Source organism: Thalassophryne amazonica, chromosome 20, assembly GCF_902500255.1.
Source record: "Thalassophryne amazonica chromosome 20, fThaAma1.1, whole genome shotgun sequence".
Classification (NCBI taxonomy): Eukaryota; Metazoa; Chordata; class Actinopteri; order Batrachoidiformes; family Batrachoididae; genus Thalassophryne; species Thalassophryne amazonica.
The window spans coordinates 40,440,665-40,584,843 of NC_047122.1; the positions used below are offsets into that span (position 1 = coordinate 40,440,665).

A 144,179-nucleotide genomic window follows, 5' to 3' on the forward strand; every position below is an offset into this window, starting at 1 on the left:
GGTGGACATGAGGGAATAGAAATATAATAATATTTCCATGTCCAACCTCCTTTGGCCGTCATTGGATGCTGTTTCCCCCCATCTGTCATTGTGCTGCTAATAGCACAGAGAATGGGTCAGCCCAGAGGTCATTCACCCAATCAGAATCCAATGCTGGTAAACTGAAAGTGGGATGATTATCTCTCTTTCTTCTCATCTTTTCTCATTATGATTACATCTTTTCTCCCTCTGACTTCCTCTGTGACTATCATTCTCTCTCAGCCCGTATCTTTCCGTCTCCCTCCTTGCATTTGTTTTGGAAGTCTTCCTTTCTCTGTCTCTCATTAATCAGCGTATCATTCTCCTATAGAAAATGCAGTCAGCTTCAGTTCAGCCGCGGGTCAATCGGCACATTTAGACCTCACGTGGGCGTGCGTGCCTGCACACATGAATGCATATAAACCCCATGGGGGCTGGTGCACACCTGGGTGTAGTTGTGTGTTTGTGTGTGTGCGTGTGTTGCATCCATAGTGTGGCAGTGAACGAGGCACTGCTCTCTCTCTCTTCTCTTCATAAGCAATATGTCACGTCACAGTTCTGTTAAATTCTGCAGAAGATTGAATGGCACATCATCTGCATATTGCAGCAATATTGTCATTGCCAGTTTTCTGGGGAAACCTCACCCCACCTTTACAATAACTAAAAGGTGACTTGAACATGTATTAAATGTATAGCAAACTCATGATCATATAAAACGGCTGTAAACGGGGTGTAAAATTTTAAAAAATAGCCAGTTTTCACAATAAATGTCAAAAACAGAGAGGCCTCTTTATGATCTGTAGCACATGGACTGAAGTACATGGCACAAATGAAATTGGGTGTGTCCATCTCTGTTGGCTATTTACACAGCATGTAAACTGAGGACAAAGTAAAGGTACACAGACTCAAGCTGAAGACGCCCTGGCAGTGAATGACGACGGTGAGTTTTGCCCACTGGCAACAATTGTTGCCGAAGTGTATCACTCTCATTTTCTACTCACAACTAATGCAACCTTTTCCAGTTATAAAAAAAAAAAAAAAAATCTGGGCATAAAAGGGTTAAACGGCATTTATTCAGAAACTCTGGTAACAGTTGACAGGAAACGCAGTGTCTCAGGTCCGGCAGGCGTCACTCTGAATGGAGTCCAGGCATCATTTCAGTACACGATGGAGCAGATATGGGGGAGTGGTTTCTCAGAAAGCCACAGCAGAGGGATTAACAATTTTCACAGTTTGTTAAACAGCAAGCAGACTTACAGCAACAGTTTCAGAAGGCAAAGCAAGTGGGTTATTTTCACTTAGACTTTTTCTCAGTTTCTAAAATACTAAACCCTATTGTCTGAACTACTGTAAATGCTCAGTTGCCTGAACCCACTGATTGAATCAGTCACTCTTTTGACAAAACCAATAAGCACTTTTCACCTGTTTAGACACAACTTCCCAACACATTTTTATTGTGATGCACCTGTGTTGCATAATGGTGAGCACAGGTGGCAAAAGTCAAACACAGTTAAAGCGCTGGTGTCACCGGTTGAACACAACAACTCAAAATTGATCACACTTGTGGCCAGTGATGTGAGGGAACATATATAAGCCAGTTCAGAGAGCACTGGTTTGTGAAGCACGACAATTGGATAGAAATCTGAGAGAGGAGTTTGTGTGAGAGGAGGTCCAGGTGGTCAAGGGGGTCAGCTAAGAGAAAGAACAGTAAAATCTGATGAAATCAGAGCTACTGTGATTGACCGTGTTCTTGTCCATGGTATGAGCATGAGGGAGGCCGGACAAAGGGTCCAACCAAACATCAGTAGATTCACTGTGTCCACCACAATCTGAGGATTTAGAGAACTTTATAGTATGTAAACGTTGACAGGAATTACTGTATGACTATACTACTGTACCACAGTATACTGTAAGTAAATAAATGTTTCAGTACATCACTGTGCCAGTGTACTGTAGTATTGTAATGGAGGGTTAGCCTAGTATTCCATGTATTTTTGTACGTTATTTTTACATAGGCTTACTGTATACAAGTGCTAAATGCACATGATTTCTGTTACTTTTTGTACTACATAAGAGCTACATGTAAATGCACAGGACTTCTGTTTTATGTCCTTTTTTTTTTACTATGTACAAGTGCTAAATGCACAGGTTTTTTGTTTTCTAACATCCATTTAGCCTACGGTGAACAATAAACATTTATTTCTACAGCTTCATGTACAGAACATTGTATTTTCTATGTAGTGTTTAGAGACTGCGCAGTAGTGTTTTAATTTTGATTGACTCTGGGCACGATTTGACAACATAGTTCAGTTTTGAGCACAGATTGAACTGTTTTGAGGTGAAAGTTTGGTTTTGCAAGAGGAGTCTAGGGTTTTGTGAATGTAGCTTGAAAATTTGGTTTTGTGTTCATAGATTAGGGAAAAGAAGAGCAACTTTAGAGAAATGTGTCTGAGCAATTGAGAAAAACTGTACATAGCACCAAATCACAACAAAGTTGCCTCAAGGTGCTTCACACAAGTAAGGTCTAACCTTACCAACCCCCAGAGCAAGCACACAGGCGACAGTGGTAAAGAAAAACTCCCTCTGATTTGAGGAAGAAACCTCAAGCAGACCAGACTCAAAGGGGTGACCCTCTGCTTGGGCCATGGTACAAATACAATTACAAAACAAATATACAGGAAATTTTGCCAGTGCACAGGAGGGAAGGGTGGCAGAAGTAGACATCACTCCCATCTCTGGATGGAGCTGTACCTCAAACAGAGAGAAAAACAGAATCAGGCATTGGAAAGACAACAAATACAGTATAATTTATCAGCATTAAGCAACAAGAAAAACAGAAAAAATACTAAGGTAATCGCCGGCCACAAGCCCTAAGCTTCACTAAAAAACCCCCAGAATTTAGATAAAGTTGAGGCTGTAAAGTTGAGCAACTAATCACAGTCACCTGGAAATAATTACACTGTGATCACAGAAAGGATGTGAAAATGGAACACAAAGAGCATGGAGATAAAAGTGCACAAACACAAGAGGATAACCTAAATGTGACTGGAGTGCATTAAACTGAAAGTAAAACTAAAGAGACACCTGTACATTGCTCCATGCACTTCAGCCACAACTGAATAGAAGAAAGACCTGCACATTGCTCTAAGCGCTGTGGGGGCAAAAAAATGAACACCAACACACTGCAAGAGCTTTTGTGGAATAAACTAACTCAAACAAAGTTTAAATGTGAGCGGAGAAATAACCTGGAGGGAGGATGAAATGAATAACTGAATAAACAAAAGGTGCGTAAAAACAATCGCTTGCTCATGACGCGCGACAGTATCTTAATTAATTACCCGTATGTCTTAGGTGTAACAAGAATTACCAACCAATCAAAGTCCCATCTCTAATAGCCTTGAAGAGCCCTGTGTGCTTATTAGCTGCAGCTGCTGCACTGTTTACATAGAGGAATCAGAACTGAGATGTTTTCTGGTGAGGAAATGGATCTGAGTGCAGATTATCAATAATTTGTGGGAGCAGCATCCACCACACTTCCGTGAAGTGGAAGCAGTTGAGTTCCTCATTCCTGCAAAAACACCTTCTCGATCTCCATCCACCTGATCTCCTCCATATCCCACAGATGGCCTCCTGCTACATCTGGACATTCCGTGGTCAGCTCCATCTTGGCGATCCTTGCCTGTGAAGCCAGAGGACAAGAAAAAACAAGTTAGGGCTGTGCCTTCTGCTCTTCCTCAGGTAGTTCTTTAGGTGACAGAAACCTCACGTCTTTCCAATTCCATTGATGCATATTTGGGCAGCAAAACCCATTTCAGCAACTTGAAACTACAGCATGACATCATCATTGATGCTGAAAAACTCGTCCATGCCTTTGTCTCCTCTGGGCTTGACTACAGAAACTCGCTACTCTTTGGGATCTCTGGAAAAAAAATCTTCAAAGGCTACATTACATTCAAAACAGTGCAGCTAGAATTCTGATGAGAATATGTAAACAGGAGCACATTACACCTACTCTCCATAACCTTCTCTGGCTCACCATCACCCACAGAATCCATTTTAAGATTGCTCTCATCACCCACCAATGCATCCATGGCAATGCCCCCCACTTACCTCAAAGACCTCCTCACTCCCAACATATCCTCCCATTGCCTCCATTCATACAACACTAATCTTCTCTGTTCCCCTCGCACCAAACGTCACACCATGGGAGACAGGGCCTTCTGTTCAGCTGCTGTTCATATTTGGAAGTCTCTCCCAGACTATTTGAGGGCTCAAACTATGGAATCTCAAGACAAAAAGCCTCAAGAACATATCTGTTTAGACAGGCCTATCACAGGTCTCAATAATTTGAATCTGTTGTATCTTAGTCTTTTTTATTCTATTTTATAATTTTATTTTGGTTTTATTCTATTCTGCTGACTGTTTGTTTTTAATCTTAAGATTTACTGTTTTTACTCTCTTGTTTATCCTTGGTTCTATTTTTTTATTGTTTTATTCTGTAGTACTTTGAGATTTTTATTCATGAAAGGTGCATTATAAATGAATCATCAGGACATTGTGTAACGTGATGTCATTGAACATCATGTTACACTCAATTTGTGTAAAGCAATCAGTTTTGTTGATGAATGTTAATTTTCTATTATGAATGAAATATTTATCTAATTACATAAATCTGTAAACACCAGAAGTGTTTTACTATGGAAAACTGAAAGGATGATGTCATCCCCCTGCCTCTGGAACATGTTAACAGTGGAATTTAGCTTTTTTTTTTTTCTCTTCTTGTTGGTAGTGGAACAAAGTGCCGGCGTCCTCCAGCTGAGAAACTCATGCGGAGCAGACAGACACTGAAGGGCTTCCTAAATAACCCTTAAAAAAAAAAACCCTTAACAAGTAGCTTCCGTCGTAAGGAATTTATGCATTTCCAGACGTCATCTTCCAAAACAAGGGTGTCATGTGGGGAACAGTTTTCATCTGTGATGATGAATCCTGGCAACAGGTCAGATTAAAAGAATTTATTTAATACGTGTGCCAGCTTGCTTCTGAAGTTTTAGCTTTCGTGCACATCTTCTTCTCCATTTTTTGCAGAAGTGTTATAGCGCTACATACAGGCCTGACGTGTACTACAGCATTTTCACGGGGTTTCACTGGATCTGTGAGAATGGAGATATTTCTTGAATGGAAAACTTTTTGAAAATGACATAGAAAAAGACTGTATAGCAGAAGTTCAGTTTCAGTGTCAACAAGGCCTTAAAAACAGGGAATGAAATTAAAATAATAAACGGGGAATTATTTTTGTGGGGGTGCTATGACGAATCCAGAGGGAACTCTAGCACCCCCTAGCGCCTCCCCCTGGCGCTGCCCATGAGTTACCATCTCTCCGCTGCAGTCAGGTGAAATGTGGGTGTTCCCTTGACCTTTTCAGGTTGCTGGGGTGCGTGCTGGCTTCTTCTTGGATCCATTCAACACCCACTATTAATAAATACACAATAATCCCATGTAATATGTGTAGATCGTCATACATCCAAACATAACAACAGTAATACACACGCAACAACAATAATAAATACATGCATGTGTATTATTACTAAAATAATACCTAATAAATGATATGCATATTATCTGCACTAAGATCTGCATTGTCTTTATTCAAGTCTTACAATTTTCTGTGAGGTATGTTACATCCAGCATTTCATGTTTCCTAGTGTTTGGAAACACCCATTCCCACTGTTTGAAGGCACCCTTCTGCATGTAAGTTGACATGAGAGAACCACAGCAGGGTTCCACAGAAGATGCACTAAAAAGCCCATTTGTCAGATGTGGCATTTTTTTAATTTGCCTCATAAGTCAAGGATTAATCAGTCTACCATAAATTTACATATCCAGCAAAACTGATACATAGGCTTTAGTGTATAAATCTGACCACACTAACAAAGGAGAGGGCACAAAGGATAAAAAGGAGTATAAGAATCCTTAGGAGAGGAGCAAAGACACAAGAGAAAAAGAAGGTCCTCTAATCTGAGCACAGTGAATCTGTCTTTCATTTACCGACCATGAAGTCATTTTTTTTTTTGTTATTGACAGTTTGCTCTTCTGCAGTGTGTTACAGCCAGGAGGTGCTTTATTCAGACACAAAAAGTGGTCTGGTTATCACATGGTAACCATATGCGGAACGGAACCTTTTTCCTTTTTCTCCCCCTCGTGTGTTTGCCTGAGAACTATGTCCAATATGAGTGGCCTAATAGATGAGGAGTTTGGGAACACAGCCCCAAAGAATCCAAGCTAATAACATGACTCAGTTAATTAGAGAACAGGCGCACACACAAGCGCGGCAGGGAGCTCACAGGGGTGGATTCAGGCTATAAGGAAGAAGAAAAAAAGAGGTTTGAAATGGTAATTGATGAGGGAAGTCTGATCCTTACAGTTGGTGGTGAGGAGGAGGGAAGGCAGAGGAAAAAACAGAGGAAAAGAAGTGAGCAAAGGGCAGAAAAACCAGATGGAATCAGAGGACAAATTAAAGAACTGATGTCCTGTTGGAAAATAAATTATATAATTTATGCTGCTGTGATGGATCCAGTCATTTTTTATGGTGACACCTTATAAAGAGAAAAGTTTTGAAGTCGACAGGAAAGGAGGGACGATGTACAGATACAGAAAAGGAGAGATTCTGTGCCACAAGTGATGATGCACATACATATTGGATGTAAATGACATAATTTGAATACAGTCATAATGTGCTGTGAAATGCGGCAATAATGTACAAAATCAACTGAATATTTAATGAAGGCAGTGAATAAAAGAGAGCAAAGAACAATTCTGGAATCCACTTAAGCGTGCGCCACGTTTGGGCCACATCGTACTGAAAAAGTAAATTCCTTAACCTTGACCTTTGCCCAAATGAATTACTCACTCACTCATCTTCAACCACTTATCCACGATCAGGCATTGGATTTGTTAAAAATCAGGCATGTGTCAGTGATGATAAGATAATCAAGAAAAATGTGACGTGGAAAAGCAATAGAAAAACGGAGAACAGGAAGGAGTAGGGTTCATATGTCAGAACTGTGAAGTTGTATGCTGAAGCAGAAGTGTCAAATATCAGAGGTGAATATGGGACAGGAAATGTCACATCAAAAACTATACTTTAATATAAGAAAAAAAGGAGCAGGATGTAACAGCACAGCAAAAAAGCTACAATACTGGGATTGGAAAGAGAGTTGAAGCTGCTGAAGGAGTTACAGTCAAGACAACACAAACAGAAACAACAGAAGACGAAAAAAGTGTTCGTCTAATTAGCGTGACGAGTGAGTTGTTGCCACTGCGGCTCAGAGGTGACTGAAGTCCTGTCAGCCTACAGATGGATGTTTCCCCTCCAGACCTGTATAATTTTGAGTCAGTTTCATAGTTGGAAAACTGGAAAGGTACTCTGCAAAATGCAAGGAAAAATGGAAAAGAATGAGAAAAGGCTCAGATAATAAAGCAAGAATGTTAGAGATCAAAAGCAGCTCTGCTTCATTAAAAAGTGACATCATAGCAAATATTGATGCTATAAAACAACGTTTAAGTAATCAAAGAAAAAACTGATAATGAAAAGGAAAGAGATAAGAGAAAACACTGGTGTCATAAAACAGTAATGTTAAAGAGATTAAAAGAAAAACTTTTAGTGAACGGAAACAGGAAAATTATGTCATAAAACAGCAATGTTAAAGGAATTAGAAGATCTCATAATGAAGATAAAAGTAACTAGCGTGTTGCCCGTGGGGATCCACGGGCTCTGGAATGGGTAGTGTTTCAAAAATACGTAGCTGACATTTTTCAAGGGTGGTAATAAATTATGCAAAGTTTCTATAATGATTCGGAATTGTGTGTTTGAATGGCATGTGAGTCTAGAATATTTTTAGGATCTTAGAACTCAACAGTTTTTAGAAGAACTCAACCCTTTTATTTCTTGTTAATTATGTAATTTTTTAATGTTAATTTACTGTTTTAATGTATTTATACATTGTTTAGGCTCTTGTTATCATATACACATTATTATTATTTTTTTAATTTTATTATTACTTCTGTTTTGTCATTTGAGTTTTAAATAGACCACAGTTGAAATAAGTGTTTTCACTTTCGTGTGTCATCCATGTATTTTTAACATATTTCCAATTTTATATTATCTAAAATTCTATCTAACTATCTTGCTTGCCTCTACTGGTGGTTGGCTCTCACTGCGGTATTGTATCACTTCCTGTTCCGGAGCACAGCGGTGTTTTTCTGTATCTGTTAGCTGTTTAATCTGCGCAGTTAGATTGATCTAGTTATCTAGATTACGATTTGTTTCCCAGTGTAATCTTTACGTGCCTTAACTAAAGCACTCATTCTGCTGAATCACCTCTAAATTATTTACACATTATTCACTTTGCGTGTTTTTAGGAATCCGCTAGCTTAGCGTAGCTACTAGCTCTTAGCCGATTTAGCATGGCGGCTTCTCCTGTCTCTCCCGCACTTTTCTGCTCTGGGTGTGAAATGTTTAGTTATTCCTCGGCCTCCTTTAGCAGTAATGGTACTTGTAATAAGTGTAGCTTATTCGTAGCTTTGGAGGCCAGGCTGGGCGAATTGGAGACTCGGCTCCGCACCGTGGAAAATTCTACAGCTAGCCAGGCCCCTGTAGTCGGTGCGGACCAAGGTAGCTTAGCCGCCGTTAGTTCCCCTCTGGCAGATCCCGAGCAGCCGGGAAAGCAGGCTGACTGGGTGACTGTGAGGAGGAAGCGTAGCCCTAAACAGAAGCCCCGTGTACACCGCCAACCCGTTCACATTTCTAACCGTTTTTCCCCACTCGACGACACACCCGCCGAGGATCAAACTCTGGTTATTGGCGACTCTGTTTTGAGAAATGTGAAGTTAGCGACACCAGCAACCATAGTCAATTGTCTTCCGGGGGCCAGAGCAGGCGACATTGAAGGAAATTTGAAACTGCTGGTTAAGGCTAAGCGTAAATTTGGTAAGATTGTAATTCACGTCGGCAGTAATGACACCCGGTTACGCCAATCGGAGGTCACTAAAATTAACATTAAATCGGTGTGTAACTTTGCAAAAACAATGTCGGACTCTGTAGTTTTCTCTGGGCCCCTCCCCAATCAGACCGGGAGTGACATGTTTAGCCGCATGTTCTCCTTGAATTGCTGGCTGTCTGAGTGGTGTCCAAAAAATGAGGTGGGCTTCATAGATAATTGGCAAAGCTTCTGGGGAAAACCTGGTCTTGTTAGGAGAGACGGCATCCATCCCACTTTGGATGGAGCAGCTCTCATTTCTAGAAATCTGGCTAATTTTCTTAAATCCTCCAAACCGTGACTATCCAGGGTTGGGACCAGGAAGCAGAGTTGTAGTCTTACACACCTCTCTGCAGCTTCTCTCCCCCTGCCATCCCCTCATTACCCCATCCCCGTAGAGACGGTGCCTGCTCCCAGACTACCAATAACCAGCAAAAATCTATTTAAGCATAAAAATTCAAAAAGAAAAAATAATATAGCACCTTCTACTGCACCACAGACTAAAACAGTTAAATGTGGTCTATTAAACATTAGGTCTCTCTCTTCTAAGTCCCTGTTGGTAAATGATATAATAATTGATCAACATATTGATTTATTCTGCCTAACAGAAACCTGGTTACAGCAGGATGAATATGTTAGTTTAAATGAGTCAACACCCCCGAGTCACACTAACTGTCAGAATGCTCGTAGCACGGGCCGGGGCGGTGGATTAGCAGCAATCTTCCATTCCAGCTTATTAATTAATCAAAAACCCAGACAGAGCTTTAATTCATTTGAAAGCTTGTCTCTTAGTCTTGTCCATCCAAATTGGAAGTCCCAAAAACCAGTTTTATTTGTTATTATCTATCGTCCACCTGGTCGTTACTGTGAGTTTCTCTGTGAATTTTCAGACCTTTTGTCTGACTTAGTGCTTAGCTCAGATAAGATAATTATAGTGGGCGATTTTAACATCCACACAGATGCTGAGAATGACAGCCTCAACACTGCATTTAATCTATTATTAGACTCTATTGGCTTTGCTCAAAAAGTAAATGAGTCCACCCACCACTTTAATCATATCTTAGATCTTGTTCTGACTTATGGTATGGAAATAGAAGACTTAACAGTATTCCCTGAAAACTCCCTTCTGTCTGATCATTTTTTAATAACATTTACATTTACTCTGATGGACTACCCAGCAGTAGGGAATAAGTTTCATTACACTAGAAGTCTTTCAGAAAGCGCTGTAACTAGGTTTAAGGATATGATTCCTTCTTTATGTTCTCTAATGCCATATAACAACACAGTGCAGAGTAGCTACCTAAACTCTGTAAGGGAGATAGAGTATCTCGTCAATAGTTTTACATCCTCATTGAAGACAACTTTGGATGCTGTAGCTCCTCTGAAAAAGAGAGCTTTAAATCAGAAGTGTCTGACTCCATGGTATAACTCTCAAACTCGTAGCTTAAAGCAGATAACCCGTAAGTTGGAGAGGAAATGGCGTCTCACTAATTTAGAAGATCTTCACTTAGCCTGGAAAAAGAGTCTGTTGCTCTATAAAAAAGCCCTCCGTAAAGCTAGGACATCTTTCTACTCATCACTAATTGAAGAAAATAAGAACAACCCCAGGTTTCTTTTCAGCACTGTAGCCAGGCTGACAAAGAGTCAGAGCTCTATTGAGCTGAGTATTCCATTATCTTTAACTAGTAATGAGTTCATGACTTTCTTTGCTAACAAAATTTTAACTATTAGAGAAAAAATTACTCATAACCATCCCAAAGACGTATCGTTATCTTTGGCTGCTTTCAGTGATGCCGGTATTTGGTTAGACTCTTTCTCTCCGATTGTTCTGTCTGAGTTATTTTCATTAGTTACTTCATCCAAACCATCAACATGTTTATTAGACCCCATTCCTACCAGGCTGCTCAAGGAAGCCCTACCATTATTTAATGCTTCGATCTTAAATATGATCAATCTATCTTTGTTAGTTGGCTATGTACCACAGGCTTTTAAGGTGGCAGTAATTAAACCATTACTTAAAAAGCCATCACTTGACCCAGCTATCTTAGCTAATTATAGGCCAATCTCCAACCTTCCTTTTCTCTCAAAAATTCTTGAAAGGGTAGTTGTAAAACAGCTAACTGATCATCTGCAGAGGAATGGTCTATTTGAAGAGTTTCAGTCAGGTTTTAGAATTCATCATAGTACAGAAACAGCATTAGTGAAGGTTACAAATGATCTTCTTATGGCCTCGGACAGTGGACTCATCTCTGTGCTTGTTCTGTTAGACCTCAGTGCTGCTTTTGATACTGTTGACCATAAAATTTTATTACAGAGATTAGAGCATGCCATAGGTATTAAAGGCACTGCGCTGCGGTGGTTTGAATCATATTTGTCTAATAGATTACAATTTGTTCATGTAAATGGGGAATCTTCTTCACAGACTAAAGTTAATTATGGAGTTCCACAAGGTTCTGTGCTAGGACCAATTTATTCACTTTATATATGCTTCCCTTAGGCAGTATTATTAGACGGTATTGCTTAAATTTTCATTGTTACGCAGATGATACCCAGCTTTATCTATCCATGAAGCCAGAGGACACACACCAATTAGCTAAACTGCAGGATTGTCTTACAGACATAAAGACATGGATGACCTCTAATTTCCTGCTTTTAAACTCAGATAAAACTGAAGTTATTGTTCTTGGCCCCACAAATCTTAGAAACATGGTGTCTAACCAGATCCTTACTCTGGATGGCATTACCCTGACCTCTAGTAATACTGTGAGAAATCTTGGAGTCATTTTTGATCAGGATATGTCATTCAAAGCGCATATTAAACAAATATGTAGGACTGCTTTTTTGCATTTACGCAATATCTCTAAAATCAGAAAGGTCTTGTCTCAGAGTGATGCTGAAAAACTAATTCATGCATTTATTTCCTCTAGGCTGGACTATTGTAATTCATTATTATCAGGTTGTCCTAAAAGTTCCCTAAAAAGCCTTCAGTTAATTCAAAATGCTGCAGCTAGAGTGCTGACGGGGACTAGAAGGAGAGAGCATATCTCACCCATATTGGCCTCTCTTCATTGGCTTCCTGTTAATTCTAGAATAGAATTTAAAATTCTTCTTCTTACTTATAAGGTTTTGAATAATCAGGTCCCATCTTATCTTAGGGACCTCATAGTACCATATCACCCCAATAGAGCGCTTCGCTCTCAGACTGCAGGCTTACTTGTAGTTCCTAGGGTTTGTAAGAGTAGAATGGGAGGCAGAGCCTTCAGCTTTCAGGCTCCTCTCCTGTGGAACCAGCTCCCAATTCAGATCAGGGAGACAGACACCCTCTCTACTTTTAAGATTAGGCTTAAAACTTTCCTTTTTGCTAAAGCTTATAGTTAGGGCTGGATCAGGTGACCCTGAACCATCCCTTAGTTATGCTGCTATAGACGTAGACTGCTGGGGGGTTCCCATGATGCACTGTTTCTTTCTCTTTTTGCTCTGTATGCACCACTCTGCATTTAATCATTAGTGATCGATCTCTGCTCCCCTCCACAGCATGTCTTTTTCCTGGTTCTCTCCCTCAGCCCCAACCAGTCCCAGCAGAAGACTGCCCCTCCCTGAGCCTGGTTCTGCTGGAGGTTTCTTCCTGTTAAAAGGGAGTTTTTCCTTCCCACTGTAGCCAAGTGCTTGCTCACAGGGGGTCGTTTTGACCGTTGGGGTTTTACATCATTATTGTATGGCCTTGCCTTACAATATAAAGCGCCTTGGGGCAACTGTTTGTTGTGATTTGGCGCTATATAAAAAAAAAATTGATTGATTGATTGATCTACTTACATTGAACTTACTAAATAAAATCCCACATGTATGCTTTTAATATGCAGATGATTTACCACTACCCGCTGGAATGGCGTCTGAGTCCAAAATGTAACTATCAACGTCTGTTTTTCAGTGTTGTTAGCTAATCTCTGTAGTTTCTCCAAAAATATTAGTCCTATTAATGTTCCGTTTTGGTGGCTTTCATACTTAACAAAAAATACATAATCATCCCAAAAGGCAAATGCCAGCTCTCCCCAGTTTGTCTATGATCAAAGTTGCATGCACACACAGCTTTTCTACTTTTCTACTTTCTGCCATAAGCAGATGCTTTTATTTTTACACAACCACAAGCAGAGATAGTAGCAGAAAACATCAAATGCACTACACTTCTCACTCATGGTAACAGCAACATGACACTTAGCTAAAACAGCTAAAACAATTGAACTACAAAAACACAATGAATCAGTAACACCAACCACACTGTTAAACTAACAACATTTAAAACCCCAAACTCCCATAGTGCATTGCAGCACAATGTCCATTGTTTACTGTGGTTAACTAATATCACTAATTTCTCCAAAATTATTAGTCCTATCAACTTTCTGTTTTCACAGCATTCATCTTCGACACACAATACATAAGTATACCAAACAACAAATGCCAGCTCTTCCCAGTTTGTCCGTGATCAAAGCCATACACATGCATGCATGCATACATGCACACAGAGGCCCCTTGCCTATTATAATATAGATAAAAGGAAACATGATGCCATAACACAACAATGTGAAAGATCAATGGGCAAAGTTTCTTTCAATGAAACAAAAGAGATAAAAGGAAACATTGAGTAATGTCATAATACAAGAATGCTAAAGAGATCAAATAAATATGCACCTCACAGTTAAAAAGAAAAATATGATGGTAAATATGTTTATGATGTCACAAAACAGTAATTAAGCATTTAAATTAAACCTATCTCAATTTGAGAAAGAAGGGCAGGAAAAACAAACAGGCTGATAACATTATAAAGTAACAATGTTAATGGTCAAAGGAAAACTTATTTCACAACAATGAAAAATGATCCTCGGTCCAAATGCACCTCAAAATCTAATCAGCACTGGCATTCTTCACTTCTTATATTGCTTCTTACAGTCTATTCATGTCTTTTTGAGATGTTTTCCGAACACACAAACTCGCAGAATCATGGGAAAATGCAACACCTCCTGACAGGGCTTTCTATATATTAGCAATATTATTATCAAATATTAATGTCTTTACTTTGATTATTAAAGCCTTTACTTTGATGTACTGTCTTTGATCTTGTCTTTGATTCTGTTCTCTATTTTCATATATACATCTATGCATGTGTGAGAGTTCATGTACCATTATTCTTTTAATTAATCACTCATTGTCAAAGCAATCATATACAATCAAGTAATCAAGTAATCATTAAAATTGGTCACACGGGAAAGTGAACAGATGATCTTTGGCTTAGTGAATGTGCAGACTGTTTTGCAAAAGCTATGTTTTTGCTAAGCGCAGATGTGCATCTTTAATTCACAGTTCAGCCTTGAGGGAAGAGCAGTGTGACCGGCACACTGGTTCAGGGTTGACCGTTGTTATGGAAAGGCTAGGAGACTGAAGGCTTAAAGCCATAACAGTTTTCATATCGATGTGAGACCAGACTCTATGTCTTTTTCTTGTTTTGTGATATTGTCGCCCATATATGCTTGTATGTAACTGTATTTCAATAAATATGAGGCAGATGGGCGGGGCCCTTCAGAGCGGATGAGACGGTTGTTGGCGGAGGGTCACACTCATTTGCTCTCTCCTGATCAGGAAATGAAATTCAGTCTCCTGCCTGATCATTCTTTGTGTTAAGTGAGTTGTTCTTTTACAGATTTCAACTCTGACACCTCCGTGGCAGAGATTTAAAATAAGAAAACTCAATAAACATGAAGAAGCAAGGAGAGGAGAGAAGAATTGCTGCTGCAAAAGGCGAAGCAGCTTTGCAAAGACTATAGTGACTGCAGTCATTTTCTGCAATAAGGATGAGTATTATCACTCAGAAGCACATGCAGTAAATTAACACTTTACAAGATTTTTTTTTTTTCTTTTTCTTCAGGACAAAAAGTGCAGTATGTATGTGTATCATGAAAGCATTGGCTCTGAGTCATACTTGCCATTTGGCAGGCATTTAACATCCTTTACAGAGTATTGAGTTCAGAGAACACAATCATCCATAAAAGTGCAAAGCGCCGGCCACATAAATCCTCTTCTCAGATGTATCGCGCACATTATTCCAGTAGATACACTCCTTTCTCTGTGTTTGCACAACAGAATCTTGTCATTTAAAAGAGAACCTATAGGACATTTAATGGTGTAAACACTTGTTTGTTTTTATTCAGTTTACTGTGACAGTTCCTTAAAGTTATGGGACCCATATTTAGGAAATTTGATGAAATTTGGTTGTTATGAGGAAGACTCTAAAATTTGATGATGATCTGCATCCAGAAGTAGATTATTGCAAATGGAGCATTTGACCTGAGTCTGCTGTACATGCTTTGATATGATGATATGATGATTGTGTTACTGCTTGGTTATTATCAATGCTAAAAGGTAAAATGCTTAGTCCTGGTCTAGTGGTTTGGTGATGGTCTAGTGGTTAAGGTGTTGGGCTTGAGACCAGAAGATCCTGGGTTCAAATCCCCACCTGACTGGAAAATCACTAAGGGCCCTTGGGCAAGGTCTTTAATCCCCTATTGCTCCCGGTGTGTAGTGAGCGCCTTGTATGGCAGCACCCTGACATCAGGGTGAATGTGAGGATAATTGTAAAGCGCTTTGAGCGTCTGATGCAGATGGAAAAGCGCTATATAAATGCAGTCCATTTACCATTTATTTATTCCTGCTTACTATGATATCCTACTCAACTATGCACATATGCTGCTCACATAATGGCTCAGCGCTATGAACATTTGATTCCTCTTACTGTGCTTTACCTGGATTTTAAGTCAGTGGGATCAAAAACTGCTTTTATTGAAACTACATTTTAAATGGAAAATGCAGTATATGAACACCTAGTCATCTCCTTACTTACATGGATCAGAAAAAAAGAAAAGGGAGACAACTGTAACTGTGCTTTCCAAGTGGTGCACCACTCAGTAAAAGTCAGGAGAAGTCCTTTTTTTTCCCCCTGAGATAAGCGGACTCCCAACCACCTTGCCCATGCTTGGCTTGGTGGGCCACTCTTCACTTCCTGATATTTTGGAATGATTCTTTCCATGTTTAAGCCTTGACATCATGGTTGCACCATGCTGCATTGAGTTTGTTTGCTTTTAACATATCTGAATGTGTGCACACACATCTTCCTGGTCTCCATTTTCTGCAACTCTGCATCATGATTTATGTATTTATTTCTTTAAAAACTTTCACTGTGACATTATAGCTGTATTTCATACTTAGACAAACTGCATTTGATGAGGGGTATACATGCCAAAAAGCCTCAGATGATGTAATATGGTGGAGGTGAGAGTCGTCTACTTTGCACTGCAAATAAATGACATCATAAATATGTCAGTCTTTGGACATATATGTGGTTCATGTGGACATACATTGTGGTTTTTGTTTCATAAGATGTTGTTATTTTTGTGTTGTCTCAGCATGCTTTGAGTCTTTGTCTGAGCAGAAGTTCACCAGGGGGTCAAAGTATTGTGAAAGGAGGCAATGAAGAGAGCGAGTGGCTTTTCGGAAAGGGAAATGGGGCAAAATGCGAAATGATGGAGAGACGACTGAAAAGCAGGTTCAAAACTTGAATGAATTCATATTGGTTGTAGACATTTGAAAACATTGCATGAATTGTTACAGAGGTCAATTTCTTGATTGCCTGCTGTGCAGTTAACCTTAAATGAACCACATCAAATGTTTCTGTTAAAAGTCCCTGTATGAGGCATTTTGCTGTAATGTTCTGACAAGGCTATTGAGTCTCTGTGCTTCTTTTGTACTTGACTCAGCCTTTTGACCTGCCTAGTGAACACTGTTAAACGAGAACAGATGGATGGGAAAATGTGTGCAGTTTCAAAACTTTTAAAATGGGACTTTCGAGCTCCAGTTAATTCTGCAGGGCTGGTGCCCAAGCGGTTAAGTGTGCTTATTTTCAGTGTGAAAGGTTCCAGGTTCAAAACCCATAGTGCAACAGATAAGAATAAGAATATTTACAGAGGAATCCTTCAAATGGTCATGCAAGCACAAATACTCAAGACATTACTCTTTTGGAAAAGCACATTGGCCGCTTGAATTTTCAACAGGCAGCCACATAGGAGTCAATTGAAGAATTACACAGGCGTCAGAATTCAAAAATGCTCCAATCGTATTGAAAGGTATTCCATATTATTTGTATCATCATAAAGATTTCAAAAAGGTATAGTTTGGACCATCTATGACTGAATTTTATGGAGTTATGGGGTAAAAAAATACAGTGAGAAAGGTCAATTTCAGTTTGTACAAGGGTCAAAAGTTAAAGTTGTTCCAATTTTGGTAAAAAGTTATGCAAATTATTGGTTGAGCAAATACAGCTGTAAAAAGGAATAGTTTGCACTATGTGTCATGCTTCGTTATCATATTACAGGATAACATACACATGTTATATGCCTTTGAATCGAAAGGCTATCGACACTGTTTGACCTTTACTGTGGACATCAAACATTCAACACGGTCAAAACTGTTCCGTTGAACAGGATTGGATTATAGTAACTTTAACTTTTGACCCCTGTACAAGCTGAAATGGATCTTACTCACCATTTTTGCTATTTTTACCCTATAACTCCATAGAATTCAGTTATAGACAGTCCAAACTATACCCTTTAGGAATATTTATGCTCAGACAAATGATGTGGTTTAGTTTTTAATATGATTGGAGCATTTTTTAATTTTGACCCCTGTGCAATAATTCAAATGACCGCAACCTGGCTGCCTATTGAAAATTCAAGTGGATACCCTGCCTTTTCAAAAACGTAATGTCTAAGGTGTATTTGTGCCAAATCTGGACCTTCATCACTATTTCAAAGATTTTTTTTCAGTTATCCACTGCACTACCAACCCTGCCCATTCTCCATGCAATATGGAGATGCGTCAAGAAACATTACCCTGAGTGAAAGCAAGGGTGCTGACAAAGGGACTTCATTTTTTAATAGTGGTTCATTCCAAATATTTGTGAAACAAAAACCCATCAGGCTAAGCAGACTGTATGTACATATACTAGACATACAGATATTTCCCACAGGTTTTCAGCAGAACGATAATGCTACCAGCACATTGAAAGGTAAAGTGTAACATAAAGTGTGCCGTACACACACAGGCTATTCTAATGTCTTGGCAGCAAAGAACATTAAAATGACTCTTCAGAGGCGTCGTTTCCTCGATGACTCATTTTATGCATTTTGCTCTGCGTCAGCTCCAGCATGTTAAAAAAAAATTAGATTTTGTGTGAATATTCATTAGTCACTGCGGCACATGATTAACAGAAGCATGAAGACAATTCATCTTGGAGTAATGCGTTCAAAATGCTGTGTGGATGCTTGTCTTGATGAAAAGAAAAAGAAGATATTCACAGTGAAAGCACACATGGAACGCAGTGATAAACACGTTGGAGCGAGCCTTGACAGTGAGATTTTTGGCATGAATTCGAATTTTCTAAACAGAAACATTAACACCAATGTTTTGTCTTTGTGTTAAGCTGCTTAAATCTCTACTGTACAAGTAAGGAGACTTTGGATTGTGAACAAACAATGGGCATTTGGGAGTATTTCCCCAAAGTCAGAATTAATAAATCCAGGAAAACAGAAAAAGTAGGGTTGATTGAGCCTACTCAGCACATCCTGGTTTTGGGACGTGAAGGTTGAGAGGTTAAAGACAGTGTTCCTACAGCTGAATTACTGCAATGTGAGCTATAGTGCAGCAGATAACAGAATATTTACAGAGGATTGTTTTAAATGGTGGTACAAGCACCAAATTTGACACACATAGTCCTTAGACATTACTCTTATAAAAACACAGACTGTCCACTTGAGTTTTCAATAGGTGGCCAAGTAGGGGTTAATGAAGAATTACACAGGGGTCAAAATTATGAGTGAATAGGGTTTTTTAAAAGGAATAGTTTGCACCATGTGTATTACTTAGTTATCATGTTACAGGATTGCATATGTTCCTTTTCTCTCAAAAATTCTTGAAAGGGTAGTTGTAAAACAGGTAACTGATCATCTGCAGAGGAATGGTCTATTTGAAGAGTTTCAGTCAGGGTTTAGAATTCATAATAGTACAGAAACAGCATTAGTGAAGTTTACAAATGATCTTCTTATGGCCTCAGACAGTGGACTCATCTCTGTGCTTGTTCTGTTAGACCTCAGTGCTGCTTTTGATACTGTTGACCATAAAATTTTATTACAGAGATTAGAGCATGCCATAGGTATTAAAGGCACTGCGCTGCGGTGGTTTCTTCACAGACTAAGGTTAATTATGGAGTTCCACAAGGTTCTGTGCTAGGACCAATTTTATTCACTTTATACATGCTTCCCTTAGGCAGTATTATTAGACAGCATTGCTTAAATTTTCATTGTTACGCAGATGATACCCAGCTTTATCTACCCATGAAGCCAGAGGATACACACCAATTAGCTAAACTCCAGGGTTGTCTTACAGACATAAAGACATGGATGACCTCTAATTTCCTGCTTTTAAACTCAGATAAAACTGAAGTTATTGTACTTGGCCCCACAAATCTTAGAAACATGGTGTCTAACCAGATCCTTACTCTGGATGGCATACCCTGACCTCTAGTAATACTGTGAGAAATCTTGGAGTCATTTTTGATCAGGATATATCATTCAATGCGCATATTAAACAAATATGTAGGACTGCTTTTTTGCATTTGCGCAATATCTCTAAAATGAGAAAGGTCTTGTCTCAGAGTGATGCTGAAAAACTAATTCATGCATTTATTTCCTCTAGGCTGGACTATTGTAATTCATTATTATCAGGTTGTCCTAAAAGTTCCCCTGAAAAGCCTTCAGTTAATTCAAAATGCTGCAGCTAGAGTACTGACAGGGACTAGAAGGAGAGAGCATATCTCACCCATATTGGTCTCTCTTCATTGGCTTCCTGTTAATTCTAGAATAGAATTTAAAATTCTTCTTCTTACTTATAAGGATTTGAATAATCAGGTCCCATCTTATCTTAGGGACCTCATAGTACCATATCACCACAATAGAGTGCTTCGCTCTCAGACTGCAGGCTTACTTGTAGTTCCTAGGGTTTGTAAGAGTAGAATGGGAGGCAGAGCCTTCAGCTTTCAGGCTCCTCTCCTGTGGAACCAGCTCCCAATTCGGATCAGGGAGACAGACACCCTCTCTACTTTTAAGATTAGGCTTAAAACTTTCCTTTTTGCTAAAGCTTATAGTTAGGGCTGGATCAGGTGACCCTGAACCATCCCTTAGTTATGCTGCTATAGACTTAGACTGCTGGGGGGTTCCCATGATGCACTGAGTGTTTCTTTCTCTTTTTGCTCTGTATGCACCACTCTGCATTTAATCATTAGTGATTGATCTCTGCTCCCCTCCACAGCATGTCTTTTTCCTGGTTCTCTCCCTCAGCCCCAACCAGTCCCAGCAGAAGACTGCCCCTCCCTGAACCTGGTTCTGCTGGAGGTTTCTTCCTGTTAAAAGGGAGTTTTTCCTTCCCACTGTCGCCAAGTGCTTGCTCACAGGGGGTCGTTTTGACCATTGGGGTTTTTCCGTAATTATTGTATGGCTTTGCCTTACAATATAAACCGCCTTGGGGCAACTGTTTGTTGTGATTTGGCGCTATAAATAAAATTGATTTGATTTGATTTGTTATGTTGCATGTCATAGAATCCAATGGATGTCAACATTGTCTGACCTTTACTTTGGACAGTAAACATTCAACATGCTCAAAACTGTTCCATTTGTTAATCCCATTAGCTCAACCAATAATTTGCATCACTTTTTATTTTTTTGTAAATTTTGACCCCTGTGTAATTCTTCATTAACCCCTACTTGCCCACCTATTGAGAAATCAAGTGGATAGCAGGAAGTGCAGGTGTGGGTCGCATTCTGTGGACGCGCTTCTTCCGCTGTCGGTGAGGTTGTGGACCAGGCTGTTCTTGCTGTGGACGTGGTTCTTCTGCCATTGGTGAGGTCGTGGACCAGGCTGCTCATCGCTGCTAGGTTGCTTCATACAGAAACATCAGAGGGGGATTTTTCCACTTGGTCGGAGCTGGAATTATGATTGTTCTGCTTCTTCATGAGCTCCAATGTTCAAGCGTGCCAATGATTCAAATGCAAGCTTGCCAAAATAATAATTACAAAAGAGGAGTGCTGTTCAGGTTGAACAGATCAAATCTTTAAAGGCAAAAAATGGAATATTTAGGGACTATTATATATTTCTTTGAATCTTTTGGTGAAATGTTTTGTTCTCCTTCTCTCTGTGTTCACACATTCAATATAATTCCAGAAAATTTAAATATTGTGTGTGATGAATAAATACATGGTATCCATGAATTATTCCTTCATTGGTATTTCATTAAAGGGGAACAGAAACACCCACAGATTATTTATAGCATGAATAGACACAAAGCATGTGTTCTTTTGATAGTTCAAGAAACCCTAAAGACCATAAAACACCTACAGAAAACCTTCTTTTAGTCGTGGTCTGAGAGGCTTTGACATCATCCCCGGCTGCCGCCATTTATGCAGGTCAGGCGGGTGATGTCACTGGTTGGGGGGATGAGCCTCGTTCTGAGATTCCCTGCCAGAGGCACCAACAAAGAGGTTATATATGACTACTAGAGTCTGCACTCACAATGCTGCCCACTAAATGCCAACGTCCCTTCATAGGCAGAAGGCATGGACATCAGCACTTATTCAGCACATTCCACTGTTAAAGGAGTTTTTTTCATGGAAAGAAAAGCGGACGGATGCGCCACTGTGCCGTTCATGGTGAGGGACAAAACCACCTCCGTGTTGGTCTCACAGGACGGCTTTGAGATGGCTTTCAGACGGTTGTCGGTGGCTTTTCAGTCATGAGATTATCCGAGAAATTGAGCATGCGCTGGACATGCCCCAACATGTCCTGTGAGGCTTCATCACGGCGTTACTTTGCGCCATGCGGCTCCACCGCAACGCGCAGAATTCCTCCGCTCCTCTTTCCATGACAAAAATTCCTGTAACAGTGGAATGTGCCGTTCATTTCTAAACTGGACGCTGTCTTGATCCGGTATGTCATCTGACTAGCACAGGAATTGTGTAAAGACGTGGACATCAGCACTTTTTCGGCACATTGAGACAGACGTGCGGAGGAGTTCCGCGCGTTGTGGTGGAGCCGCATGGCGCAAAGCAACGCCGTGATGAAGCCTCACAGGACATGTTGGGGCATGTCCAGCGCATGCTCAATTTCTCGGATAATCTCATGACTGAAAAGCCACCGACAACCGTCTGAAATCCACCTGAAAGCCGTCCTGTGAGACCAACACGGTATTCCAACACCAGTATTCTGCCAGCCTCATAAATTATTCATGAGAGTGAGAGTCATAGTTAACCCTAGACAGTTTGTTGACATGGAGCTGTCTCTTTCACCATATGATATCTGATTGAAACTTAAATGGGTTTAAAGTCTTGTGCAACAACACATAGTGACTTTATATTTTATGAGTCACTGGTGATCAATCAATGGTGGACAATCTATCTATCTATTGACAAATAATTTATCTAATTACCTACAGCCTCTGAAAATGAAGGGGTGATGTATGCAAATAGCCATAAGCCTGAAATGGTTTGATGCAATTTTTTTGTGAAACCCTTAATTTCAAACTGAAGTCTACACTACCAGCACATTTTGATTGTTTCATTTCAAGACCGTTGTTGTGTACAGAGGCAAAACCACAAAAGGCATCACTGTTCAAATACTTAAATACTGGAAGACTTTCAAACATCATCTTAATATTTTATCATTGGTTGCCATATTGCCATATTAATTTTCCGAACGGTGTCCACCTGGAGGTCTCTCACAATTTCTGGAAAAAAAATTGATGCAACAAAGCTCCAAATCGTTCAGACATTTATTCGCAATAAAAATCTGACGAGAGGGGTGGACCAGGCGAATGACGCAACCGACAGGCATGCACATGCGCACGAAGGTTCAAGCTTGGCTGATGTAATCACACGTGATTCAAATCCATATGGTTTTTGAAAAAAATAAAAAGTACTTTTCTCACAGACCTTGCATATATATATATATATATATATATATATATATATTAGTTTAAATGTGACTTGAGTGTTTTGAAGCAGTTTCATTTATGAGCAACTTTATCCCTCAGACAGTGAAGCATTTGGCATTGATCACAAAATCCAGAGGTTGTCCATTTTAAATGCCAGGTTAAAAAACATTTAGGATGTGCAGTCATACTGTATATTAACGTAAAGCTTCAGTGTCCCTTTAGCTTCCTTTGTATTCACTTTGGTGTCTCATTTTTCCACAGTGGTGAGAAAATGTGAGTGGATTTAAACAGTCTTGCTCAATCACATACATTGGCTTGTTGTGTGGGCCGCTGAAGAGGAGGTACTGCTGGCCCACCACCACCAGAGGGCGCCCTGCCTGGAGTGCGGGCTCCAGGCACCAGAGGGCGCCGCCGCCTCACGTGGCAGCTACGGTGACAGCTGTCACCCATCACCTGAGACAGCTGACGGCAATCATCTGTGGGGTATATCAGCAGGACGGCACCTCCACCTCATTGCCGAGATATCGTTTCTACCTACGAGGTAACGTATCAAAGCTGACGGAGTGTATCCTTTTGGATTAGTGTATAGCTTGTGGATTACTGTTCCAACGAGAGGTGGAGGTAACTTCCCTGCTGTTCGGAGTCTTGGGTGCAAACGCGCCCCCATCTAACTGTTCTTTGTTCCTCGCCAGCAGTACCAGGTCCGACACGCGGAGGCAGTGGCCACCTGGGAGTTCGGGACTTGGCGGCTCCAGTATTTCCAGGGTCCTGTGGCGGAGGAAGCCGTGTGGTTTGGGTCTTACCTTGGAGAGGCGTCTCCTATCTTCGAGCCTGCCCACACGACACTTTTGTGAATTGACTGTTGTCCATTTCGTGATTGGTTGTATTCGTTGTGCACGTTCACAACAGTAAAGCCTTGTTATTTGACTTTCTCCATTGTCCGTTCATTTGCGCCCCCTGTTGTGGGTCCGTGTACTGACACTTTCCCAACATGGCTGATGTCACAAACTTGATTTGTCCTTCATTATTTTGATTGGAAACCTTGTAAAACAGCTTATTTATTTTTATTCATTATTTTATGAACACAACCTCATCACACTAAATGTATGCTAAAAAAAACCTTAGTGGCCATCTGTGGAAAGTACTCACAAAGACAAAACCAAATAACTGATGAATTAAAAACACTGTTTAATTCAGTCGTTTGCCTGGGCTGCCTTCTGGGACATCCTGAGAACTTGCAGAACCCCCAGCAATTTGTTGGACGTGACATCTTGCCTTTTTCAAGTGAACTCTGGAGTTCCTCAGGGATGGGTTCTGGATCCTACACTATTCAGTACAGTGGGTGTTTGGTGGGGTTGTGGAAGCCAGCCTTTGGCGATGAAAGTTTAACTGACCTTGACTTCAGGGATTTGTGGATTCAGTGGGTAGTCAAATTGTAGTGTTTGAGAAGCTGAGCAGGGAGTTCAAGTGTCTGGGTTCGTTACTGTTCTGTTCAAGTCTAAGATCTAGGCCAGTGGTGTCCAAAGTATTCCAGAAAGGGCCGAGAGGCTGCAGGTTTTCTTTGCAGTCAGTGACTCCAGCAGGTGATTTCATTGATAAACTCATCCCACCTGCTCAAAGTGATGTTAATCAGTGAAATCAACTGCTGAAGTCACTGGCTACAATGAAAACCTGCACCCTCTCTGCCCTTTCTGGAATACTTTGGACACCACTGATGTAGACTTTTCATGACAACACTTGCATTTAATTATCTCAGCAGTGACATTCATGCCTTCAGGTCCACAGCTTCTTAGATTGGGATATGATTGGGAAGATCTTATGGAGTCATAAGGTCGCTGGGGAGAGGTGTTTGTTTGGCGATGCCAATATTTTCTGCAGTAGAATGAAGGACCCAGCGTCCCGGTGCTTAGTGTTTTTCATTTATGGTTATCAGACTTGGATGATTGGATATCTTTGGTATTAGGTCTCTTCAGAGCATCACTGGGTACTGCTTGAATGACTTTGTGTTAAATCCTGATGAGTATCTCTTGCAATGTGAGGGAACAAACCATAACATTTTGGCCACATGTTAACTCATTCTCTACTTACGTGGTTGCCTTACAGAACCCAAGGTGGCTTTGTAGTTTGGTGGCTGCAGCAGCATGCAGCAAGAGTGCATGCCAGACCTCAGATGACAACAACTTTCCTAATCCTAACGGGAGATTCCATTACTTCTTAACACTTACATTTTTCAGTTATTACAGTAATTTTGAACTCTTTAAGCTGTTCTTCTGCTTGCAATGGATTTGGACACCACTACGGTTCTGGTGCTGTTAGCTCTCAGTGCTGCATTTGATACTGTTGATCATCATATTCTACTCGACAGGCTGGAGAATCATTTTGGGGTATACAGGGAATGTCCTTGCATGGTTGACATCATACCTGACCAGTTCGCACTGTGTTTTGTACAATAACACTACCTCTAACCTTCGTGACATGAAATTTGGGGTTCCACAGGGGTCCGTCTTAGGCCCTCTGCTTTCCTTCCTTTATATAGCACTCCTTGGGCACATATTGTGGCATTTTGGGATTACTTTTCATTGCTACGCTGATGATACTCAGTTGCGACATGCGATAACTGCTGGTAATCTCATCCACATAAAATCCTTAGAATATTGCCTTGCATCAGTGAGAAGCTGGATGTCTAGAAACTTACTGCTTTTAAACTCTGATAAGACTGAAATGATGGTTCTTGGTCCAGTGAGACATTGGCATGAATTTGACCAGTTATCGCTTAGCCTAGGCTTGTGTGTCATACATCACACTGACAAAGTGAGGAACCTTGGGGTAATTTTTGATCCTACATTGTCTTTTGACCTCCACATTAGAAATATTATGAGGACTGCTTTCTTCCACCTGCGAAATATAGTGAAGATTTGTCCCATCCTGTCTATGGCTGATGCTGAGACCCTGATTCATGCATTTGTCTCTTCAAGATTGGACTACTGCAATGTTTTGTTTTCTGGTTTACAGCAGTCCAGCATTAGGGGTCTCCAGCTAGTTCACAATGCTGCAGCCAGACTTTTGACATGAAGCATAAAGTTTGACCACATTACATCCATTTTTTGGCATCTCTTCACTGGCTTCCTATCCCTGTGAGACCAGATTTTAAGGTTCTGCTACTAGCCTATAAAAATGTTCATGGACTGGCACCTCCCTACTTAGCTGACCTAATTAAACCCTATGTACCGGCCTGAGCTTTGCGTTCTCAGGGTGCAGTACTACTTTGTGTCCCTAGGGTGAATAAAAAGTCTGCAGGTCATAGAGCGTTCTCTTATCATGCCCCTGTTCTGTGGAATGATCTCCCTGTGTCAATAAAACAGTCAGATTCTGTTTGGACTTTCAAGTCCAGACTTAAGACACACTTATTTTCCCTTTCATATGGCTAGCATACTGGCATAGTATGTTACTATGCTTTTTACTCTTTTAAATTCATTTTATTAGTAAACAGAGCAGACCGCGGCCTCAACTTCATCTAAATTTAGGATCTTTTAGTGAAGCTTAGGGCTACTGGCCGGCGATCACCTTAAGGGTCTTTCACACCAGACGCGTTGGAAGCATCAGAGGCGACACGAATCGGTCTAAGCATTATTTTCAATGAGATGTGTTGCTTTTTAGAGGCATCAGAAGCGTCACGTCAAAAGCAGGGCTAAAGCGACGCTTCTGACAGGAGCGCGCATTGCCATTTGTCGGCAGGCTGATGCAGTCAAAGTTCAACCCAATCCAACTTTCGCCACTCTGACCTGTGATGACCTGTTGTCCAATAGGACAATGCGAAAACATGGAAGACTAGTGGCAGAAACCACTGATCTCTACAAAACAGAAACATGTCACAGGACTGCTCATTTTTAGAGCAGTTTTCTGAAGAAAAATCCTTGCAAATGCTTTTTTTTTTACCTCAAAATTTCTGATTACTGTAAAAAAAAAAATTAGAACACTTATAATTAAAATAGCTAAATAAATCAATAAATGGTTCTTTAGAAACCTTTCTTCATCTGTAAATTAAAACCACCTGTTATTTAAGATTAGATAATTTCTTGTTTAACATAAGGAACCTTGGACATTTATTTTTAGACAAATAAAATAACATTGAAATTTGTACTTTTTAAAGTCTGGTAGATTATTCATATCTCATTTCAACCAGAAAACAGGCACTGTAAATAAATACAAATGCTTATTATAAATGCAACAGGAGATAATTTAAGAATGGCTGCAGTGTGATTGTAAAGTAGGCTTTCTGTGACGTAAACGTCATGATGACATATATATATTTTTTTGTCTTTTCAACTTGTAATTACGTCAAAATATGTAATTACCTTTAATGTTGTTATCAGGACAGAGTCATTTCTAAAATATGAATTTGAGCACAATAAGTGGAGAGCTTCTACCTGTGCAAATGTCTTTTGACTTTGATTTCGTGGACATTTTTAATGATCCATTCATTTATTGTTAAAATATAAAATGAAACTGCTTTTTAAAAAATAATAAAATAGTTGCTGTTGAAAGAGCCTTTTATTTAGAAGCAGGTGATGTTATGCTGGATTCTCTGGACCAGATGAAGGTCTCTTCTGCAGCTTTGACCTCTGACGTTGTTGCTGAAGACACTTTTCTCCTATTTTGAAGAGCAGAGATGTTTTCTTCCAACTGGACTTCATGGTGTTCAGCTCATCAATGAATGGTTTAAAAGCGCATCTGTATTTAGGTTGTCTGCACAGCAAATGTTCCTGATTGGGACAAATAAAACTATTTCTTAAAATATAAAGAAACACTAAACAGATTTTATATATATATATATATATATATATATATATATATATATATATATATATATATATATATATATAAATGAGGACTATTAGAAAAATATCCAACCTTATTATTTTTTTCAAAAACCATATGGATTTGAATCACGTGTGATTGCGTCAGACAAGCTTGAACCCTCGTGCGCATGCGTGAGTTTTTCCACGCCTGTCGGTTGTGTTATTCGCCTGTGAGCAGGCTTTGAGTGAGCAGTGGTCCACCCCCTCGGCGGATTTTCATTGTCAGGAAATGGCGGAATGATTTGGGCTTTTTTTCCCATCAGAATTTTTTCAGAAACTGTTAGAGACTGGCAGCTGGAAACCATTAGAAAAATTTATCTGGCTTTCGGTGAAAATGTTATGGGCTTGGTAGAGAATAAGGAGTGTTACTGTCGCTTTAAGGACGGCCCCCAGCGGCTGTGGGGTGCGCCGCGCTCCGAAGCCGCCATCGACAGGCTGAGCAACCATTTCATTTCTAAACGGATGGCTGTCTGGATCCGTGACCATCGTGTGCCATTTCTCTGGTTATCACAAGAGCTGGACATCAACCATTTTCCTGCAGATTTCACTTTTAACAAGAGATTTTGTCATGGAAAGCCGAGCAGAGGCTTCGCGCGTCACGATGGATTCGCTACTGGAGCGAGACAAAACCACCTCCGTTTTGGTCTCACAGGATGGCTTTGAGATGGCGTTCAGACAGCTGTCGGTGGTTTTTCCATCGAGTGATTATCCGAGAAATTGTGGATGTGCCTGGACATGCCAGAACATGTCCCGTGAGGCTTCATCATGGCTTTGCTTTGCGCCATGTGGCACCATTGCGACGCGCGGAATTCCTCCGCACATCTGTCTCAATGTGCCGAAAAAGTGCTGATGTCCACGTCTTTTCACAATTCCTGTCACACAATTCCGCATGGCGCACAGCAACGCCGTGATGAAGCCTCACGGGACATGTTCTGGCATGTCCAGGCACATCCACAATTTCTCAGATAATCACTTGATGAAACACTCCAAAACGGAGGTGTTCCTTTGTCTCGCTTCATCAGCAAATCGGTCGTGACGCGCGAAGCCTCCGCGCGGCTTTCCATGACAAAATCTCTTGTTAAAAGTGAAATCTGCCGGAAAATGGCTGATGTCCAGCTCTTGTGATAACCAGAGAAAGAGCACACGATGGTCTCGTATCCACAGAGCCATCAGCTTAGAAATGATCCAGTGGTTTGTGCCGCGTCGTTGCAGCTCGGAGCGCAGTGCACCGACCATCCTTAAAGCAGTCCTGAAAGCTGTAGTTAAAGTCCTTATTCTCTGTGAAGCCTGTAAAATTTTCACCGAAAGCCAGATCAATTTTTCGAATGGTTTCCAGGTGCCAGTCTCTAACAGCTTCTGAAAAAATTCTGATGGAAAAAAAGTCCTTTTCATTCCGCCATTTCCAGACAATGAAAATCCGACGAGGGGGCGGGACCACTCCTTCCAAAGGCGTGCTCACAGGCGAATGACATCACCGACAGGCGTGGAAAAACTCACGCATGCGCACGAGGGTTCAATCATGTCTGACGTAAAAACATATGAATGAAATCCATATAGTTTTTGAAAAAAATAAAAAGGTATGATACTTTATTGACAGACCTCGTATATGTGTGTGTGTGTGTGTGTGTGTGTGTGTGTGTGTGTGTGTGTGTGTGTGTGTGTGTGTGTGTGTGTGTGTGTGTAAAAACTGAAAGAACGATGGAAACAAACGCCCGAAAAAAAGTTATTTAAAGTTGAGCTTTTGTGGTCTCTGAAAAATGCTGTAGCTTTATTTGGTAAAATAAAAAGACTGAACCATTTACAAATGAAAGTGTTCACTCGGATCAACTGTGCTAAAAGGCTAAGCTAACGTTAGTTAGCTAACGTTGTTAATGCTGACAAATTATACTGTATTTGTTTCTTATGCCTGATTCTGTTTTTTTTTCTTTTCTCTCTGTTTGAGGTTCAGATCCATCCAGACATGGGTGTGGTATCTGTTCCTGAAACCCTCCTGTCCTGTGCACCGGCAACATGTAAGTTTTCTGAATTGTTTTGTTATTTCTCTCGGTAGCATGGCCCAAGCAGAGGGTCACCCCTTTGAGTCTGGTCTGCTTGAGGTTTCTTCCTCAGAGGGAATTTTTTCTTGTGGGTTGGTAAGGTTAGACCTTACTTGTGTGAAGCACCTTGAGGCAACTTTGTTGTGATTTGGCGCTATATAAATGAAAAAAAATTGAAATGGAATTGAAATTGAAATTAAGCTGTAATTATTCTGGTTTCTACTTGGACACACTCAGAGTTGCATAATGTGATTCATGCTTCAGAACTAATCATATAGAATGTATAATATGTATTGCAGCCTCTTATAGCACTTAAATACTCCAGTTAGGCAATCAGTTTCCAAAACAATAGTTGGGAATGCATTGTCAAATGAATTTCTGCATATAGAATGATGAGTCAAGAGCCACATGCCCTTGAAGTGATAAACGTGAGTCTTCAGTGCTAAGAACAAGATGATTAAAAAGATTTAATTGAGGTCTTACCACCATAGATCACAATCATATCTCGAGTGTTTATTTGACATCTGGTAATATCTTTGGTGATGGGAAATTCATCTGATCTACCACTTTGCAGATTTTAGCAGTGCATTTAATACTGTACGTAATTCCTCAAACTGGTCCATAAACTCATCTCAGCCTCTCCACCTCACTCTGTTCATGGATTATGGATTTTCTGACTAACAGGTCTCAGAATGTCAGGATGGGGAACCTCACATCTGGCACCATAACCATGAACACAGGCACACCACAGGGATGTGTGCTCAGTCCGGCACTCTTTTCTGTCTTCACCCAGGACTGCATCTGCACTCACTCCTCCAACACCCTGGTAAAGTTTGGCATTGACACTACGGTGGTAGGCCTTATTAGGGACAACAACAAGACCTGGTACAGGGAGGAGGTCAAAGACCTGACAGAGTGGTATGCAGACAAGGACCTGGTCCTCAATATCACCAAAAATAAGGAGGTCATCATAGACTTCAGGAGAACCAGGAGAGTCTCACAGCTCACACTACACATCAGCAGAGAAGAGGTGGAGAGGATTGACTCAATCAGATTCCTTGGCACTCATATCACCAAGAATTTGACATGGACATTACATACACACAACCTGGTGAAAAAGGCCCAGCAGAGGATGTTCTTCCTGAGGAAGCTGAAGCAGGCAGGTCTGGCTCCACAGCTGCTCAGGAACTTCTACAGAAAGCATCATTGAGAGCATCCTCTGCCAGGGCTGCACAGTGTGGTACAGCAGCTGCACGGCAGAGGACACAAAGGATCTGTCCCAGGTGCTGAAGACAACACAGAGGATTGTAGAAGCTGAGCTCCTGGACTTAGACTCTGTGTATGTTTAGCGACTGCAGAAAAGCACGGGCCATCTGCAGGGACAACAACCACCCAGGACATTCCTTGTTTGTTTCTCTGCCGTCAGAGAAGAGGTACCATACTATAAGGACATGGACTAATAGGCTAAAGAACAGCTTTTTCCCCAGAGGTATAGCCCCCATCACCCCACCCTGTCCCCCTCCCACAAACACAGACATTCAGTAAGGGCCCTGTCACACATAACACGATTGAAGCTGACTAGCACATGAAGGAGGAATTGCATGCCATTCGTGAAAAAATCTGAGCTGCCTCTAACGCAGGGGTGGCCAAGTTCGGTCCTGGAGAGCCACATTCTTGACACTCTTAGTTCTCTCCCTGCTCCAACACACGTGAATTCAATGAAAGGCTCATTAAAAGTCTGCTAACGAGTCTTTCATTGAATTCAGGTGTGTTGAAGCAGGGAGACAACTAAGAGTGTCAGGAATGTGGCTCTCCAGGACCGAACTTGGCCACCCCTGCTCTAACACCTCATACACCTGTCGCAACAATTATTCTCGCACACCAGTGGCTGAAAGACAGACTGTGCCCTCTGAGAGCCCACACAATCCCTTTCACGGGAGGTATTGGCCAAATTCCAGGTGATACACATGAACATCCAACACCGCTCACTGGGCACTTAAAAAATGTGTGACCATTCGTGCTGTCGGCATGAAAACAGTGAGCAGACAATCACTTTCGAGCTGGATGTGAAATTTGTCTAAGTGCCACGTGCATGTGTATCACGTGTGCACGTGTCGCCGCCCCGTTCCTCCCTGAAACACGTGGTGTACGTGTGTTTTGCGTCCCCCCCCAACACATGTGACGTGCCAGGGGGAGGGGCACACTTGCATAAAATTGTTATATGTATGTACTGAGATGATCACATGGGGCCGGACAGCTACGTCTGAGCGCACACAGCAAGGGGAGGCGCCTGTCAGCTGATCGCAGCACACTGACAACTGGAAATGACGGCTCAGTGCAGACGATATGTCAGGTATATAAATAATTATGACAATACCTACATATGCAATTACATAACAAATAACTAAAATGAATGACCACATAACACAGAGACAGAGAGTGACACGTTGGTCTGGGCGCTGAACAGACAGGAGGGGTGTGTGCTCCTGGACGTCCCAGCTGGGGAACACGTACCGTGTTTTGAAAGACATGAACTTAAAACTTTCCTCCGTGAGGCGCATGTCTCTACCTGCTCTCCTCATGTGGGAATACATAAAACATCTTTTGCCTTTGCACCGGGCTGCAGTGGCCGCACACAGCGCACCTCAGCAGGCTGCGGTCCGGCTCAACACGCGTGTCCGTACATCGTCTAATTTATCTTTTTTGAAAATATACGTGTATCCCCTTGTTGATTTTAAGCAGTTCACGCTCCTGTTATAAGACAGTGATTGCAATGCATTGGTAAAGTTTTTGTCTGGTAATCACAGCTTTTGTAAATTGCAGGTTCGAATCCCACAAGTGCCATTTAATTATTTATGTAACCAGGGTTTTTAACTGCAGGGTCTGTATTGGGTCCCCTTTTGTTTATTTTTTATAACCCTGTGATTTTCACTAATTAAACACCAATATCGCATCTATCAGTGTCTTGTTGTCCTGTGAAGCCGTTTATTGTTTTAAAGCTGTTGTTGTGTTGAGTTTTGTATAGCTGTTTGAAAAGTGCCATCACAGTTTCATTGCAGGAATATCTATTCTCTTCTAAAATCGAAGTTCCAGCAGCTGTTCTATTTGGAGGATAAAGGAGGCAGAAATGTAGATGTCAAAAAAATTTGAAATTCTTTCATATTTCAGAGCATTATGTAGGATGTACACCAAATCCACAGTCTGGCTCAGATCCAGATCAAACTTTGTCAGCTGATAGTGAGTGCCAGTCTACACTTCACTTTCAAATATGAGAGTGATTGGGGCATGTTTGATTAAGATATGATGTAAAATATACATTACATGGGGTTTTCAATGTTAAATTTAAATGGCCACAAAATCTGTAATCCAGGTCAGATCTGAATCAAACATTGTCAGTCCTACATAATACTTTCAAACATGAAAGACATTTGATCTTTTTGACAGAGTTATGAATTTCTGAAAATTCGTTCAGTGTTAAAGGATAGGGATTTTTCCAAGAGTTTTCCTGACTTTGCCCCTTGACCTATGACCTTGAAAATTGAATCAGTTCTTGCCTATCAGGATATGAATTCTTTGTAAAAACTTCATAATGATATGTGAAAAATTGTGGGTTACAGGCTATTCACAAAAAGACAAAAATACATTGGTGAAAATATTACCTCCGCCCAACTTTGTTGACGGAGGTAGTAACACCTTCATCATATGTCGAAGATTAGCTTGTCCTTTTGTGTATTTCATTTATGCAAATTATTCAACCAACCATAGGTCAAAATGTTAATTAAAAATTATTTCCTATTACACCTACATTTTAATTTCAGTGGGAATCTTTCGACCTCAAATGTCTTGTCAAAGCTGCTCATTGTTTGTCAGAAATAAACACATTTCTTCTCACAATTGAATCAAGTAAACATGTCGAGCAGAAAATATTGATATGAGCTATAACTGCACAATTTAATCATTCCATAAAATGCATGGACCACGAAATAACTTCTATACAGAGTAATTACAAGATTAATGATTGCAGTCTACAGCATTACAAACATAAATTTAGCTGACAGTAAAATCAGTCAATCTGGCCAATTCCTCCACCTGCTTATCTCGTTGATAGTTTTTACAACCTGCTGTATAGTATGTAAAAAATAAAATAAAAATAAATCCAGCCCTGATTATGTTTTTTAAAAGTGGATACCTCGTGTTGTGTCTTATTGTGATTATAAACACTGCAAAAACAGCTTTTCTTGGCAAGTAAGATAAAAGTAGCTCCATCTACACCAAAGGAGATGCTCTGTGTTTTAACAAAGTGTGAAAAGAATAGTGGCATGTCTTCAGAAAAATCAACATTTGTTTTGATTGCACATTCCAGCTGTTGTTTAGAAACTGATTAGACCTGAGCTACTGGGAAAAGTCCCCCAATGTCCTGAAATTTGTTCTTGTTAGACCTTCTCTGTTCTCACCTTTTTCTGTGCTGATGGGTAGTCTTGGTTGTTATAGCAACATGTTGGGCTGCTGCAAAGGCCTTCAGTATGTTTTAAAATGTGGAGGCATTCGCACATGTAGAAATTCATATACAGGTGCACACACCTTGACCTCATGCCCCTTTGTTCCGATGAGTCATTCTATATAGTTCCCCGCTTTCCTGCACAGAGAAGGGTGTTACGGGAGTGGGTATGGTTAAGGTGCAGAGGCTCTGAGCAGGCTTTAAGCACTGCATGTGCATGTTCTCTGCATCTCATTGCTTGGATTGGTTCAACTCTCTGTCTTGTTTTCCAGATCTGTTGATGAATGCAAATCAAGTGGCTTACATGTAAAGTCATAAACTGCACGATTCCCTCTGGATTTTAAAGGACAAGTTCACATTTTTGCAACCTCATTCTTATATATTATTATTACTCACCTTTAACAACTGTACTGTATGAGAGAAATCTAGCTTTAAAAAAACTGCTGAAAAATAAAAGAGGCTTCCTGCAATGGAGAGATGAATGAATTGAAATTGCATTTTTGTAAACCTTGAATTTGCGTAGGGGAGTCATTACTGTGTCTACTCTATTAAACGCCTCAGGGACTTGCAATTTTTGTGAAGGGGCGTTTATTGACGCTCGTGCGTGTGCATGCATGCATGCTGTACACAGTACGGCCTTACGATACATTTGTACATGCATTCTGCAAGAGAAACAGCACAGACTTAAAAGGAATGTTTTTCTGCTTGCAGCAGCTGCTACACAATTACACAAAATGGCTCCACACAAACATTGTTGCTTGGCAGCGTTCAAGCTAGAAGCTGTGAAAGAAGCAGAAGAGGAGGGGAGGCATAAAGCGGCTCAAATAGGAAATGTGTCTAGGAGTGGTGTAGGAACAAGGATAAGCTTGCAAACCTGGCCAAGCGTGAAAATAACTGTATCATCAACAGCACATGAAAAAAAGACTATCACAGTCAAATTGGCTGCCTACGCAGACTGTACCAAGTTGGCACCCTTGGTACTGTTGCCAGGGATCAGGCCTATGAAAAAGGATGAAGACCCTAGTGGCACACAGGTGTACTACTGTGGATCGGGGAGGAAATCGTGGGCAGGTTAAAAACTCTCTCAGGCATTGGCTACAGGTCGTCTGGGGATGAAATAATCAGACACACCGATTACTTGTGTGGAAATCATTTTAAGGCCATTTGACTGATGATGTCAAGAAGATAGTGAAGGAAACCTACAACACATTGCAGTGATACCAGGAGGCTGCACATCATGCCTACAACCTGTTGATGTGAGTTGAAACCACCCATTCAAAGCCCACATGCAAGAGTTGTATGATGAATGGCTGTTCAGCGGACCGATTGAGAAGACTTCCTGCGGAAATAGGAAATGTCCATCAAAGAAGGATTTTCTCAAATGGATCAAGGAGTCATTGTGAGTAGTAACTCCCAAGGTGATACACAAATCCTTCAAGAAGTGTGGCATCTTAAGTGCTATGGATGGCTCAGAGAATGACTTGTTTTGGGCTTAGTATGATTCTAATGGTGACCCGTTTAAGGGATTTGATGCAGATGACATTGCAATGGAAGATTAACCTGCCAGAAGACCCAATTATCGCTCTACATTGTCCTTCCCGAGTCAGATGTGGAGGAAAGTGAAGATGATGCAGAGACGTCAACACAGAAGGGCTATGACATTCCTGGACACTAGCCACAAATTGTCAGCTTCAGCTGCCATTACACGGCACCAATTAACATGTATCCCTTATGTTTTGTCGTGGCAATGAGGTAGGACTATTTAATTTTCATTTTACTCGGAGGGGGTGTCGTGGACCAAACATATACATGGACAACAAAGGTGTAAAAGAAGATTTTACCAATACAATGAGGCCAACTAAAGTTAACAAATCATTGTAAAAATCAAAGTAACAAAAATCTGGGCCTAACTGAATAGTACAGAAACTCAAGAAAACTGACCTCATGATTATTAACAGAGGCTGCTTAAAAAGGGGTGGCATAGCCAAACCTCAACTCAAGAGGGGAGATATCAAACAAAAAGAAACAAAACTACTAATTTAGCAACAAAGGTAAAAACCCAAAATAAAACAAGGTAACTTTAACTTAACACAAACTCAAAAGTGATTACAAAAGTGTGGTTAAGCAAATAAATTTCTAAATGAATAAAGTATAGGTCCTTTTTATTTTTTCCAAAGCTATATGGATTTCATTCATATGTTTTTACATCAGACATGCTTGAACCCTCATGCGCATGCGTGAGTTTTTCCACGCCTGTCGGTGACGTCATTCGCCTGTGAGCACTCCTTGTGGGAGGAGTCGTCCAGCCCCTCGTCGGAATTCCTTTGTCTGAGAAGTTGCTGAGAGACTGGCGCTTTGTTTGATCAAAATTTTTTCTAAACCTGTGAGACACATCGAAGTGGACACGGTTCGAAAAATTAAGCTGGTTTTCGGTGAAAATTTTAACGGCTGATGAGAGATTTTGAGGTGATACTGTCGCTTTAAGGACTTCCCACGGAGCGAGACGTCATGCAGCACTCCCAGGCGCCGTCGTCAGCCTGTTTCAAGCTGAAAAACCTCCACATTTCAGGCTCTATTGATCCAGGACGTCGTGAGAGAACAGAGAAGTTTCAGAAGAAGTTGGTTTCAGCATTTTATCCGGATATTCCACTGTTAAAGGAGATTTTTTTAATGAAAGACGTGCGGGCGGATTGCAGCGTCAGCTCGCAGCCGCCGCGACGCGCCGCCGCGACGCTCCGCCACAGGAAAAACACCTCTGTTGGAAGCCTTAAGGACAAGTTGGAACATGTCCAGCTGTTAAACAATTTCTCATATACTCACTCCACTGAAAGCCATCAAAAGCCGCCTGGATTTTACAAATGGTTATCAACATGGAGGTGTTTCTCCTGTGCCGCCGCACCGCGCCGGCTGCGTCCCGACGCGCGGACCCGTCCGCACGTCTTTCATTAAAAAAATCTCCTTTAACAGTGGACGACTCCTCCCACAAGGAGTGCTCACAGGCGAATGACGTCACCGACAGGCGTGGAAAAACTCACGCATGCGCACGAGGGTTCAAGCATGTCTGACGTAAAAACATATGAATGAAATCCATATAGTTTTTGAAAAAAATAAAAAGGACCTATACTTTATTGACAGCCCTCGTATATTATGTAATAATGAAATTAATGAAAAAAGACTAACACTGTATGGTGGTGGCAGGGGTGTCCACCACAGGGGGTCTTTAATAGAGTAAATGTGGTATTGATGTACAACATACCGCTCCAGTATGGTGGTGTAGACAGTTAAAATTACAAAAATGATCACTGTCCAAATACTTATGACCCCAACTGCATTATGGAAGCAGAACACAGACTGGCACTTATTGATGATACTCAGATTAGGGTATTGACAGTGGATTTGTTTGTGTTGCTTCTTGCATATCTCAAACAATATTGTTCCCGGCGAGTTAAAGGATTTGCACAAGGTTCAGGATTACTGTGACTCAGTTCAGATGGATCCATAATTTTACATACTCACTCATCTTCAACCACTTACTCCAATTAAGGGTCACAGGGGCCTGGAGCCTATCCCAGCAGTCACAGGGCGTGAAGTGGGGTATACCCTGGACAGGACGTCAGTCTATCTCTGGGCCACTTACAGACAAACAAACACATTCACACCCGCACACACACCTACGGACAATTTAAAGTTTCCAGTCCACCTACCTACATGTCTTTGGGATGTGGGACGAAGCCAGAGCACCCGGAGAGAACCCACGCAAACACAGGGAGAACACGCACACTCCACACAGAAAGGCCACAGGTGGGAATCAATCCCATGACCTTCTTGCTGTGAGGCAACAGTGCTATTCACCAATCCACCGTGCTGCCCCCTTTCACTAACAGGCTACATGAAATGGTCATAAGTGGTGCAGACGTAGTGCATGTCTCAATGAGCACCTTTGTTAATATCATAATATTAATGTAATTGCAAACCCTCGCCGTGAAGTACCCGCCTTCATGCTGTCACATCATCATTTCTCAGCCTCTCATTTATGACACACACACACTTGTCTTTTTCAAGGGCCTGACTTTAATTCAGCCATTCCCTGTTTCTCGCATCCACTAGCAGCGCAAAAAACTGAAACAAAGCTCCGATGAGATTTTTTGTTTATTTTATTTTCAAATATAGCAAAAGTAAGACTCACAAAATTAAAAAGCAAATTGTGTGGAATTAAATCACAACACTGTTCAGCAAAGCAGGAAGAGCAGCAGAGTGGGAGAGAGAAAGAGACAAATGCCGCTTTGGTTTTCTTCTCACGTATTATCAAGGTAGCAGAGTGCAGTCTTCTGATATCATGCACTCATGTTTTGTTAATTAGATAAAAGGATTCTGATTGGTTCATTTGCACTCATCTAATTTCTCAGCAACGCATCACAACAGAAATATTATAAGAACTGTGTTCCGATGTTGTTTTGCTCATATGCTGGTTTTTGCATTGTGGGATTCTGCATGGTTTTGCACATGCATAAGTGCACATAGAAATACTTGCACATTATTGTTAAATATGTATTCAAATGTGCAGAGATGCAGAAATCATGATGTTGATCTTTCTATAAAATCAGTTTTTTTAAAACACAAACTAAAATGGCAACACACTGCTATTTTCACCTTTGTAATATGACACATGCACCTGTTTTACAATCGCCTGAATAAAATCTTAAAAACAGAGGCAGAAAGAGGTTAAGGGCAGGAAACAGAGAGGAGATGGAGCCAAGTGTTGCTCTGTCACGCAGAGCACTTGAGACTGTAGCCCCAGGGCTTACGATTGGGAAAATAATTGCACAGTTCGGCACCACCGACAATGCTCAGAGCGTTTTGGAATGCATTTCAATAAGCTATCAAGTGCAACCAACTGGCAGAGTAAATATTAGGCATATGTCAAGAAAAATGGGCGTGCACAACCGTGTCTTGTTTTTTGTGGAATTGTTGCAATCTCACAGAAAAGTCAAAATATTTCCACTTTGTACGGGCTTACTGATTGTGTGTCTTTCACTGAGACTGTAAAGGTGTTATAGTTGCATGATTTTTCACAAAATTGACCAAAAAAAAAAAAATACTTTGTGCTAAAATGTAGTTATTATAAAGTACCTTTAGTTCAGCTAATTTTATTGTTGGTAAAGTATTTAATTGTTTAAAGCATATTTATTCCTTGGCAAACCCAGTGACTTTGGCCATTCAGATCTTGTCGATGACATGAAAGAGAAAGTGCATGTGTTAAATTCAAAGTTGTTCATTTTGTGACTAAAGCACCAATGTTGGCACACATATTTTAAATTAAGTAATATGTAACTGGTAAAAACCTGATGCAAATTATTGGTTGAGTTAATAGGGCTTTAAAAAGGAATAGTTTGAACCATCGACAGATGCTTAGTTAGCATATTACAGGGGAACATGTCATAGAATCCAGTGGTCAACCTTGTTTGACCTTTACTTTGGAGACCAAGCATTCAACACAGACAAAATGATTCCATTTATTAATCCTATTAGCTCAACCAATAATTTGCATCACTTTATTGCCAAAATTGTTGCAACTTCAACTTTAACACCTCCACATCTGAAAACAGTATTAGTTAATTTAGAATATGTGTGCCAAATTTCATGCTTTAGTCACAAAATGTGCATCATTTTGCCTATCTGCTGTACTATGCTGCATTCAGATTTTTGTTTTGGTTTTTTTTGCATTTTCAGTTCCAATTAAAAATGTACCACATTTCCTTCTTCATGACGATAACAGAAAAAAATTAAATGGGTACAAATTACAACAGGGTGTCAAGACGACTTAATTTGTACCCATGTAATTTTTTATTGTGAATAAAAAAAACTGTGAATCTTCTTGTTCTTTTAAAAGAAGATATTAGAATGTGAATCCTCATTTTTAAATTTGAATACTACGGAAAATTATACTTGTGATAAAGAACAAGAAAAAAAAATCTAATTAATTACAGAGTCAGACAAAACTTGTAGGACATTTATATAGGAGTGTTCAGAATAATAGTAGTGCTATGTGACTAAAAAGATTAATCCAGGTTTTGAGTATATTTCTTATTGTTACATGGGAAACAAGGTACCAGTAGATTGAGTAGATTCTTACAAATATTCAAAACAAATATTTTAAGAGGTATTTTAAGAGGTTAAAAAGTCACATTCTGTTTCAGTCTGTTCAGTTTTTTGTTTGAGTGGCAGGCGTGACAGCCAATCAGAGTAGAGCTGCACTGTGACATCTGTGGCTGGTCTCTCCAAAATCACATTGTTTTGTGTGTTTATATACAGTAGTGTTCAGAATAATAGTAGTGCTATGTGACTAAAAAAAATTAATCCAGGTTTTGAGTATATTTCTTATTGTTACATGGGAAACAAGGTACCAGTAGATTCAGTAGATTCTCACAAATCCAACAAGACCAAGCATTCATGATATGCACACTCTTAAGGCTATGAAATTGGGCTGTTAGTAAAAAAAGTAGAAAAGGGGGTGTTCACAATAATAGTAGTTTGGCATTCATTCAGTGAGTTCCTCAATTTTGTGGAACAAACAGGTGTGAATCAGATGTCCCCTATGTAAGGATGAAGCCAGCACCTGTTGAACATGCTTTTTTCTTTGAAAGCCTGAGGAAAATGGGACGTTCAAGACATTGTTCAGAAGAACAGCGTAGTTTGATTAAAACGTTGATTGGAGAGGGGTAAACTTAGATGCAGGTGCAAAAATTATAGGCTGTTCATCTACAATGATCTCCAATGCTTTAAAATGGATAAAAAAAACAAAAAACAAACAAACCAGAGACACATAGAAGAAAATGGAAAACAACCATCAAAATGGATAGAAGAATAACCAGAATGGCAAAGGCTCACCCATTGATCAGCTCCAGGATGATGAAAGACAGTCGGGAGTTACCTGTAAGTGCTGTGACAGTTAGAAGACGCCTGTGTGAAGCTAATATATTTGCAAGAATCCCCCGCAAAGTCCCTCTGTTAAATAAAAGACCTGTGCAGAAGAGGTTACAATTTGCCAAAGAACACATCAACTGGCCTAAAGAGAAATGGAGGAATATTTTGTGGACTGATGAGAGTAAAATTGTTCTTTTTGGGTCCAAGGGCCGCAGACAGTTTGTGAGATGACCCCCAAACTCTGAATTCAAGCCACAGTTCACAGTGAAGACAGTGAAGCATGGTGGTGCAAGCATCATGATATGGGCATGTTTCTCCTACTATGGTGTTGGGCCTATATATCGCATACCAGGTATCATGGATCAGTTTGGATATGTCAAAATACTTAAAGAGGTCATGTTGCCTTATGCTGAAGAGGACATGCCCTTGAAATGGGTGTTTCAACAAGACAATGACCCCAAGCACACTAGTAAATGAGCAAAATCTTGGTTCCAAACCAACAAAATTAATGCCTCGCAGATGTGAAGAAATCATGAAAAACTGTGGTTATACAACTAAATACTAGTTTAGTGATTCACAGGATTGCTAAAAAAACATAATAGTTTTGAGTTTGTAGCATCTACAACAGATGCTACTATTATTGTGAACACCCCCTTTTCTACTTTTCTTTAATAATAGCCCAATTTCATAGCCGTAAGAGTGTGCATATCATGAATGCTTGGTCTTGTTGGATTTGTGAGAATCTACTGAATCTACTGGTACCTTGTTTCCTATGCAACAATAAGAAATCTACTCAAAACCTGGATTAATCTTTTTAGTCACATAGCACTACTATTATTCTGAACACTACTGTATCTGCAATTTAAAATTAAAAAGCACCTCAGAAGTCCAACTCAAACTTGTTATAATAACCTAAAAGGATCCCAAATATCTTCATATTACTTACAGCATATTGATTTTATGCTCTTTCAAACAACCACTGTAGTATTTCAAATCAAATCTCTTTCACCTCCATAGTTATTGTTGAAGCTCATAATGGCTGCGTGTTGGACGTCTGGCTCCAGACTCCCAGCAGGATCTCTTCAGGCTTCCTTTGAGCTCAGGCTTAACTGACTAAAGTCCTTTCATAAGTTTTTGAGAAAGCCTCCTGAAAAGTACATGAAAAAAGAAATAAAAAGCTTGTCCTTTGAAAATTAGATTTTTTTTTTTGTACTGGTTATTGAAAGTGTGAAAGAAAATAATACTACCCAGAATTGCAAAAATGGATATAAATACGTATAGTCGAGGGGATAATGGTTTAGTGTAAGTGTACTTAAAAATTAATGTATTGCCTTCAGTAGAATTTCTACCCATGTATCTTCCTGTATTCTGAACACTGACATGACAATCGTCTGCTACAGTGGCTTGCAAAAGTATTCAGCCCCTTGGTATTTCACGCATTTTAATTTATGACATTTCAGATACAAAAAGCAAATCAAGCTTTTCAATATAAAAATTTCTAAAATTATCTTCCTTAAACTCAAACTCAAAGCAAATCTCTACAATGTGATATAATTTAATTAAAAATATAAAAGCCAAGGTGACGGGTTGCCTAAGTAATGGGCCCCTTTGGTATAATACCTGTAAATAATCAATTTAATTGCCAGTTTTCGTCACACAAGTCAGGGGATGGATACATGAACATTTCCAAGTCACTGAATATGGCTTGAACTTTATTTACATCAGTTATGAAGAAATACAAACAGTATGACACACTGTGGTAAATCTGTGTGGAGGAGACAGTTCTCAAAAACTGAGTGACTGTGCAAGGAGAAGTGAAGTGGTATAGAGGAGGGTTTTCTTTCACCAAAACATTAAATCTAGGCTTGCGTCTCAGATGTACCTTCTGGCAAATTGTAGCTGAACTTTCAGGTCTTCTTTTTAATAAAACCCTCCTCTATACCACTTTATCATGAAGCTGTACAACTGGGGATACAAAATGCAAAACATGCACGATGCACAATTTCTCCAGTCACAGCCAGAGAAGCCTAAAACATCTTCTGGGTGTCTTGGTGGCTTTCCTCACTCTTCTCCTTCTTGCACAATCACTCGGTTTTTGAGAACTGTCTACTCCACACAGATTTACCATAGAGTGCCATACTGTTTGTATTTCTTCATAACTGTTGCAAATACAGTTCAAGATATATTCCGTGAATTGGAAATGTTCATGTATTCATCCTGTGACTGGTCTGAAGAAAACAGGCAATTAAACTGATTATTTCCAGGTATTGTACCAAAGGGGGACATTAGGCAACCCATTATCTTGGCTTTTATATTTTTAATTAATTTATATCACATTATAGAGATTTGCTTTGAGTTTGAGTTTAAGGAAGATAATTTTAGAAATTTTTATATTGAAAAGCCTGATTTCCTTTTTGTATTTGAAATGGCATAAACAAATTAAAATGCGTGAATTACCAAGCGGCCAAATACTGTTGCAAGCCATTGTATGCATTGTTACTGTGGTTGCACAGATACCGCCTCTGGATTTTTAATGAAGGGTTGATAAAAAATCAAAACAAGTTGCCCTGCTACAAATATACTGCTTTCATCATAAATTGCTTTCTTACCTTGATAATCTCCAAATATCTATAATTTACTTCACTATGTGAAAACTGAAGCAGGAACTTTCACACTGAAAGTTACAAATTTTAGACCTCATTATAGTAAGAGCAATTTCAAAAGTGATACTGGCGGATTCTTACAAGTCAAGTCATTTGTGAGATGACTCACTAAAAGCCCAATTTGGATGAAGCCACACTGAGAGATTCAGATTTTATAAATTCCCTGAAATAATTAAGAATCAGAATGCAGGCGTTTTAATTGCTCTACTATGACTCATTTTCAACGGCTACAATCACTGCAGCAGATACTTTGATACAGTAAGTCCACCCATGTCTGCAGCAGGGAGCACATTTTCGGTACGGTCTCTTTCTTTTCAAAACACATACACACACACACACACACACAAAAATCATGCAAGTTCGTGATGTTGTTTTTACTCTTGGAGAAATTAAAGTCAACAGAGTTGGCAGGCTTACTTTAAACATGTATTCTGTAAATTTCCTAATTATCTGCTTGTGATGTAATTTTTGAGATTGAAGATGGCCTTCAACACCAGTAAAATGTGAAGTTATTAAACATGGAAAAAGACCATAATGTGCAGAAAATCAAATACTTCAAAACATCAAGGAAGAAAAGACCTTGAAGTGATGAGAGATAGAACTGAAATATGACATCTATTAAGAAAATGATTTACTGAAAGCTAATGGAATGTTATTACTCATCAGAACAACTTTTCATACGAGTCATTTAAATTACTATACAAAACACTTCTAATGTCCATGTACAACTGGATTGTTGCAACAGTTGGGCACAGTTCCGCTAATCCACTAATTATCGAAGATAATGTTTTCATTATCGGATTAGCTTTTCAGATAACTTTGAAAACCATCATCGGACCAATTATCTTCCGATAAGTTTTGGTCCGATAATTTTTAGATCGCGAACATTTTTGCAGACGTAGCTTTTTGTAGTAGATGCACAGTTCTATCCTCTACAAACAGAGAAGAGCTGGTTCTAGAAGAAACCGCTCTGTCCTCTGCAGGCAAAGGAGAACTGGTCATAGAAAAGAAATAAAAGCTCATTTCTTTTAAACCCATACTAATACGCTGGCAATCGTACCCAAATCATCCAGAGGCATACAGTTTTAACTTATGGTTATAATTTTAACCAAACTCATTTCAGACAAGTTATTTAAATTAACGTCACATCTGAAGTTTTATAAAGCGATAATATTAGATATATGTTTTAGTTTTAAAGTAATATAATTCTGAAGGTTTTAGTGTGGACATGTTGTGTGCGTAGTGCATTATGGGTATTCACGACAGAAGAAATGCATTTGAGATGCTCTGATCAGGCTCCACACGGACAACAGCATTAAACTCTTTCTATATTGTGCCTAAAACTCTCGTGAATATATTCTCTGGGTTTATAGACGTTGTTATTGCGTTTGTTTTATGGAAAAATGCAAAAGGCTGTTAAATTGTGATTCAGGCCGTGTGATGTAACCAGCGTCAAAATGCATAGAACAATGCCATCTACTGGCGCGGGTATATCACAGTGTTGTCGACCGTAGGATTTTAAAATTATCTGTAGGTTTCCAAAACCTGAGAGACCACACACATGGAGAAAAAAAAATCATAGATCTGACAGGTTTAGTTGTACAGTGTGTGGTGTCAGCCACACGGTAACAACAACACACACAAACGGATTTCATACACGAATATTCCCAGGTAAAACACTTCGCTTTCTGATTGGCTGCATACCACATTTAGCTCCTCACATCCTTCTTAACACACCATGCATGGCAGGAATATCTGATAAGATTATATTTAGCATCATCATGATTGCCGGGGTGTCCTTAAGATTGTCGGAAGGGGAAGATCGAGTCCGATATCGGCCTAATTATCTTGCCATGTGAACCAGGCTTGATGTTATGACGCCTCATGCAGTGACTAATTGATCAGTTATGACACCGCACCGAGCCGCTAACCGATCGGATGTTATGACGCCTCGTGAAGCGACTGACTGATGCGTTATGACACTGCACCAAACATGTTTTCACCATTTGATTTCTTTGTGCGACTGACATCATTATTCAAGCATTCAAAGGTCGATTCCTATCACCACACAACTCCAGCAACCACACACAATAAAGTTTTTTGACAGTTCTTGTTATTCTCCCTAACCGGATAGAATTGTGATGTCATCACGCGTGCGCTTAGGCACTGTCTAGCGGGATCTTGAAAATTTCTTTATTTTTTATACAAATGAAAAAAAATTACATATTTTACAAAAGCACATTTATTTGTAAACACCAACACGTTACATTGATTCACTTGTGTTGGTTTTTACATAGAATGAATGAATGAGTCAACTAATCAGTATGAGTGGAGGCTTAGCTTACCCATAATCCCTTTGGTGTGTTAATGTTAAAATCTTCAGAATGAGGGCATTATTTTAAAATTAACAGATCTGTGTTATATATCACTTTGTACATTTTAAGAGTTTACATTAATGTATTTATTCTATCCAGAATAATTTTATTTATAAAGCAAAACCATAATTCAAACCTACTTTCCATTTCAAGACCTCTGCCTCATCTCAGGACCACTTTATCCTGTCAGGGTAAATGATGCTTTCTTATAGCAGGGGGCAGATCGCACAAAGACTGAAGCGCTGGCTCATTGGCTGTTTGGGTTTCTGATCACCGTTGGTTCTATCAGAAGCTTTGGCGGTATTTAAACTCTAAATCAGCTTCTTAGTACCTGAGAGTGTATTTGAGGCAAAATTGAAAGTTATCGGTTATCTGTAGCTTCCGATAAGTTTGTAGACAGTTTATCGGTTTAGTGTTAAAAAAGATAACTTTTCAGTTAGTTGATTACCAGTTAACTTTTTGGTTAGCTGTGCCCACCACTGGTTGCAACATATGTCGTACTTGAGAGACAAATCAAACCTCTAGAGGGTGTACAGAGGAGGGCAATGGAGGTATGACTTGAGACTAAACTAGATGAAATTACCATTATTTGACTTAATAGAAGCATACAAGGTCATCTACCGTATGTGCCACAGTTGTTCAAGTCTACGATTACTCAACAGAGTTGAAGTGAGTACCATTGGACTGTTTCAAAGCTGCCAAGAATCACTGCAGTAATACTGCATTCAAGACTGGTGGTTGGCTCTCACTGCGGTATTGTATCACTTCCTGTTCCGGAGCACAGCAGTGTTTTGCTGTATCTGTTAGCTGTTTAATCTGTGCAGTTAGATTGATCTAGTTAACTAGATAACGATTTGTTTCACAGTGTAATCTTCACGTGCCTTAAGTAAAGCACTCCCTCTGCTGAATCATCTCTAAATTATTTACACATTATTCACTTTGCGTGTTTTTAGGAATCCGCTAGCTTAGCGCAGCTACTAGCTCTTAGCCGGTTTAGCATGGCGGCTTCTCCTGTCTCTCCCGCACTTTTCTGCTCTGGGTGTGAAATGTTTAGTTATTCCTCGGCCTCCTTTAGCAGTAATGGTACTTGTAATAAGTGTAGCTTATTCGTAGCTTTGGAGGCCAGGCTGGGCAAATTGGAGACTCGGCTCTGCACCTTGGAAAATCCTACAGCTAGCCAGGCCCCTGTAGTCGGTGCGGACCAAGGTAGCTTAGTCGCCGTTAGTTCCCTCCCGGCAGATCCCGAGCAGCCGGGAAAGCAGGCCGACTGGGTGACTGTGAGGAGGAAGCGTAGTCCTAAACAGAAGCCCCGTGTACACCGCCAACCCGTTCACATCTCTAACTGTTTTTCCCCATTCGGCGACACACCCGCTGAGGATCAAACTCTGGTTATTGGCAACTCTGTTTTGAGAAATGTGAAGTTAGTGACACCAGCAACCATAGTCAATTGTCTTCCGGGGGCCAGAGCAGGCGACATTGAAGGAAATTTGAAACTGCTGCCTAAGGCTAAGCGTAAATTTGGTAAGATTGTAATTCACGTCGGCAGTAATGACACCCGGTTACGCCAATCGGAGGTCACTAAAATTAATATTGAATCGGTGTGTAACTTTGCAAAAACAATGTCGGACTCTGTAGTTTTCTCTGGGCCCCTCCCCAATTGGACCGGGAGTGACATGTTTAGCCGCATGTTCTCCTTGAATTGCTGGCTGTCTGAGTGGTGTCCAAAAAATGAGGTGGGCTTCATAGATAATTGGCAAAGCTTCTGGGGAAAACTTGGTCTTGTTAGGCGAGACGGCATCCATCCCACTTTGGATGGAGCAGCTCTCATTTCTAGAAATCTGGCCAATTTTCTTAAATCCTCCAAACCGTGACTATCCAGGGTTGGGACCAGGAAGCAGAGTTGTAGTCTTACACACCTCTCTGCAGCTTCTTTCCCCCTGCCATCCCCTCATTACCCCATCCCCGTAGAGACAGTGCCTGCTCCCAGACCACCAACAACCAGTAAAAATGTATTTAAGCATAAAATTTCAAAAAGAAAAAAATAATATAGCACCTTCAACTGCACCACAGACTAAAACAGTTAAATGTGGTCTATTAAACATTAGATCTCTCTCTTCTCAGTCCCTGTTAGTAAATGATATAATAATGGATCAACATATTGATTTATTCTGCCTTACAGAAACCTGGTTACAGCAGGATGAATATGTTAGTTTAAATGAGTCAACACCCCCGAGTCACACTAACTGCCAGAATGCTCGTAGCACGGGCCGAGGCGGAGGATTAGCAGCAATCTTCCACTCCAGCTTATTAATTAATCAAAACCCAGACAGAGCTTTAATTCGTTTGAAAGCTTGTCTCTTAGTCTTGTCCATCCAAATTGGAAGTCCCAAAAACCAGTTTTATTTGTTGTTATCTATCGTCCTCCTGGTCGTTACTGTGAGTTTCTCTGTGAATTTTCTGACCTTTTGTCTGACTTGGTGCTTAGCTCAGATAAGATAATTATAGTGGGCGATTTTAACATCCACACAGATGCTGAGAATGACAGCCTCAACACTGCATTTAATCTATTGTTAGACTCGATTGGCTTTGCTCAAAATGTAAATGAGTCCACCCACCACTTTAATCATACCTTAGATCTTGTTCTGACTTATGGTATGGAAATTGAAGACTTAACAGTATTCCCTGAAAACTCCCTTCTGTCTGATCATTTCTTAATAACATTTACATTTACTCTGATGGACTACCCAGTAGTGGGGAATAAGTTTCATTACAGTAGAAGTCTTTCAGAAAGCGCTGTAACTAGGTTTAAGGATATGATTCCTTCTTTATGTTCTCCAATGCCATATACCAACACAGGGCAGAGTAGCTACCTAAACTCTGTGAGTGAGATAGATTATCTCGTTAATAGTTTTATATCCTCATTGAGGACAACTTTGGATGCTGTAGCTCCTCTGAAAAAGAGAGCCTTAAATCAGATGTGCCTGACTCCGTGGTATAACTCACAAACTCGCAGCTTAAAGCAGATCACCCGTAAGTTGGAGAGGAAATGGCATCTCACTAATTTAGAAGATCTTCACTTAGCCTGGAAAAAGAGTCTGTTGCTCTATAAAAAAGCCCTCCGTAAAGCTAGGACATCTTACTACTCATCACTAATTGAAGAAAATAAGAACAACCCCAGGTTTCTTTTCAGCACTGTAGCCAGGCTGACAATGAGTCAGAGCTCTATTGAGCCGAGTATTCCTTTAACTTTAACTAGTAATGACTTCATGACTTTCTTTGCTAATAAAATTTTAACTATTAGAGAAAAAATTACTCATAACCATCCCAAAGACATATCGTTCTCTTTGGCTGCTTTCAGTGATTGGTTAGACTCTTTCTCTCCGATTGTTCCGTCTGAGTTATTTTCATTAGTTACTTCCTCCAAACCATCAACATGTCTATTAGACCCCATTCCTACCAGGCTGCTCAAGGAAGCCCTACCATTAATTAATGCTTCGATCTTAAATATAATCAATCTGTCTTTATTAGTTGGCTATGTACCACAGGCTTTTAAGGTGGCAGTAATTAAACCATTACTTAAAAAGCCATCACTTGACCCGCAATCTTAGCTAATTATAGGCCAATCTCCAACCTTCCTTTTCTCTCAAAAATTCTGGAAAGGGTAGTTGTAAAACAGCTAACTGATCATCTGCAGAGGAATGGTCTATTTGAAGAGTTTCAGTCAGGGTTTAGAATTCATCATAGTACAGAAACAGCATTAGTGAAGGTTACAAATGATCTTCTTATGGCCTCAGACAGTGGACTCATCTCTGTGCTTGTTCTGTTAGACCTCAGTGCTGCTTTTGATACTGTTGACCATAAAATTTTATTACAGAGATTAGAGCATGCCATAGGTATTAAAGGCACTGCGCTGCGGTGGTTTGAATCATATTTATCTAATAGATTACAATTTGTTCATGTAAATGGGGAATCTTCTTCACAGACTAAGGTTAATTATGGAGTTCCACAAGGTTCTGTGCTAGGACCAATTTTATTCACTTTATACCTTTATACATGCTTCCCTTAGGCAGTATTATTAGACAGCATTGCTTAAATTTTCATTGTTACGCAGATGATACTCAGCTTTATCTATCCATGAAGCCAGAGGACACACACCAATTAACTAAACTGCAGGATTGTCTTACAGACATAAAGACATGGATGACCTCTAATTTCCTGCTTTTAAACTCAGATAAAACTGAAGTTATTGTACTTGGCCCCACAAATCTTAGAAACATGGTGTCTAACCAGATCCTTACTCTGGATGGCTGACCTCTAGTAATACTGTGAGAAATCTTGGAGTCATTTTTGATCAGGATATGTCATTCAATGCGCATATTAAACAAATATGTAGGACTGCTTTTTTGCATTTGCGCAATATCTCTAAAATTAGAAAGGTCTTGTCTCAGAGTGATGCTGAAAAACTAATTCATGCATTTATTTCCTCTAGGCTGGACTATTGTAATTCATTATTATCAGGTATTCCTAAAAGTTCCCTGAAAAGCCTTCAGTTAATTCAAAATGCTGCAGCTAGAGTACTGACAGGGACTAGAAGGAGAGAGCATATCTCACCCATATTGGCCTCTCTTCATTGGCTTCCTGTTAATTCTAGAATAGAATTTAAAATTCTTCTTCTTACTTATAAGGATTGAATAATCAGGTCCCATCTTATCTTAGGGACCTTATAGTACCATATCACCCCAATAGAGCGTTTCGCTCTCAGACTGCAGGCTTACTTGTAGTTCCTAGGGTTTGTAAGAGTAGAATGGGAGGCAGAGCCTTCAGCTTTCAGGCTCCTCTCCTGTGGAACCAGCTCCCAATTCGGATCAGGGAGACAGACACCCTCTCTACTTTTAAGATTAGGCTTAAAACTTTCCTTTTTGCTAAAGCTTATAGTTAGGGCTGGATCAGGTGACCCTGAACCATCCCTTAGTTATGCTGCTATAGACTTAGACTGCTGGGGGGTTCCCATGATGCACTGAGTGTTTCTTTCTCTTTTTGCTCTGTATGCACCACTCTGCATTTAATCATTAGTGATTGATCTCTGCTCCCCTCCACATCATGTCTTTTTCCTGGTTCTCTCCCTCAGCCCCAACCAGTCCCAGCAGAAGACTGCCCCTCCCTGAGCCTGGTTCTGCTGGAGGTTTCTTCCTGTTAAAAGGGAGTTTTTCCTTCCCACTCTCGCCAAGTGCTTGCTCACAGGGGGTCGTTTTGACAGTTGGGGTTTTTCTATAATTATTGTATGGCTTTGTGTTGGGAAAGTGTAAGTACACGGACCCACAACAGGGGGCGCAAATGAACGGACAATGGAATAGGTCAAATAACAACACTTTACTGTTGTGAATGTGCACAACAAATACAACAGATTACAATAATGGACAAAATTCAATTCACAATGGTGTCGTGTGGGCAGGCTCGAAGATAGGAGACGCCTCTCCAAAGTAGAACCGGAACCACACGGTTTCCTCTGCCACCAGACCCCGGGAATACTGGAGCCGCCAAGTCCCGAACTCCCAGGTGGCCACTGCCTCCGCGTGTCGGACCTGGTACTGCTGGCGAGGAACAAAGAACAATTAAAGGAGGGCCCGTTTGCACCCAGGAATCCGAACGGTAGGAAAGCTACCTCCACCTCTCGTTGGAAAAGTAATCTCCAGAACAACGCACAAAATCCAAAAGGATACAATCCGTCAGCTGAGATACGTTACCTTCTAGGTAGAAACAATATCTCGGCAAAGAGGTGGAGACGTCGTCCTGCTGATATACTCCTGCCGATCAGATGATTGGTAACAGCTGTTGCAGGTGATGCGTGACAGCTGTCACCCTGGCTGCTCCTGTGAGGCGGCTGCGCCCTCTGGTGCCTGGAGCCCGCACTCCAGACAGGGCGCCCTCTGGTGGTGGGCCAGCAGTACCTCCTCTTCTGGCGGCCCACACAACAGGACCCCCCCCTCAACGGGCGCCTCCTGGCGCCCGACCAGGCTTGTCCGGGTGGCGGCGGTAGAAATCGGCCAGGAGGGCCGGGTCCAGGATGAACCTCCTCTTCACCCAGGAGCGTTCTTCAGGTCTGTACCCCTCCCAGTCCACCAAATACTGGAAGCCCCGGCCCATCCTACGGACATCTAAGAGCCGGCGCACAGTCCAAGCCGGCTCGCCATCGATGATCTGGGCAGGAGATGGTGCCGGACCGGGAGTACAGAGGGGTGAGGTGTGATGGGGCTTGATCCGGGACACGTGGAAAACGGGATGGATCCGCAGTGAGGCCGGAAGCTGAAGCCTCACTGCGGCTGGACTGATGACCTTGATGATCTTGAACGGACCGATATACCGGTCCTGCAGTTTAGGGGAGTCCACTTCAATCAATCAATCAACTTTTTTCTTGTATAGCGCCAAATCACAACAAACAGTTGCCCCAAGGCGCTCCACATTGCAAGGCAAGGCCATACAATAATTATGAAACACAGTCTACGTCTAAAGCAACATAACCAAGGGATGGTCCAGGGTCACCCGATCCAGCCCTAACTATAAGCCTTAGCGAAAAGGAAAGTTTTAAGCCTAATCTTAAAAGTAGAGAGGGCAGCTCTCCACAAGTTCTTTTATACTCACTCGACTGGTAAGCACTGAAAGCCGAGATAGACATGTCCCAACTTGTCCTCTAACACGCCGAAACGGAGGTGTTCCTTTGTCTCGCTTCATCAGCGAATCGGTCGTGACGCGCGAAGCCTCCGCGCGGCTTTCCATGACAAAATCTCTTGTTAAAAGTGAAATCTGCCGGAAAATGGCTGATGTCCAGGTCTTGTGATAACCAGAGAAAGAGCACACGACTGGTCTCGTATCCACAGAGCCATCAGCTTAGAAATGATCCAGTGGTTTGTGCCGCATCAGTCGCAGCTCGCAGCGCGGCGCACCGACCGTCCTTTAAAGGGGTCCTTAAACCTGTAGTTAAAGTCCTTATTCTCTGTGAAGCCCGTAAAATTTTCACTGAAAGCCAGATAAATTTTTCGAATGGTTTCCAGGTGCCAGTCTCTAACAGCTTCTGAAAAAATTCTGATGGAAAAAAAGTCCTTTTCATTCCGCCATTTCCAGACAATGAAAATCCGACGAGGGGGCGGGACCACTCCTTCCACAAGGCGTGCTCACAGGCGAATGACGTCACCGACAGGCGTGGAAAAACTCACGCATGCGCACGAGGGTTCAAGCATGTCTGACGTAAAAACATATGAATGAAATCCATATAGTTTTTGAAAAAAATAAAAAGGTACGATACTTTACGGACAGACCTCGTACATACAACCCCTGGCAAAAATTATGGAATCACCAGCCTCGGAGGATGTTCATTCAGTTGTTTAATTTTGTAGAAAAAAAGCAGATCACAGACATGACACAAAACTAAAGTCATTTCAAATGGCAACTTTCTGGCTTATGAAACACTATAAGAAATCAGGGAAGAAAATTGTGGCAGTCAGTAACGGTTACTTTTTTAGACCAAGCATAGGGGAAAAAAATGGAATCACTCAATTCTGAGAAAAAAATTATGGAATCACGAAAAACAAAAGAACGCTCCAACACATCACTAGTATTTTGTTGCACCACCTCTGGCTTTTATAACAGCTTGCAGTCTCTGAGGCATGGACTTAATGAGTGACAAACACTACTGTTCATCAATCTGGCTCCAACTTTCTCTGATTGCTGTTGCCAGATCAGCTTTGCAGGTTGGAGCCTTGTCATGGACCATTTTCTTCAACTTCCACCAAAGATTTTCAACTGGATTAAGATCCGGACTATTTGCAGGCCATGACATTGACCCTATGTATCTTTTTGCAAGGAATGTTTTCACAGTTTTCGCTCTATGGCAAGATGCATTATCATCTTGAAAAATGATTTCATCATCCCCAAACAACCTTTCAATTGATGGGATAAGAAAAGTGTCCAAAATATCAAGGTAAACTTGTGCATTTATTGATGATGTAATGACAGCCATCTCCCCAATGCCTTTACCTGACATGCAGCCCCATATCATCAATGACTGTGGAAATTTACATGTTCTCTTCAGGCAGTCATCTTTATAAATCTCATTGGAACGGCACCAAACAAAAGTTCCAGCATCATCACCTTGCCCAATGCAGATTCGAGATTCATCACTGAATATGACTTTCATCCAGTCATCCACAGTCCATGATTGCTTTTCCTTAGCCCATTGTAACCTTGTTTTTTTCTGGTTAGGTGTTAATGATGGCTTTCGTTTAGCTTTTCTGTATGTAAATCCCATTTCCTTTAGGTGGTTTCTTACAGTTCGGTCACAGACGTTGACTCCAGTTTCCTCCCATTCACTCCTCATTTGTTTTGTTGTGCATTTTTGATTTTTGAGACATATTGCTTTAAGTTTTCTGTCTTGATGCTTTGATGTCTTCCTTGGTCTACCAGTATGTTTGCCTTTAACAACCTTCCCATGTTGTTTGTATTTGGTCCAGAGTTTAGACACAGCTGACTGTGAACAACCAACATCTTTTGCAACATTGTGTGATGATTTACCCTCTTTTAAGAGTTTGATAATCCTCTCCTTTGTTTCAATTGACATCTCTCGTGTTGGAGCCATGATTCATGTCAGTCCACTTGGTGCAACAGCTCTCCAAGGTGTGATCACTCCTTTTTAGATGCAGACTAACGAGCAGATCTGATTTGATGCAGGTGTTAGTTTTGGGGATGAAAATTTACAGGTTGATTCCATAATTTATTCCTCAGAATTGAGTGATTCCATATTTTAAATACATACACTTACTGGGAGCAGTGCAGATTGTATAGCCTAACAGTACTGTACAACAGACATTGTACTACCACAGAGTACAACAAGATGAAATGACAAAAAGGTTTATCACCCTTGTTTCACAGGAAGTTCATCAGATCCTTGGTTCAAGTCCAGCAATGCAAAGCTATTTTCTGTATGGAGGTTCCCTGTTGCACTGGTTTCCTCTGGATCCTCTTGTTTCCTTCCACTATACCCTACCTGGACATTGGGACTTGTCAAGAAGACATAAAAATTGTTCCCAATCAATATGCAGATCATATAAATCAGAGTTCCATACCAGAAACTGAGATTAACATGAACCACAGTGAGGTAGTGAGTGACATTCTACATTATTATCTCTTAATTGATCAATTGTTTTACACACCAAGTTGTCCTACTATGTGATGCAAGCGTTGTCATTAATATACTTTTAATCATTCTCAATCCAGTCATTTCCCAAATGAAGCCTGCAACACTTTAATATACAGTGAGTGAATAATAGTTTAATGCTTTTCCACTGTATAAAAGCAGAACATTTGCAATTTCTCATTGAGATAATCCGTCATCATCATCTTGCTGACCTTAAATCAGTGATCACTGTTGGTTCTTTAAAGTTGACATTGATCATTGATTTAAGGTCAACAAGATAATTACAACAGCTTATCGCAATGGGAAATTGCAACTGTTCCGCTTTTATACAGATGCAGAAAACTGAGCCACTCAAACATCTATGAGTTTTGACAAATGTAGTTTTGAATCAAGTTGCATTTCTGCAACAACTCATTTATTTTTAATTATAGTCAAGGTGCACAACTTGAAGTGTGTATTGGCCATTCCATTTGTACAATACTTTTACATGTTTTCTCTGTAATTGCAAAGGAATATATTTCGTATCCTTATTATCTATTAGGTATTCTCTTACTCTTCACATCAACGCGGGTGTTTCTGTGTGCTTGAACGGGTGTCACAGTGTGTATTTGATGCTTTCTTTGTTTCTGCGGCTACACGCATGTATTGATAGAACGTGCGCAGCCCTGTGCAAAGTAGTATGACTATCTCTGAGAAACAGAAAGCATTCTTTCACACTTGGTCAACAAAGGACTGCCGCTACATGTGCAGGAGTCGAAGAGAAGCAAAGTGTTGATTATGCTCACAGTAAAACCTATTGTATCTGACAGAACAGAGAATATGAGGTAAAATTAAAGCACAATAGCAGGTGTCACATTTGGCAAGCTGCAGGGAAAAAAAAAAAAAACTTAGTAAAATCATCCGAAAATCATCTTTTATCTGCCCTGGGTTTGTACTAGTTGGTTGTGGTGTGCTGCTTTTCGTGTTTGTCTGCGTGACAGTCTCATTATGTCCTTCAATTTCACAGTCTAGCGACAGCAAGGGTGTGAAAAATATGTCAGTGTTGACATGGGCAACATCATGGCGCTGCACACAAAAAAAATAAGCCAGGAATTGTTTCCTGTGGAATATTTTTTGATGGGAGTTTAAAGGATGAGTGTATAGCCTGCTGATACACGTTAGCTGCATCTCTCCTCACGGATTTGTAGGAACTTTCTACTTAGAATAATTTGAACAGAGTTGCTCCTCTGAGCTCTGACACGGCCCCCACCACCACCTCCTCCAATCCCCCGCCCTTTCCGCCTGTCCCTCATTCTCGCATCTGGCCTGCTGCCTTCTCCAGCTAAAAATCTCTGTATGTGGATTATTGCTGGATGAGCAGTCAGACTATGAGAAGTCTAATCCGTCATTTAGAAACAGAGGAGTTACACAGGATTTAAAAGACGCACAGCGACCTGACATGCGCCCGGACACACCAACAGCAAGTTCAACAATGTACATTCAAATGAGCGGAGAAAAATATGCACGATCCCCTAATAGCTGCCTTATGTTACGCTATCGGATGGATGGAAAAAGCAGTGAAATAAACAAGAACTGGACAAGATGTCATACTGTGCAGTAATTAGACACTCAACGATGGATGAAGTAAATGCCAACGACAGTATTAGTGCAGCAGATAACAGAATATTTGCAGAGGAATCCTTCAAACCGGTTACAAGCACCAAAGTTTGACTGTTTATACCTTTTGGTACATATTTTAGAAAAATAATGTTAGCCATTTGAATTTTCAATAGGGGGCCAAGTAGGGGTCAGTTGAAGAACTGCAAATCATTGGTTGAGATAGCAGGACTTTAAAAAGAAATAGTTTGCACCATGTGTCATTTTTAGTTATCATGTTACGGGGTAACATGTCACATGTCATAGAATCCAATGGACATCAACATTGTTTAACCTTTACTTTGGAGACCAAACATTCAGCACAGTCGGAACTATTCCATTTGTTAATCCTATTAGTTCAACCAATAATTTGCACCGTGTTTTGCCAAAACTGGTGCAACTTTAACTTTTGACCCCTGTACAAACTGAAACTGGCCTTTGTCACCATTCTTGCTGTTTTTACCCCATAACTTCAGAACATTCTGTTATAAATAGTCCAAACTATAACTTTTTGGAATCACTGTCATCAGATACATAATGTGGTATCACTTTCAATATGATTGGAACATTTTTTAATTTTGACCCTGTGCAATTTTTCAATTGACCCCGACTTGGCCACCTATTGAAAATTCAAATGGCTAACGTTATTTTTCAACAATATGTACCAAAAGGTATACACAGTCAAATTTTGGTGCTTGTAACCGGATTTGAACGATTCTTAAAGTTATCTGCTGTACTACATGGAAAAGATGGCACATGGAAAAACAAAGTGCATGATCTTCCTTTGCCAGATGATGAAATTCAACTTTTCTAAGACACCCAGGAATTTCTGAAATGCAGCCTGCTCCTGATACGTCTCCGTTTCCAAAGACGTGGTCCAACTTGCTTGTCCTGCTGAGTGGCTGGCAGCTGCCCTTCATGAACGGTGAGTAAGAGGGCAGCAAGGACCACACGACCCAGTGCAGTCGTCTAAAAAAATTTGTTGGAAGACAGCAGTTTAAGTGCTACCTCTTTGGTGTCAGCACCAAGAACTGTCGTACATCAGTGAAAGGACTGAAGACTCATCCTGCTGTAATTTCAGCCAAAGTCATGGTATTTCAGGGGGAAAAAAAACAATTGCTGTGTAAACTTTACCACTTGAAGAAACTTGAGACTGATATTATTATTACAACCCCAATTCCAATGAAGTTGGGACATTGTGTAAAATGTAAATAAAAACAGAATACAATGATTTTCAAATCCTCTTCAACCTGTATTCAATTGAATACACCACGAAGACAAGATATTTAATGTTCAAACTGATAAACTTTGTTGTTTTTGTGCAAATATTTGCTCATTTTGAAATGGATACCTGCAACACATTTCAAAAAAGTTGGGACGGGGCAACAAAAGACAGGGAAAGTTGTTGAATGCTCAAAGAACACCTAATTGGAAACAGGTGAGTGTCATGATTGGGTATAAAAGCAGCATCCCCTAAAGGCTCAGCCATTCACAAGCAAAGGTGGGGTGAGAATCACCACTTTGTGAACAACTGCATGAAAAAATAGTCCAACAGTTTAAGAACAGTGTTTCTCAACTTTCAGTTGCAAGGAATTTAGGGATTCCATCATCTGCAGACCATAATATAATCAGAACATTTAGAGAATCTGGAGAACTTTCTACACGGAAGCCGCAAGGCCGAAAACCAACATTGACAACAGTGTGGCTTTGTAGTAAAAGAGTGCGGGTACTAGACTGTCCTGCCTGCAGTCCAGACCTGTCGCACATTGAAAATGTGTGGCGCATTATGAAGTGTAAAATACGACAACAGAGACCCCGGACTGTTGAACAACTGAAGTCGTACATCAAGCAAGAATGGGAAAGAATTCCACCTACAAAGCTTCAACAATTAGTGTCCTCAGTTCCCAAACACTTATTGAGTGTTGTTAGAAGGAAAGGTGATGTAACACAGTGGTAAACATTCCACTGTCCCAGCTTTTTTGAAACATGTTTCAGGCATCCATTTCAAAATAAGCAAATATTTGCATAAAAACAATAAAGTTTATCAGTTTGAACATTAAATATCTTGTCTTTGTGGTGTATTCAATTGAATATAGGTTGAAGAGGATTGGCACATCATTGTATTCTGTATTTATTTACATTTTTCACAATGTTCCAACTTCATTGGAATTGGGGTTGTATTATTTGTAGTAGTAGTAGTCGTGTTGTTGTTGTTTTAGCCTGCGTATGAAACAGATCTGACTTTTTTGTGGAGTATGAACAGCACAAATCCTATTTACCAACTTACATATGTGTTCTCTGTCAGATATATAAGAGGTTGGATTATCATCCATCCATCCATCTATTTTCTTCCGCTTCATCCAAGATTGGGTCGCGGGGGCAGCAGCTCAAGCAAAGCTGCCCAGACCTCCCGATACACACACCTCCCCCAGCTCCTCCAGGGGAACCCCGAGGCGTTCCCAAGCCAGCTGCGAGATGTAGTCCCTCCAGCGTGTCCTGGGTCTTCCCTGGGGCATCCTCCCAATGGGACGTGCCCGGAACACCTCTCCAGTGAGGTGTCCAGGGGGCATCCGAAAAAGATGCTCGAGCCACCTCAGCTGGCTCCTTTCGACGTAGAGGAGCAGCGGCTTGACTTAGAGCTCCGCCCGAGTGACCAAACTCCTCACCCTATCTGTATCACCTCCAAGCTGTGCGTGGAAGTGAGCCCGACTATCTCTAGTCTGTACCTCTCAACCTCCCTCACAAGCTCAGGCTCCTTCTCCCCTAGCGAGGTGACATTCCACGTCCCGACAGCCAGAGGCTGTGAGCGCAGACCGGGCCACCCGCCCTCGACCGCCACCCAGTCCTCTCTGCACCCTCTGCAGGTTTTGAACCCACAGGAGGGCAGACCCATGTCGCTCTTTTGGGCTGGGCCCGACCAGGCCCTGTGGGCTAAGGCCTGACCACCAGGTGCTTGCGCATGAGCCCCAGCTGCAGGGTGGGGCCCCGGCTCCACCGTACCGGGCGACGTCTCGGTCCTTGATTTCATACTGGTCATAGGAGCTTCTGAGTCTTAGTCTGACCCGTCCCCTGGATTATCACATGGGACTTATTTTTTTATTTTGGGTGAGAGGATTTAACCACAGGCTGTGCTCTGGCTCCACATCCACATCTGGGCTGTGACACACTCCTGGATTGCTGTTGGTCAGATTCCTTTATTAATATTGTAATGGCCTGGCACAACAGTTCCATGTCATATCTCCTACAGAGTTAGAAGTTGATCATTTATTACAGCGATGAGATCCATTCAGCTCTGAGCTTGCCACGTGCAATGATGCATTACCGCGCACCACGGAGAGGGGCAGCTGCCCGTGTTATATACAGATATGATGGAGACAATATTCACATTATTTAAATCGCCCATGGGAAGGAATGGACAAATAACTGTACTATAAGGTCTATTGTGGATATAACAGACTGTTCTGATTTGTGGCTGTGTGCGCACAGAGCTTTCAGTTTGATAGCGGCTGCTCACATTCACTGTACTAGATAATAATTCATAATTATTATCATGATGAAGCATACCACATACATTTCAACAGTTCCTTTGCGATCCGGGGGTGGGGGTGGGCAATATTATACGTGGCACTTGCAGGTCATCCTGGCAGGCTTTGCCGTGCCAGATCCATCTCGAGGTTCTCTCGTATATGCTCAAATAGTTTCTCTTCCCATTTTGCCGCCACCAGAACATGTGAATTGCGGTCAGATGGTCCTCAGATTGCACATGAAACGTCGCCGGACAGGTGTCCTATCTCACAGCGCTTGGAGGGTTTTGAAAATATGCATCACACTTGACCAACTGTGTGGACTTCCCCAGATGGCTGTCAGAATGTTTTGGAACTGAAATCCGACGTTTTTCAGATGTGCGCCGATTCGTAATTCTGACGCCATTCTGCATGATTCTGGCTATGTGTGACGGGGGTATAACTTTAAGATTAGCTGCAAATGCCACTGAACACTTAGCTGAAGCTACCGCTAACGCTTCAGCTAAATGTTCGGTTTAGCATTATCACAATTAACTTTTCAGGTACCAGATTAGTGGTTATCAATGCTGAGCTGAGAACGCCACCATAGCTGTGGGAAGTGCCAGTGCTTGGGATGCTACAGTGCCGTACTCTGCTGGAAATGCAGAAATTACATCTTCCCCTTTCATATTATGAAAAAAATATTAATAATTAAATGAAATTTATTTATCTGTTGTTATTTACATAAATCTAATTGTTTGATGATGCTTTTGAAAATAATAAGCAATTCTGAGGCAGAATTTTCTCTGATCATGTTAGTTTCAACACTTGCTCACCTTTTTTTGAGCATCTATTGATTTGTTGATGCAGATAATGTCTGTGCGTGTTTATGCCAAAAGTCACTGTCACAGAGTAGGGGTGCCTTTGGTGTCACGCACTCATGTAAAAGCTGTGTTTGTGGACTTCCAAATTCACATGTGAAAAAGGTTGAGAGAGCCGTGTGGAATAACCGGCCCCAGGTTGTGCCAGTATTAGCAGCTGCCTGTGACGCTCGGCGCTCGCCATCGTATTGTACATGTGAGCGGTGTCACTCTCTGACCTTTAGCAAAAGGTCAGTGCATTTGGACGTGCAACCGAACAACCACACTCAGACACCCAGGATGGCTGCTGATACAGACACACAGCAAAACAACAAAACTACAGTTTGTTGACCTTTTATCTCTGTGTCTCTGTGTGAGTAAGGAGCTATTTGAGAGGTGATGTACTGTAATTCTTACTGTGTCCGTGCAGCAGACTTTAAAGGCTTTGCTTTGCTTTTTCAACGCAGTGGCTCTCTGAGTTCTTCTGTCTGCACTTACAAAGAATTAGTGGTCAGGAACTGTTCTAAAGAGACACAGGCTCAATACGCGGACTTAACAGTGTGGCAAGATGAAGACTGTTAGCAGAAAAAGACAAAAAATTAATGTCTTTATAATGCTGACAAGAAATCGCAATTGAAAAACATTAGGGGCCTTTAAGCAACGAATTAGTCTTCAAATGAAAAAACAGTCATTCATTCATTTTCTATTCCTGCTTACTCCAGTTATGGGCCGCGGGTTAGCTGGAGCCTGTCCCAGCAATCGTAAAGGGAGTGGTCTATTTCAGGGTGTGAAAACATGTCTGACAACACAATACTGTAAAAATGACCTAAAAACATCTTGCACCCCATCTTGTCTGTTATGTAGGTATTTGCTGCGCTGATGGTGAATTATACAAAATGTTTGAATGAAATTACTTCAGTGTTTTATATTTGGTTAAAGTAACATCAGCGTGCATCCTGCAGTGAGCCAACTAAAAATTGTAGTTTATTCTGTTTTGTGACTTTATCAAACATAACTACATATTGATTAATGATTTTTGTATTTATTTATGTATTTATTTTACCTCTACCAAGGAGGTTACATGAAATATGTGTTTTTTTGTTGGCAGGATTCCATTAAAATTGCATAATTTGTTGCCATTAAAGAACTGGTTATATTTTGGAGTGAATCTGGATGCAGGTGAAGATCAAAGCTCAGCAATCAGCATCAGACTTCAGCAATCAGGATGATCAAGTGAGGATCAAAGTTCAACAATTAGTCCAAAACATCAGTGATCATAATCAAGGTTTGGCAGTTGGGATCGATAATCATTGTTCAGGTTCAAAGGGGTCGAAGATCAGTGTCCAGGTTCACAGGTCAGCTATCACAGTCAACTACACCAATTAAACTCAAAGTTTAGCAATCGTGATCAAAATTAATCGATTATTATTAGCATATTAGCAAAGGTCAGCAGTCAAGATCAAAGATCAATGACCAATCTGAAAGGTTAGTTAATCAGGCTCAAAGTTCATTAACTGTGAGCAAAAATCATCATTCAGAATCAGAGTTCAGCAGTCATCATCAAAGTTTAGAGATCAGGATGACCAAAGGTCAGTGATCTCAATCAACAATTAGTCTGAAAGGTCAGTGATACAACTTCAACATTCCAAATGATCAAAACTCAGCAGTAAGGATCAAAGGTCAGCAATCTGATGAAAAAGTGGAAAGTCATGACAAAGCCATAGACATCCATAGTCGTCTATCCATGGATGTATTTTGGTCGCGATCGATGAGAGCCAATCATGCACTGGTCTGCTCTACTGGGCACTATAGTGGGCAAACCTAAGAAAGTGGATCACTGCAAGAAATCCTCATTAGAGTGGTTGCTTACTCTTTATAATATTCCATGCCATTACTTTCAGTTCCGTATACCCTATTCCAGTTCACAATTATGACTATTTCCAATTTGATGTCATTTCATTAAACCTCAATTTCCATGACAATGAAAATAGTTTATACGACGAATGTTTTTCACAAAGGTCATTTAACCCTCAGGCTACTGAGAGGAGTCATTTACAACCCTGGACATATCATTTTTGGCCACCATTTTTATAATTTTAATCAGGAAAAAGTTGCCTACCATGAATTTGTCAATCTGTTTGTCCGGCATTTGTTCATAGAATTTTGCAAGGATTGGCCAGATCGAAGAATCCAAACTTGTGTGGGGTCACTTATGACCCCGGGAAGATCTGTGAGATTGTTGACATTATAGCTTCAGATAGTATTATATTTTGCCAACTCTAATCATTATATTTTACTGTTTTGCAAGGACACATGGCCAACAGACCTGGAATAGCAAGATTTAGGAAAAAATTAAGACTGATTCTTGATGCCCAGAGTGAGGATGAAAAGGATGATGGACAAATATGTTAGAGAGTGAAATAAATATGAAGAACCCTAAGACAATCATTTATAAAGAAGTTTTCCAATATACAGTCAGTGGGGTCATAAATAACCCCACTTGGTCGTATTGGTCACTAAAATAGCTTGGTCACTTAAGGGTTAAACTGAAGTTTACACAGAAGTGTGTATAAAACAGGCTGAAGATCACTTGGATATTGTGTAAAAAATTAAAGCTGGATTGCATTTTTGTTTTACATCCTGAAGTTGACGGTTGCTGATTCAGGAGTGTTCAGAGTGGAACACCTTCCTTGCAGAGTGGGAGGCACTATGTGCAGCTGCTATCTATATATGAATATATATGGTGCGCTAATTAATATGTTACAGTGGGGTGTCACTAACATGCAGAGGATACAGTAACGAGGGATTCATCAATGTCGCTGCAGCGAAGACGCTGGCTCATGCATGCGACGCTGCACAGACACGATTATGAATGTCTAAGTTAGCTGTGACTGGCTCCTCTCTCAGAAGACTCATTTGGACTTTACAGCTGGAACATCAGCCACAGTTAACAAGTTGACAGTTGAGTGAATTAATTTGCTGGAGTGATTTTGCTCCTGTTTTGTCACATTGCGTCATACAGGTTCATGTTCAAATGTCAGACTGTAAAAATGATAATCGTCTCGGACCTGAGGCAGGAGGTGATCAGGCAAATGTTAGCTTTAGCAAGCTAAAGTTAGTCAAACGCCAGTTTCACGCAAAAGCTTAATAATAGCTAACGTTAGCATTCCTCTTTAGACACTTGATGCAGTCAAAGTCCTAACCTCTGAAGGTAAGAAAGTAAAGTGTATTAAACAAGCTAATTAACTACTTGAATTAACCTACTACTGCACACTTTGGCTTCCACCGCACCCTGGACCGTAGACTTAATTGAGCTGTTGCAATGATGGGACTCAGAAAGACAGATAAGACATTCAGCTAACATAAAGAAACCACTTTGTTTGTCTGAAGTCATATTACCATAAAGCCCCAATTAGTACACAAACAGAATGGAAAATCATTCATTTGGTGATAGAATTTAAATGTAGTTCACATCCAGAGTGGTCATAGACTCCATGCTATGCCCAAAGGGCCTAGCATGGGGCGTGGTCATGCCACTCATAGGAGTGCAATACGTGGACTTTTTTCATCCTTATGCACACAGGTCATGAATTACACAAATGAGGCAAGTTAACTGTATATGCATTTAATGAATGAAATTAGGGCTGCAGCTATCCATTATTTTAGTAATCAAGTATTCTACCGATTATTCTGACGAATAATCGTGTAATCGGATAAAAAGTACTTTAGCATTTTTAAACAACATCAATAGTCCAGGGCTCTCCCTAAGCAATGGCGCAATGTTGCTGCGCCAAAGTCTTGACATTTTGCTGAAATGGAGATGGGATGCGGCTTTCCGTTTTGTTTTCTCCAACTTGTAAAATTTAACCATTTAACCATCCAACTTGTAAACCATTTAACCATTTTTTTAAATTTTCATTTTCAATTTCAACATTTTCAAGATCCATCAGGAAATTGGGAGAATCCCTCTTGAGATGTGTGGCAATATCATCACAAACCTCAATGTGCATGTTGCAGCTGTAATCCAAAGAGGAGCATGGATTGAACATCAGTTATTGAACTGTGCGGAAAACAAGAGACAAAGTGGGAAACCTTTGGTACCAAATTTTCATTTGATGCTTCTGTTACAAGTTTGTAAATAAAATTTTTGAATAAGTTCTCATTTCAAAAACTTGTGTACGATCAAAAAGTGGTAACATTTTATTGGCCCACTCTGTATGTATGTATGTGTGTGTGTATATATATATATATATATATATATATATATATATATATATATATATATATATATATATATAATTTTTTATAAAAGTTGGTGGACTGGGTCCCTTTGTTTTTTTTTTTTATCCCTCTTTCTCTGTGATTCAGCAGATGCATTTCAGCTGGAGGTTAAACATGCAAGCCTTGCAGTCAGTTTTTATTATTATTATTATTTTATTTAAGTTACCGTGTTTGTGAAGTGTTGTGTGTTGTCCAAAAAAGCGAAAATTAAAAAGCGAAACACTCAGTGCGAGTCTGAGAAAAACACACAAGAAACAGGGGACTTTTGCTGTTTGTCAGTGTAGCCGGAGACGGAGTTGTGACTCGCCCGGTATGAGAGCCCCTCACACTGAGTAGAGAGAGACAGCAGCCGGCCACCGGATCAATAGTCACTCTCCACGTAGAACGGACCGTGTGTTCTTTAAAAATAGACAAACACACTGCTTCACTTTAAATGAGCAGTGTCTATTTCAGATGATCGGGACCATCTTTCTCTTAAAAGGTGTCGTGTTGGAAAGCAGTAGCTATCGTTGTTATTTTGATTAGCTTTGATAATACTCTAATCTTCTGTTTTTTTTTTCTGGGGACATTGCAGCACCACACACAGGCCTGGCATATGTACTACAATGTTAAACGAAGCTTTGAGGCACAGAATTTGCCTCAAACATTTTACTTACTTACTTGACTAATCATTTCAGCCCTAAATTAAATCATCAGTATGCTGGTAGAACTTCAATTTATTTCCCGCCCGTAGCGATTGTAGACTCAGTGCTATGCACCAAGTCCACCGCTTTTATGTTGCGGCATTACACCAATGCATGAGACCACACTTCAGAGCTGTGGTCCTTGTTTGTGTAGTATTTTACCTTTCAAGATCTACCCCTTCAACAGCTCTATAACTACACAGAAAAGGAGGACAGGTGTAGTTGCAAAACTGAGGGACAAGGTATGGAACCAAGATAAGAGTACTAGAGATAGATAAGTAGATAGATACATACTTCCAGGCATATATACTGTAATATTTCCAGTTATAGGTAGGATGTATAGATATATACATTACCAGTCAAAAGTGTGTCCAAACTTTTCACAAATGTACATACAAATGTTTTGACCCCTGACACACTGTTCACCTCATTTTGGGGGCGGGCGTCTAAGTTATGACTGGAATTACTTCCTGTAATTCCAGTAATGCAAGCAACACATCGCAACTTACAGTCTGACCAAAGAACCTGAAAGATGGTATGTTAATTAGATGGCTTAACTGGCTAATTAACAAATGATGAAGTGTCACGAGACCCTGGGGAAATGTGCATAGAGGAACAGCTGTTGAGATTCTCTGCTACAGTTTGAGGAGGCCAGATTTCGTGCCCAAGCAAACCCACATCCAGCCTTACTGCCGACTTCACCCAGACAGGGTCATTACTTCCAGTCATGCATTTGTGTCTGTGACACTCCTGCAGCTTTGACTGCTGACTTCTTTTTCTTTCACCTCAGTATTTCTGTATATATGTTGCTTGCTTTGCTGCGCTCTGCTCTCTGTTGTCACTTCACTGTTGTAGCTGAATACAAATGTGTTGTTGGCGACTTCGCCTGGTAAAATAATAATGTGTTGAGTCAGCTGCCTTATTTAAAGCCGAAGTAAGTACATTTGAAGGGAGGTAGCAGTAGTATCAATTTTGTGGTATTAAAATCAGGGTGATACAAAAAAAGACATTGAAAATACCAAGCTTTGTATCGCCCTGCTTTTCATCCAATCAGGAATCCCCATTTCTCAACCTCACCAATGACACGCCCCGTTTTTGTATTACCCTCGTGACAAGTGCAGGATCCTGATACACGATCCAGATCATTTCAGTCAACCAATTTGTCTGATCAAGGTAAGAGTTTTAGCCTTCCTAGCAGGGATAATTCTACATCTTGAGTCTCCTACTCAAGTTGTGAGACACCAAGAAGTTAGTGAAGAAGGACATTCATGACTTCATAGAGAGACATAAGAACAATAACACCACCAGGAAAACAGAGACTGATGTGAACTTGTTCACTGAATGGCTGAGTGGAACCAAGAAGAACAGAGGGCTCCTTGTTCTTTCTCCGATGGAACTTGACAAATGAAGTTGACGATAATTATACGGTTCTTGTTCTTTATTTGTTGTAATATATGAGAAATATAATTATGTGTGTGTGGTGACGCATGTATAAATTCTGGCCCAATCTCAACTGGCAGCAAGGATCTAAAGATTCACATGCAAAATCTTCAAATCTCCAGGGATCTTCTGCATTTACAAAGCCCTCATTGTTGACCTGCAGCAGCCAGAGGAGGAAAAAAAAAGATCTCAAATCCACTCTAGATGAAGACATCATCACTATCCGGGAAGGAATCGCACTTCAAATGGTCAAATCTATCATGTGGTAAGGTAAGATGATTTTCAGGGTGCTTTTTTTTTTTTCTTTCTTTCTTTTTCAAAGTGATATTGAGCAGATGGAATCAGTTAATCAATGAAATCACCTGGTGGAGTGGGTGGTGACAAAGAAAATCTGCACCCTCTTGGTCCTTTCTGGAACGAGTTGAATACCCCTGTCATAGACTCTCCTCTACTCAGTGCCACATAATCTCGAGATAAGCACCGGCACCAATGGGCTTCAAGGCCTATACAGGACTGACTTCTTTTGTTTTATTGCAGACAGTAAAAACCCAAGATATTTCATGTTTTGTTTAGGCAACTTCACTTAATTTGTTAATATTCATCCATTCCTGCATTTAAGGCCTGAAACACATTCCACAAAATGTGGGACCAGCAATAATGATGTTATTTCAGCAGGACATCTGTTGATTCCACAATGTTCAGAGCAGCATATGAAAAGTTAAGACCAGCAAAATACACACATCCACACACACACTGGAGTATCAAATAATATCAAGCCCTTCATTATCTGTTCATATCGTGTGTGTGTATGTGTGTGTGTGTGTGTGTGTGTGTGTGTGTGTGTGTGTGTGTGTGTATATATATATATATATATATATATATATATATATATATATATATATATATTCTATTTCTACCTCATTTTCTTATGTCTTATACTGTTACAAGTATTATTATTATTGCTTATCCTGCACACGCTGTTTGATGAACATTTTCCTCTACTTGCGCCCATCTTGTGTGTTTTTTAAGAGCTGACGTAACATGTGAATTTCTCCTCTGTGAGATCAATAAAGTTTTATCTTATCATACAAACTGGATTGTACATAGGATCAGCTTGTCGCCAAATAAAGCAGGGGAACATGAATCCCCATCACCAAAGACACAAAAACATGAAAGGAAACAAAATCATAACTTACTTTCCCTTTTGTACTTCTAGCATACTGGCATAGTTGTTACTATGCTTTCTACCTCTTAAATTCATTTTATTAGTAAACGGAGTGGGCCGCGGCCTCAACTTTATCTAAATTCTGGGTCTTTTAGTGAAGCTCAGGGCTAGTGGCCGGTGATCACCTTAGTATTTATTTTGTTTTCTTGTTGCTTAATGCTGACAAATTATACTGTTTGTTGTCTTTTTGCTGCCCTGATTGTTTTTTGTTTTCTCTGTTTGAGGTGTGGCTCCATCCAGAGATGGGAGTGGGTTGTCTTCTTCTGCCTCTCATCCTGTGCACCAGCATGGACTCCCCAAAATTTCCTGTATAGTCGTGTAGTCAATTGTGTCGGTAGCATGACCCAAGCAAAGGGGTCACCCCTTTGAGACTGATCTGCTTGTGGTTTCTTCCTAAATCACCAGAGGGAGTTTTCCTTACCGCTGTGCCTGGTGTGCTTGTTCTAGGGGTTGGTAATGTTAGACCTTACTTGTGTGAAGCACCTTGTGGCAACTTTTTTTGTGATTTGGTGCTATATAAATGAAATAAATTAAATGACCGTCAACGACATAATGAAACCTGCAATCTCACCAATAGATGACATTAGATCTTACACGCTGTAGCTTTAACGATGCTGTGAGCTGTTTTGTGATCACTGTTACTACTGTTCTGACATTCTTAATGTGACTTAACACATCTGAATAGGTTTCTTAATAGTGCGTGTTGGAAGATTTTTTGACAGCCAAAAACATGTTCCACGAATGTCACGCACCACCATCATTTCGCCTCATGTCATGGAGGTCAGAACTGAGTGTGTTGATCCATCTCGATTAGTGGTGATCCTTAATAGAGCGTGACAGTGTTCTTCTCTGACGTGTGCACAATTAAACCCTGCTGCACCGCATTCAGTTTCATTGCTGCTGTATGCTGAAGAAGGACAGTGATGCCAAGTCTGCTAAAAGTTTGGTTCCAATGCTCCTCAGCATGCATGTGTCTGATGTTTGGGAAAACGAGCAAGACGAGAGCCGTGTGAAGCAACACATCTGGCTCTCTCCATCTCCTCCTCTTCTCTGCGCCACTCCATTGCACAGAGCCCAGCCAAGCATGCAGTCACAAAGTTCTGCTGTGGGTTTTGAGGAGCAAACTGGAGCGATCTGAATTGTTCAGCAGCTGATGGATGAATTTGTGGGTGTGTGTGTGGAGACAGTTCACCTCATTCACAATTTAACAGATTTTAACGATGCACTGTTACGCGCAACAGCGCACAACATTATTCTTCCTGATAATTCTCCAGCAACACGTGCCATTAATTGTAATGTGTGGTAACAGGTTGCAGCAGTTCCTAAGGACACCTAACGTCTCTGCCTCAAATCATCACATTTGTGATCAGCGGCCAAGAATGTATACTTCGTGGCATTTGTGACTTGTCGTCCTTATGTGTAAACGCAGCAAAAAGGAACCAGACTGGTTTCTGAAATTATGAAATGGCTGCATGTGTAAAAGGGCAGCAGCAGTCTGATGTGTCATCCACTCTGTGTTGTATAACCAGTGGACAGCAGGTGTGATTCTCACCGTGCTCTGTGAGAGGTCTGATAACTACACCTCCTGGCGTGACACTGATACATGGGTCTGCAATAACCTGCTGCTTTCCAATCGTGGCCAACACTGACTGCATAGCTGTCAGAGCAAAACATATTGCATGATGGCCTCTTTAGTAGCACAGGTGGACTTGTGGCGCTTGTCAGTTCTACCCCTCCCCCCACCTACCTCGTTAGGTTCACACTTTTAGATTTTTCAGTTTGATCTGCGATGCTTGAAAGTTCCTACATTTTAATCCAAATAGAAGGTTTTTGTTCCAAGCAAAAGTGGTCGTCTCAATCCTACTGTGTGCTCCTGTTGTTTGCACACCTCGTTTCCTAACTCTGAGTCCCATTTTACAGTGTTTGAACCATACTGCTACCAATGGGTGGGACTCTACCAATGAGAGCAGTAACGATCCCTATGTGCTTCCTTCCGAGCAAGGACACAGAGGATTAAAAGAAAAGTGCACATCTGGCTTCCAAGATGGGATGCTTCAACATATCAGTTCTTCCCGTAAGAGAAGAGCCGGTGTTAAAGAAAAGAGAATTGTCTGTCCGAGTCTCAATACACTTGTTCTCAAACACATCAGCTTACTGAGCAGCAGCATTAGCAGGGCGGTGGGTGACAAGGAGAACGGTGTCACAGCTGTGTATTTCACTTGTCCAAGGGTGATACAGCAGTGCAGTGATTTCAGCTTAACTTTGTACGACATGAAACAGTTTGTCTTGAGCTCTTGGCAATCATGAAGCACAGCACAATGGGGTTTTTTTATGCTTGCTAACCACAATTGAGGTTTAATATGCACACATTCCGAATCCTTATCTGCCACTGAGGCAACATTTAAAGCGGTGGACCACATTAATAGCTCCAGAGTTGGGATTCCACTGGACTGTGACTATGACTGATGCTTCAGATTCCACTGGAGAACTGAACAAAAAGCAATGGAACTTCATCATGATACAGTTCAACGTTCATCGACCTTAGAAACCACTGAGGAGGTGGTACTGCACCTTCGCCTGGATCGTTTGAATGACCAAGTAGGCACATTGCAGTGTAAAGGTAATGTGACACTGAGTCGGTCAGGTCAGGGAGCATGCACTGGTGTCATGCTTCACCACATCCTCCACACTGTAGTGTCTGGGCACAAGCAAAATCCTAGGTATCAAATGGCAAGATAGACCCAAGTAACGTTTATATTCTCAGTTGCAAGATGGCAAAAGCATGCAGGGCGGTCAACACAAATGTTTTAAAGACAATCGCAAGTGTAATTTAAAGAGATGTGGTATTGACGTAGATCTAGCCACAGAACGTCCCATCTGGAGACGTAGTTGCAAACGGCACTGAGCATTACAAGGCAAACCTTCAACAAGATGCTATGAAGAAGAAAGAGAGAAGGAAAGAGCAGGAAAACAGCACCAGCTCCTCCTTTCCTGCTGAAACTACGACTAGCTGTCCAGTATGCCGCAGAATATGTAAATCAAAGATTGGCCTCATCAGTCACCTACGGGCCCACAAATAGGAGGACAGTCCTACTTGTTTTTGAGTGATTACCGATAATGACATAACTACTATGAAGTCCAGTATCTCACGGAGTGGCAAGTACTGACAAACGTAATGAATTTCTGCTGTCCTTGGGGAACAATTACTTTGTCTGGCTGCTGCTGCAGCTATCCTGCTGCAGAACAGAAGGGGAAAAGAGAAAGGAAGAAAAAAGGTACGCTGTTTGGGTTAGAGAGTGGTTGCGAACCAAAAAGAACTTTAGTGACGTGTTACAACCATCACTTAGAACATTTTACAAATGCAATCGTTTCATAAATATAAATTTGCTAAAAATTTATTTATGAGAAGTAATTTTATTTGCAACTCTACAAACTGTTTGCACACTGTTTTGCAGTGTTTTACGAACCCTGACGAATCCCAAAATTCGCTATGTTCGTCAGCGTTCACTGCTCCATGAGATAAGAGCTTCTATCTAACTGTGAGAGAACTTTGTGAGGAGCTCCGCAACACCAGCTGGCGATCGTGCAGGATCCGTACGTGGGGACTCCTTTGGTTCAGGTTTTCTTCTTCTTCTTCTTCTTCTTCTGAGTAGAGCTGGTAGGATTTATTTTACTGTCTTGGCGTGAGACTGTTCTGTAACGGAGCAGCACACAACACACTCACGCACTAACTTTTTGCACAGTGGAGAGCGGCCTCTTTTACCGTGACTTCATCAAAATTAACAGTTATCACTTAAAAAAAAAAAAGAGTCATCATAACACCACATCACACTTATATAAACTTTGTAATTAATCTGTGGTTCCGTTTTTAACGTTAGCAGCATTCAAGTGCGCAGTTTCCTCTAAGAATCGCTGTTGGAAACACATGGAAATGTTCTGATTTCAGTGTGACATGTCCCTTAAAACATAGAAGAATTGAAATAATGCACGCAGCTATCCAGCGTGGTCTGCTCTGTGTCACCCTGATCCCGTCAGATCTCAGAAGCTAAGCAGGGCAGGATCTGGTTAGTACTTGGATGGGAGACCTCTTTGGAACACCGGCAGCTGTGTGTGTTTCTCCAGGTAAACTGGAGTTGCCTCAGGAAGGGCATCCGACGTAAAACGTGTGCCAATTACCAATGCGGGTACAGCTGTATCCGCTGTGGCGACCCCGAACAAAGAACCGGGAGCAGCCGAATGAACAACAACAACAACATGCAACTATCCAGCACCAAAATCTCAACATGTGTCTTGGTACCTGAAGAATTTTGAATTCCGTTGTGCCATTTTCTTCAGAAAAGCCTCCCTGTTCACTGTCACAGAGGCTGCAGCATCGTTCCCACAACAGAAAGCGTTGATCGTATTGGCTGTGCACTTGCCTCCGTGACGCTCGGTGCCGCGTGCCTCCCCCCCAGACAGCCCGGCAATCACTGCATCCCTGCCAAGATGAAAAAAATGCAGAGATCTGGCTTCGTGTAAGGCTTGTTTTGTCATGGTTTGTGTTATCTGGATGTAAATAGGATAATATAAAGAGCTGAAGTTGTTTATGTGAAATTTCCCGCAAAAGTGGGTTTGCGTGCAGTTAGATTCCCACCAAGTCTACCGCTAAAACATCATAAGATGACACTACACTATAGCGGCGCTAGATGGCAGTATGACAGCGTGGCGCAGTTGTTCCATTGTCTGGGGAGAACCCTGAACGTTAAGCGACGTACAAAATCATCTTCACTGTTGATGAAACTCCCTAATCCTTGTTTGTTTGACGCCCTGATGGTTTTGTGAATATATGTCAGGAGACATCTACCAGAGATGATTAGCAGTGATGGAGAACCTTTGAAAACAAAACTTTAATAGACAGCAGGGAGTAGCACAACAAATGTTATGTGAAAATGTGACTTTAAAGATGAGTTATGCCTCCCTGTTCACGATGATGTTCTTAGTTATCCATCTGGGATGAAAACTTTTTTGATGTTGGTGAGCACTTTCAAATGTGGAACTTTATGATTCCTGAATATTTTCCTAATGAGGTTATGTATACATAAATATGGAATTATAATTTGCTTTCTCCATCGGGAATATGGTTTTCAATTGGTTGTATTCTGTAAGCTTCCAGCTTGGTCACTTCAGTGGGTCCAGACAAAGGTCACAAGGGGGCGCTGGAGTGTGGGAATTATGAGAGTGCCTTAATTGAGTGGTCAACATGGCGCTGTTTTGCTTCCGACTGTGCTGAGCGACTGAATGAACCTTTTACACTTTCAACATTTTTTAAAAAATCATGTAATCATATACAGCAACACATCCAGGTACAGGTGTTATTAAAATAAATATAAAAATAGTTAAGCTATCAAATTTACATAAATTTACAATTTATGATGATTTATTTAATTAATTTAAACCTGATTTATGCCTCTGCAGCTCTGTAACTCCATGCTATGCAATGACATGCGTGACAGTTTTAAAGATGGTTTATTCTAGACTAATTTGACCCTCAACAAGCTTTTCTTTCTACAATCATCACCTCCAAATCTATGGTAAGCTGTACAATTTCCTCTTTTTTTTTACCGACTTTTCTGTTCAATTTGTAATCAGCGTGCACACTGCAAAAACTATTAAACTATGAATGAGTGAAAGCAGAGTGTCAAATCACAGCCTTTTGTGTCTGATTTAACAGGTCCCCGTCCAGGCTGTGAGTCGAGTCTGGACACGGTGTGAAAAAAATTAAACGGTGGTCCTTTAATCACAGAAATGACTCCGGTCCCACTTTGCTCAAATCGGTGAGTTTCAGAGCTGAACTTTAATATGTACTTCTGTTGCTTTGCACATCTAGACTGCTCAGGGTTTTTAATGGAAATACATTGCGATCGGACGGGACATTTTATCCGATGTGAGTGAAAATCTGTTGACAAAGCTAAACAAGGTTGAATAACACGTACGTTCTCAGGGTGAAGTGCAAAACAGCACAACACCGTTCTCATGAGAAAGAAGGCAAATGTACAAACGTTTAACAGTGATAACATATATACAAAATCTTTAACAACAAATTCCGTTATATTCTGTGTTTATTACATGGAAAACAATACAAAAACTTTTGGACTTTTATTTTTGTCTGGTGACTGCAAATATCCAGTTTATACGATGACAGTTTAGGTGAGTTTTACTGTACATGGGACTGAACAATAAATTTACCTCTTAAAACTTTCCCACACAGCTGAGTTTATTTTCCCAAATTTTTTCTTCTGTTCAGATCTGAAGGGAATCTGTACATCTTGAAGCCCTTGTTCTGTCTATTTTTGCATCGAAATGCACAACACCCTCAATTTTCAGTGAATAAATAAATAAAATAGCTGGATTTACATGCAGACAGATTAACAGTGAATGCTATTTTGGCCCCAAGATGGCACCACGAGTCACGTGACCGCTTTTTCCGACTTGTCACCACTCTCTCAATTAAGGCACTCTCGGAATTACCTTATGTTATGCTTGGAAAAACTAGCAATCCACTGATCCACACTCCAGCTCGTATGTTGATTGTATTAGATGAAATGGATAATTTCCAACTGCCCATAAATGAAAAAGGTCCATAAAGCAAAAGCAACATTGAAGAAGATGTTAAACTCTGTTTACTGATATGACGCTTCCCAACAACAAGCTTTGATGTCCAGTGAATTCTTCAATAAGGTCAGTTGCATGTTGAGCAAAGGTCCACCTTCATTAGAGGCACCACAATGAATGTTTGCAGAGCCAACATGTACTGTTTGCTGTCATTTGAGCCGACTTTCACCTCCTGTTAAAATTCCTTATTGAAGCTGATGTTGCCACAACAATAAGGCCTGGGCTTCATTCACAAAGTAATCTCAACTCCATGGAAAAATTGACCTTGTCTGGGTAAGTCCACAGGTAACCTCCATGTGCCGTGTTTGGTGCAAAACAGAGTGAAAACAAATCGGTCAAGGGCAATTCCAAGGTCAATCTTTATCCAAGGTTGGTGGAAATCAGACCAAGTATGATGCTGTTGTCTCACACTGGAACATTTTCTGACAGATCATGTTTTATTTATTGTCTTTATTGTTTTGTTGACTGTTCATTAGTTGTGTTTGGACATTTCTTCACCAGCCTGATGGTGACAGACAGATCTGATTGTTGACCTGAAACTATGATTCATTTACCAAGAAACATTTTGATCATTTTTTTTAATCCTTTGAGGCATTTTATCAAGTAATAATGACAAATGTTTCCAGTTATAGCTCCTCTATGAAGTTCTTTTGCATATATGTGTGTGTATGTGTGTGTGTGTGTGTGTGTGGGGGGGGGTGGGGGGGGGGGGGGGTACTTGTTGGAAATCTTGGTGTCTAATACCACAGTGTGTCTTTTTGTTCATGACTGTAGAGCATCTCTTAAAAGATAAGACTGGGTGTTACCATTTGGGTAAATGTCAGATATTCAGCATTTTATGGCCTAATCCCACCTTTCTATTGCTCCCCTTCTCCCTCTTCATTAGCAGTCTCCTCTCTGCTTTACTCATCACTCCATCTCTCCTCATTTCCTAGTCAGATGGGGCTTCGCGAGGCAGAAGGTCATAGAAATGGCTCTCTTACATACACATCACCTCTCTCTCTCTCGCTCAATCTCTGGGGCTCTCCTCTCTCTTTCATTACTCTCACATGAGAATGCATACATTAATAAATGTATCGTCATCTTTCCATTCCCTTTGCCTTCACCCTTTTCCCCCCTTTTGTCTGTGTGTGTCGCCTTAGGGTGAGTGGCAACTGCAGTAAGAAAAAAAAAGAGCAAAATGAGAATTTCTAATCATTTTCATGATAAATACTGAATAGGGTCAAATGCAAACTTGGGTCTCTGAGCAATTTCATGTGAAAATCTGCTCTCACATTACAAGGTAATCATATTGTAGTCAATGTAGGAAGCAACATCATGCAATTGAATTCAATTGAAGCTTGGCATCTCCAAGTTTTTTTAAGCTGCTATCTAGGCAGTTACTGAGATCCAGCGAGAGGTGACTTCATTAAGGTCAAAGGTCTACTCCAATGAGTCTCAATCACTGGTTGGTTGGTTTATTTATTTGTAAATATGTCCTTTTCTTCATTTGTTAAAAAAAGGTATTTGCAAAACTGAAAATTTTGTTTGATTCAGCACAAGAAAATAGCGACCACTGATCACACATCGCTATTCACACTCCCATCCAGTAGATAGCAGTGTTCTATGCATTTTGACAGGGACGGGGGGAGTGATTAAGACTCATTTCCCACAATGCCATTTAGTGTGTGTGTCTGTTAATACTCACACCTTCAGAATTAGTGCATTACTTCAAAAGATATGTGTGATATTTTCACTTTGTAAAAATAACAAAGTTGCCGCTAATGTCAATAAACTGTCCGGAATTAGTTTTGTTTATAAATGAAACCATGAGTGAAAAGTGCCTTGCTTTTCATGTTTCCTGCCACACATCTGTGTGATTGCATGTGGAAAGTAAATGACACTTTTTGCAGCAGCAGCAGGCAGTTGGTCCACCTCCTTCAGCTGGAGGAGAACTGAGCTCCTCACAGCGGTCTCTGACTATTGCAAAACAACAGACAGGAACTAACATGTATGATTTTAGGGTTTACAAATGTTTTTAGGCCCTGTCACACCTTGACGATTTAGCCAGCGTATGCCAATCGTATTAAAAAATGTTGGCATAAGTGCAATAAGTTAAGGGTAAGTTTTCTACCGCTGGGTTGAAACAGGGCTGTCTGCATACGCTGGTTAAGTGTAATAGCTGCATTAATTTATTAGACGTACGCCAGTGTGTGCCAGCATTTTTAATACAGTTGGCATACACAGGCTAAATCATCAAGGTGTGACAGAGCCTTTTGACTGTTAAACTTTACTCACTATGCCAGCAAAAACAAATTTTAGCAAACTAAAAGTTAACGGAACTAAATTCTCTAATTAGCAGCTAGCAGATTAGCAGAACTGTGTTCACCTCTGTCCCGGTGTCTGCGTGGGTTTCCTCCAGGCACTCTGGTTTTCGTCCGCAATAAAAACATGCTTATTTAGGGTCTGCTCCTTTCTCTGCCTCTCTACATCTGAAGTTGGTCCCAGGGCGCTGGACTGTGGTTGCACACTGCTCTTAGTGGTTGGATTGTGTCTAACTATAATTAGGATGGGTGAAATAAAGAAGACAAATGTTTTGTATGTATGTGCAGTGAGGAAAATAAGTATTGAACAACCTGCAATTTTGCAAGTTCTCCCACTTAGAAATCATGGAGGGGTCTGAAATTTTCATCTTAACTGCATGTCCACTGTGAGAGACATAATCTAAAAAAAAAAAAAAATCTGGAAATCGAAATGTATGTTTTTTTTTTAATAATTAATTTTTTTCCCCACAATTTCTCGGATAGTCACACGACTGAAAAGCCACCGAAAGCCGTCTGAATCTTCCGAATGGTGGAAGAGGTGAGCATGTCACAACATGTCCTGTGAGACTTCAACACAAAGGCGCTTTTGTTCCGCCATCAGCTTCGTGCCGAAGCCATCGGCATGAATTTCACCGCCACTCTTTTCATGGCAAAATCTTCTGTCACAGTGGAATGTGCCGAAAAAGTGCTGATGTCCACCTCTTCCGCAATTTCTCGGATAGTCACACGACGGTCCCACATCACCACAGTGTTCACTTTGGAAATGATCTGGTCATTTCAGCATGTTGATGGCCGACCGGAGTGTGGCTCGCTCTCCACCATTGTGCGGCCGTCTTTAAACCGGTTGTACTGCTCCTTAATCTGTGTGATGCCCATAGGGTCATCACCGAAAGCCGTCTGAATAATCCGAATGGTTTCCACCTGGTTGTTGCCCAGTTTCTGGCAAAATTTGATGCAGTTGCGCTGCTCCAGTCGTTCTGCCATTTCCTTGCAAAGAAAAACGACGAGAGACAACACCCGTCCTCACACAAAGGCTGCTTACCAGCAAATGACGCAATCAACAGGCGTGAAAAAATTCACGCATGCGCACGAAGGTTCAAAGTTGGCTCATGCAAGCACACGTGATTCAAATCCATCAGGTTTTTGAAAAAAATAAAAAGGTCGGATACTTTTCTAACAGACCTCGTAATCATAACAGTTGTTGTCTTCTACCAAGCTGCTTGCCTGTTGTCCTGTAGTCCACCCCAGCCTTGTGCAGGTCTACAGTTTTGTCCCTGGTGTCTTTAGACAGCTCTTTGGTCTTGAGCTATGGTGGACAGTTTGGAGTGTGATTGTTTGAGTGTGTGAACAGGTGTCTTTTATACAGGTAACAAGTTCAAACAGGTGCAGTTAATACAGGTAGAGTGCAGAATAAGAGGGCTTCTTAAAGAAAAATTAACAGGTCTGTGAGAGTGAGAATTCTTGCTGGTTGGTAGGTGTTCAAATACTTATTTACAGCAGTAACATACAAATAAATTATAAAAAAATCATACATTGTGATTTCTGGATTTTTTTTTTTTAGGTTATGTCTCTCACAGTGGACATGCACCTAAGATGAAAATTTCAGACTCCTCCATGATTTCTAAGTGGGAGCACTTGCAAAATCACAGGGTGTTCAAATACTTATTTTCCTCACTGTATGTGCAAAGACAATAAAGGCTCTATTCTATTCTATTTCATATCTGCCTCACAAAACTAAAATGAAGCAATTGAAAATATTTTTAAACTCAATAAAGGTAAATACTAATCAAAAAAGATGGGGCTAGCTATTGGATGGTCCATGGGGGTGGAGTTGGTGGGGAAGGGGGAGAGATTGGGTGGTGACGGAGGAGGAGAAGGTGCTACAGGAATGATCTGCTGCACATTTTGCCACTTTGCATGTAGATCTGCTGCCTCGCCAGAGAACCTCCCATTTCTGCCAACTACTAAAGCCACTATCTAAATAGTGATGGGCCACAGCTCTGAAATGGAACACGGCACATGCTGTAGCCAAAAAACACTCATGATTAATTAAGAGACAAAATACAATCCATTGCACCCTGCACCTTACTTTGCACTCAGAGTGGAGTATTGTGGAGATGAACACACCCCATATCCGCTTACACCAGGGGTGGGCAATCATGTGACATGAAGGGCCGAAGCACTGCAGGTTTTCCTTGCTACCAATCACCTCAGCAGGTGATTTCATTAATGTTCAGGTGTTTCAGCAGGTGATTTAATTGACAACCAGGTGGTTATGTTCAAGGGAGAAGCTCATCAGCAACCCACCTGCTGAGGTGATTGGTTGCAAGGAAAACCTGCAGTGTCTCGGCCCTCGTTGCCCACCCCTGGCTTACACCATGCGCTATAGGTTATGAAGGTATGCTTTAATAATCCTAAAGATGGGATTTTATTGTACTATTGTCAAAAACACAGACCATTTTCGGTATTAGTTTTCTTTTGACCTACTTGCCATCACATTATGTGTGTTTCTTGACAGTATAACAAGTAGAATCACAGCCATCTGGCAGGTGAAGAGGAAGGTAATGTGGCACAGTCTGAAAAAACACTGGGTGTGAGCGACAAAAAAGAGCCAGACAGAGGTATATATGTGTGTTAGACTCAGAAAGAACGACAGAGAGGCACAATCAATACTCCTATTCTCTGTTTGCACTCACAAAGACATGAGCAGTGTAACCTCACCATAACCACAGAGATTAGTTGTCACACACTTGTCAGCTCAACACTCCCTCTGTAAAGTGACTTTTGATTCGGTGTGTCTGAAAAGTGCATCATGCCCTGTGAGGTACTTGAAGTGTCAATAATAATGTCTCCATCGCCAACCCAATGTCTTCTCATCTGAAATATTATAGATGAGTCAAAAGATCATTGTGGACTTCTCTGTTCTGCAGAATTCCAACGGCAACACTTTTCTGACATGATGCTCAAGACTTTGGGAAATGTTGCCAGATTCTCAAGACTGCATCTTCAATGAAGTGTTTCGCCCACACACTGTAGCTCAGTGAAGCAACGCCCGCGCGGCCGATCCCAAAGCACCTTTTCAATAAGGTGGCCTGTTCCTCTTACCGCACTGCCCAGTTGGCAACATTGTCGCTGTTGCTGCTCGCATACCGTTTCATGAGCAGTGGTACAATCAGCAGACAAAGCAATGCATAAAGTATGTATGCAGGAAAGAGGCCAGAGCTTACAAATCCAGTAATAAATCTGCTGGATTTGAATTTGCTGAATGCGAATTGGTTGATTGTGTTTGCTTCATGCACCATTACCTCTGAAAGTAGGCGATGGAGGACTGCTCAAAAACATAAAGACCGATTTTTATGAAACTTGGGGGACTGGTGTAGCATATGCCATGAAGGAACCCTTCAAATTTTGGTGTAGAACTGGAGCCAAGGACAGATCCAGGAAAGTTCTGTCTCTTTAATTGCATTTTACTGCAAAATTTAATTTTCCTCAACTTTGGAAGGGCCTAGTCATGTACCCTGTCAAATGCAGTGAATAGTATACAAATAATGAATGTTTATGAGTTCAATGCTACGAATATTTCATGAGGTGGAAGCTGGAACATACCATTCAATGAGGCGGGACTTACATTTTGGAGTTCCACTGCTGCTAAAGTCCAACACAAACTTAAAATCAGAGTCCAAATTGTGAAGTGTAGTCTGGTGATGCTGTGCACTGACTTCTTACTTCCATTAAAAAAAAGAGACTTTGTGTAGTTCCTCAGTCCAGCCAAAAATCACACCAGCTTTTCATATGAACAGCTCTTCATGCATCCAAACCACAGCTTACAGCAGAGTGGATTTTGTGTGTGTGTGTGTGTTACAAGAATTGGCACCATCAGTTAACTCAATCAAATCGTAGTACCGCTTGTCATTGTCCCGCGTGTGCACACAACCGGGACAGCGCTTGTGTGTGCGTGTACTACCAAAAAAGACTGTGTGCTTCCTGTGTGAAGCGAGAAAAAAAAAAATCACGTCAGAAATTAGTCCAGCTTTTCATTGCATCATCTTGCTAACAGCCTCCAGGTGCAGAATGTAAAAAAAAAAATCAGAAAATCACATTGTAGGATTTTTTTAAAATAATTAATTTGCATTTTATTGCATGAAATAAGTATTTGATACAATAGGGAAAACAGACCTTAATATTTAGTACCGAAACCTTTGTTTGCAATTACAGAGGTCAGATGTTTCCTGTAGTTTTTCACCAGGTTTGCACACACTGCAGCAGGGATTTTGGTCCACTCCTCCATACAGATCTTCTCCAAATCTTTAAGGTTTTGAGTTTCAGCTCTCTCCAAAGATTTTCTATTGAGTTCAGGTCTGCAGACTGGCCAGGCTACTCCAGGACCTTGAAATTCTTCTTATGGAGCCACTCCTTAGTTGCCCTGGCTGTGTGTTTAGGGGGAAAGCACCCCCTAAAATGATGCTTCCACCCCCATGCATCACGGTTGGGACGGTGTCATTGGGGTTGTTCTCATCTTCCAAACACAGCGAGTGTGGTTGATACCAGAAAGCTCTATCTTGGTCTCATCTGACCACATGACCTTCTCTCATGCCTCCTCTGGTGAACTTGGTGAACAAATGGTCCTGGATGTGATGGCTTGAGCAGGGTGACCTGCTGCTCTGCAGGATTTTAAACCATGACACATCGTGTGTCACTAATGTAATCTTTGTGACTGTGGTCCCAGCTTTCTTCAGGTCATTGACCAGGTCCTCACGTGTAGATCTGGGCTTTCTCAGAATCACCCTGACCCCATGAGTTAAGATCTTCCATGGAGCCCCAGACCAAACAAGATTGACAGTGTGTTTCTTCCATTTTTCTAATAACTACACCAACAGTTGTTGCCTTCTCAACCAAGCTGCTTGCCTATTGTCACGTAATCCCATCCCATCCTGAGACAGCTCTTTGGTCTTGGCCATGGTGGATAGGTTGGAGTGTGATTGATTGAGTGGGTGGGACAGGTGTCTTTTATATAAGATAATAACTTCAAAACAGATGCAATTATACAGGCAAAGAGTGCAAATAGGAGGACTTCCAGCCAGAATTCTTGCTGGTTGGTAGGTAATCAAATACTAATTTCATGCAATAAAATGCAAATGAATTCTTCAAAAATCATACAATGTGATTTTCTGATGTTTTTTTTTTTTTATTCTCTCTCTCACAGCTGAAGTGTACTGACGATAGAAACTACAGACCTCTCTCTCCATTGTTTAGGTGGTAAAACTTGCATCAAGTTGTATCAAGTACTTATTTGCCCCACTGTATATTGAGGACATCACTCTTCAAATCTGGAAAATTTTGATGAACAAGTCTGTCAACAAAGCAATTTTGTTTTGCCTACGTAATATTCTAAGATATGTCTGTCAAGTGTTAGATGCTAAGTGGATTTGAGAGTGCTGATGGATTAGGATCTGGTGTGGTTGACAGTGAGAGAGAAAGAGCAATTCACCACATAAAATACACTAAACAGAAGGGTAAAGTGGGAATTTCTGATTGTTCAAGGGTTGGTGTTAGTGTTAAGCCCTATGTCAATACAGCATTTTATAGTGTTGTTGTTTTCCTTCTGGGTGCCAACATCTTTTTTTATTCCGCTAAATGGGAATGTAGCATATTTTTTTGTTGCCAGAGCATATGTTGCCACATACAGAAAAAAACATTGCATCCAGCATCTTTTTTTCAGAGTGGTCTGGGTTTTTTTGTGTGGCCACTCTGAGTGCTTTAAAGTTGAAAATCCTTAATCTTTTCAGAAAGACGCTGTGATGTGACTGCTGCTCCTTTTCAGACAAACAGGAGAAGAGGATTATTTTTGCTGCTTCTGTCTCAGCTGATTTGTCACAATCAAAATCTTTCACAATTGAGACAAAAATTTGGATAGATGCTATGTTCCTGCTGAGGGTGAGTACTTTTTCCTCATTGTATATTACAAGATAGTCATTCACTTTTTATTATTATAGAAATAGATCCAAGACACAGACTTTTTCCCCCACTGTAAAGGCTGAAACCACTGGGATGAACCATTTCTGCCAGAAAACAATACTATTTGGAGACAGGGCCTCAGGGCTTGGTTTTTGGTTACAGCTACACTTACACTTAAGGTTGAAGTTAAGGGTTAGGGGTAGAGTTGGAGGTTCATGGTTCCAACTGAGATTCAGATTGTGGTTGCATATGCGGTCAGTGTTACATCTAAAGGGCCTTTCACACTGAATACGTCAGATGCGTCAAATGCATCAAAAATCGGTCTAAAAAGCATTATTTTCAATGAGACACATTGCTTTTCAGATGCGTCAGATGCATCGCGTCAAAAGCCGAGCTAAACCGATGCTTCTGACGGGAGCGCGCATTGCCGCTTGTCAGCAGGCTGATGGAGTCAAAGTTCAATCCAATCCAACTTTCGACGTTCTGAGCTGTGACGTACCTTTGCGTTGTCCGATAGGAACGACGCGTCGGGCCAAAACACGGAAGACGGGTGGCAGAAACCACTGATCTCTACAAAATGGATGGTACAGAAACCACTGATCTGTGCAAAACATACGTGTCACAGGACTGCTCATTTATGGAGCAGTTTTCTGAAGAAAAATCCTTAGAAATATTTTTTGTTGTTGTTACCTCAGAATTTCTGTTGAAAAACTACTGTTACTGTTAAATTACTGAATTACTGTTAAAAAAAGTTTAGAACACTTCTAATTAAAATAGCTAAATAAATCAATAAATGGTTCTTTAGAAACCTTTCATCTGTAAATTAAAACCACCTGTTATTTCAGATTAGATCATTTCTTATTTAACATAAGGAACCTTGGACATTTATTTTTAGACAAATAAAACAACATGGAAATTTGTACATTTTTTAAAGTCTGATAGATTATTTATATCTCATTTCAACCAGAAAAACAGACACTGTAAATAAATACAAATGTTTATTATAAATGCAACAGGAAATAATTTAACAATGACTGCAGTGTGATTGTAAAGTAGGATTTCTGTGACATAAACCTCATGATGATTTTTTTATATAGTCATTTCAACTTGTAATTTCGCCAAAATATGTAATTGCCTTTAATGTTATCAGGACAGAGTCATTTCTAAAATATGAATTTGAGCGCAATAAGTGGAGAGCATCTACCTGTGCAAATGTCTTTTGACTTTAATTTCATGGACATTTTTAATGATCCGTTCATTTATTGTTAAAATATAAAATGAAACAGCTTTTCTAAAAATAATAAAATAGTTGCTGTTGAAAGAGCCTTTTATTTAGAAGCAGGTGATGTTATGCTGGATTCGCTGGACCAGATGAAGGTCTCTTCTGCAGCTTTGAACTCTGGTGGTGTTGCTGAAGTCACTTTTGTCCTATTTTGAAGAGCAGAGATGTTCAGATAATCATGTTCTACATATTTTGGTGAAATTACAAGTTGAAATGACCATTACAAAATTTCATCATGAGGTTTATGTCACAGAAATCCTACTTTACAATCACACTGCAGTCATTGTTAAATTATTTCCTGTTGCATTTATAATAAACATTTGTATTTATTTACAGTGTCTGTTTTTCTGGTTGAAATGAGATATAAATAATCTACCAGACTTTAAAAAATGCACAAATTTCCATGTTATTTTGTCTAAAAATAAATGTCCGTGGCTCCTTATGTTAAACAAGAAATGATCTAATCTGAAATAACAGGTGGTTTTAATTTACAGATGAAAGGTTTCTAAAGAACCATTTATTGATTTATTTACCTATTTTAATTACAAGTGTTCTAAACTTTTTTTTTAACAGTAATCAGAAATTCTGAGGTAACAAACAACAACACAAAACATTTCCAAGGATTTTTCTTCAGAAAACTGCTCCATAAATGAGCAGTCCTCTGCTCATTTATGTGACACGTTTGTTTTGTACAGATCAGTGGTTTCTGCCACTAGTCTTCCATGTTTTGGCTGTCGTTCCAATTGGACAACGCAAACATACGTCACAGCTCAGAGCATCAAAAGTTGGATTGGATTGAACTTTGACTGTGTCAGCCTGCCGACAAGCGGCAATGCGCGCTCCCGCCAGATGCGTCGGTTTAGCTTGGCTTTTGATGCGACACATCTGACGCATCTAAAAAGCAACGCGTCTCATTGAAAATAATGCTTTTTAGACCGATTTTTGAGGCATTTGACGCATCTGACGTATTCAGTGTGAAAGGCCATTTAGAGCTGAGGATAGAATTAAAGTAAGACATTTGGTTACAGTTTATTTGAGGATTAAGTTTGAGGTTAACGTCTTTGTACTGGTCACATGACCTTTGCCTTTGGGTGACCTTTTTTTTTTTTTTTTAGCTTCCTCCATTGTTGTATCCACTCTAGCTTCTCATGCACTTTCGAGTCCTTAGTTCCAACCTAGCAACCATACCATGGGCATGTGCAGATAGAAAGAAGCGAGTGACATTTGTTTTTATTATTATTATTATTATTATTATTATTATTTCGTTATGCGATCAACTGGAACTCAACCCATGATTGGCTCATTGTGCACGCTGAATTTTGAAGCTTTTAAAAAAATTAACATGGTGGAAGGGTTGTGGTTTGGCTAAATACTTCAAACATATCTTTCCATGGAGCCAAAGGGTCTTGAACCAAGTTGCTCAAATGTGGTGACCCCCAAGCGTCATGTCCTGCCGTCACTTAGCAACAGACATCCTGACATTATTTATGTAGTTACCAACTATGTCTAAAACCACAAGTTTATCTCCTCACCTTAATAACCATGTTTCGATACATGCCTTGACACCCCCCCCCAACACAAGTGTGCCAGCACGTGAGCATTACGCGTGTCCGCGTACCCGCACATGCACATTTGTGTCATGGCCAGCAGGGGAGTTAACTTAATTGGCTTCAGCTGAGAGAAGCGAAGACAATAGCTTTTAACACAAACAGAAAACTCCCACAGTGACACAAACACAATACACACACCCACAGCTGCCCGCAGCATCACTCGGCTGAATCCAAACACTGAAGCGTATTGTTGTTTCTCTACTTTGACATGTGGCTTACAGAGGGAAGAACGGGCCAGTCAAACTGCGTTTGGGTCGCTCGGGTTACATGGATTTTTACCAAGCAGGTTTCATGATGAACCAACGATGGTGCACCGACAGGAGATTGAGAATTTTACTACCAATTATATTTTTTACCTGCCAATCAATTTGCAGTAAGGATCCAGGCTGCCTGCTGAAGCTGTGAACCAAACTGACAGCCCCGCCATCGCGCATTTTGCATCATTTGTACTGACTCCTCTTTCCTTCACAACTCTCTCATGTCCATATATCTGATTTCTACACTTCCCCATCTCCCTGGTGTTCTGATTTTTCTTTTCGCTCACTCTGTTCTCCCTCGGTCCCTTCCTCTAAGCATCCATTCCTACTCCCCCTGGCTACATTACACAAACAGATCCTTATTTTATCAATAAAAGTGTAAAACCCGAAATACTTTGCGCTAAATAAAAATCCGCCGGCTTTCACATTATTGCCGGCGCTCGCTTCTGTGTTTGCCCACCTGTGTGTTTGTGCGCCGCTCCAGAGCAAGGGTGAAACATACCGGAAATGAAACTGAAAGCGTGCATTTTGAGGTTTATGTGTGTGTGTTTGTCCACGTGGCAGGGCGACACGCGGGAGTGGCTTCATCTGTGCAGAGACCAGACGTGTTCAAGCACCTGTGTTGGGAAACCAATGCCACACTCGCGCACATATATCCATCTTAATTCAGCTGCAGCACCTCTTAGACACCTCTTGGAGAAAAGCGAGAGAGAAAGAGAGACCTCAGAGAGGGAAGAAAGAGAGGAAGAATATGAGCTGAAGTGTTTTGTCTGGGTTTTCTGCAGAAGGCTTTGCTCTCCTTCTCTGTCTCTCTCTCTCGCTGTTTCTCGCTCTCTCTCTCTCTCTCTCTCTCTCTCTCTCTCTCTCTCTCTCTCTTTCTCCATTCGGTGGAAATTACTTTCCGATTGTTTCTGCACAAAAGCACTTTCAGCTGCAGAAAAACAAACTGTTTATTTATCAGGGTATCAGATAGCCAAGGTCCAGATGGATTTCAGTTAAAATTGCTGTGTACATTCACTATATTTAAGCATTTGCACAAACAATGCTTTTTCTCCTCTGATTTTTTCTTTTGTTTAATTTTTTTGTCCTCAGTGGCTGACATAGTGAAAGCTACTTATAGGTGACAGCTGTAACAGCAGGGTGTGGGATTTTTTTTTTCCAAGGCAAGAGGTACCAGCTCACTGACACTGTGAAATCTGGAGCCACTGAAAGAAAGAAAGGGGAGGAAAAAAAATCCCATAGTAAATAGCGAACATGTGTTACTGTGCCTGAGTAGGCCGAGTCATGTAAACTGGATTTGAGAGCTACTACCTTATTTCCTGGACTTTAAGTTTCAGGGTTTTGTTGTTTAGTTTGGGAGGTCCTGAAACGTATTCTCCAGTGCATCTTATATAGCTGAAACAAAACAAAAAATGTTTGCTTTCATTATTGTTACTACTACTACTACTACTACTACTAAGAAGAAGAAGAAGTTGTGCTTGTCAGGAGAAATTTCATTCTTTCATACATCCTTCCAGCAAACTTTTGTATCTTAAAACTCAGCAACCATAAAATTCTCAAAATCAAAACTTTTATACATTAATACTGGCTCTGTGTGCCAAAAAACATGCCTTCCTGACATTTCTGATTTTATTTTATTTATTTGTTCTAAATTTGGTGTTTTTAAGTAGGCAATATACCAGAAGTCCTGAAATGCTCACATTGCCCATAATGAACATGTGTTATTGTGCCCGAGATACCCAAAACAAAACAAAAAGTGTTTGTTTTCATTATTGTTACTCCTACTCCTACTACTACTACTACTACTAAGAAGAAGAAGTTGTGCTTGTCAGGAGAAATTTCATATGTCTTTCCAGCAAACATTTGTATCTTAACACTCAACAACCATAAAATTCACAAAATCAAAATTTTTATCAAAGTCAAAGTGTCTTTATTTGTCTCCCTAAGGAGAAATTTGCCTTGGACAGGGTCTGCTACACAACAACACATCCAGTTCATAGCACCTATACATTAAAAACAACAACACAGTAAGTCAAAGGATAAAATATAAATACACAACATTATTAACATCTTTGTGCAAATTCCGCAATACATACCCTTATGCTATCTTCGCTGAACTATCTGCTGATTTATGAGCTTCACTGATAATGGAATAAATGAATGTTTATATCGATTATATTTACAAAGAGGAACCCTGTACCTCCTTCCTGAGTTAAGTAAAGTATATTCAGAGTGCAGTACATGAGACGCATCTGTTAAAATATTGTCAGCACATCTGAGAACTGCCTGTTCAAACAACTCTTGGGGAGTTACAGGTACCACCATACCCATGATTTTGCCAGCTATCTTAATCAGATTTAATATTTGAGTTTTTGGATTTAACCATTAAATTTCAAAACCAGCTAGTAATGCCATACCGTAACACGGACTCAATCGTTGCTCTGTAGAAAATCAGCATAATATGGATTCGGGCACAAACGCTTGACACTTGCATGTGCCAGCTTAAGCTGTTATCGATGTAAACCCCCAGATATTTATACGAATCCACCTGTTCAATGTTACGTCCATGTATGGTGACCACACTATGGTCTCCAACAGCCTGAGGGTCCACCAACATCTCCACTGTTTTATTAGTATTAATCTGCAATTGATGGACATCACACCAGTTCACAAACCTGTCCACTCCAGATTTGTGACAACTTGAATTAGTACTAGTGTTTGGCAGACTGAGTATTACAGTGTCATCTGAAAATTTAACAACATACTGGTTTGGCTGATAGCTGATGCAGTCATTGGTATACAGTGTAAATAAAAAAGGTGAACTAACACAGCACTGAGGGGAACCAGTGCTACTTAATGCAATATCAGAGCAGACAGAATTGACCTTCACCTGTTGTGACCTGTTTGTCAAAAAAGAATGATACCAGTTAATTAAAAAAGGGTTCACATTCAGCTGAATCATTTTTTGAAGAAGGATATATGACCGGATACAGTTAAAAGCAGAACTAAAATCAATAAAAACTAATTTAGCATATGCAGAGGAACTCTCAAGATGCTTTAAAACCAAGTTCATTATAGTTAAAATGGCATCACTCGTACTCCGCTTCCTTTTGTACGCAAACTGATACTGATCCAAGTGTGGCTCCACCTCTACAGTAAGCTCCTGAATTAACAGTTTCTCCAATGCTTTCATTACATTAGAGGTTAGGGCCACTGGCCGAAAATCATTATTCACTTGGGGGCATGATTTCTTGGGGACTGGAATAATAACTGATCTCTTCCAAAGCTCAGGTACTGAATACGTATCAATAGAGAGCTGGAAGAGTTGATGCCAAGCTGGAGTGAGCTCCTCTGCAAATGTTTTTAAAAGAAAAGCAGACTTATTGTCTGGCCATGTCACTTTATTAGTATACATTGATTTAAAAACTTGAGTAACTGATTGTGGGTCAATAAAAATTCTGTCCACCTGCCTTTAACGTATAAACAACCCCCCCTGTGTTTTACCAGAGTTTTTGTTCCTGTCCAGGCGGATGTGTGTAAATCCATCCACTTGAATGAAGCTGTCCGGTACATCGTCGCTAAACCATTAATCCAGACTCACGGAACTCGTAACAGGCTCCAGCTTGTAAGCGCAACTCATCCAGTTTATTTTTAAGTGAGCGTGCATTGCAGAGCAGGATGGGCGGCAGCAGTAGCTTGGTGGCTGCATGGATGCGTTGCCTCAGGCCGCCTCTCTTCTCCCGCTTCCTAAGTCTCCTGCTCTGCCGACAGTCCTGTTGGTATTGTCGTACCAACTCCCTCGGAACCTCATCCAGCAGGCCCAACGATGGAAAAGCTCCGTGGTCTTGTAAACCCAGCAACTCCGTCCGGCTATACACTAGCCCCCCAGTGCTAACAGCCCCATCCACAGAGCAGTGGGCTATCTGGCTAAGTAGCACTAGCCATGCTAGTGCTAACAGAACCATACTCCCTCTCAGCCTCCACACACAGTCAAAAGCACAAGCCGCACATTTAGTCCACCGTTGATAAGCGGTAGACAGAAAGAAAAGAACAAACATCAACAGCCTCCATACCAAACAAGCATTTTGTAGGAGAAACTCTCCTCTGTGTCGCCAGCAGAACATCGCCATCATCCAGCAAAGCATTATACATTAATACTGACTCTGTGTGCCAAAACAAATCATGCCTTCCTGACATTTCTGATTTTTATTTAATTTTATTTATTTTTACTAAATTTGGTGTTTTAAGTAGGAAATGTACCAGAAGTCCTGAAATGCTCATATTGCCCACTAGATGGTGACAAAACCTGCTCAAATGTGCAGCAAGGTCTTGACTGTTTGTTTATTTGAGAAGTTAAATTTTGATGAACATAAGATGGGTTTACAGTCGGTCTGCTCTGTGAAAGTCTGATCACATCAGATCTCAGAAGTTAAGCAGTGCAGGATCTGGTTAGTACTTGGATGGGAGACCTCTTTGGAACACCAGCAGCTCTATGTGTTTCTCTGGGTAAAACTGGAGTTACGTCAGGAAGGGCATTCGGTGTAAAACCTGTGCCAAATACCAATGTGGATCTGGCTGTATCCGCTGTGGCGACTCCGAACAAAAACAAATGGGAGCAGCCGAAAGGACAACATAAGATGGGTTGACAACAAAAGTCATCTTACAGCGATGTCCTTTGCCATAATGGGCAATTTGCTTGTAATAATAAAAATAATAATAATGTATGTGGCTCTTGTTGTTGTTAATCTGTTTTCATTACCAGAGGCCAAACGTCTTCTCCTGAACTCCGTTCACTGCCCCCTGTCTCAGCAATATTCCTGAGTTTATAAATCTGAGCAATTCTTCATTCACACGACCCTCCTGATGGTGTCTTTTAGGTGTTCCACTCAGCCTGCACCCTGTGTGTTATTTCTGCACTTAATTCTCTATTTATCTGCCACTGATCCCACATATTTAATCATATTCACTCTTTAATACTTTCCCTGCAAGCTCATGTCTGAATCATGCTCTTCATTAAATCTCAAGCATTCTTTTATTCCTATTAATCTTTGCTGCTTTGTCTTCCGAAGCCCTTTGCCGTTCTTCTATCTTATGCTCTACTTTCTTGCTGCATGACTCATTGTTATCAACAAAAATCATGCACTTAAGGGATTGGTTTTAATCTCAAAAGTCAACAGATCCTTAACCAGACCACTAAAGGGATTGGTTTAAAGAAGATTCCCACTGCACTCCCGCACATGTTCAACAGTTTATACCCTCTTTCATTTGTCATGTTCTCTGCTAATATTAATGTATTCTGTTAATGATTCATATTAACATGTTGCTGATGGAATATATTTAATTTGCGTGGATATACCAAATAGTTATGTAAGTTATATAACATTTTCTCCACATTCATGTCAGATCTGGGAGCACGTGCTTGTGTCATGTGGTGCCACATCCACTGCACCATAGAACTACCCTGGATGTTTGATGGCAGTCAGTCAAGCGGGTCCATTCCTACTTTTTTTAATCTCATGAAATCCATGGCAAATGGCATTCGCAAGCCTAATGAGATACCACCTTTACTGATTGCTATAGATAGATTGATTGATATAGACTTTGCATCTCCTCTATGGTTCTACTGCTTTCAGAGATATCCTGGATAATATGTTTTTTGGGCTGTTATTTTTGACAACTTTAACCTTGACCTTTGATCAATCTGCTCCAAAAGTTAATCATCTGGAGACACACAACCTGCTGATGCAGCACCCTATCAAAAGCCTTCTCCAGATCAATAAACACCAGACACAATCTTTTCTTTCCCTTTTCTGCAGTAGGTAATAGTACAAGTGGGTATGACTCAGATAATGGCTGTGGCAATCTGACATTTGACCCCAATGACAGCGACATTTGCCAAAAGAAACCACTTTAGGGCCACTCTGGGATCAACCTACATGCACACAGCAGATTTAGTGGAAATTTGCTGAAGTAGTGGAACAAACAAACATTTGTCACATCTATATTACAATTACCAAGTAACCTCTGCCTACGTGCGTGCATGTGTTGGGTTTCAATCACTGAGAAACTGGGGAGAGCTGACATTTTCCATTTGGTATGCTTATGTATTTTGGGTGAATGATGAACTCTGCAAAAACGGAAAGTTGATAGGACTAATATTTTTGGAGAAATTAGCGATATTAGCTAACAACAGTGAAGAATGGATGTTGTGCTGCAATGAACCATGGGAGTTTGGGGTTTTGGAGGTTTTAAATGTTATTGTGGTTCATGTCAGTTTAACAGTATTGCTAATGTTTTTGATTTATTGTTTTTTTTTTGTAGTTCAGTTGGTTTAGTCAGTTTAGTTAAGCGTCATGTTGCCATTGTCATGAGTGAGAACTGCAGTGTCTGTTGATGTCTTCTGCGACTGTCTGTGCTTGTGGGTGTGTAAAAATAAAAGCACCTGCTTGCGGCAGAATGCAAAAAAGACTCAAAGCTCTGTGTGTCTGCATACGTGCTTGCGTGTGCATAACTTTGATCCCGGACAAACTGTGGAGAGCTGACATTTGCTGTTTGGTATGCTTATGTATTTTGGGTCAAGGCTGAATGCTGCCAAAACGGAGTGTTGATACGACTAATATGTTTGGAGAAATTGCACGCTGAACAGTGGATGTTGATAATTACATTTTGGACTCACATGCCATTCCAGCAGGGGGCGGTAAATCATCTGTATATTAAAAGTGAAGTGGCATCTGTGTACATGCATACGTGCGTACATGATTTTATTTACTAAATTCAGTGTAAGTACATAATATAATTGTAAATATACTCAACAAAAATATAAACGCAACACTTTTGGTTTTGCTCCCATTTTGTATGAGATGAACTCAAAAATCTAAAACTTTTCCACATACACAATATCACCATTTCCCTCAAATATTGTTCACAAACCAGTTGAAATCTGTGATAGTGAGCACTTCTCCTTTGCTGAGATAATCCATCCCACCTCACAGGTGTGCCATACCAAGATGCTGATTAGACACCATGATTAGTGCACAGGTGTGCCTTAGACTGTCCACAATAAAAGGCCACTCTGAAAGGTGCAGTTTTGTTTTATTGGGGGGGATACCAGCAGTATCTGGTGGGACCACCATTTGCCTCATGCAGTGCAACACATCTCCTTCGCATCATCCGTGAAGAGAACACCTCTCCAACGTGCCAAACGCCAGCGAATGTGAGCATTTGCCCACTCAAGTCGGTTATGACGACGAACTGGAGTCAGGTCGAGACCCCGATGAGGACGACGAGCATGCAGATGAGCTTCCCTGAGACGGTTTCTGACAGTTTGTGCAGAAATTCTTTGGTTATGCAAACCGATTGTTCCAGCAGCTGTCCGAGTGGCTGCTCTCAGACGATCTTGGAGGTGAACATGCTGGATGTGGAGGTCCTGGGCTGGTGTGGTTACACGTGGTCTGCGGTTGTGAGGCTGGTTGGATGTACTGCCAAATTCTCTGAAACGCCTTTGGAGACAGCTTATGGTAGAGACATGAACATTCAATACACGAGCAACAGCTCTGGTTGACATTCCTGCTGTCAGCATGCCAATTGCACGCTCCCTCAAATCTTGCGACATCTGTGGCATTGTGCTGTGTGATAAAACTGCACCTTTCAGAGTGGCCTTTTATTGTGGGCAGTCTAAGGCACACATGTGCACTAATCATGGTGTCTAATCAGCATCTTGGTATGGCACACCTGTGAGGTGGGATGAATTATCTCAGCAAAGGAGAAGTGCTCACTATCACAGATTTAGACTGGTTTGTGAACAATATTTGAGGGAAATGGTGATATTGTGTATGTGGAAAAAGTTTTAGATCTTTGAGTTCATCTCATACAAAATGGGAGCAAAACCAAAAGTGTTGCATTTATATTTTTGTTGAGTGTATATTAAAAAATATATGGATGACACAAGAAAGTGAAAACACTTATTTGCATTGTGGTCCATTTAAAAATCAAATGACAAAAAGTTGTGAACATGTCCTGTATCTGGTAGCCAGCCTGTGAGCAGGACTTATGTCTCTTTTTTCCTTCATTTCACAATTATGACAGAGTTTTTGGAGCGAGCAGCAGCCCCACAGCAGGGGGAGGCCCGTCACCAGGAGCGGTTGGACCCGCAATACAGACTCCCAGACTTGACTTAGGTGTAAGAGAAAATGTGGTCTTTATTTCAGGCAAAGGTTCAGTACACATGTGGTCAGTCAGCATGGCAGATGTACAAACAGGATCAGGCTGAGATGTAGTCACAAACGAGCAGGGTTCAGAAGCACGAGCAATACCAGACATCCGGGATAAGGCAAAAGGCATGGTCAAGGTAACAGAGCAAGGTTCCAAAACATGGCAAGACAAAAAACAGGACTGTAATGGGTGCTGGAAAGTGTGCTAAGACAACAATCTGGCAGTGAGCTGTGAGTTTGTGGAGGCTTAAATAACAGGTGGAGTAAACGAAGTGCATGTATAGACTGATTGGGTAACAAGGTGCATGAGTGGAGGGAAGATTCTAGAAAGGGGGTGTGGCTAGTGGACAAAGAGTAAGCACTGTGCAAGATAGTGAAGGAAGGGGAACACACAGTGGAGTGATGTAACAGACAAAGACACATTAGCTGGCGGCAAGAGTGTGAGTGAATGGAAACACAAAGCAGACATAAACAAGATGGAAGACAAAGACATGGGGCAGATGTAGTGAAGTGAAGTAACATAAATAACTGGGCATGAGACGAGAAGACTTGATGGGAGGTGCGGAGTGGAAACAAATGGCAAAAGCAGAACCGAGCTACAATGGGAATCATTGGGCAGAATACCATACAATGACAAACCAGGCATGAACATGAAAACTGAAGGAAGACAAAGATAAAACTAAGCTGGACTGACTAAGAAAACAGAGTGGTAAAACAAACCAAAAATAAAACAGACTAATGAAAACTGACACCAAAGCCCAACAGATAATATAACAAATGAGAAGGACAAAATAAACAAATGGTAAACAAAGAAACACAAACTGGCTGAACAAAACAAGAACAAAACTGGACAATGGCTAAAGTATAAAAGTAGCAAAGAAACAAAGTGACAAAGCAAAATAGAACATAGCAGAAACACATGATGAAAATAAACCACTAATAAATCAAAGCGGGAATGGAAGATGCTGCAAAGAAAGGGGCAAAAAAGGGATCAAGGCCTGGAACAGGGCTGGTCATGACAGGAGCGGAGTTTCTTTCTCTTTTCATCTTACGTGCGCACGCGAACGAATCGTCCGTGGAGATTATTTTACTTATTAACTACACAGATGTATAATAAAACAAATGGTGACTGATTTCTAAACACAGTTATGACAGAGTTTTTGGAGCGAGCAGGAACCCCGCAGCAGGGGGAGCAGAGTTTCTTTCTTTTCTTTTTTTTTACGTGCGTGCACGAGCGAATCGTCTGTGGAGAATATTTTATTAATTAACTACACAGATGTATAATAAAACAAATGGTGACTGTTTTTGTTGTGGAAGAGCTAGCTGCAGCCCCGCAGCAAGCAGCGGAGTTTCTTTTCTTTTTTTTTTATTTAATTGTTTACATGTGCGCGCGTGAATGGGACAGGAGATCCTCAAACTGGGTCCCACAGAGGTGGAAGGACTGCTGAAAGCGGGCGTCATCCAGACGCAGCTCCTGCAGCAAATAATGATACTCCCTGTATTGGGAGCTTTCCACAACAACTCACTCCGTGTGATCAAGGTCCGTCATGTTAACTTGACTGACAACCGGAGCTGGCGAGCGGAATGGGAGCTCCTCCTATTTGATGACACACCGGGGTGAATTTTCGCAGCAAAAGCAGAGCGACACACCGGGCGATGGTGGCGCGTCCATTGCCCCCGCGAATTTGTGGCATCTGATCGCGCCCGGTGTGAACGCAGCATAAGGGCCCTCTCCCACTGGTGTTTAGCAGGATTTGCGTATGGATTGCGCACAAAATTGGCCCATATTCGCCAAACATCCGCAGTATCCGTGTAACATGCCTGTATGAGTCGGCCGTCATCCGAACACATCCGTGATCATCCGCAGAGGCACGCATGTCCGCAGCCAGGATTTTTGAGTAGCTCAAAAATCTGTATGTGGATGACATCCGTCTTACATACTCCATACATACTCAATTCATACACAATACATACTCACTCTATGCGCTGTATATCTGCCGTTAACCGCTGATATCCGCAACTGACGGGGATTTGCGGCTTGGCAGCGGACTGGGACAGTGTGTAAAACAGATATATTGCGTGCCTATCATGTCCACATCACAAACTAAAATATGTTGTAGTGAATGCATACAGATTGGCCACGAATATAGTGTTTTTATTACATCTGCTTTGCAGCTGATTTGCGGACAATCTGTGAATGCATAAAAAACATGTCACGTAATCCAAAGGGATATTTTGTGGCAGAAAGCGACATACCTGCCAGTCAGTGCCAGTCCGGCTGTGTAGATCCACAAAGACGTAGCTGCTGCAATCGGGTCTCCTCCAGGACTTTTATTTAACACCAACAAAAGGAAGAGTTGCTGTTTAGCCACAACTCACACTGAAGTCTGTTTTCTGTGACACTCTCAAAAAAAAAAAAAAAAACACCGTCTCACACCCTGAGCGGCTTCCCCCCTCCCGCTCCCCAAACACATGAACAGTTAACCCTCGCATGACAACATGAACAAACTCTGTGATCAACTTGTCCAAGTCCAGCAAATGCTCCAGAGGCTGTATTGTTGGTGTGAATAGTGATGCCGAAAGGAGCGAGTGCGCTTATTTTATGACCGCAATGCAGATGAAGTGCACGCGCAACACGTGCGTGATGCATTCATAATACACCCGTAATACTGCTGTGATAATCTCAGTGTGTCGGATCAGTTTCCTCACTACATGCATTATATAACCGTGATTGTTCATCATATATTCGCTATATATTATTAATATATCCGTAATTCATACTGGGACATTTGTCATTTTTGGCTATTTTTGTTGCAGACGACAACGAATGCCCACAATTTGTATACTCAATTCATGCACAATTAATCCTCTCCCCAGTGGGACAGGGCCGTAAGGTTCAAAAAACTTTATGGACTCACACACTGTTCAAACTCATTATGGAAACTTGCATAATTTATTACCACCCTTGAAAAATGTCAGATGCCTTTTTTATAAACACTACCCAATCTACCGTCCATGGATCCCCACTGGCAATGCGCTTAGTTGTATATTTCTCCATGAGCTTTCTCAGTGTGAACATAGCATTGGTCATTCAGTGAGTTTTTAATTATGTATGAGAAGCATTATCCTCTTTATTTATTTATTTACTTCTCATCTGCAAACTGTATGATTATATTTGATTTTGCCCTTCTTAAATGGACACATTGGAGCTCCAAGGCTCCAATCCACATTGGAGCCTTGGACAGAAACCTCTCTGTCGCTGTCCAAAGTGCTGATCCTGGTGCTGTCAACGCTGCATGAACTGTCCAAGGTGCTCGCTGCTTTTTTGTGCCAGCAGGCAGCAATTCGACTGCTGGGTTCACGGCCATTCCAACCATTCTGCTAATCTGCTTGTCATTGCTTTCTCCTTGTTTTTTTTTTCTCTGCTATAAAATAGTGTGATTTTCAGGAGCAGACTGCTGCATTGATACCAGTCATGTTAGTCCATCTAGTTTGTCACTCTTTGTGTAAAGCAAGTGATAATTAGCTCAGGCTTTAATTTATTATATTTCTTTAGTTCCCATGCAGCTGTCTGCACCATTTGATTTCACTTTTGCGCCTATCCTGTTGACAGTGGTGGGGTTTTTGTTTATTTTGCATTGTCCTGGTGAGTCCTATTTAAAAAAAAAATCTTTTAGCCATGCCAAGCCTTTTTGCAACTGTATCTGGTCAAGTGGTAACCTCTGGTGCTGAAAAAAATTAAGACAATGTGGAAGTGCCAAAACCTGCAGTTTCTTCATTGTCACTCCCCATAGACCCCCATTTTAAAATTCCCAAAGTAATTAGTATAAGGAACCACATTTACATCCTGGTATAAAAAAGTGGTTTTGCTCTCTACAGCTAGCTGCAGCTCAATAGTTTAAGCTTGGGGCATGGTGACTTTGAATGACAGGTATGGTGATGGAGGATCATGGGTCCCACTAGTAGAGGCCGCTAGCCGCTGCAGATTCAAGATAAAAGGGTTTGTTGAGTGAAATTTTTAGTATTATTTAATTTGATTTAATTCCCCACAACCCAGTCTCAGATAAGTGGAAGAAGATGAGTGAGTGATTTAATTGAGCACTGTTAGCTTGAATTAGCAGGTATCCATAGCTTGGTGATTTTTGCTCCGCAGTTACTCCATACCTACTGAGAAATAAAAAAACAGTTCACAAAAACAGGTGTTAATCAAGCACCCAAAAAACCAAAGGTTGTTTGAAGTAGCTTGTTTGAGAAGAAGGAGATTAGATGTCAGGGGTGGCGCATGTTCAGGCTCCATTCTTCATGATGATCTAATATATAGTCAGACGCGCCAGTCCCAGCTAGCTAGGTAGCGTCCACAGACTTCAATAGCGACACAAAGCAGCTTCTATTTCTGGTGGGTTTTTTTTGTTTTTTGTTTTTTTTGTAGCTGCTTGTGTTTGGAGACTGACTTCTATCACTCTTTCTGACTTCTATCGCAGTTGCTGTCCCTACTGAGCAGCGGGTGCTGCTGAGCTCCTCCACCGTCACAAAGCACTCACAGGCGGACACACTTCACACTAGCCTCGCGCCAGTCCCAGCTAGCTAGGTAGCAAGCTGCACATAATGGCAGACAATTTGAATGTTGTGGACCGGATTTTGGCGAAGCCATTTGATAGTCTTCCTTACGAAGAAAAACTTAGAGTTAAACAGCAGGGCAGATCAACTTTTCAAGATTAATTTGGTGCAAAAGGTGGGGAAAAGTAGCTCAGCTCTCAATGGTTTGCAGGCCAAAGTTAAAGCAATAGCCCCCAGTGCAATGTTGTTATGTTGTGGATTTCTGTGTTCATTTTGGAGATTATTTAAGTATTGTATTTATTATTTAAGTATTTAATTTTGATTACAACTTTATTTTTCTGTAAGATAATGTGAATGTCATTTGATTCTATTTTGTATTTGGATATTGAACATTTTGCACACCATTGCACATCTGAAAGAAATTAAACTATTTAGTCTCCTGCCTGCTGATGTTACTTTCAAATAGTTAAATTAATGAGCCATGCTTATACATCACTCTGTATGTAGAAGTTAATTAAAACATATTTATGAGTTTGCTACCCCTTTAAGGTTAAAAACAAGAATGACATCTGTATGATGTAAGATAATTACAAATAATGCTAATGATTGTGGGTATGTTACACACATAACAGTGTAGCCTATGGAATAATGAGGCATCTGGTGCTGTGGTGATGGTAGGGGGGCCCCCAAATGAAATTCTGCTTAAGGCTCCATAAAGGCTTGGGCTGGCCCTGGTGACCATCATGTACATATCATATTAAACAACAACTGCAAGTATATAGACAGAAATATATTTAAACATTTTTGTTTCCATATCTGTATACATGTGAACGCAGTTTAATGAAAAGAACTTAGCCGTTGAGTTATAGTCTCAGTATATCGATATTAAATTGCGACATAACAACTTTAAAATAGACATTTGTTTTATATAATTACATTAAGGCTGTTGTACAGTTCATTTTAGTATTCAAGAATTTGTTTTTGTAGTTGGTGCAGTTGATGGTGAAGCACTGGCTGCCTTTTTTCTCCTCATTTTGCTTCTGTTTAACTGGCTCAAGCCGCTCTCTCCACTCTTAGTAATGGCCGCCGTGCGGCACGTTGCTAGTCACGTGACGTCCAATCCAGTCTCTATTTCCATGGTTTATGGCAGACTGGCTGTTGCTTGCTGGGTAGTGTAGTTCAGGTTCACTTTGGACGTTACAATAATAGACTAATTTTCACCTTATTTTATTTCTGTGGCAAGGAATAATGTAATCAGCAAGACTTAGTGTGAGAGAGGAGAAATCATGGCGCAGCTGTGGGGGACTTTTCTTTACCGTTTACACACTATTTTGGATAATCAGGATGCTTTATATGGAATATTTTCTTCAGAATTTAACGAATCCCAGTAAAACTAACAGGTAAGAATTTATATTCACTGCGTGTCTTTTACTCTGCCAATCAATGCATTAATGGACGTGTTTTGGTTGTTTAAGCCACAGGGTTCAAAGCATGTGAAAAAAGCAGCAGCTTTTAGTTCATAAATGACATGTATATAAGACTGAGATAAACTGTGACTTGTGATACTGTGTTTTACTGCTTTTGAAAGATGATGACAGTGTTTGGGGTTTTATTTTTTATTCATTCATTCTTCATCCATTCTTTTAGTGTTTGTGATCCCCAGCAGCCCCTGCGGCACTTGAAGTGAAACTGGTTTATCAGAAGCCAACAGTGTAATCTGATGTGGCCGCGTCCAAATCAGTACTAAAAGTTATCGGTTATCTGTAATAAAGAAATTTTTTTAGCAGTTTATTGGTTTAGTGTCATAAAAGATAACTTTTCAGTTATCGGATTATGGTTATGGAAGCTAACTTTTTGGTTAGCTGTGCCCACCACTGTATATATAGCTCTCACACACGCGCACACACACACACACACACACACACACACACACACACACACACACACACACACACACACACACACACACACACACACACACACACACACACACTAAACTGGTGAGTAAGACACAAACTCGTCTGTTACCTGTAAACTCAGTTCGTTCCATCAAGTTTTACTCCTGGTTTTTGCCACTTCTTGATTCACTCAGGCAGAAAACTTTGTACCTTTCGTTTTTCCATCTGTAATTGACAGCAGAGGTTGTCTATTACATATTTTTGAGGAGAACAAGTCATATGTGAAGAGAATTGAAAAATAATTGACTCCCTCCTCTCTCTTTCATTCTTCCTCCATGATAAAGTCTCCATGTAATTTGTTTTTTTGCCTTGCTTGTCTTTGGTGTCTTGAAGGAAGATTTTTGCAGTTTTCCCAAGTCTTCCTTATCTCATTCTTCACTTAAAGTACCCAGCATTCTGTTGCATAGAATAGATTGAAGTAATAAAATGCAACATCCACTACACTCTGTCGCATATTCAGTGAGTATTAAAACATTTGATACCATAATCTGCAATATATTACACATAACGATGGATGACTGTGTACATTTATATACAGTGTTGAACAGAAATGCTTCCAAACGCATTTTGAGTGCAGTCACTTGACATTCAGTGCACTCACGCAGATCAACTATCTACATTAGAAAAACAGCCTGAGGGTCGGGCCTCTTCTTGAACCTGGACTTTTGAGCGCTATATCCAGCTGAATCACTGAGAAACAGACTGGGAAATCAATGTTTGACCAAGATGGTCTGTGTTTACAGGCCAGCATGTGTTTACTGCCTCATGACACTATGCGCACTGTAAATTCAGTTTAGGTCACAACTGGTTCACCGGTTCTTCACAAGCTGCTTTGTTATCTCAAAATGTGCTTTGAACTCTTCTTGTTTTACCCACTTCCCTATATGAGGTCTGTCAATAAAGTAACAGTCCTTCTTATTTTTTTCAAAAACTATATGGTTTTCATTCATATGTTTTTACGTCAGACATGCTTGAACCCTCGTGCGCATGCGTGAGTTTTTCCACGCCTGTCGGTGACGTCCTTCGCCTGTGAGCACTCCTTGGGAAGGAGTGGTCCCGCCCCCTTGTCGGATTTCATTGTCTGGAAATGGCGGAATGAAAAGGACTTTTTTCCATCAGAATTTTTTCAGAAGCTGTTAGAGACTGGCACCTGGAAACCATTCGAAAAATTTATCTGGCTTTCGGTGAAAATTTTACGGGCTTCACAGAGAATAAGGTCTGTTAGTACAGCTTTAAGGACCACTTTAAGGACGCTCGGTGCGCCGCGCTCCGAGCTGCGACGATGCAGCACAAGCCACCGGACCATTTCTAAACGGATGGCTCTGTGGATACGAGACCATCGTGTGCTCTTTCTCTGGTTATCACAAGAGCTGAACATCAGCCATTTTCCGGCAGATTTCACTTTTAACAAGAGATTTTGTCATGGAAAGCCTCACGGAGGCTTTGCGCGTCACGACCGATTCGCTTTGGAAGCGAGACAAAGGAACACCTCCGTTTCGGCGTGTTAGAGGACAAGTTTGGACATGTCCAGCTCTCCACAATTTCACTGATACTTACTGGACTGGTAAGCATTGAAAGCCGAGATAGACATGTCCAAACTTGTTGTCTGACATGTTGCATCGCTCGCTGCCTACTTGCATCAATTTTTTTTTTCTTTTTCCAATGCACATTGAATGCACCACGGACTTTTCGGGACACCAGAGCAGCCATTGTTTTTGAGGGTGTTTTTTGAGAAAATTATGATTTCTCTACATTGATTGCAGACTGCAGCAGGTCTGCAATGCAAATTATGATAATTGCAACGCTTCGACCTGCTGTTCTCTGGTTCTCTGCTTCACTGGTTTTCAGAAGCGGCAAGTCCACTGGCGTGAGCACCAGACAGTGCATGAACTGAAGTTGTCCATCAGGTAAAGGAAATAATAATTAGGGATGTGAATCGTACAACAACTCACGATTCAATTCGATTCCGATTCTTGGGGTGACGATTCGATTCAGAATCGATTTTCGATTGAAAGAGCTCTGAGAAATAGTTATGTTGCTTAAAAATGTTTATGTTTAAGAAAATGCAGCTTTACAAGGTTAATCAAGTGATTCTAGATGTAAATTTACTTATCTGCTTTGCTCGTTCAGAGTTGGCTGGCAGTTTAGCAAAGCGCTGGTCAGTAGTCGGCAGATACCGCTGCTCCACTTCTTTTAGCTCCGGGTGATGGCGTAGCATGTGGGCTTGCGGATTTGAAGTGTTTCCGAAGTACTTGACTTTCATTTTGCAGATTTTGCACACTGCATAAGTCATGTCAAGCTCCTTCTTACACAGCAAATAATAAAATCCAAAATGCGCCCAAACATTTGTCTTCAGCAGAAACTGTGCTGGCTAAAGTAGCTCTTCGTCCGCCATGCTAAGCTGCAGCTCATGAATGTTTGAAGCACGCTGGACCCTCCCCTCGCAGGGATGCTGTAGTACGGAAGCCGTTGCCTGACAAACAGTACACGCAGCGAGTAAGCAAGAAAATGTTTAAAAAATACTTTTTAAAAATCGATTCTTGGACATTTTGGATCGATTCAGAATCATAATAAATAAGAACTGCGATTCAGACGTGAATTGATTTTTTCCGGCACCCCTAATAATAATAATATCCTCTGATATCCAAACAGCCATGGAGATATCGGTCGGAATTAATAACTTCAGAGCGAATCGCCATTTTAAATGAAATGACACCTCTTTCCAAATGTTATATCGCAAACAATAGAACTACAACCGACCAAAACTGGGTTTTTTCCCCAAAATGAGACATCCTGCATTTCTTTTGAATTACATCCTGACGTGCAGCAGCATGCTGAAGAGCTCAGCTCAGAATCTACGGAGTTCCATTTGTGTCAAAATATCTCTAAATATTTCTATTTATGTCCAGAGATCAAGGATCCAGTGACCAATTTTATATTTATTTACTTTAAGGCTCAATAAATTCACAGGCAGTATTGATGAGGGAAACAATAAAGAATCAAATTGATAAGCGGAATTGATAATGGCATGGATATCACTAAAATCTTATCAATACCCATCCATAATCGTATTGCACCAAATCGCATTGTATCGCATTGTGAGGAATTGAATCAGCATCAAACCACATCAAATTGGGAACAGGGGTGAATAGTATCATATTGTATCGTCATGTATCACTATATGTATAGTATTGCTGGTAGTGCATCGAGGTGCGTATGGAATTGTTGTCAATGATGAGATTCACATCAGTGTTTTATATATATATATATATATATATATATATATATATATATATATATATATATATATATATAAACCTGTGTGAGTCACAGCTGATACAGACCATTAAAATATAATAATATAGTATTGCGTCTGCAATTTGCTGTTCCCCCAACCCCCATGAAAAAAATGCTTAACACAGGAGGTGCTTATGATGATTGCAGTAATGACAGAAATATGACATTTTGCAAGTTACAGGGTGTTTTGAGTAAGCATGAATTATTTTATATTTTTATTTGCGTACATGTATATGCATATACATATGTGCATATGTGTGTGGTAAAGCTGAAAATCTATATGCGCAGGGTGTAATAGATGCATGATGTGTGATGATATGACCATGACGAGTTGCATCTTTGCCACATAGCTCCAAAACAGCATGGGAGGCTAACAATACAACCCAGAAGTGGCTCCCTACTGCCCCTTGGCATAATACCGCCATCCCAACCAACCTCACGCTGACCTCTGTGGCCCACTAAGGATCCAGCATACTTTTAACACCTTTCAATACTTTTTTCATGGAGGTAAATATCAAACATCACATTGATTTTCATTTTTAGTCACTTTCCATTGTCATACAATTTCTAATTTGTTACTTATTCATTTTCTTGAAGTTCGTTAATGTTAATTTCATATCTTAATTGTAGATTACAAATTAAATTCCAAACCATCGGTTAAATCCTTGTGTTTGAGTGTTTGCTCCACTCTGCTCCTAGTTATAAGCACATGACCACTGGAGAGCCACTCTTAAAGTCAGTCCAACAATTTTCCTGCAAGTGTTAATATCATTCTTTTATAAAGATGATTTATTGTCCTTCTGCTGGACTTTGCATGTGTTGATTCTTATCCTTTTTGTTGTTGTCACTGCCTCAAATTAAGGCACACAAGTTGGAGCCAAAGTGAAGGTTAAAAGAAAATCTTTCACACAGCCATTCAGACGAAACAAGTTTTCGCTGACCTTTTATAAAGCAATTAACACAAACAAACATGGTGAATAAAGATTACGTGCTGCAGCATTTTGCTTTGCACTGATTTTTCTTTCATATCTTGCATGTTTTCATTCTGGACACACTAATGGTTTGATGCTGACTTGTTTTTAGGCTAAAAACTCTTCAGGTCCCGTTCTAATGGAAAAGGTTCAGCATGCCGCGGCGTGGTTACAGTTATGCTCATCTGGTCCCGGACAGAAAAGTTAAGACTTCCGTCTCTTTACGCTACACTTTGCTCAAGGGATGACAACAAATTCCAAAGGCTGACATAGAACAATATACTGCTTGTGCCGTGTGCACGTGTGTGTGTGTGTGTCTGTCCAAGGTGTTAGTGCAGACATGCCTGGTAGGTTTTTATCTGCCAGACTCTGTTGCCTAAATCCTGCAGAGAGAGAGAGCAACGGGAAAAAATGAGCAGGAGAAATCCAACACTGGGCAAAGTGAAGAAGAGAGAGCGATGGCAAGAGGTGTTTTTAGCAGAATTAGACTGTTCCTGAGTGTGACTCACACTCTCAGCTTCAGTCTAATCATGATGGATAGTACTGCACTTTGAAACAATGGTGTCTTGTACAACAGAGTGAGGTGTACACAATGCTAACACAGCTTTACAGCACGGGTAACGACAACAGATTCGATTCAGAGGTTTGGTTGATTTAAAGCAAAACCTGTGCGAATAGTTTAAAACCGATCAAGTATAACATCAGACAACCAAGAGACAATTATGGTTTAATGCTGAGTTGTAACATGAATGTTTCCATCTGTGCAAAAGAAAGAATACTTTCATGAGTAACAAGATGGAACATTCCAACTTTTAATCAATCAAATTGAAAGCATTCATTATTTGTTTTATATGACATCTTAATAGATCTGGGTTATTTAACATTTTGCTTAAAATTAGACAGATGATAAAGTATTTATATCTGCTTTCATCAATCCAGCAAAAAAAATTCTAAAAAAATTTAGAATTACAGTTGGATGTCATTTTTGCCTCACTGGTTAGCGCTGTTGTCTCACAGCAAGAAGGTCGTGGGATCGCTTCACACCGGCCTCTACTGGTGGTTGGCTCTCACTGCGGTATTGTATCACTTCCTGTTCCGGAGCACAGTGGTGTTTTGCTGTATCTGTTAGCTGTTTAATCTGCGCAGTTAGATTGATCTAGTTAACTAGATAACGATTTGTTTCACAGTGTAATCTTCACGTGCCTAACTAAAGCACTCCCTCTGCTGAATCACCTCTAAATTATTTACACATTATTCACTTTGCGTGTTTTTAGGAATCCGCTAGCTTAGTGCAGCTACTAGCTCTTAGCCGGTTTAGCATGGCGGCTTCCCCTGTCTCTCCCGCACTTTTCTGCTCTAGGTGTGAAATGTTTAGTTATTCCTCGGCCTCCTTTAGCAGTAATGGTACTTGTAATAAGTGTAGCTTATTCGTAGCTTTGGAGGCCAGGCTGGGCGAATTGGAGACTCGGCTCCGCACCTTGGAAAATCCTACAGCTAGCCAGGCCCCTGTAGTCGGTGCGGACCAAGGTAGCTTAGCCGCCGTTAGTTCCCCTCAGGCAGATCCCGAGCAGCCGCGGAAAGCAGGCCGACTGGGTGACTGTGAGGAGGAAGCGTAGCCCTAAACAGAAGCCCCCTGTACACCGCCAACCCGTTCACATCTCTAACCGTTTTTCCCCACTCGGCGACACACCCGCCAAGGATCAAACTCTGGTTATTGGCAACTCTGTTTTGAGAAATGTGAAGTTAGCGACACCAGCAACCATAGTCAATTGTCTTCCGGGGGCCAGAGCAGGCAACATCGAAGGAAATTTGAAACTGCTGGCTAAGGCTAAGCGTAAATTTGGTAAGAATGTAATTCACGTCGGCAGTAATGACACCCGATTACGCCAATCGGAGATTACTAAAATTAACATTGAATCGGTGTGTAACTTTGCCAAAACAATGTCGGACTCTGTAGTTTTCTCTGGGCCCCTCCCCAATCGGACGGGGAGTGACATGTTTAGCCGCATGTTCTCCCTGAATTGCTGGCTGTCTGAGTGGTGTCCAAAAAATGAGGTGGGCTTCATAGATAATTGGCAAAGCTTCTAGGGAAAACCTGGTCTTGTTAGGAGAGACGGCATCCATCCCACTTTGGATGGAGCAGCTCTCATTTCTAGAAATCTGGCCAATTTTCTTAAATCCTCCAAACCGTGACTATCCAGGGTTGGGACCAGGAAGCAGAGTTGTAGTCTTACACACCTCTCTGCAGCTTCTCTCCCCCTGCCATCCCCTCATTACCCCATCCCCGTAGAGACAGTGCCTGCTCCCAGACCACCAATAACCAGCAAAAATCTATTTAAGCATAAGAATTCAAAAAGAAAAAATAATATAGCACCTTCAACTGCACCACAGACTAAAACAGTTAAATGTGGTCTATTAAACATTAGATCTCTCTCTTCTAAGTCCCTGTTAGTAAATGATATAATAATTGATCAACATATTGATTTATTCTGCCTTACAGAAACCTGGATACAGCAGGATGAATATGTTAGTTTAAATGAGTCAACACCCCCGAGTCACACTAACTGCCTGAACGCTCATAACACGGGCCGAGGCGGAGGATTAGCAGCAATCTTCCACTCCAGCTTGTTAATTAATCAAAAACCCAGACAGAGCTTTAATTCATTTGAAAGCTTGTCTCTTAGTCTTGTCCATCCAAATTGGAAGTCTCAAAAACCAGTTTTATTTGTTGTTATCTATCGTCCACCTGGTCGTTACTGTGAGTTTCTCTGTGAATTTTCCAACCTTTTGTCTGACTTAGTGCTTAGCTCAGATAAGATAATTATAGTGGGCGATTTTAACATCCACACAGATGCTGAGAATGACAGCCTCAACACTGCATTTAATCTATTGTTAGACTCGATTGGCTTTGCTCAAAATGTAAATGAGTCCACCCACCACTTTAATCATACCTTAGATCTTGTTCTGACTTATGGTATGGAAATTGAAGACTTAACAGTATTCCCTGAAAACCCCCTTCTGTCTGATCATTTCTTAATAACATTTACATTTACTCTGATGGACTACCCAGCAGTGGGGGAATAAGTTTCATTACAGTAGAAGTCTTTCAGAAAGCGCTGTAACTAGGTTTAAGGATATGATTCCTTCTTTATGTTCTCCAATGCCATATACCAACACAGGGCAGAGTAGCTACCTAAACTCTGTGAGTGAGATAGATTATCTCATCAATAGTTTTATATCCTCATTGAGGACAACTTGGATGCTGTAGCTCCTCTGAAAAAGAGAGCCTTAAATCAGACGTGCCTGACTCCGTGGTATAACTCACAAACTCGCAGCTTAAAGCAGATAACCCATAAGTTGGAGAGGAAATGGCATCTCACTAATTTAGAAGATCTTCACTTAGCCTGGAAAAAGAGTCTGTTGCTCTATAAAAAAGCCCTCCGTAAAGCTAGGACATCTTACTATTCATCACTAATTGAAGAAAATAAGAACAACCCCAGGTTTCTTTTCAGCACTGTAGCCAGGCTGACAAAGAGTCAGAGCTCTATTGAGCCGAGTATTCCTTTAACTTTAACTAGTAATGACTTCATGACTTTCTTTGCTAGTAAAATTTGAACTATTAGAGAAAAAATTACTCATAGCCATCCCAAAGACATATCGTTCTCTTTGGCTGCTTTCAGTGATGCCGGTATTTGTTTAGACTCTTTCTCTCAGATTGTTCTGTCTGAGTTATTTTCATTAGTTACTTCCTCCAAACCATCAACATGTCTATTAGACCCCATTCCTACCAGGCTGCTCAAGGAAGCCTTACCATTAATTAATGCTTCGATCTTAAATATGATCAATCTGTCTTTATTAGTTTGCTATGTACCACAGGCTTTTAAGGTGGCAGTAATTAAACCATTACTTAAAAAGCCATCACTTGACCCAGCTATCTTAGCTAATTATAAGCCAATCTCCAACCTTCCTTTTCTCTCAAAAATTCTTGAAAGGGTAGTTGTAAAACAGCTAACTGATCATCTGCAGAGGAATGGTCTATTTGAAGAGTTTCAGTCAGGGTTTAGAATTCATCATAGTACAGAAACAGCATTAGTGAAGGTTACAAATGATCTTCTTATGGCCTCAGACAGTGGACTCATCTCTGTGCTTGTTCTGTTAGACCTCAGTGCTGCTTTTGATACTGCTGACCATAAAATTTTATTACAGAGATTAGAGCATGCCATAGGTATTAAAGGAACTGCGCTGCGGTGGTTTGAATCATATTTATCTAATAGATTACAATTTGTTCATGTAAATGGGGAATCTTCTTCACAGACTAAGGTTAATTATGGAGTTCCACAAGGTTCTGTGCTAGGACCAATTTTATTCACTTTATACATGCTTCCCTTAGGCAGTATTATTAGACAGCATTGCTTAAATTTTCATTGTTACACAGATGATACTCAGCTTTATCTATCCATGAAGCCAGAGGACACACACCAATTAGCTAAACTGCAGGATTGTCTTACAGACATAAAGACATGGATGACCTCTAATTTTCCTGCTTTTAAACTCAGATAAAACTGAAGTTATTGTACTTGGCCCCACAAATCTTAGAAACATGGTGTCTAACCAGATCCTTACTCTGGATGGCATTACCCTGACCTCTAGTAATACTGTGAGAAATCTTGGAGTCATTTTTGATCAGGATATGTCATTCAATGCGCATATTAAACAAATATGTAGGACTGCTTTTTTGCATTTGCCCAATATCTCTAAAATTAGAAAGGTCTTGTCTCAGAGTGATGCTGAAAAACTAATTCATGCATTTATTTCCTCTAGGCTGGACTATTGTAATTCATTATTATCAGGTTGTCCTAAATGTTCCCTGAAAAGCCTTCAGTTAATTCAAAATGCTGCAGCTAAAGTACTGACGGGGACTAGAAGGAGAGAGCATATTTCATCCATATTGGCCTCTCTTCATTGTCTTCCTGTTAATTCTAGAATAGAATTTAAAATTCTTCTTCTTACTTATAAGGTTTTGAATAATCAGGTCCCATCTTATCTTAGGGACCTCATAGTACCATATCACCCCAATAGAGCGCTTCGCTCTCAGACTGCAGGCTTACTTGTAGTTCCTAGGGTTTGTAAGAGTACAATGGGAGGCAGAGCCTTCAGCTTTCAGGCTCCTCTCCTCTGGAACCAGCTCCCAATTCAGATCAGGGAGACAGACACCCTCTCTACTTTTAAGATTAGGCTTAAAACTTTCCTTTTTGCTAAAGCTTATAGTTAGGGCTGGATCAGGTGACCCTGAACCATCCCTTAGTTATGCTGCTATAGACGTAGACTGCTGGGGGGTTCCCATGATGCACTGTTTCTTTCTCTTTTTTGCTCTGTATGCACCACTCTGCATTTAATCATTAGTGATTGATCTCTGCTCCCCTCCACAGCATGTCTTTTTCCTGGTTCTCTCCCTCAGCCCCAACCAGTCCCAGCAGAAGACTGCCCCTCCCTGAGCCTGGTTCTGCTGGAGGATTCTTCCTGTTAAAAGGGAGTTTTTCCTTCCCACTGTGCTTGCTCACAGGGGGTCGTTTTGACAGTTGGGATTTTTCCGTAATTATTGTATGGCCTTGCCTTACAATATGAAGCGCCTTGGGGCAACTGTTTGTTGTGATTTGGTGCTATATAAATGAAATTGATTTGATTTGATTTGATTTAACCTGTGGCCTTTCTGTGTGGAGTTTGTACACTCAACAAAAATATAAATGCAACACTTTTGGTTTTGCTCCCATTTTGTATGAGATGAACTCAAAGATCTAAAACTTTTTCCACATACACCTTATCACCATGTCCCTCAAATATTGTTCACAAACCAGTCTAAATCTGTGATAGTGAGCACTTCTCCTTTGCTGAGATAATTCATCCCACCTCACAGGTGTGCCATATCAAGATGCTGATTAGACACCATGATTAGTGCACAGGTGTGCCTTAGACTGCCCACAATAAAAGGCCACTCTGAAAGGTGCAGTTTTATCACACAGCACAATGCCACAGATGTCGCAAGATTTGAGGGAGCGTGCAATTGGCATGCTGACAGCAGGAATGTCAACCAGAGCTGTTGCTCGTGTATTGAATGTTCATTTCTCTACCATAAGCCGTCTCCAAAGGCGTTTCATTGAATTTGGCAGTACATCCAACCAGCATCACAATTGCAGACCACGTGTAAAGACACCAGCCCAGGACCTCCACATCCAGCATGTTCACCTCCAAGATCATCTGAGACCAGCCACTCGGACAGGTGCTGAAACAATCGGTTTGCATAACCAAATAATTTCTGCACAAACTGTCAGATACCGTCTCAGGGAAGCTCATCTGCATGCTCATCGTCCTCATTGGGGTCTCGACCTGACTCCAGTTTGTCGTCGTAACCGACTTGAGTGGGCAAATGCTCACATTCGCTGGCGTTTGGCACGTTGGAGAGGTGTTCTCTTCACGGATGAATCCCGGTTCACACTGTCCAGGGCAGATGGCAGACAGCGTGTGTGGCGTCGTGTGGGTGAGCGGTTTTCTGATGTCAGTGTTGTGGATCGAGTGGCCCATGGTGGTGGTGGGGTTATGGTATGGGCAGGCATCTGTTATGGACGAAGAACACAGGTGCATTTTATTGATGGCATTTTGAATGCACAGAGATACCGTGACGAGATCCTGAGGCCCATTGTTGTGCCATACATCCAAGAACATCACCTCATGTTGCAGCAGGATAATGCACGGCCCCATGTTGCAAGGATCTGTACACAATTCTTGGAAGCTGAAAATGTCCCAGTTCTTGCATGGCCGGCATACTCACCGGACATGTCACCCATTGAGCATGTTTGGGATGCTCTGGACCGGCGTATACGACAGCGTGTACCAGTTCCTGCAATATCCGGCAACTTCGCACAGCCATTGAAGAGGAGTGGACCAACATTCCACAGGCCACAATTGACAACCTGATAAACTGTATGCGAAGGAGATGTGTTGCACTGCATGAGGCAAATGGTGGTCACACCAGATACTGACTGGTATCCCCCCCAATAAAACAAAACTGCCACCTTTCAGAGTGGCCTTTTATTGTGGACAGTCTAAGGCACACCTGTGCACTAATCATGGTGTCTAATCAGCATCTTGATATGGCACACCTGTGAGGTGGGATGGATTATCTCAGCAAAGGAGAAGTGCTCACTATCACAGATTTAGACTGGTTTGTGAACAATATTTGAGGGAAATGGTGATATTGTGTATGTGGAAAAAGTTTTAGATCTTTGAGTTCATCTCATACAAAATGGGAGCAAAACCAAAGTGTTGCGTTATATTTTTGTTGAGTATATGTTCAACCCGCACTCGTGTAGGGTCCCTCCGGGTGCTCTGGCTTCCACTAACTTCCAAAAGCATGCATGTTGGGTGAACTGCAAACTTAAATTGACCGTAGGTGTGCATGCAGGTGTGAATGTGTTTGTCTGTCTGTATGTGACCCTGTGACAGACTGGCGTCCTGTCCGAGTTGTACCTCGCCTCTCACCCTATAACTGCTGGGGATAGACTCCAGCCCCTGGTGACCGTTAATTGAAGTAAGTGGGTATAGGAAATGGATGGATGGATTTATGTATGATTTTCAAACTCTATTTTCACAGTCACAAAATATTCAACAAATTATTGAAAATATAGGTTTGCTTGACAGCAGACTATTTGCACATTCTGTACCATTTGTCAATTTTGTTTGTGCTGATGAGAGAGAGATACAGAAAAAAGCACCCCTCGAATATCAATCATTTACATTTACACCCACCATTTATAAATGAATTTGTTAGTGTGAGAGGTTCTGGCATGAGGCCCATTCATTTGCATTTTTTACACATTGATATACAGGATGTGTGTGCACAAATTGCACACATGAATGTGCATTACATTTGGGTGCAGAGTTTTGATGATCTCTTCACGGTCTCCCAGGGGCCTTATGTACAAGGACTTACGTGGATTTCCTACTGAAACATGGAGTACTCCAAAACCCAGAAACTGGTGTAAGCACAAAAATATCCAGATGGATCAAAGTGTGCGTATGCGTGGATCCAAGCACATTTCTGTTTTGTACATCCCAATCACGTGGAATTGAGTGCATATGCAGATGGACGAAGCTCCTCCCTGTCCATGCCTCCATCTGAATATACGAATTATTAAAATAGTTTTGGTTGGGTCATGTTGACAGTACCATAAGTGTGACGTGTAGTGTGTTTGATGACTTCTGCCATTGTCTCTGTGTTGTCATGTGTAAAAATTAAAGCACTTGTAGAGGCAGAGTGCAGAAAAGACAGAAGCTGTGGCTTGCTCTTCCTTTTCCCACGTAGTTCGCCGCAATGTGAAATGAAATGAAAATGAGTGCATGCGTGTGTGTGAGGCTATATAAACCCTGAGGCTCAGACCAGCGCACACACACACTGAAATAAGAAAAAATGGTCAGTCAGAGGTTTTCATAGGAGGGCCAGAGTGGAGAAGATCACTCCCTTCGACAAAAAAGTGAGCGCGATAGTAGGTGGCACAGCTCTCATCGGAGTGGTGGAAGACCATGAAGGTGACACATGTCATCCCATGCTGAATTCATAAATGTTGTCATTATACTGGTCATGCAATAGGCTGTTCACAATACACCTAGCTATGAAGTTTCACCAGCGAAGTGTCACCCGCAATCAAGTTTCCCAGTGGGGCCGGCTTCACCGGCTCATTTTTGAAAGCGCACATGCCCAAATGTGGTTTTCATTCAGGCCAGTTAAACAAATAAAGCAACCACCCATTGTGCACCGTGCTAGACTATAGCCTGTTCCCACCCAACCCAATGCATTACGCATCACATATGATTTGAACATTGATGGAATGAAATTGTTTTCTATTAACAAAAACAAATTCATCATGTGATGGCGCCTTTATAGCAATAGGGCACCGCAGTCTCATTTGAACCCTGTGTGATATCATGGGATTTGACCACTTACGGGGACCTTCACTCCATTGTGCAATATATATACACAGCATAAGTTCACATGGAAAAATGTTGTACTGTTTTGTTTTTGCTGCAATCACTGAAGAAGTTGCGAAAAGTTTTTTTTTTTTTTTTTTTCGGTTCCCAGTGGAGAGTGGGAGATGTCGTGTTTGTATGTGTTAGCCTACGCAGCTAACCAGAGTAGCTCCGTTCTCTCGCCTGCAAAACCGCCTTGACACATTTGTGCTCTGGGTCATGAGCAAACTGCAATACATGTCCACATTACCACCGCATCATCACTTTTTATTTGCATTTTAACTTTGTTTGCATGTAATTTGCAGAAAAACCCATGGAAAATGCTGTGGTTTTTCTTTCGGATGTAGAGAAATTACGTCATATGCATCACATTTGACCACTTTAGTGCCCCCTCCCATACGAGACTGCGGTGCCCTATATGTGTGCATTGTTGCTCCAATTACATTAGGGAAACTGGTGCTCGCTGCAAATTGCACTTTAATCTTGGAATTTGATGTACCTGGATGACAGTCCCACACAGCTGACATGGCTCGGCTCGAGGTTGACTGGCACAGTCCTGATAACTACCGTCAGAATGCCAGGAACACCAGCATGGTCAGCACCTGTATGGGCACAGCCAACCCCTGGCTTCTCGCTGTATTGCACTCTGGGCCAGCCGCAGTTGTGCACACAACTCCAGTAACACTGGCCTTGGTTATCAAAATCAGCTTATGAGCCAATTATCATAATTTGCAAGTAAATCCTCGTGTTACCTGAATACACGCTTATGTCAGATTTCACCATTTGCAAGGTCTTCTAACAATGCTATAGCCATTGTTCATGCCATTTTACGCATTGCTTTGTGTATTTATATCCACCAATATAATTGCAAACACGTGGGTGTGTTAATTGTTCATGTGTCTCTGATGTGCACAGCACTCTGATGACTTCATGTTTTCACACTATTAACGGTTCCCAGCATCTCCTCTATGTGTCAGCAGTGGAACAACATCTGTAGAAGCGTGCGTACAGCAGCCAGGATTTTTGTGATGCACCGCACATTCCCACAATCATTTCACATTTGATACATCTGAACGTTAGCATGAAGATGGCTGTACGTCACGTGTTTGTGCATACACACGCTTTGTATACGAGGCCCCTGGTCCACACAGATCCACGAAAGGTTGCTGTGTTTAAGTGGTGGTGGAAGAGTGGGATATGTGAACTTGTGTAAGCAGACGGAATATGGCGGGTACACAAATGTGCTCAAATCGATGACTGATGCACTGTCGATTGTCTGTGTTGTGTGCATGTGCGCATGCACGCTCTGCCCTTTACATACATCTTCCGATTAATTCTTGTCATTCATTCCAATATTCCCCACCCCATTCTCCGTGTCTGCCTTCACCTCTCTCTCGTGCGCTCTCTTTATTTCATGCTTATTTGCATTCTTTAGTACCTCAGATTCTCCCTGACATTTTTCCCATAATCCTTCAGCACCAGGAAGTTAAGCCCTGCAGGGACCACACTGACATTTAGGAAGTGCTCTCTAAGCAGGACAGTAAAACTACAACTTTTACAAGCACACACAGAGCACACACAAACCCTCATGTGGTGTGCATGCATACACGCACTAATGGTATTGGCCATATTTTATATACTGTGCTTAAGACTTGAAACTAAAGCCACACTTTGAGCAAAGTTAAAAGCCACAGTCTGTTAATTAAATAATAATCTACAGAGTAACAGATCAACACACCTCATATCACACTATAAAGACAACTCATCTTTTTGCCTATATGTTGAAAATGTGTTTGTCACATATAGCATAAAAACTAAAATAGGAATAACAATAAAATAGAATAGATTTAAGTTGAAAGGTATTTTATTTTATGTAATAAGAAATCTAACTTTTTGGCTCATTTCATGGATGTAGATGTTGGGGATGGACCAGTTGTCTGCCATGTGGTTGCGGTGAAACGTGGCATCAGTGATTACTCCAAGACTTTTTTTACATGAATTCGTGTGCCGAATGAATTTATTCGGCACACGCAGATCCAAAACAATAAAACATACAAAGAAATAAATAAAGAAAATAATCCAACAATGTGCCCAAAAGGGTGTAGGCAGAAGCAAAAGCTTGTAAACGCCTACCCCTTTAGCCAAAAATAAAAATTATACATATGTATTTAAAATTATATATATACCTAATTGATCCCTGAACTACAATTTCAAAACACAAACATGCAAGCAGCAGTACACCAAAAACAAGACAAAATCAATAAACCTAATTTAACATACTATAGCAAGTAATCAGTTTTTGTAGAGCCTTTTAAAGCCGACCATGTGATTTTATGTTATCAGGGCAATTATTCCAAGCGTTAACACCTTTAACAGAAACACAATGACTTTTTACGGTAGTTTGAATCTTTGATTTCTGAAATATCAATGTTCCTCGTAGATTATAACTGGAGTTGGCTTGACTCGACCATCCAGCTCTGTCATTTCGAACAATCATTGGGAACGCAAATTCAGATGTGTACAGACAGAAAAGCCCAACATGATGTAGAGATACTGCATACATTATTTCTAATTTTTTGATACCCTTCAGTTTTCATTGGCACATAAATACATATAAAGTGTATGTGAAATGTTTGAACATACTTCTTTTTGATTTGTTTTTTTTTTTTAATCAAATGTTGGCTTTTGTTCTGATGTCATTACAAACTAATCACATCTCGAGTTGTAACCTTAATTATATATAAATAGTGTTTAAAATCTTGATTTCTTTGTTGAGTTACTGGTAGGAAACATGATAACCAAACACACACACAATTATTGTAAATACTTGATTACATAATCAATGAATTAATTTATTTTGAATTCATTTCAGTATTCCACGAAAGAGGAATTCAGTACTTTTAAAAGTGACAAGGGGTAACACTGTACTTAATGTAGTTACTATTCAAACGCAATGGTACTTAATGCTGTAAAATGTGTTTTTATTTCTAAATATTAAATGCAGTGCATTTATATGGTGCTATTCCATCTAATGCAGGTGCTCACAGCGCTTAAAGACCACACCCAGCGGACCTTACTGATAGTCCAGTCTGACAGGGACTCAAACGGGGGTCCTCTGGTCACAAGCCCACTTCTCTAAGCTCGAGGGACTACTGATTCCCAAAGTGTGGGCTGCAATCCCCACCAAGCAGTAAAAGTACAGCAGGTGGGTCATGAGGTCATTAAAAATGAATGAATAAATAAATTAATAAATAAAGGTATTTAATTTTCAATTTTGTTCTAAAGTTTTGAATTGCTAAAAAAAACTTATCTTTTAAAAAGTAATCAGAGGTAATAAAACAAAGCTATGGGATTTTAAATTGTTATTCTTCATTTATATGACCGATTTAAATATTGATAGGCCCCGGAAGATTTTCAGATTTCAAAGTGAGCCGCAGCATAGACGCAAGAATGGAATGCAAGGGCTTGAAGTAAGTAATTTTTTTGTGAAATGGGATTTGAATCTGCTGTTTCCTTTATTACAGCTCTGAATTAAGAAAAGAGGAGCTTTATTGGATGAATTTTTAATGGGTGTCTTGTCTCCCACCTGAGAAGCAGTTATTAGTATTTTCTACCCTCCATCCATTCTCTTCCCAGTCCATCCATCTATTCACCCTTCCAACATCCCCTCTGCTTTTCAGTTTTACCCTTAAAGGCTCATTAGTGCTCCTCTTTTGTGCACACGTCAAGCTCATGAACTCGCCCCCCACACCCCCCACGCCCCACCACCACCACCACCATGCCACACCATGGTTCTCCGCCCTCCCCATTCTCTCCCAATAACAGCCTCTGGCCATGAAAAGTTTTACAGATGTGACTTGGCAGACCTTGTGTGTGTGTGTGTGTGTGTGTGTGTGTGTGTGTGTGTGTGTGTGTGCTGGCAGACCTTGAGACCTGTCAGTGTGTCCCACTGTCAAGTGAGGACGCTGGCATTGCACCAACCCCCGCATCTTTCTCTTCCCTCGCACAAAACCATCCAGACTAACAGTTAAAAAATCCCTTTGCAGTTTCCCAAACTGGGCTCACATCTGAATGTTGCAAACAAGCCGTTAACTACCCTGCAGATACTATTTCATCAGATGGGTAAATTTGGCACTAAAAAGCAATTTTGTTTCTTGGCGCTTGATTGAGTGAGCCATATTTGTGGCTATCTGCCTAGAAGACATGTTGGTCTACTTTCTCCAAGTCAACAGTTGCCCACCGTGGTTAACATCTTAGCCAGGAATCCTTCCATATGTGCTTCTACCCAATTTAGCTTCCAGAGGAAGACTTTGTTAGCAGTAATCTGTGTGTGCAGAAATCCACGGGACAATACATACTGTATTCACAGCGCTTCACTCTTTCCACATTTTGTTATGTTACAGCCTTATTTCAAAATGGATGAAATTAATTCTTTCCCTCAAATATCTACACACAATACTCCATAATGACAAAGCTATTATTTTTTTTTTAGATTTTGGCAAATTTATAAAAAATAACAATAAGAAGAAATCACATGTACATAAGTATTCACAACCTTTGCCATGAAGCTCAAAATTGAGCTCAGGTGTATCCTTTTTCCACTGATCATCCTTGAGATTTTTCTGCAGCTTAACTGGACTTCTTTCGACTGTTCCTGTTAGGTGTCACCACAGCAGATCAATCGTTTCCATCTCACCCTGTCCTCTGTAATTTCCTCTGTCACACAAACCACCTGCATGTCTTCCTGTACCACATCCATAAACCTCCTCTTTGGTTTTCCTCTTCTCCACATGCCTGGTGGCTTCTACCACCTCCAGCTCTGTCTCCTGTCTTTTTGTTCATGCCACCGTCTCTAAGCCCTACAACATAGCTGGTATCACTACTGTCTTGTAGACTTTCCCTTTCAGTCTTGCTGATATTCTTAAGTCACAAATCACTCCTGCCACCTTTCTCCACCCACTCCACCCTACCTGCACACTCTTCTTCACCTCTTTACCACACTCGCTATTACTTTGGACAGTTGACCCCAAGTATATAAATTCATCTACTTTCACCACTTCTACTCCTTGTAACCGCACTATTTCTCTGGGCTCCCTCTCATTCACACCCAGGTACTCAGTCTTGATCCGACTGACTTTCATTCACCTTCTCTCCACAGTATATATCCACCTTTCCAGGCTAGACTCAACCTGCTTCACAACATATCACAATGTCATCTGCAAACATTATTGTCTATGGAGACTCCCGTCTGATCTCATCCTTCAACCTGTCCATCACCATTGTGAGCAAGAAAGGAGCTGATCCTTGGTATGATCCCACCTCCACCTTGAATGAATCTTTCATTTCTACTGTGCATCTCACCGCTGTCACACTATCCTAGTATATGTCCTGCACTACTCTCATATACTTCACTGCCACTCCAGACTTCCTCATACAATACCACAACTCTTCTCTTGGGACCCTGTCATAAAAGCTTTTTCTGAGTCCACAAATACACAATGTAACTCTTTCTGGCCTTCTCTATACTTCTTCATCAGTATTCTGAGAGCAAACATTGCATCTGTAGTGCTCTTTCTCAGCATGAAACAATATTGTTGCTCACATATCTTCACCTGTTTTCGAAACCTAGCTTCTACTACTTTTTCCCATAACTTCATGCTCTGGCTTGATCGACCTTATGCCTCTGTAGTTGCTACAGCTCTGCACATCACCCTTGTTCTTAAAAATAGGAACCAGCACACTTTGTCTCTACTCTTCAGCCATTTTCTCACCTTCCAAGATTTTATTAAACAATTTGGTTAGAAACTCCACTGCCATCTCTCCAAGACATTTCCATGCCTCCACTGGAATGTCATATGGACCAACTGCCTTTCCACTCTTCATCTGTTTCACAGCTGCCCTCACTTCATTTTTATTTATCCCTTGTACTTTCTGATTTACTCTCTCCACATCATCCAGCTTTATCTCTCTCTCATTTTCTTCATTCATCAGCTTCCAAAATATTCCCTCTACCTTCTCAATACAGGCTGCTCACTTGTCAGCACATTACCATGTGCATCTTTTACCACCCTAATCTGCTGCACATCCTTTCCAGCTCCATCCCTTTGTCTGGCCAATCGATACAAGTCCTTCTCTCCTTCCTTACTATTCAACTTCTTGTACAGCTCGCTAAATGCCCTTTTCTTAGCTTTTGCCACTTCTCTTTTTGCCTTATACCACATCTCCTTGTACTCCTGTCTACTTTCTTCATCTCTCTGACAGTTCCAATTCTTTTTTGCCAACCTCTTTCTCCTTATGCTTTCCTGAACATCTTTGTTCCACCACCAAGTCTCATTGTCTTCCTTCCGCTGCCCAGATGTCACACCAAGTACCTTCCTAGCTGTCTCCCTCACCACATCTGCAGTACTTTTCCAGTTGTTCAAAATTGCTTCTCTTCCATCCAGTGCATCTCTCACCTGCTCACTGAATTTCACACAACAGTCTTCCTCCTTCAGCTTCCACCATCTGATCCTTTGTTGAGCTCTCACTCTCATCATCTTCTTTTCCTCTAAAGTCATACTACAAACCACCATCCTATCTTGTCTAGATACACTTGCTCCTGCCACCACCTTACATTCTCCATTCTCCTTGTATCTCAGACAAAGTAGGTAGGTTGAAGTAGGCATTCACCACAGCCATTTTCATCCTTTTTGGAAACGTAACTATCATCTGCCCTTCCACATTTCTGTCATTGATACCATATCTACCCATTACTTCCTCATCACCTCTGTTCCCATCGCCAACATGCCCATTGAAGTCTGCTCCTATCACCACACTCACTTTCATGCTTAGGCACATTCTCCACCACCTCATCTAACTCACTTCTAAAATCTCCCTTCCCTTTCATCTCACAACCAACCTGTGGGGCATATGCACTGATGATATTCATCATCACCCCTTCAATTTCCAACTTCACACTCATCACGCTGTCAGACACTCGCTTAACTTCCAACACACTCTTAACATACTCTTCATTTAAAATGACCCCAACACCATTTCTCTTCCTATCCTCACCTTGACACAAGAACTTGAATCCACCACCAATGCTCACTTTCCTTCCACTTGGTCTCTTGTACACACAATATGTCTACCTTTCTCTTCTCCATCATATCAGCCAGCTGTCTCCCTTTATCAGTCATGCTGCCAACATTCAAAGTCCCGACTCAGTTCTAGTCAATTCAGGTGATTGGACATGATTTGGAAAGGCATACACCTGTCTACATGTAAGGTCCAACAGTTGACAGTGCATGTCAGAGCACAAACCAAGCATGACATCAAAGGAATTGTCTGCAGACCACCGAGACAGGATTGTCTCCAGGCTCAAATCTGGGGAAGGGTACAGAAACATTTCTTCTGCTTTGAAGGTCCCAATGAGCACAGTGGCCTCCATCATCCGTAAATGGAAATGTTCGGATCCACCAGGACTCTTGCTAGAGCTGACTGCCTGTCTAAACTGAGTGATCGGGGGAGAAGGGCCTTAGTCAAGGAGGTGACCAAGAACCTGATGTTCAGTCTGTCAGAACTCCAGCATTCCTCTGTGGAAATAGGAGAACCTTCCAGAAGGACAACCATCTCTGCAGCAATCTACCAATCAGGCCTGTATGGTAGAGTGGCCAGACACAAGCCACTCTGTCATGGTCTACTGATCTGCCTTGTTCTGGTTCTGTCTGTCCATTTTTCCCTCAAGTGTTTTCCCTCCAGGTTGTGCGCATGCGGAGCTGAGGGACCTGAACCACACCTGCAGCTCACCTGCACCTAATGATCAGCTGTGTATTTAAACCCTGGTCTCCAGTTCATCGTTGACAGATTCTACTTCCAGATCGCAGCCAGAATCTCCAGCCTGATTCCAGCGTATACAGCGTAATTCCACAGCAAGATTTCATAGAGAACTCCTCAGCGTGAATGCTGTGCTTCCCACAGCTTCTCCTCGAGGTAACCTGGCCGCTCTATTTTCCGCAATAGAGATTGATGTTTCTGGTGTTTCCATACGCCTTCCTCTGCTGGCTTTCATGCCTCAACACCTGTTCATTCCTGCATTCTGCTAAGTCAATTTGGGGACGCTCAGCTGTGCCTGCTGTTCACCTGCAGCCTGCCTCCAGAGCTCCTCACTCTGCTTCTGCCAGCTAAGTTTGCTGTTTATCAGCGCGCCTGAGATTCTGTTTTCACGGAGCTCCTTCCAGGGAGATACATCTGTATTTTCCTTCTCTGATATTCCTGAACTGAACTGTCATTTGTTCTGACCTCATAAGAAATATCACGTCCGTCCTGAACGCTGAACATTCCTGAACTGAGCAACTGTGCTGAACTCTGATTATTCATCTATTGTGCCTCCTGTGTTATGAGTGCAACTACTCACCTCTGTCTCCGCAGAACACACCTTTATCCTCAGCTTCATTAGCGGCCACCTGGCACCGGTTCCTGCACTGGATTCCTATCAGCACCTTTTCCTCCTGCCTGGTTCCAACTGCGCTGCAGCTCCCAACTTCCACCACCTTGAGCGGGCCCTATCTCCACTCTCCAGGCCTCCTAACTCATAATCAGTTTCTGTTGCACATTTATTGAAGACACATTATACTGTATTTGTTCTCTTTCTGATGCCTGATTATGTTTTTTTTTCTCTCTCTCTGTTTGAGGTGCGGCTCCATCCAGAGATGGGTGTGGTGTCTGTTTCTGAAACCCTCCTGTCCTATGCACCGGCAACATTTCCTGTACATTCGTTTTGTCAATTGTTTTGTAATTTGTCGGTAGCATGGCCCAAGCAGAGGGTCACCCTTTTGAGGCTGGTCTGCTTGAGGTTTCTTCCTCAGAGGGAGTTTTTCCTTACCACTGTCACTTTTGTTCTCGCTCTGGGAGTTGGTAAGGTTAAGGTTAGACCTTACTTGTGTGAAGCTCCTTGAAGCAACTTTGTTGTGATTTGGCGCTATACAAATGAAATAAATTATTGTAATAAATCTTCATTTACTCATTCCACTCTCTTCATTGCTCCCTGCATTTGTGTTCAGTACCAATCCAGTTCAGTTCCGACCCCTAAACATAACACACTCCTTATTAAAAGGCACATGGCAGCCCACCTGGAGTTTGCAAAAAGGCACCTGAAGGACTCTCAGACCATGAGAAACAAAATGCTTTCGTCTGATGAGACAACGATTGAACTCTTCATGTTTGGTGCCTGGTATGGCATGGTGCCTGCACCATCCATTCAGTGAAGCATGGTGGTGGCAGCATCATACTGTGAGGATGTTTTTCAGTGGCAGGAACCAGGAGACTAGTCAGGATTGAGGGAAACATGAATGCAGTAATGTACAGAGAGATCCTGGATGAAAACCTGCTCCAGAGCACTCTTGGCCTCAGACTGGATTGGCGGATCATCTGTCAGCAGCACAATGACCCTAAGCACAGAGCCAAGATATCAAAGGAGTGGCTTCAGGACAACTCTGTGAATGCCCTTTGAGTGGCCCAACCAGAGATCAGACCTGATCCTGGTTGAACATCTCTGGAGAGATCTGAAAATGGCTGGGCACGACACTTCCCATCCAACCTGATGGAGCATGAGAGATGTTGCAAAGAGGAATGGGCAAAACTGCCCAAAGACAGGTGCACCCAGCTTGTGGCATCATATTCAAGAAGTCTTGTAGTTGTAATTGCTGCCAAAGGTGCATCAACAAAATATTGAGCAAAGGGTGTGAATACTTAAGTACATGTGATTTCGTTTTTTTTTTTGTTTGTTTGTTTTTTAATTTGCAAAATAACTTTTTCATGCTGTCATTATGGGGTGTTGTGGGTAGAATTTTGAGGGAAAAAAAAATTAATTTACTCCATTTTGGAATATGGCCGTAACATAACAGAATGTGGAAAAAGTGAAGCGTTTCCCGAATGCACTGTATAATGTAATTAGCCCACAAGAGCCATTTGTCCCAAGTCCACGAGATTTATGGGTCTTGCCAAGCACCTATTGAGAGAAGACACTTCACGATACTCGATTTAAGCACAGAGTATTTGATTGTGACTTTTCCCGCTGACACTTTTTCGACTCATCCTTCCCAATAAAATGCACCAGAGTGTTTGGGAATAGCAACAGAAAAGACTAAACAGTTCAGAGATGCCAAACAAAAATGTGTTTGCAGGCAATTTTCACCCTTCTACCGCAACACTTTTTGCAACATTTTGCAACACCACTCTTAGCTTCACAGTGGAGTAGAGCTGAGAAGGATATTCTTTCAACAAAACAGATCAAATCTCGGCTTGCATCTCAGATGTACCTTCTGGCAATTTGTAGCTAAACTTTCAGGTCCTTTTTTTTTTTTTTTTTTTTTTTGAAGAAAATCCTCCTCTATACCACTTCATCATGAAGCTGCATTTTGGTGATGCAAAATACAAAGCTTGCACTGTGCACAGTTTCTCCAGTCACAGCCACATAACCCTATAACATCTAGGTTGTCTGGGTGTCTTAGTGGCTTTCCTCACTCTTCTCATTCTTGCACAGTCAGTTTTTGAGAACTGTCTACTCCATGCAGATTTACCACAAAGTGCCATACTGTTTGTATTTCTTCATAACTGATGTAAATAAAGTAAAATAAAGACATATTCAGTGGCAGCTTTACCATCAGAGAGCCTCGTCCACAACGAACACAAATGACTTCAAGCTGCCATTGGTGATAAAGGGGGCAACCCATGGTATTAAGAACAGGGGTATGTAAACTTTTGATCAGGGTCATTTGTGGTTTTTTATGTTGTATTTATGATTTTAAAAGAGTAAACACAGTTGTTTGACAATAAATGGCTTCACCCAACCACTCACTCACTCATCACTCATCTTCAACCGCTTTTCCAGGTTCAGGTCACGGGGGAAACAGCTCCAGCAGGGGACCCCAGACTTCCCTTTCCTGGGCCACATTGATCACCTCTGCCTGGGGGATCCCGAGGCGTTCCCAGGCCAGTGTGGAGATATAATCTTCCCCGTGGTCTCCTACCAGGTGAACGTGCCTGGAACACTTCCTTCGGGAGCCGCCCAGAAAGCACCCTTACCAGTTGCCTGAACCATCTCAGCTGGCTCCTTTCAACGTAAAGGAGCAGCGACTCTACTCAGAGCTCCCCACGGATGACCGAACTTCTCACCCTATCTCTAAGGGAGACACCAGCCACCCTCCTAAGGAAGCCCATTTCAGCGGCTTGTACCCGGGATCTAGTTCTTTCAGTCATGACCCAACCCTCATGACCATAGGTGAGAGTAGGAACGAAGATTGACCTGTAGATCAAGAGCTTCGCCTTTTGGCTCAGTTCTCTTTTTGTCACAACACTACGGTACAGCGAATGCAACACCAGCCCTGCTGCGCAGATTCTCTGGCCAATCTCACACTCCATCGTCCCCTCACTCGTGAACAAGACCCTGAGGTACTTGAACTCCTTCACCTGGGGCAAAACTGTATTCCCTACCCAGAGTCCATCAGTTTCCTGCTGAGAACCACGTCCTCAGATTTAGAGGTGCTGATCCTCATCCCACCTGCTTCACACACTTCATATTCTCTGAAAAATGGCCAAAAACAAAAATTATACCAGGGTATGTAAACCTTTGAGCATAACTGTATGTATCTATCTAACTAGTTTGCTAACCTATGTCTTCTATGCGCATATGAGCATCTTCCATTTTTTTAGTTTTGCCATTTTCATCGGGCATGCGCAATCTGTCATGTATTCATACATTCATATTAACACACACACACACATGTACATACAGTGCCGTGTGTGTGTGTGTGTGTGTGTGTGTGTGTGTGTGTGTGTGTGTGTGTGTGTGTGTGTGTGTGTGTGTGTGTGTGTGTGTGTGTGTGTGTGTGTGTGTGTGTGTGTGTGTGTGTGTGTTTTTAACCTGTCAAACAATCGCTGAGGAGAATAGGTGTCCTGAGCAATTCAAAAAGACATCAGAGAAGATGAGATGGGAAAAGGAGAATACAAAGAGAACAAAAGAAAGAAGTGAGGTAACATTGGAGCCAAAGGTTTTGAAAAGATAAAACAAGACTCAATAGAAGAAAATGAGAAGAAATGAAGGATTAAGGAGATTATATTTCCAATCTGGTTAGGGATTTTTTGTTTGTTTCCTGGAGACCATTGTCTGCCATTATAAGCAGCAGTTTCTTGTAATGTACTCCAAACACAGAGTCTTTACAGCATGCAAATGTTTTAAAGATTATCAGGGAAATTTCCCAACAGCTAATAATACAACTTATAACACCACATTACTGTTCTTTTTCTAAACACATAAACGCAACAAAATCCAGATCGTTTGACCGAATGTTTTCTTGCAGTTTTCTCTTAAAATATCAAAATTATAAATTTTACACTCTTCTATGACCCTTCTAAACATGTATTGTACATTCTGAACATATTGAGACCATATGGAAAATTTGTAGCTGCTGCAGTTTAGAAAATACAGCTGTCATGGCGCGGTCATTTTTGGGCTGTTTGTCCTGGATAGGGATTTTGGCACATATCCTAAGTTGTTCACTGGGGTCATATTAGTCTAGAATAGTTGAGTTATCCTCTCCTACATGATATGCATACATGTCTAACCTAGGTCCTAGACTCCAGGACCTAGAGTCTAGGTCCTAGACTATTATTTTTTTTGAGTTATGTTGCTACTCTGGAGGGGATCGACTCATTGTACAAAGTGCTACATACCGATACCTTTCCAAAGCCTAGGAGTAGAAACAGTATGGTGCTTTGTGGTAAATCTCTCTGGAGTAAGAAGTTCTCAAAAACTGAGTTACTGAGGAAGAATGTGAGACAAGTGAGGGAAGCCAAAAGACATTAATTAAATTACTATATGCAATACTTTCCTAACTTGTGCATGCATGAGTCAAAGAAGAGCATACAGCATGTTAAACATTCATTGATTCATTCACAATAAAACTATGAAAAAAGTGTGTAGAAGTAAAGCAGAAGCACATGAAAAGTGACTATGAATACAGTTACTTTTGTTTCATTTATTGAAGGTCACTTCGGTACCCAAAGGTGCCATGATGCTGAAAATAAAGATTGATCAAGAATAAAATAGTTGTGCAGAATATGGCAAATTAAAGGTAGACCGGGTGAAATTTATTTAAATGATACTTGTAAATGTTTTATGGTTTAAAATCAAATTGTGCATCTGTGCAGAGAGCAGTGACCCATCCTTCCTCGCTGACATGCTGAAGGGTTCATCACTTATTTTGAATTATGATCAGGGCTTTGGTGTCATTCAGGTGTGGGGAATTTGTATGCACAGTTAAAAGAGAGACAAAAAAAAAAAAAGGTTTTACTCATAAACAGCCCAGAGCAAACTGAAAGTCTCCAAGTAGAATCTGGAATGAAGTTCTTTACCACCTTTGCTGAAAACAATTATTAAAGCTCTGATATGTAACCTTTCCATTTTGGCAGTGTGTGTGCATGCATATGAATCATTGTCTGTTCTGTTGCACTGTGTGACGACTGAGAAAATATTTATTACTGACACCTACATTGTGGGAACATACAAATTTACAGTCATTTGCAATTGTTTCTTTGTTTATTTTAATTTGTGTTGATTATCTTCAGCAGTGCCATGAACACTGCTGTAATCGTAAAGGGCCCTATCTTTAAAAAAAAATTAGGTGAGATGGGAAAGGGAGAATACAAAAGAGAATAAAGGAAAGAAGTGAGGTAAGAATGGAGGAAAATGATGTGAAAAAGTAAAATAAAGACATAAGGATATCAGCCAAATATTAACTAAAGGCTGATATCAATGTTTAAGAAATAATAGTTTACTAAAATGTCATTGGTTGAATAACTTCACCTGTGCAAATTTTGTATTTTTCCCATTAGCTTTTACTTTAATTGCAGTTTCTTCATAGTATGATGTGCTAATGCTTGTGTGTGTTTGATGAACACACCGATGTGTGGTCGACTTGAATAATGCACCATGAAAATCACAGGAAAACTCTGCCCTCGACTTTAGTCCAGGGATTTGGTGCTTAGTGGTGCAAGTCACTTACTGATGCCTCACAAACAGCAATGGACAGGTGCTGCGGCTGGCCACGTTTCATTTTAAGACCAACACACCCATGGGCATACAGCAGAGTGCAAGTGCAGCTGTTGTTTAAACAACATGGGCACAGGGCGTGAAAATGACAACTGCATCATTTGGAAATGAGCAAAGGCTTGAGCTGCGCTGACAGACCAGTGGACTCATGGCAATACCCATCAAGATAAGATGAACTTCACTAGTCCTGCAGGAAGAAATTTCAATGTCACAGGAGTTCACGAGTCAATAAACAAATAAGATAAAGGAAAAGGGACAGGAAAACTGTGCATATGATATACGCTTATGGCACAGTGAAACATATCTGACAGCGCAATATATACATACATATATATATATATATATATATATATATATATATATATATATATATATATATATATATATATATATATATATATATATATATATATACGAGGGCTGTCAATAAAGTAACGGTCCTTTTTATTTTTTTCAAAAACTATATGGATTTCATTCATATGTTTTTACGTCAGACATGCTTGAACCCTCGTGCGCATGCGTGAGTTTTTCCACGCCTGTCGGTGACGTCATTCGCCTGTGAGCACTCCTTGTGGGAGGAGTCGTCCAGCCCCTCGTCGGAATTCCTTTGTCTGAGAAGTTGCTGAGAGACTGGCGCTTTGTTTGATCAAAATTTTTTCTAAACCTGTGAGACACATCGAAGTGGACATGGTTCGAAAAATTAAGCTGGTTTTCAGTGAAAATTTTAACAGCTGATGAGAGATTTTGAGGTGATTCTGTCGCTTTAAGGACTTTTCACGGTGCGAGACGTCGCTCAGTGCTCTCAGGCAGCGTCATCAGCCTGTTCAAGCTGAAAACCTCCACATTTCAGGCTCTATTGATCCAGGACGTCGTGAGAGAACAGAGAAGTTTCAGAAGAAGTCGGTTTCAGCATTTTATCCGGATATTCCACTGTTAAAGGAGATTTTTTAATGAAAGACGTGCGGACGGGTCCGCGCGTCGGGACGCAGCCGGCGCGGTGCGGTGGCACAGGAAAAACACCTCCGTGTGGATAACCATTTGTAAAATCCAGGCGGCTTTTGATGGCTTTCAGTGGAGTGAGTATATGAGAAATTGTTTAACAGGCAGGACATGTTCCAACTTGTCCTTAAGGCTTTCAACAGAGGTGTTTTTCCTGTGGCGGAGCGTTGCGGCGGCTGCGTCCCGACGCGCGGACCCGTCCGCACGTCTTTCATTAAAAAAAATCTCCTTTAACAGTGGAATATCCGGATAAAATGCTGAAACCGACTTCTTCTGAAACTTCTCTGTTCTCTCACGACGTCCTGGATCAATAGAGCCTGAAATGTGGAGGTTTTCAGCTTGAACAGGCTGACGACGCCGCCTGAGAGCGCTGCGCGACGTCTCGCACCGTGAAAAGTCCTTAAAGCGACAGTATCACCTCAAAATCTCTCATCAGCCGTTAAAATTTTCACTGAAAACCAGCTTAATTTTTCGAACCGTGTCCACTTCGATGTGTCTCACAGGCTTAGAAAAAATTCTGATCAAACAACGCGCCAGTCTCTCAGCAACTTCTCAGACAAAGGAATTCCGACGAGGGGCTGGACGACTCCTCCCACAAGGAGTGCTCACAGGCGAATGATGTCACCGACAGGCGTGGAAAAACTCATGCATGCGCACGAGGGTTCAAGCATGTCTGACGTAAAAACATATGAATGAAATCCATATAGTTTTTGAAAAAAATAAAAAGGACCGTAACTTTATTGACAGCCCTCGTATATATATATATATGTGTGTGTGTGTGTGTGTGTGTGTGTGTGTGTGTGTGTGTGAGTTAGGAGTTAAGCAGTAAATTGAGAGCCAACAGTTGTTGGAACCTTCTTTGCCTGTCTCTTAAACATGAACTACAGGGGATTCTTCATGGGTGAACTCTACGTTTGCCGCAGCTCCGCCATTGCCTTCCTCAAATTGAACAATAAATAGAAAGAAATGAAAAACAATCACATGGAACATGCGAGGCCAAATGTGCAATGGTGCATTAGATCAGCAGGGGATCAAGGTCATGTCAAGAAAAGATTGAATGTCTTTATCTCAAAATATTTCAAAACCACTTGAGTTGCTGTAATTTATACATTTGTGAGAGTCCCATATACGTACACTCGTACACTGCAGGAGCACCCATAGTTATTTTACTGAAGGTGATTTAATACCTTCAAGCTACAGTGTATAGGATTGAGTGGCATTTATTAACACTATGAAGTCATCAGATGCATCTCTATGTAAAAGTCACATGACCGAATAAAGAGGTCGGCCCATCAGATCCACCAGAGTGAGTCTATATACCAGTTTTTAAATTTTGTTGATAGGCCCAGTAAAACTTGAATCATGATTGATAATTTTCACCATGTTTTTCCTGAATGTTATGGTCATTTTAGGTGTGTATTTTTGTAGAACCGCACAGAAAATGGGACTTCTACTTCCTTGTTGGCTCTCCTTCGGTGAGCAGGTGCAGGGAAAACAGACTTCCCTGTCCTTAGCATTTAGCTAAAACAACACCAAAGATGGACTAAAATGCCAACACTGACTCCAGGTGGACAACAGGAGGAGTGTCACTCCTCTTGTGGGTCAGGGCTGTGTTCACTCTGTCTTGTGTTGGACAGGAATTGTTTTATGGCACAAATAATTTGTGTGGCATCTAATTGTTTTGTAAATAGTTTTTCAAAAATTGCCTGAAGCATTTCCTGCATTTTAATGTAAATAGTTGTACATAACTTTGTTGTTTGCTACATTTGTACATATGTTTTTGAAATTTACAATTTATATTTGCATTCTAAGTTATAAAAGTGGTTTGTTAAACATGTTTGTGGTTTTCAAAAGAAAAAACAACTATTTTCTATTCAGATTTTGTGTTTTTGTGTGAATTTGGATCCATTGTGCTAATGCAGTATGTCAGAATAACAGAAAAACTGTCACACAAGTGAGGTTGTGCTGAAAAATGACATCACACAAGGCAAAGTAAACTGTTTTTTTGAAGTAAATTATGAAGGTAAATCCAAAATTAGTCAAAACAACCAATTTTACCCTGGATACCAGAGGGTTAACGTAAATGGAATATAGTACACATAATCATCTCTTCATTAGTGCATAATAACTGTGCCTGCAACAACTATAAGGTGCTTTCATAAGCTTTGAATGAGCTGTTCAAATCTAAATAGGAGCAGCCCCTCTCACGGAGGTCAAAATTTTGCACTGCCATGTTGATGTAGTAGTAGCCCAAAAGGGACATACTTACTCCACCTTTCAGATTTTGCAGTGCAGCTGAAAGACTGAAGAAAAAAGAACCAGAATCAGGGGTTGTTCCCCTGTACATAGTACTTCACTGTTTGCTAGTGCAAACTTTTGTGGAATGGAGGATCATGCATATTGCTTATCAAAAGAGAGGTCAAGGGAGCAGGAATCACTGTTGCCATAGTAATAAAGGCATGAAGGAAAACAAAATGTGACTGCGATGGCATATTTCAATTTGCAACCTCAAAACTAAATGACACTAAATCCTACTCATTGTAGGTTTAATGACCTCCACCAAGGAAGCAACGGTACATCTCCAAGGTAAATTAGTTTATTCTAATGCTCACAATTGCATTTTTGATAGAAATTGTTGAAGAGATTTTAATGTATTTCATCATGTACTACACCAGATTTCCACCAGGAGGTGAGGGATTTTGTTGAATTGCTTTTGGAATTCAACAACCAATCAAAAGCTGCTTCACTTTGAGGTGATGGAAATAAAATGTCCAAAATATTGGTGATCGTCATATTACGTTGCTGTGCTCTGTGGTACAATTTTTGTCCATTTTGCTTGCCAAAAAGTATCAACTATTCCAAAGCCAGATGATATATATTTTCATTCACCTCAGCGACGGTATCTCTAGTGTGACTATCCTCACTAGCCTAGCATTGTCTGGACATTTTTTCTCCCTCCATGCTGACTTGGCTGGTTAGCATGCCAATAATTTAAAATTTAAACTGCATAAAATCAGAAATAAAATCCCTTGATGTATCTAAGAAAGTATTTATTTTGTGACTATGCTAGCTAGCCTAGCACTGTGTTAGCTTGGCAGGTTAGCATGCCAATATCTTTAAAATGAAACAAATGAGCTCTTTTTAAGCATAGCATACATAGGTGACTATTCATATATTCTATATGAATAGAATATACGTATTCTATTAACACACACAGAAAAAGGAACCAACTTAAAAACTTGGTTCCATTGTTAGCATCTAAATGAATTGAGGTGTTTGAACTTAAATTAATAAGTTATCGTAGATCAATTCTAACTTACAAACTTAAGTTCAAACAACTTAATTAATTTAGATGTTACCAACTGAAACAATTCATTTAAGTTGGTTCAACTATTCTCTTTTTTCAGTGCAGATATTGGTGTTTCTTTGTGTGTTCATTGGGTAACACCGCAATGCTACACAATTACCGATTTTATACAATAATTACCTTCACTTTGAGACATTAGAGATATGGACTATTTAAAACCATTGAAGATGCTTTTCTCTCAAAAATTCTTGAAAGGGTAGTTGTAAAACAGCTAACTGATCATCTGCAGAGGAATGGTCTATTTGAAGAGTTTCAGTCAGGTTTTAGAATTCATCATAGTACAGAAACAGCATTAGTGAAGGTTACAAATGATCTTCTTATGGCCTCGGACAGTGGACTCATTTCTGTGCTTGTTCTGTTAGACCTCAGTGCTGCTTTTGATACTGTTGACCATAAAATTTTATTACAGAGATTAGAGCATGCCATAGGTATTAAAGGCACTGCGCTGCAGTGGTTTGAATCATATTTGTCTAATAGATTACAATTTGTTCATGTAAATGGGGAATCTTCTTCACAGACTAAAGTTAATTATGGAGTTCCACAAGGTTCTGTGCTAGGACCAATTTTATTCACTTTATATATGCTTCCCTTAGGCAGTATTATTAGACGGTATTGCTTAAATTTTCATTGTTACGCAGATGATACCCAGCTTTATCTATCCATGAAGCCAGAGGACACACACCAATTAGCTAAACTGCAGGATTGTCTTACAGACATAAAGACATGGATGACCTCTAATTTCCTGCTTTTAAACTCAGATAAAACTGAAGTTATTGTTCTTGGCCCCACAAATCTTAGAAACATGGTGTCTAACCAGATCCTTACTCTGGATGGCATTACCCTGACCTCTAGTAATACTGTGAGAAATCTTGGAGTCATTTTTGATCAGGATATGTCATTCAAAGCGCATATTAAACAAATATGTAGGACTGCTTTTTTGCATTTACGCAATATCTCTAAAATCAGAAAGGTCTTGTCTCAGAGTGATGCTGAAAAACTAATTCATGCATTTATTTCCTCTAGGCTGGACTATTGTAATTCATTATTATCAGGTTGTCCTAAAAGTTCCCTAAAAAGCCTTGAGTTAATTCAAAATGCTGCAGCTAGAGTGCTGACGGGGACTAGAAGGAGAGAGCATATCTCACCCATATTGGCCTCTCTTCATTGGCTTCCTGTTAATTCTAGAATAGAATTTAAAATTCTTCTTCTTACTTATAAGGTTTTGAATAATCAGGTCCCATCTTATCTTAGGGACCTCGTAGTACCATATCACCCCAATAGAGCGCTTCGCTCTCAGACTGCAGGCTTACTTGTAGTTCCTAGGGTTTGTAAGAGTAGAATGGGAGGCAGAGCCTTCAGCTTTCAGGCTCCTCTCCTGTGGAACCAGCTCCCAATTCAGATCAGGGAGACAGACACCCTCTCTACTTTTAAGATTAGGCTTAAAACTTTCCTTTTTGCTAAAGCTTATAGTTAGGGCTGGATCAGGTGACCCTGAACCATCCCTTAGTTATGCTGCTATAGACGTAGACTGCTGGGGGGTTCCCATGATGCACTGTTTCTTTCTCTTTTTGCTCTGTATGCACCACTCTGCATTTAATCATTAGTGATCGATCTCTGCTCCCCTCCACAGCATGTCTTTTTCCTGGTTCTCTCCCTCAGCCCCAACCAGTCCCAGCAGAAGACTGCCCCTCCCTGAGCCTGGTTCTGCTGGAGGTTTCTTCCTGTTAAAAGGGAGTTTTTTCCTTCCCACTGTAGCCAAGTGCTTGCTCACAGGGGGTCGTTTTGACCGTTGGGGTTTTACATCATTATTGTATGGCCTTGCCTTACAATATAAAGCGCCTTGGGGCAACTGTTTGTTGTGATTTGGCGCTATATAAAAAAAAAAATTGATTGAAATTGAAATTGATTGATGCTATAATAAAATAGATCCAGAAAATCTAAATTCCTTGGTGACCATGTATGTAAGAGCTTTAACGGAAGATGTTTTATTAAATTACTAATTTCTGGCTTTACCAGTTTGATTAAAAGTATGCAAAGTTAATCAGATTGTGCTGTTTCATAAATAGCAGCAAGGTGGCTCTTAGATCTAGAAGATGCAAATATTTGGTGGCTGTTGACATGGGAAATCCTGATCTCAAAGACCTGCACTGCAAAAACTAAGCTGACTAATCACAGACCAAAAGGATACCCCAGAGAGAACTGCATTGTCCTTTGGCTACACTTCCAATGTGAACATGTGAGTTCATTTTCCTCTCACTGGGGCCTGAACAATGTAAATGTCATTACCTTGGAAGTACAGAGTGCTGGAAAGACCAGAACCCTTCAGGCGCTCTTCCATTTGGTTCACCTAAAGGGTGAAACACCTTTACATCAAGACAGTATATGCAAGTAGATGTGTCAAAGATAATTATTGAAGTCTGTAAGTTAAAATACTTGATAGACATTGAAGTGATGCATCCCCTTGGGGGGGGGGGGCGGGGGGAGGAGGGTAGTTTCAAGGTTGCACAGAAACAATTTCTTTCTGTTCCTGTCACTTTAAGTAGAAATGAGCTGCTGCTTACTGCCCAACTCCAAAGGGAACGCGGACGGGTACTTGTAATGACTGAACACTCCACTTCCATAGACCGTGTGAGTGTCTCCCACAGAACAGAGTCTGGCCCAGTGGGTGTGTCTAACACAGGAAGCAGGAGTCCAGAGGGACAATTTATGGCATAAATCGCAACACTGTACAAGAAGTTGCTTTGGGTCTTCCATACAACAGATGAGTTTCTGCAACTTTTCCAATAACTATGATGATGATCTTGGTCAAAGCAATCAGTCATATACTATCTCTTCCACACCAGTTAGGTCAGGTCTGAAGCCATGCCATGGTTCTTCAGATTATCACATGCACCACACCACAGAACTGCCTTGGTACCTGGATGGCACCCACCCAGGAAGACAAATGGATCCATCCCCAGTCCCTTGAAAGTAACCATCTCTCTGCTGTAGCTAGGTGAAACATGGGCTTCCCTTAGCCAAGAAGTCTTCAACTGATTCCAGAATGGGCTAAGAAGGTACATGTTTTCTTTGCTGCACCCACTTGGTTGAGTGGGTGGTTGCAAAGAAAATCTGCACCCTCTCAGCCCTTTCTGGAATCAGTTGAAGACCTTTGCCCTAGGCTTTTCCAACCATTGGAACATGCCCGGAGAACATGTGCTACATAGCTAAAATGTAGTAGCCGAGTTTTCCTCACACTGCAAGTGATACTCCTCATCTGATTCACCCATTTAAGAGTCATTCCAGTGGTACCAGCGGATCCTCCGAGGACATCTAATTCCAAAGATATCTTAGGTGACTGGTTAATGTCTAAAGACTTGGACACACATATTCTCCTACAAAGGTATTAGCATAGCCAAACAGGTGACAGACTGACTCTATCAATGTGACAATGACTCTATAAGCTCTTCCCAAAACCCGAGGACCCAGAGACATGAATCTCAATTCTGAGATAAGTGACTGACTCAACACTTTAGCCACATATTGATACATTTCTGATGGTTGTGTACTTGAAGCCACTGAAAGCCCAGATCATAGTCTTAATCCTAGATAATCACAAACACTCACACTGTGATCCCTAATTCAGTTTCTCAAGTGCTGCAGTCAGAGTATCCACTGACTCCACCAAGATCACAGCACCGTCTGCAAAGTTGAGGTTGGTAAACCTTTCATCACTAACAAAAGCTCCTACGTCGTTGGTTTCCACAACCCTGCCCAACACCCAGCCCACGTGACACACAATCACCAAATAAACACATCTGGATGGAGATGGACGAGAAGCCTTTAGACGGGGTGACAGGATTTAAGATAATGCCATTATTTTGAAGGTGATGTTTGTTCAACCCTGGTGGTGGTGAGTGCTGTTCTGACTGGGAGATGTTTGGCAAATGATTGAAAGATTTCTTTTTCTGCAAGAGAGAAAGTTGATTTTCCATATCCCATCATGTCAGGCTTGCTCATGCTGCAAAGACCAATTCACACCCAATCTCTGAAGGCACCAATTATGCATTTTGCTTCATGTTCCCACATCGCTCTGTGTTTGAGCAAGCGTGACTTATATTTTTCATTTTGTAAGTGGTGAGAAAACATTAATGTTGCCGCGTCGCTGTCGGTGCTCAGCTTGTGCGCGCCTCACTGACGCCATTGTTATTCCTTGCGTGTCACTGGAAAGATTAAAAAGGGCCGATCGTGAACATTTACGAGTTTATGACAGTGCTCAGCCCACGCAGTCAGGCCGTAAATAGGACAGTTTGTGGTGGATAATACATACAAAATAGTGGTGAATACCCAGCTGCCAACTGCTAACGCTGCCGCTGATACTGCTGAAGGATGAGGAGGAGGAGGAGGTATTATCGGACAGGCTGGTAGTTGGCAAACTCCACAGCAAATCCTCCGCTGGACTGACAGCGTGTCACGGCGCACAGTGGAGGTTATTGCCCATAATAACGGAGAATTTTGCTAACATCCTTTCCTGTAATGCTGCCAGTAGAAGGACCGGCTCGGTCCAATGTCAGAGCTACTATCCAACTTGTTCACACTCCATGTGTCCCCTGAGTTGACGTTGCCAGTTCTGTAGCATAGAACAGCACAAAAAGGGACGTGGCTGCAGCAGTCTGATAGAGCACACATACACACATAACAGCTTTCTGGAAGTGGAAATCCAAGAGCCACCTTTTTAATACCATCCTGAGCTTTGTGCAAAAGCTTCACGAATGCATTTTGCAGTCGAAGCAGAAGAAGCTGCAATTCTCTCTATGCAACCTTAAAGTTTGTTTTTTCCCCCTATACTTAAATTAAAATAATGTTTGCACAAAAACTGTCTCGGATGGAATTCCTCTCAGTTGGGTGGAAGCTTATACGAAAGCATGTCAACACTGAGATTGATAAAATCCAGAAATCTCATTTGCAATCACTCCCCTTTCATTTGAATCATAATGCATGTCCTTCAATTCAAACATCGTTATTTGTCGAATCGCTCAAGCACCCAACAGGAGAGATGAGGAGGAGGAAACGAAACATGGTGCACTACCTTGACGGGCCCCAAAAGGAAGCTGTAGTCACACAGATTTGTGTGTGAATTTGGTTTGCATTTCTTTTAATGCTTTTCCCCCCACAAGAATATGGTTTGCAAAAGCATCACTGAATAAGAAAAACACGATCTATTAACTTATTCATTATTGCACACTGACAGCCTTTCTTTTTCTCTCTGATGAATTTCAAAGGATAAATTCAAATCAGTACAAAAAATATAAACACATTCCAAATAAACTAATTTGAGAATTCAATTTCAACATTTCCACTGAAAGCAAATGCATGAAGACATTTAATCAGAGATACATTTAGAGATGCAGACAGAAGTTTACTAAAGCCCCCGTCACACATAACAAGAATGTGCAGGAACCAGCCTGAAACAGCAAATATTGCCATAATCGGATGCAGCTGGGAGGGAAAGAGGCGTGGTCAGCCATGTCAGAATGCAGCTAGACTCCATTGTCCACACCTACATGATGGCATCCAAAGTGTATGTAGACAACAGGTAGATGAAGCAGGCTGCTGTCAAATGGCCATAAAAGGCGCTGAAGACTGCCTGTACTGGACATCGCAGTATAACCAAAGTATGGTCCGGACCCACGCCATATGTCTCAAAGCCAGTGTAGCAGACCAAACAATCCGCCCCTAAAGATCGGTCCACCTTTTGCATCTGCATCATTTCAGACCACAGCAGCATGTCTGAGACAGAGTCTCTTCACCCAAAGCAATCTAATGGATTAATGGGATTATTAACCATCAGATGATAAAGGTAAATCCTCTTAAATCATTCTAAAGTCAGTTTTAAGCAGAAACAAGGCCGTTTTAAGCAGAAATGAGGCAAAATTCTGTGATGCTTTGAAATGTCCGACAAGCACTGAACCCATCAGCTAGCAGCCCATTTAGCTACGCCGCTCTGATCACTTCCGCCACCTTTTATGATGAAATAATGCTAAATATATGTGGAAATTACTGTTGTACAAAAGCTTCAGATATCTGTCACTGAGATAGATAGTGACTGGAGTGCAGTTTGAAGCAGAAACGAGGTGATAATCCGTGAACCACGTCAATGGGGGGACCGATTTTTCAGGGGACCATTTGGTCTCACTCACACAGTCATGCATCACATCTGCACTAATCCTCCCCTTCACACCACTACTGACCTCATGTGCGTGTGCGTAGATTAGGTGCTGGACTGATGACAGGATTGCTGTGTGTGTGTCTGTTCATAATGGCTGAATGAACAGCTATGTGTGTTCGCGGGGGGGCGCACATATGCACAGTTATCAGCTACTGGACACTGCTGGCAGTGGGCCATGCTGTCCGATGTGTCAGACGCAGCCTTCCCAGGGAACTTTAATGTTTTTTTGTGTGTGTGTGTGTTTTGACTCACTTCAGCAGCACAACACAACTCTGTACACCGCAATGGCACACACAGCAGCCGGGTGAGAGGATTTTAACCACAGGTTGTGGTCCCGGCTCCACGTCCATCCTGCGCTGTGAAGCACTCCTGGGTCATTGCTGGAGGTGAGATTCATGTTTATTAATGTTGTCACAGCCTGGCATAACAGTTCCATGTCATATCTCCGAGAGAGTTAGAAGGTGTTCATATATTACAACGGTGAGATACATTCAGCTCTGAGCCTGATGCGTGCAATAATGCATTGCTGTGCCTAAGACCAAGGAGAGGCACAGCTGTCTGTGGTATATCGAGGAATGGACAAATATCTGTACTGTAAGGTCTATTGTGGATACAACAGCCTGTTCAATAAGGTTCTGTTACTAACCTATAAAATTATTCAAGGACTAGCCCCTCCCTACTTAGCTGACCTACTTAAACCCTATGTACTGGCCCGGGCTCTGCATTCTCAGGGTGCAGGACTACTTTGTTTCCCTAAGGTGAAAAAAAGTCAGAGCTTTCTCTTATTGTACCCATGTTCTGTGGAATGATCTCCCTGTATCAATAAAACAGTCAGATTCTGTGACTTTCAAGTCCAGACTTAAGAAGCACTTATTTTCCCATTCATATGGCTTAGCATATGGGCATAGTATGTTACTATACTTTCTACCCTTTTAAATTCATTTTATTAGTAAAGAGAGCAGGCTGCAGCTCAACTTAAGCTTAGGACTAGTGACCGGCGGTCACCTTAGTATTTCTTCTGTTTTTCTTGTTGCTAATTGCTGATAATCTATACTATATTTGTTGTCTTTCTGCCACCTGATTCTGTTTTTTGTCTCTGTTCAAGGTGCGGCTCCATCCAGAAATGGGAGTGGGTGTTTTCTTCTGCAGGCCTCCCATCTTGTGCACCAGCATGGACTCCCAAAATCTCCTGGATAATTTCCTGTATTGTCAATTGTGTTGGGAGCATGGCCCAAGCAGAGGGTCACCCCTTTGAGTCTGGTCTGCTTGAGGTTTCTTCCTCAAATCATCAGAGGGAGTTTTTCCTTACCACTGTTGCCTGTGTGCTTGCTCTCGGGGTTGGAAAGGTCAGACCTTACTTGTGTGAAGCACCTTGAGGCAACTTTGTTGCGATTTGTTGCTATATAAATGAAAATGAATTCATTCATTCATCGTCAACCGCTTAGTCCAATTAAGGGTCGCGGGGGCTGGAGCCTATCCCAGCAGTCATAGGGCGTGAGGCGGGGTACACCCAGGACAGGACGCCAGTCAGTCGCAGGGCCACAAACAGACAAACAAACACAAACACACCCACACGCACAGCTAAGGACAATTTTAAAGAGTCCAATCCACCTAACCCACTTGTCTTTGGATGTGGGAGGAAACCCACGCAAACACGGGGAGAACATGCAAACTCCACACAGAAAGGCCATGGGAATTGAACCCACAACCTTCTCGCTGTGAGGCAACAGTGCTAACCACTAAGCCACCGTGCTGCCTGAAAATGAATTAAAGCTGAAAAAATTCAGATTCTGATTTGCCTCCATCAGAATATGTATAAGTAAATTGCGGTCAGATGGTGCGCAGACTGCACATAGATCATCGTCGGATAGGTGTTCCATCTCGGCATTGCCCAGAGGGTTTTGAACATGTGCAACACACTCGGGGCCACTGGCCGATTGGGACCAACTATGTGGACTCTTGCAGATGGCTGTTGGAACATTTTTGAACTGCAACTTGATACTTTTTGGATGAGGGTCGAATCGTCATTCTGATGCCATTCTGCCTCATTCTGGCGATGTGTGACTGGGGTATTACACTTTGGGTAAAAACGTCAGAACTCGGTGTTCTCCAAATTTACATGTTTCATTTTATCAGACAATATGTGTGTTCAGTCAGGTAGATTGTCTACTTCACTTCCAAATAAAGATATTCTCAAATAACAGGGAAAAGATAATATTATTATTCACCCTCTCAAATTTCCAGTTACCAGTTTGTGAACACCAAAGTTAATGCCTTTTTAAACAGTGTGGAAGATTCCAAAATATTCCAGAAATTGGTCAAATTAATTTGAAAAGCTTCTCAGTGAGTAATGTCAAATTAGTGCTTAATCATGCACATTTATCTGTTTTTAAGGGCCAACCTGGAGAACCCATTGAGGAAAGTTTTCTGGACATTTCTTGTTTTTTTTTTTGTTTGTTTTTTTCTGTCCAACCTATATAATTTTGCAGGAAATAGAAGACATTTCTCCGTGTACAGAAGGACATCAGGAACATCCAAGCTTGGATGATCGCCATGAAAATGAGACTTCACCTACGCAAAAACACCATACGTACATCAATGAAAAGAATGTCAGTGAGGAGAAAGATCTGGGAGTCACACTTGATAAGGACTGAAATTCTCCTCTCATATTAACATCACAGTAAACAAGGCAATGCATGTGCTGGGCTGCCTGAGAAGGACCTTCAAGCATACAGACAAGGACATCTTCCTACCCCTCTACAAAGCACTTGTGAGGCCACATCTTGTGGTCTCGACACCTGATAAAGGACAAGGGTGACAGCAACCAAGCTAATGCCACGTGTCAAAAATCTCCCATCCCACCAGAGTCCTGGACTTACCAACCCTAGAATACAGAAGAAAACAGGCTGACCTCCAAAGGTACGAAATCCTTCACTATATAGACCAGATCATGATATGGATAGGGATTGGTATCGGGAACCGGTTCCTTTCGGGTATCATTAAGAAATGATTCGATCCACCAACATCAATAACCTTTTTGCTTAACGATTCCCTTATCGGTCCTTCAGAGTGGCCGTTGTTTTTGGGGGTGTTTGTCAGGAAAATAATGATTTCTCTAAATTGATTACAGACCCTGCAGCGGGTCTGTAACAACTCTTTCTGCAGCGCGACTTTGCTTTGAACCTTGAACCAATCGAAGCAGTGATTCGCAGATCGAAGCACTGATTCGCAGATCGTAGCAGTGCTTCGATCTGCTGCTTCGTTGATTCATTGTTTTATTTCACTTTATCTTAATTTTTCCCCGCTAAAACTCTAAAGAGCATATGTCTGTGAGTAATATTTGTTGTGTGTTGGGGGGTGTGGCTGGATGTTTTGGTGTTCTTTTCTTTTCTTTGCTCTCCAAGTGGCATGAGGGCTGATTTGTCTGTGAAGAAGGTGCTGGCTGAAGAGTCTTCACCCTCATCAACATCATGGAAAGCACCTGTGATCGGTGCTCACGTGCAACCTGGACGACTTGCAGCTGAAGCAGATAATTGGATGGCGTTCTGCATTTAAGTCATGTGTGATTCAAGCAGAACTGCCGGGAAATCGACCTTGTGACGTTCGTTTGTGAGACGCTGAGGACCGCGCCTGGGTTTGACACATCGAGCCCGTGAGGCAGGGAGGGGTGAGGACACATGCTGTCAGCACACACGAAAGGTAATTAAGTGTTTAGGTACTTGTTGATAGTAACTTGGTGTTTTGTTACACAGTATACTGGAATTGTAAAGAGAATTGCGCAGTTTGCTTCTCACTGCTGTGGCGTGAAGGATAAGTGATCCTCCACTTGTTGTGAGAAGCTGCTCATTTGCATAAAGTAAAAAAAAGGACACTGACCTGAGTGTGTTGCTGGCAGCGTGTGTTTATTGGAAGATATAGTTGTATCTGTTGACTTACCTCACCGTCTCTTTGCTTCACAGAGAATCAGTTTGTCGTGTCCACCTGGGGGGTGTTTGGCGGTGGTAGGAAGTCCAGGAACGCCGGCTTTAATCCTTGCGGGCGCTGGAGAGCGAGCCGCGGATCACTCCACCAGAGGGACGTTGTTTTTTATGTTTTTACACTTTTTAACACAGGTGTATAATAAATAGTTTTTGTTTGGAACC

At 41.0% G+C, this 144,179-nt stretch overlaps 2 long non-coding RNA genes across 3 annotated transcripts; both read right to left on the minus strand.

The window, feature by feature from the left end:
• Positions 1 to 2,592: 2,592 nt before the first annotated feature.
• On the minus strand, positions 2,593 to 76,058 carry LOC117502456. 2 transcript variants are annotated; one of them, XR_004558302.1, is made up of 3 exons: positions 75,966 to 76,058; positions 73,600 to 73,779; positions 2,593 to 3,697 (listed from the first exon to the last, which is right to left on the minus strand). It is a non-coding gene; the product is annotated as an uncharacterized LOC117502456 (long non-coding RNA). The 2 variants fall into 2 exon arrangements; XR_004558303.1 differs by having other exon boundaries at positions 75,810 to 76,052.
• On the minus strand, positions 39,859 to 57,620 carry LOC117502458. Its single transcript, XR_004558304.1, has 3 exons — positions 57,476 to 57,620; positions 46,077 to 46,079; positions 39,859 to 39,868 (listed from the first exon to the last, which is right to left on the minus strand). It is a non-coding gene; the product is annotated as an uncharacterized LOC117502458 (long non-coding RNA).
• Positions 76,059 to 144,179: the final 68,121 nt, after the last annotated feature.